At 34.2% G+C, this 143851-nt stretch overlaps 11 protein-coding genes and 1 long non-coding RNA gene across 19 annotated transcripts in view; 6 read left to right on the top strand and 6 right to left on the bottom strand.

Moving 5' to 3' along the window:
- Positions 1–1949: 1949 nt before the first annotated feature.
- LOC147391726 (benzyl alcohol O-benzoyltransferase-like) lies at positions 1950–4723 on the bottom strand. The gene is made up of 2 exons (XM_086459918.1): positions 4226–4723; positions 1950–3052 (listed from the first exon to the last, which is right to left on the bottom strand). The coding sequence occupies exons 1-2, from the start codon at positions 4664–4666 to the stop codon at positions 2123–2125; spliced, it is 1371 nt and encodes a 456-aa protein (XP_086316044.1). The 5' UTR covers positions 4667–4723; the 3' UTR covers positions 1950–2122.
- A 15972-nt stretch (positions 4724–20695) lies between these two features.
- EMB1270 (Pentatricopeptide repeat (PPR) superfamily protein) lies at positions 20696–27418 on the top strand. The gene is made up of 5 exons (XM_086457325.1): positions 20696–24418; positions 24505–24705; positions 25533–25623; positions 26311–27024; positions 27131–27418. The coding sequence occupies exons 1-4, from the start codon at positions 20844–20846 to the stop codon at positions 26872–26874; spliced, it is 4431 nt and encodes a 1476-aa protein (XP_086313451.1). The 5' UTR covers positions 20696–20843; the 3' UTR covers positions 26875–27024; positions 27131–27418.
- A 1943-nt stretch (positions 27419–29361) lies between these two features.
- On the bottom strand, positions 29362–35197 carry SIGA (sigma factor A). Of its 2 annotated transcripts, XM_086457326.1 has the most exons (10): positions 34984–35197; positions 32567–33418; positions 32031–32229; positions 31683–31775; positions 30939–31067; positions 30653–30706; positions 30480–30557; positions 30321–30383; positions 30037–30149; positions 29362–29657 (listed from the first exon to the last, which is right to left on the bottom strand). In XM_086457326.1, the coding sequence occupies exons 2-10, from the start codon at positions 33247–33249 to the stop codon at positions 29549–29551; spliced, it is 1521 nt and encodes a 506-aa protein (XP_086313452.1). In that variant the 5' UTR covers positions 33250–33418; positions 34984–35197; the 3' UTR covers positions 29362–29548. The 2 variants fall into 2 exon arrangements, with proteins under 2 accessions (XP_086313452.1, XP_086313453.1); XM_086457327.1 differs by lacking the exon at positions 34984–35197 and having other exon boundaries at positions 32567–33794.
- Positions 35198–40472: 5275 nt separating this feature from the next.
- On the top strand, positions 40473–47115 carry LOC147391723 (RING/U-box superfamily protein). Of its 4 annotated transcripts, none has more exons than XM_086459270.1 (7): positions 40473–40600; positions 40933–41153; positions 41572–42618; positions 42846–43040; positions 43139–43293; positions 43803–43913; positions 46698–47115. In XM_086459270.1, exons 2-7 carry the CDS (start codon positions 41016–41018, stop codon positions 46756–46758), a joined length of 1707 nt encoding a protein of 568 aa, XP_086315396.1. In that variant the 5' UTR covers positions 40473–40600; positions 40933–41015; the 3' UTR covers positions 46759–47115. The 4 variants fall into 4 exon arrangements, with proteins under 4 accessions (XP_086315396.1, XP_086315397.1, XP_086315398.1 ...); XM_086459271.1 differs by lacking the exon at positions 40473–40600 and adding an exon at positions 40624–40758; XM_086459272.1 differs by lacking the exon at positions 40473–40600 and having other exon boundaries at positions 40786–41153; positions 43160–43293.
- A 1883-nt stretch (positions 47116–48998) lies between these two features.
- On the top strand, positions 48999–52245 carry LOC147391722 (Tetratricopeptide repeat (TPR)-like superfamily protein). The gene has a single exon (XM_086460135.1). It carries the CDS (start codon positions 49203–49205, stop codon positions 51750–51752), a length of 2550 nt encoding a protein of 849 aa, XP_086316261.1. The 5' UTR covers positions 48999–49202; the 3' UTR covers positions 51753–52245.
- Positions 52246–53657: 1412 nt separating this feature from the next.
- On the top strand, positions 53658–63118 carry BMY2 (beta-amylase 2). Its single transcript, XM_086458597.1, has 10 exons — positions 53658–54200; positions 55771–55995; positions 57412–57492; positions 57783–57986; positions 59032–59226; positions 59973–60137; positions 60566–60826; positions 61900–62112; positions 62353–62572; positions 62732–63118. Exons 1-10 carry the CDS (start codon positions 53796–53798, stop codon positions 62758–62760), a joined length of 1998 nt encoding a protein of 665 aa, XP_086314723.1. The 5' UTR covers positions 53658–53795; the 3' UTR covers positions 62761–63118.
- Positions 63119–64803: 1685 nt separating this feature from the next.
- TRM9 (RNA-binding (RRM/RBD/RNP motifs) family protein) lies at positions 64804–72021 on the bottom strand. 3 transcript variants are annotated; one of them, XM_086458599.1, is made up of 8 exons: positions 71864–72021; positions 71084–71412; positions 68009–68110; positions 67762–67848; positions 66833–66961; positions 66462–66722; positions 66013–66078; positions 64804–65302 (listed from the first exon to the last, which is right to left on the bottom strand). In XM_086458599.1, exons 2-8 carry the CDS (start codon positions 71384–71386, stop codon positions 65243–65245), a joined length of 1008 nt encoding a protein of 335 aa, XP_086314725.1. In that variant the 5' UTR covers positions 71387–71412; positions 71864–72021; the 3' UTR covers positions 64804–65242. The 3 variants fall into 3 exon arrangements, with proteins under 3 accessions (XP_086314725.1, XP_086314726.1, XP_086314727.1); XM_086458600.1 differs by having other exon boundaries at positions 71084–71431; positions 71864–72015; XM_086458601.1 differs by lacking the exon at positions 68009–68110.
- A 1247-nt stretch (positions 72022–73268) lies between these two features.
- Positions 73269–79006, bottom strand: LOC147391719 (pectin acetylesterase 8-like). The gene is made up of 13 exons (XM_086458598.1): positions 78836–79006; positions 77996–78120; positions 77755–77837; positions 77089–77218; positions 76885–76964; positions 76711–76797; positions 76491–76615; positions 76334–76394; positions 75995–76048; positions 75832–75909; positions 74837–74942; positions 74387–74532; positions 73269–73614 (listed from the first exon to the last, which is right to left on the bottom strand). The coding sequence occupies exons 2-13, from the start codon at positions 78117–78119 to the stop codon at positions 73477–73479; spliced, it is 1212 nt and encodes a 403-aa protein (XP_086314724.1). The 5' UTR covers position 78120; positions 78836–79006; the 3' UTR covers positions 73269–73476.
- A 9859-nt stretch (positions 79007–88865) lies between these two features.
- LOC147391718 (carbon catabolite repressor protein 4 homolog 4-like) lies at positions 88866–94989 on the top strand. The gene is made up of 10 exons (XM_086457294.1): positions 88866–88884; positions 89071–89180; positions 89321–89361; positions 91237–91286; positions 91377–91446; positions 91602–91723; positions 93098–93231; positions 93395–93524; positions 93764–93911; positions 94488–94989. The coding sequence occupies exons 2-10, from the start codon at positions 89078–89080 to the stop codon at positions 94767–94769; spliced, it is 1080 nt and encodes a 359-aa protein (XP_086313420.1). The 5' UTR covers positions 88866–88884; positions 89071–89077; the 3' UTR covers positions 94770–94989.
- Positions 94990–96036: 1047 nt separating this feature from the next.
- On the top strand, positions 96037–106204 carry LOC147391717 (carbon catabolite repressor protein 4 homolog 4-like). 2 transcript variants are annotated; one of them, XM_086457291.1, is made up of 10 exons: positions 96037–96264; positions 96452–96564; positions 96673–96713; positions 97363–97412; positions 97847–97916; positions 98109–98230; positions 103305–103438; positions 103660–103810; positions 104113–104260; positions 105731–106204. In XM_086457291.1, the coding sequence occupies exons 1-10, from the start codon at positions 96206–96208 to the stop codon at positions 106016–106018; spliced, it is 1176 nt and encodes a 391-aa protein (XP_086313417.1). In that variant the 5' UTR covers positions 96037–96205; the 3' UTR covers positions 106019–106204. The 2 variants fall into 2 exon arrangements, with proteins under 2 accessions (XP_086313417.1, XP_086313418.1); XM_086457292.1 differs by lacking the exon at positions 97363–97412 and having other exon boundaries at positions 96239–96264.
- Positions 106205–132420: 26216 nt separating this feature from the next.
- LOC147391716 (inhibitor of trypsin and hageman factor-like) lies at positions 132421–133298 on the bottom strand. The gene is made up of 2 exons (XM_086417430.1): positions 133255–133298; positions 132421–132646 (listed from the first exon to the last, which is right to left on the bottom strand). Exons 1-2 carry the CDS (start codon positions 133289–133291, stop codon positions 132441–132443), a joined length of 243 nt encoding a protein of 80 aa, XP_086273556.1. The 5' UTR covers positions 133292–133298; the 3' UTR covers positions 132421–132440.
- Positions 133299–141628: 8330 nt separating this feature from the next.
- LOC147391715 (uncharacterized) overlaps positions 141629–143851 on the bottom strand; it is a 2906-nt gene continuing 683 nt past the window's right edge. Inside the window, exons 2-5 of the long non-coding RNA XR_015182506.1 lie at positions 143688–143786; positions 143535–143600; positions 143366–143422; positions 141629–142549 (exon numbers count right to left, since the gene is read on the bottom strand). This is a non-coding gene — a long non-coding RNA (uncharacterized LOC147391715). The remainder of the gene's footprint in view (positions 142550–143365; positions 143423–143534; positions 143601–143687; positions 143787–143851) is intronic.

Raw genomic sequence — 143851 nt, 5'->3', positions numbered from 1 at the left:
AAATTCCAAGCATTTGGTGTAATCAGAATACACATCATATCATGGAATTTTATAAGTAAATTACTAAGATCAAATATCTAATCAAACAATAAAATAATATATTCAATAACAATAATCGATTAATTTATCAATAAAAATTCAATTGCAATCTATGGTTTCCCTTTTCACCATAAAAAAAGACTTAGTCGATCATCTTAAAATTTATCATTCTTTCTACTGACTAAAATAATTAAACAAAAAAAAAAAGTTAGGAGGATGCAATTATAACTCAATTTCTTCTTTACTTTATATTATTTTTTGATCCTACACTTTTTCATTCTTGATTGTTGAATTCTTTTACAGAAGGAAGAAAAATTAAAGAGATTCAAGTGAAAATTGGTAGAAAGAGAATTTTAGTTTATAATCCTGGAAGTTGAATATTAAATTAGGGAATTGTGAATATGATGATCCTGATTCGGATTTTGAGTTTTTGATGAGAAGAGATTAAATAGAAGAATAAAAAAATATGGATGAGAGGGAGAGAATAGAAGATTAGATGAGAAAATATGGGGTGCATGGAACGTGTAGAATAGATGGAAAAGGGAGAAAAAAGTGAGAAAAATAAGAAAAAAAAAAGTTGTGGGAAGATAGAGAAGAGAGAAACTTGGAGAAAAAGAAGAAAAATAGAAAAATGTGAGTAGGAAAGAGAAATTTATTGGATTTTGAATTGTTATGCAGCACATTAAGGGAGAAAATATCTTTTTAGATTTTTCTTATTTCTTTGGCTCTTTTTCTTCTTCAAAATTATTTCTCACCCTTTTGATTTTTGATTTCACCCAAAAGTCCATCTGAACTTATTTCTTCTACTTTGAACCTTTTAAAATTTAATATCATAAAATTAGCAAATTAATTCTTAAATAATAAAATTAATCTAAAATAATGGTCAAAAATCAAAGGAATAGTTCATTATTATATGCAATTATTAGTTTTTAGGCTCTATTCATTCTTTTACCCCTTTTTTAGGTAATTTTGTTATTTTTTATAGTTTTCAAACTTTTGTTATAAAATTCAGAATCAAGCACCGTCGATTATGCCTTAATTCTAGGGTTAAGTAGTTTTTATTTCCATGCTTAGCTATTTTTAGTAATTTTTCTATTTTTGACTATTTTTCATGTTTTACTATGATTAGAACTCTTTCTCTATAAAGGGATATAACTCCAAAGTAAAAAAAATACATTTTTTATTTAATAAAATTTCTCTTTAAGAATTCTTTTCTGATGGATTAATTCCATATTTTAGTATTCTTTTATTGTTACATGCTGCGTCAAATTTTAATTACTCTTAATTTAACAAATGACATGTAATTATTCAATGTTCTTCGATTTTCAATATTTTCCTTTATGTAAAAGACTTAAAAAAAATAGTGATGATATTCTAACTAGATCTATGGATTCGTGTCCGCAACAGTCAGCCAAGCATTGATCGAGTGAAGACTGTCTAATTATAAAATCATTGTAAATTTTATATTTAATTACGATTTAAGAAAATTTTGTATTTATTTAAAGATTCCTAAAAATAATAATAATTTAATAAACTTATAAATTTTATTTATTAATATTATTATTATATTTTTAATTTTAATAGGTTTTTATATTTATTTGATAATAAAATTTAATATAAATCTAAAGGATCAATTTCCAGATTCTTTTAAGATTTCTTTTGATTTTTCCAAAAGAATGTAAGATTGAATCATTGAAAATTAGAAATACTTTTAAAATTTTAAAATATGTCCTTATACGATAGGACAGTTCGTTAGGTAACAAACTTGATAAAATGCAACATATAGGTCTGCCCCGTAAATCTCTTCTCTATTTTAATATCTCTTGTCTATTTGAAGGTGATGTTATTTGATAGAAATAAGACCCCCACTACATTTCTTGAATCGACATAAGGTATTATTTCCCCAATAATGCTACAGTAAACGAGAAACTTGTATTACACATACCTCAAGTACAAACAGATAAAATTAAAATTAAAAAAAAAAAAACACAGATTTCCTAGAGATATGTATCTTCTATAGATTAGCACCATTTTTCTAGGGATAAATTTCTCTTCGTCATCTCACAGTCAAACCATCTGTTCTTTAAAGTGAGGACACAATAAACTTTGAAGTCCTACTTTGTGGGTCCGGTTCTCTGATCGTCCTCTCAAGCTCCATCACAAATGTTTCCATTGCGGGCCCAGGCAAGCAAATAGGCACCACAATTCCATCCTCACCTTTACTATTCCTAAAAGGTATATAAAAGCTTGCCACCCCAGGAATCGCCCCTACACCACCTTTTGCTGGTCCACCATATACTGGTTTCCCCCAGCCAAAATCTACCTCTCCAAACCCAGCACGTGTCACGTCAGACACAAGGTACGTCCGCACCACAGTAAAATGGGGTCGTCCCTTGATCACCATCAGATCCGCCAATGATCTCATATACTCTTCTGTCACATCTTCCTTCGCTTTCTTAACTAACTCCAGTGCGTAGCTTAGTGGATTCCCACAAAGATTACCTGCAGATGACAACGCTACTGGAAATGCGAACGCATTACCGTAGAATCCAGATGGCAATTGTGGTTTGAACTTCCCACGTGCGTTTACTATGCAGAGGATTCGGACTTCTTCTTCCGGGTCGGGTTTAAGTGCGATGGTGCGGCATCGCCAGAGGAATGCGGTGAGTATCTCGAAGGTAGAACTTGTGCGGAGATGAGGTGGCACGTGTTTGCGTAGGGAATTTATTTCTTGTGGGCCAAAGAAGAATGATCGGTGGGCCATGTCATCGAGTGGCATAAGTGTGCCTTTGGTGTCAGGTACGTCGTCATACTCGTGATGCACGCACGTGACTCGTGGTGGGTCCCGGGCGTTGAGGCATTCTCTCTGCCACACAGGTGCCACTGATGGAGCACGTGCGCCTCGTGCCATTTCACCTACTGCGGTCATGAATTGGACCAAACCGGCTGCGTCGCTCATGGTGTGGTTGAGTCGAAGAGCGAAAATAAACCCTCCACAGAGTAGCCGAGTCACCTGCGTTGTAGGAATTTTACATAATTAGATGATGATGATGTCACATGAAACGATGACACGTGTCTCTTATTATTTAGATCGCACATACTATAAGGAATTCGTTTTAAAGGGAAAAATATGGAAGGGCTGTAAATGGATCGGATCGGACCCGAAATCTTCTCCGAACCAATAGATTAATTTGGATTCCAATCCAATTTTTAATGGATCAAGTTTGACTCTTAATATTGAGATTCAATAAATATTCGATGCGATAATAATTGTATTTGATGCTTAATTGATCAAATACTAGATTTGATCCAATCCGGATTGGATGCATTGACAATCCCATTAAAAATAAAATTCAAACTTAAATAATGATAAAGAAATTGGTTTCTTTCCAAAACTAATAGTAAAATATGTTTAAGAAACTACATGAAAATTTGTATTGACCCGATGCCAAAAATCAATGTGATAACAACTCAAACAAAATCATTTTTCAATTATTTATATATAATAAAAAAAAGGGCAAGTTGAAAGGGGTATGTCATCAGTTTAAAAGTATAGGATTATCTTAAATATTCACCAAAACATGAAAAGATATCTAAAATACCCCAAACAAATGTCTAAGAAATCATGGCTCCAAAATTCAAAGTTCGCATTAAAATGGATAGAATCTTAAGGTTAAAGGTGACCCAAACAGAAAAGAGTTGCCAATAACACACCAACATGGGTGGAGCCAGGATTTCCCTCATGTTGGGGGCAACTAAAGGGATTTTTTTATTTAATTTTTTGGTGGTGGGAGGTGGGTGGGGGGAATTGAGGAGGGGAAAAAATTGTGGGGACAACAACGGCAAATAAAATATCATTTGCAATAACTCATATAGGTAACTTTGAAATTTCTTGTGGGGGGCAAGTATTGTCCCCCAATCTAAATCGGCCTTACCAAAAACTACTTGTAACACACCAAACTATGAACAGACACTTATTTACCTTCAAAAGGATTGGTGTGTTGAAAGTAAAACTTAGAGTTGGAATAGAATTTCCCAAAAAACTATACAAAAAAGATGAAAAAAATAAAGGGTATATAGGTCATTTTTCATTAGTCTATTTGAGAAGAATAAGGTTAAAGTGGATTGAAAACATGGAGAGTTAAGAATTAATGCTTAAAGGTGATCATTCTCTCTCAAGTCTCACCTGAATCAACAAAAGAGGGCAATTAAGAACACCACCAGAGCCAGGAACATCATAAAGGAGATCCTCCCAACAAGGGAAAGGTGGCTGAAGCGCTTCTCCAAACTGCTCCAACTTAACATCAGCTTCAGCTTCAATGAACATCACACCTTCTCCTGTGCATTCCACAACAAGTTTCCTTCCTTCACCTTCCCTAAGCCTACCCGCAAATGGATAATAAAAAACAAGTGTTTTTGCGATCGCGTCTCTAATGACCTTAACAGGGTCTCTTCCTCCTCCCATTGATACATCTTTTTTGTAGAACTGTATCACAGGAATTTGGAATCTAAGGCCTTCTTGATCATCTATGTCTGAAAGAGGTTTGAATTCATGTGGAGTGGGCTTAGCAGGAATAATTAATGCTGGTTCACGCCTTGTTACTGTGAACGTTAGAGAGGACGCCATTTAAGAGAAAGAGAGAAAGAGAGAGAAAGAGGTGTTGCGTTGTAGTGAGTTTTTGTTTTGGAGGTTAGGGTAGTTATTTATAGGAGAGAGAAATACTTTTTAAATTCATCCGAGTCAACTTGAATTAGGCTGAGTCAACTCGAAATTTTGACTGAGACAACTCGAAAAAAACCATTGTCCAATTAGAAATTAAATGTTCCGAGTCATGCAATTATATCGAGAACATTAATGCTAGAGTCACTTAGCTTGGACACTACGTTTCACAATGAGCTGATGTCGTGGTATGCATGAAATCATAAGTACTTTTCACTCGTATCTCGAGGAAATATATATATATATATGATTTTAGGTACACCTCCACATCAACATAGTGATGAATACAATGTCTTAACATTTTTCTTATATTTAAAGATTTTTCTTTTAATACTTAAAATTGTTTGAGATATTTGCAATTTTAATCTCTATTTATTTGATTAACCAAAGTAACTCGTGAGTCCTAGAACTGCTTCGACTCAGTAGACTTTGAGTCAATTCTGAGTTTTTCGTGAGTGGGTAGGTTGGTCTACGATTTTATGGTTTGAATTGAAGTATAAACGCTTCTGCTCATGTGAAGCTGCCGTGCAAGTTTCTTTAATTATCTATTTTCTTTTGAAATGGACTTCATTGACTTGACTAAGGAAGCTCGGCTTCGGCTCCTACTGAGCCGCTGCAGGTCATTCTCGGTTATCAAATAAGGTCTCATTCTTTTGATCCTCAAAGCAACGTTATCATCGTTGCATGTTTTGACGAAAGGGAACCTAACTGTATGTGAAGTTTGTTACCCACGAAACCTCATTTTATCAAGTTTGTTACCAAGTAAACCCTGGAGTAAGGATCCACATCATAAAATTCAAATTTATGAGGTTAATTTATTATTTAACAAACCTTGGAGTGTACTCTAAGGACATAAATTTATAGCATTTAAAAACATGATCCGACTCCACAAATTTATAACAGAAAAAATTGTCAAAACTCTAAAAAAAATTATTAAATTTTCATGTTAATTTAAATTTAGGAGTTCCGTAGTCATCCATTTTCAACACATACAATCAAAATCAAAAAAGTTTTTTTATTTTTAAATTTTTTTTAATTTGAGTTTTTTCATAAAATATAGAAGGTTATATGTTAGATTGCTAATTTGATAATGCATGTGGGCCAAATGACTCTTAGTAAGATTTGAAATCTTATTAAGTTAGTTTTAGTAACATGATTCATAAAATAAGGTTTGTTCAAGTTTGATAAAAGTAAAGGAGTTTTTGTAATAAAAGTACAATAGATAGGTATGTCCAATACATCTCTTTAATTATTATCTTTTGGGGGGTCACATCAGAAGGAAACTCTTTGGCACTAACCTCCTTTTTATTTATGTAGGGAGCAGATCCTCTGTAGTGCTTAATTCATGTAGTTTCCTGTAGTGCTCTTCTAATAGTGGCGAGGCTTGTTGAAAATTACAATCTAACACCTTAGCCATGGTGTACAGATCATGATTTAGATCAGATTTATAATATATAAAAAGTTGAAAAAATATATATTTTTCAATATGATCTATGATCTTTAAAATGAACGGTTGTTAAACTCCAATGTTTCAAGGGACAAATTTTGATGACTTAGTCAAGTGGCACTCTATCAATCTTATAACTGCACCATAGGAAACTGCAAGGAAAAAGTACTACAGAGGATCCACTCCCATTTATGTCCAGGATACATAATTTATTTGTCACGTGAATATGTTTCTTATGATCTCACCCTCGTGATCTTGAGCCCAAATGGAAATAATTATGTCAAAGAAAAGAAATCATAGCCAAATCGCAACAATACGGATCATGAGAGGGTGGGGTGGGGTGGGGTGGGAGGATAAGATCAATTTATCAAGAAAGATAGTGCATTGGTGGTGGAGAGAGCTCAAATAATCCATCACACGATATCTCAAAAAAGTTGAAATATTCCATAACAAAAGGTAGGTTCACCTAGGGATTTCAATGAAGTTGGCAAAAGGAGATAAAAACAATTTCTTCCCACCATTACAAAGTGGGTGAATCATCATTATCACCTTTTTTTTGAAATGATACCACTTAAAACTTTATTTAATTTTCATTATTTTCCACTATGATTTTTTGTTTTTGTTTTGGTGAGGCTGTGCTTGCATTGTGAAGGACTGTTAATAGTTCATTGATTTGACTAGCTTGTTAAAGTTTGGAGTAGTAAAAGATTTTTAGTTTTACACATGTGGTACAATTATGTTACCCCTCTAACTATATGGCCAAATTGATTTTCTTCTTTCTTGGGATTAAGATTTGGATTCGAAAGAGGACACAAAAATATTTTATGATGGTTGGGGGAAAAGAAGAGGGCCCTTTGGCATTTAGTGGACAAATAAATAAGGGTTGAGATTTATATAATTTTTGCAACAAATCTCTAGGATAACTGTGAAAGGATAAAATCGTTTTCTATATGGATCATTCATTCGCACTATCAATACTCATCTGGGATGAACATGTACCATCATTTGAAGAAGACTTGGATAAGAGGTAATTAGGTCAACTGTAATTTAAGTAAAATTAATATTCTTTTTAGAGTTTATTTATTGAAAGGTCTTGAGGACATTGTAAAAAAGGGAGGAAGGAGGAGATGGATTGAAGAAATGAGGTCGTGTAAATTAGATTTATAGTGGAACGGTTCTCCGAACCCATGGATGTAAGTACATTTGCCGAATCTCAAAAAATATCTTTGTATGTTCTTTCTCTTTTTTTTTTTTTTTTTCATTATTCTAGCAATTTATTAGTGAATGATCTTGCTTCAAATTAGATCTCGAGGTCAATCACAAATTTGACCTCCACAATAATTTTTAATTTTATTGTCTTTTCTTTTCATCCCACTTAATCACGAAGAGGATGTTGACGACCGTAGACATGGGCAAACTCTAGTCTACTATATAATTGAAGATTTGATTGTTTTAACAAATAAAAAAAATCCAATTAAATTGAATCACGGTCCAACCATTGTCCCACAAATTTCAAAAGTTCATGAGAATTATCTTACCATTCTCAAAGAGAGTTGGTATTGCCTCACCAACTTTTACTAACGCCACACTAATTATGTGCAATTCTTTGATGATTTATATAAGAGTTGGCGTGGCATTAATAAAAGTTGGAGTGGTAATAGTAGCTCTCTTCTTAAAAAATTACCTTTTAAAGAAAAATAATGAAGTACATCTCACCTAACAATAAATGTTAAACACATTAGGTTCTGAAATTTAAAAGTTAGTAACTGCCTTATTAACGGTAACATGGGGTCAAGGCTCTCCATCTTTCACAAGGGTAGTTTAGACATACTTCTTTGGACTTTGGTGAAAATTTGAGGTACTACCTGTGTTTTCAAAGTGATGGCATACCCCTTGACCGTGCAGTACCTCTGGTAAGAGATTAACAAAATGACTTAAACACCCCTTATATTCGGCCTCTAGTTAAAAACCTAGATTTGGTTATGAAAACATGTTGCTTAGGAAATCTTTCAAGTAAATCAAACTTTTCAACTACAAGATTCTTGCTCATTCGCCTCAATGTACCTCACAAGTAAAATAGGATTTTTGAAAGTTGAAGATGATGAACTTTTGGAGACAAAAATAAAGATAAAATGATGAATGAGATTACAAGATGGGTGATATATCCAAGTCAATCTCCAAAATCACAATGAAGTCTAAAAATATTTGAGATTGACTAGCCTTACTAAGTTAGAAAGTATTTCACCCTTATTATGGGTTGTTGGGTTCACTTTGTACCATCCAAAACCTTGATCAATGTTGCAGAGGACAAAATTCTCTGATCTTTCAACAAAAAAAAATATATATATATATTTATTAATGAATTTCATTTTAAGTTTGGGAGTTATGTGAAATTTCGGTAGCCGTCCACTTTCAAAACCTTGGTTCAAACTCAAAATAAATTTTTTTTGTTGAATCTAAGTTTTTCGAAGAAACTTAGAGGGTTGTGGTGTTGGTTAGCTATGTGGTAATCCATTTGAGCAAAAAAAAAAATCCTTAATAAGGCTTAAAAACTACCATGTTAGTAAGGAAAGTGTTTCGCAAATCCATTGATCCTGAATGACAAAATCTTGTCACAAAGATATTGGTTGGCTAAAGCTAAACTAATTACATTCCAACATTATAATTGGTCCATAGCCTCAAATGAAAATTAATACAAGGTAGACTTATAGAGAAATATTAAAACCAGTTAAACCTCCTTTGAAATTCGTCTCAATCGAAATCTAATCGTCAAATCCCTAATGTTAATCCCTTAATTAAGCAAGTAACTTTATAACTATATAGCCTAAGCTATACGACTATTGTACTTCAAAATCCAATCTAATAATTATTAGATACCTAACATGTCGTCCCTCTTGAAAATGACCTTTCCCTTAAAGATTGAAATCTCACGGACTACAAATTGTGCTGGAAGCAATTATATCCATCGAACATGTGAGTTGTAGGTCAATTGTGTGCATGTTTGTCAAATTTCTCTATTTGATGCAAATCTTTTCGAAGAAACTTCGACCTCATGATCATTTTCAACTATATTCAAACATTCATATCATGAATCTTGCACTCTTTCCAGTTTTAACATAGTAATTGTTATTTCCATTCTCTTTCTCATTTGACGTCATTGTCTTCAATAAATTTGGAGTCTTTAATCTAAGGGAAATTACTTAATGGTCCTTGGTAAAAGATTTTCTTTCTAATTAGTCCCTAAGTTTTAGGGCTTATCTTAATTGTCCATTTAGTAAAACTTTCTATTTTTAATGGTCCCTCAACCTCATTTCAGGTTATAATATTTTTGAAATATCGAAACTACCAATTTTTCATCTTCTTCATATACTTAGGTTTTTTTATGGTGATTCCAACCATTTTCGACGATTTTTTCTCGTGAATGACAAATGTAAATGATATACTTCTCATTTTGAACTTTTAGATGAATTTTTTTTTGACGATTTATAATAAAAAATGAATCTAGGATTTTTTAATTACTTTACTTCATTTTTGAATGAAAATTGATCAAAGATGGTTATTTCGGTTTAAGATCATCTACACAAGTCATTGTGTCAAGTTTTAAATCGATCTTTCCATGTATTTTAGTTGGAAAAACTAAAAAAATGAAAACGGGTGGGTTCTACAATGTCGAGTTTGACATTTTTAAAAAAATTGTAGATCTCGCCCCATTTTAATGTCAAGTTCACTAGTTTTAATTATTGTTGAGCTTACCATTTTTTATTGTCGAGCTTACCAATTTTTATTATTGAGTTCGACAATTTTTAAACAAATGTCAAATTCGATAATAAAAATATTAGACTCAAAAATAAAAAATTATTGAACTCGAGACGCTGTAAACCCACCCGTTTTCGTTCTTTTCGAGTTTTTCCAACAAACTCGACTTAAAACTTGACATAACATGTGTAGATGATTTCAAACCAAAAGAATCATCTTTGATTGATTTTCATCCAAAAATGAACCAAAATAAATGAAAAACTCCTAGTTCTTTTTTTTTTTTTACATACATCTTCATAATGCTTGAAAATGACTTCTTCTTTTTCAGATCTTTTTCATCATAATGAAGTCTCAAAAACTCAATCGAGATGTTGAAAATCCAAGTTTTTGGATGAAAATGGTGAGTTTGAACGGTTAGGGCGATTTCGACATTTCAATCATGAGAAATGTCTAGACTAGGGTTCAGGAACGCATTTGGAAATAGGGATTTACTAAATGGACTATCTAGCTAACTCCTAAAAGCCAAGGACTAATTAGAAAGAAAACATTTTGCCAGGGACCATTAAGTAAGTTTCCCTTACTCTAAAGGGTGGTGTTGCTCAAAAGTTAATGATAGTTAGTTTGAATGGATTGACGTGTTAGTGTGGATTAATGGTATGTGGTGAATGATGATGATGCATGACTAATGATGATGGTTAGAGTGGTGATAAGGATTAAAGACGTTAAATATTGCTTTGATACCAATTGTTAGGGTTTCAAATTTCTTCTAGTCAGAATTCCTAGATCAATTCAAGATGGAAAATCTCCTCAATCCCAAATGATTTTGAAATATTTTATTGTCGATGTATGTCTATATGATCGTATAAAGAATATTTGTGGAGAAATTCTAAAACCAACTAATTATACTTTAAATCATCTTAATCTAATCAAATCCCTTATCCTAGCTAATCCTGAATTAAGTAGATAGTTTTATTACTACTTGAAGGTGGCATATGCAAACACCAATGTGTTATTTGTAGTTTAAAATTATTAATTAAAAGGTGGTTTGAAGATTACATGGTAAAAAAAAATATTTTTGTAATTTTGAAAACTAAGAGCAACTCCAACCATCCTTTAAAACTCCAAATATAAAGGCTTGGGCAACTTAACCAAACTCCAAACTGTCATTTATTTTGAAGAAAGTACCTTTAAATCACTATTCATTGCTTCATATTTGAAGGGGAGAGAGAATATTTAAAGCTCCATATTTATCACTAATCATCTTTTCCAATAAACCCTCTTGTGTCCCAGTTTTTTTGTGTAAATATCTATTTTAGCCTCCTCTTTTCATGTTACATGATTTATATGCCACTTTTGTCCATTAAAAGTTTTAAAGTCTTTTCATTTAATATTTTAAAAATCATATAAAATTAATTAATCGATGAAGCTCGATGGATATTTGTTACAAATTATGTTTGATTGTGAACCACCAAATTTGCAAGATTGGGCTAAAAGTTTCATCATCCTCACAAAAAATCAGCCTAATCTAAAACTTCTAACCACATTAAAAGTGATTTACAAAATCCTCGCAAAAAATCAGCCTAATTTGAAAATTTTAAGTTATATAAGACAAATTTTGTCTCCAAACGTTTTCCCCTTAAGATTGTTTGTCAAACGCAACCCATGTATATATAATTTGAGACAAACCTTTCTAATGTTCGAAGAGTGTTGATTTTTAATTGGGATGTGATAAATAATTTAAGAAATTGGGATGCAATAAGTTAAAGTTGGGATGCCAATAACAATTCTCTTATTTATTTTCTTTTAATTGGAGTATAATAAGTAAAAGTTGGAGTGCAAATAGCAACACTCTTTTTATTTTACATTTTTTTAATTTTTTAATGTGTTTGAATAATGTTTTAAAGTAATAAATAGTGATTTGAAGGTGGAATAGAAAAATGGTTTGAAGCCTTTATTTTGAAGAAGATGTCAATTTGAAGGCAATTTTTAAAGCTCTTAGTTGGAATTGCTCTAATTAAAGTGGTTTTCAAGACTTATGACTATGCAATTGCAATTTTTTAGATTTTGACCAAAATGACCTTGATTATATAAAGTATAAGTGTTAAGGTGGGGACATTTTTGGAATCGAAATTTTTATGTCGAACCACTTCTACTCCACCTTCTCTCATTATAATAGTAAGATATAGTCTTACTTATAGATTCTAACCTTACTAACTATTAATAATTAGATGTTTACCAAAGAACAACCAAAGATTTTAGAAAGATTTTGAAAATGATGGATTGAACTATTGAAGAATGAAGGCAAGGTCTAATAGGTTTTGTGGGGTCAGATTCTGGTAAAGGTGCTGATGGATTCTGCCCTACTGATCCGAAGTTGGTCCTTCCATCTCCCTATTAGCACTGGTGTGGTACTTGCTAAAAACTTTCCGACACTCAAGTCGGAGTTGTAGAAGAATAATGATTTTCACTGGTTGGACTCTAATCGTCAAATCCCTAATGTTAATCCCTTAATTAAGCAAGTAACTTTATAACTATATAGCCTAAGCTATACGACTATTGTACTTCAAAATCCAATCTAATAATTATTAGATACCTAACATGTCGTCCCTCTTGAAAATGACCTTTCCCTTAAAGATTGAAATCTCACGGACTACAAATTGTGCTGGAAGCAATTATATCCATCGAACATGTGAGTTGTAGGTCAATTGTGTGCATGTTTGTCAAATTTCTCTATTTGATGCAAATCTTTTCGAAGAAACTTCGACCTCATGATCATTTTCAACTATATTCAAACATGCATATCATGAATCTTGCACTCTTTCCAGTTTTAACATAGTAATTGTTATTTCCATTCTCTTTCTCATTTGACGAATGAGAAAGAGAATATTCTTTGATCAAGCCTACCCTACTTGACAGGCCAGGTCTTATCTAGTGCTAAGCTGCCCTTTTAGCTAAGCTAGGTGCTTTCTATCTTGGCTTGTCCTACTGTTAGACAGCGCTACGAGTATTGATTTACGCATGGTACTACTTAACCGGTTTCGACACATGTACGATCTAGATAATCATGCAATTATTTCCCTCTACAGGTTAGAAAAAAAAAATCTTGAAATAAAAGTATTAAAAAAAGAAAAATTGGATTTTTTTTATAGAAAAATCAAGGGTTCGTTTCCAAGGGGTTGAACTATTGAAGACAAGAATATTTAAATTATTTTCTATTAGTCTCTCATAGAAGACTTAATTCAAGGGGTATCTTATCAATTTGGAAATACAGGGTGTATATCAAATATTCACCTCATTCAGGTGGGGGTATATCTAAAGGATCCTTATTAAATATGACATAACCGATCAATTCAAATCTTAGTGTAGCCGCCAGCATAGGTGGAGTCAATGGCTTCCTCATGGCTTGAGCGGTGACCGCACATATGTTCCCACCTCGAAAATAAAGTCGTTTAAATGGGATTTTCCAAGCAGCCCCGACTTTTTCCAGTCTTGATAATTTAAAAGTCAGTCAATTGTCATGGTCCACGTGAACCCAACACTCATTTTACTTGATTGAAAATATAATTGTTTTTAAACTTAAGAAATATAAGATACAACTTGGATGCTAAACAAGCGAACTACCTGATAAATCTTGACCATTGCTTCAAAAATCATGTTCCATCATCAAATCCTAACCATCCATTGCATAGCTATAAAAAAAATATATGAAAATTAGGTTGACAAATCCCTAATTTTGGGTCCATCTTATCTGGACTTGTTTCCTACATTATGGATTACGTTTGCCACGTAATTTCATAGTTGATTATTCCTTAATTTCCTAATGTGTGTAAGTGTCAGGGAACCTTCATTTGAGTGTAAATGTTGTTAATAGAAAGACTTTTATTAATGGTTAGGTGAGTCATTTATTATAAATGATGTAAAAGATTAGGTGGCCATGTTTTAAGATCTAATTTTCTTTTACAAGCAATAATGTGCTTTTGTCCTCTTTGAATCCATTTGTAACTCAATTGATCATGGGAACATGAAATTTGTGGGTTGTCTAATTGTACCTAACATTTTGGCATAAAAAATAAAAAAAACAAAACAAAAGAGAGCTGGTTTTTAGTTTGAATAAGTATGAAAGGACGTGGTTGCGTACCTACCTGACGTGGCAAGCATATAGAATCACACATCTTTTTCTTGTGTATCCCAATGAAAAAGATCTATGATTTTGTGTCCTTGCCATGTCATCTGCGTCTCAACTACATGATTGTGGGTCCACAAATTAATATATATAAATTTGTAAGTCCAATTGAATTATTTCAATCGAAGTCCTATTTTGGATAAATTCTAAACATAGATTGGTTTCGTGAAATTGCAATCACATTAAGATTATCAAATTTACCTGTGTTTACATCATAAGTTTTGATACCTCAAAAGAGGCTTGAACTTGAAAACTAACTTTAAATCATGTTTCACTCAAAAAAAAAAAAAAAAAGTCTCTTGCATCTATTAACAATTTTTTTTTCTTAGGGAGGGGGGGATTAATTTTAGTGAAGTTTTGAAATAACCCTACATTTGCAAAGTGGTGTACTCTCTTCCCTCAACCCCTTAATTTATTATTTCATTTAGACACCCTTATACATTATGGACAATATTTGACATGCTCTGTGTTCCAAATTGATAACAGAACCATGTCCCTCATCTTCGAACTTCTAGCAAAAAAGCCCTTGATTATATTTCGTAAAACCAGTCCATCTTAAAGTACTTCAATGCCGTTGGTCTCACTCTTCTCAAATAAACTAATGTAAATAAAATAAATGCTCTTCGAAAACTAAGTGAACAGTTGGCTATCTTATTGATGCATTTCATGTAAGCTATCTTGATCATCCCAGGTATACAAGCTATTGATGTCCATGTATCTTCATCTATACCACATTTTTAACATTAAGAAATGAGTAATTTTGTTAAGAAAAACACTTTGTTGGCTCATGTTCATGTGAGATCCATCATGATAGATTCCACATTCGAATGTAGATATAAAAATTTAAAGATCTTTAGAAACAATTTAAAAATTATTTCTATTGTTGGATTTTAGTTTGAAATCGGGACTGTCCATTTTCACAGCCTTGGATTTCTAGAAATATAAGAATGCTCATGTGTTACTTTGTGAACATGGCAGTCCACTTTGCCCCACTAACCCTAATAAAATTTGAAATCATAGCCTCCAACCCCAACCCCAAATCCGCCTTTTCAGAACACTATTCTTAAATTTCAATCTTCTAAAAGAAAATAGATCCACAAATGATTTGAATTGAAGAAAATTAATGTCGTACACTTCTGAGATAGATAATGTTAAAATATGTGTAATGATTTCCTATGAAAAGAGAAAAGAAGTTTGAAATAATTTATGATTTCTGAATTGAATGTAACAGAAATACTTTACCTAAAAGTAATGGTTGAAACATGTACAAAATACTGTCTTAAAATGAAATTCGCCTATGTCAAAGTACCACAATCTGTAGACGTTCGCTCTCTAGAATACAATAACCCATGTTTCTAAAATAGTACCTTAATTGGAACGTAACTACGAACTCGACGATATTGTGTGCTCTCACAACGAAGAATATAAGTATACTCATTATGATAAAACAATGTAATTTTTTTGTAAGATGGAGATAAGAGAAATTGTATGTTTAAATCAACTAAATAGAAGTACATAAATAAAAGAGAAAGTGATCATTTTGTACTATTTCAAAACAAACATAAAGCACTGGTTCAGAATAAATACCAATACAAACGAATTAAAAGATTTGTTAATCGGTGGATCGAAATCCTAATTGAAATCTTGGGTTTTCCTCTTACGCCCCCATGTGCGCATGTGAGCCTGTCCATTACTTTTATCAACTTTAAAATTAATAAAAATACAATTATTTAAGAATTGCAAATCAACTCTTCTCCTAATTAATGTGGGACTAAAATTACACATGTCAAAAATAATACTAACAACTAAAGCATAAAACATAAAACAAAAGTAAAAAGCATAAAACAACAAGCATAAAGTTGGGATTGGGTTTTTACTTTATGTTCTAAACCAGTTTAATATTAGAGGATTTTCAAGTTTAACCCTATAAATTCCAACAGAAAACACGGTGGTACTTTTTTTTATATTATATATATTTATTATTATGGGTATCCCCACTCTTCAGGTGAGACTAATCCCACGATCACACGCACCACCCCCTCGGAAAATCCTACGTGCAACTAGTTGAGCCGAGGATCAATCAGACCTTGTAGGGTGGCCTAAGGAATTCATTGCTTTGTGAGCGAACACTTGACCTACCCACACAGTAGTACTATATTTATAACAATACAAGAACAGATGGAATCATAGCATCCGAGGGGTGGAACTAGATAGAGACTCGGAAGGGGCATGGTGCCCACAAAAATTTTAAAAAATATTTTTTCTATATACATTTTTGCATAGAGACACCTACACTCACAACATGCATCCCTATCAGGGCAGACCCATGTGTGCATTGAATTACTTTAAATAGATAAATAATAATAATATGTGATTTAATCCCTGGGCTTTAATCGGTTAATTAACAACATTTCCACTTTCAAACAGCCCAAAAATGAGTTAGGCTAATCTCACTAACTTAGTAAGATTTAAAATCTTACTCAGGGTTGTTAGACCTACATCGATTACTAAATTGCCAATCCAACACCACAACTCTGTAGATTTCATAGAAAAAAACCAGATTCAAAAAAAAAAAAAAAAATTAAGAAAGATATTTTAGGGCTTGGTCCAAGGAGTTGAAAATGGACGGCTGTGAAACTCCTAAATTTAAATTTAAATTTAGAATAACTTCTTTTTCTTTTAAAGTTCTTAGAATTTTTTCCTCTACAACCCTATGTCATCAGATCATGTTTTCTGATGCTTCAAGGTAATGCGGTCAAGAAACTATTCTTTTTTGTTTTGTTTGATTGGTAAGCTGAGGTTATAGGGACCTTACACGTTTATTAATCGATCATTTTCAAATATAATTACAAGAGAGATCTTCAATGATAATTCACAACAATTCTTGGGGGATGTTATCTACATCCTCCATTACAAAAAAATTAGCAAATTTACCAAAACATACACCACATTTCGACTATTTACCAAAATGGTAAACTATAGCAATTAATTCCAAAAACGGTAAAAACAGTCAAATATAATTTTTTTTTACTGAAAATACCCTTTTTTTTTTTTTTTTTTGACTAAAATTGCAAAAAAAAATCCTCTTCTCTTTCATATTTCTATTTAGTGTTGGGAAGATTAAAAAGAAGAGAAAGATTTAGTTGGATTTTAATTTATTTCTAAGGTTAAAATGGTAAATAGATATGTAAAATAAAAAAGGGTATTTTCGGTATAAAAAAAAATTACATTTTATTGTTTTTACAGCTTTGGTAAAAAATATTGTTACAGTTTACCATTTTGATAATTAATTATGAAAACTCTACCGTTTTGGTAAATTTCTCAAAAAATTATCCCCATACAGCCCTAGTCTTGCCAAGAAGTCTGCTGCTCTATAGCCTCTCTCCAATAGAAGATGAATTCACATGACTGAAATGGAATAATTGGCAACAATTTGATTTCCTGCACCATCTCCTCATATTGCCATGCCGTTGCTATATATCCCCATTAATACTACCAATTGAGTACTTAGAATCTGAACATACATTGTTACTGACTCTTTAACGGCCATTAGCCCAAGAGCTATAACATCCATTGCCTCCATTAAACCCAATACCTGCACCAGCTGATGAAGAGGATCCATCAGTGTTAATCTTGATCACTCCCATATTCGGGCATAACCACAGTAACTCTTTAATCTGTGAATTTCTCACTGTATAGGCACAACCCCGGCCGAAATAAACTGTCCGCATCATCGAATACCCAATTAAAGTCTTCAAATACTTTTTGCAGAATAATGGTGTTCTGTGAATTCACCCCCTCAAAAATTCGTTTGTTTCCTTCCCTCCAAAGGTGATAAATCGCGGCACAAAAGCACAGACTAAGCATATTTGGTGTATAACTTTAGATGGGAATTTAACACCATTTATGACTTGGATCTCATCCATAATTCTACCTATACCCACTCTATTTATACCAAATTTGGCTAAGATAGCTAGCTTTCCAACCCACCCCATTTACGTATTCGCAACCAAAGAACAAGTGTTCATGATTCTCCAAAGCATTAAAACAGAAATAGCATCTGGATGTCATATACATACCTTTTTTTTTCCTAGTTATCGGTAGTGGACAATTTCTTATTGATAGCAAGCCACGCAATGAATGAGTATCGAGGAAGTCAGTTATTATTCCAGACAATATTCCTCCAATTAACCATATATTTGCCATGCATCCAGTTAGCCCAAAGAGATTAATTTTGGATCAAATTCAAAAACAGTTTCATCATTCGAGCCTTATCCCAATCCCTAATGCCAAGACCACCGGACTCTAATGGGCAATAAATCTTATTCCAACTAATCAAATGAGTAGCTCTATCCAACAAAGCACAACTCCAAAGAAATTTGCTCAAGATATATTCTATTTTTTTAAACACACTCAAAAGGAATATTAAAAGATGATGACCAACACACTGGAAAACTCACCAGAACTGATTTCATTAGTTCCAACCTACCAGCATGTGAAAGTGAATGCCCTTTCCAGCCCTCTACCCTTCTATAAGCTCTATCAATAAGTGGTAGACACATGGAATGCGTGAGACGTGAAGAAAAAAAAGTGGTAGTCCCAAATACGTGATGGGTAAAAATTCTTCCTTAAACCGAAGGCACTCCAAAATGGATTCTCTATTAATAGAAGAACTACTAAAAAAATAGTACTCTTATTCGAATTAACTTGAAGTCCCGAACAATTATAAAAAGTACATAAGATGTCTGAAATATGTGTCACGGACTGGATATCAGTATTGGAAAAAAGGACTTCGTCTCCAAATATCAAATAGAAAGTACTGCTGACCCCAGGAATCCTAGGAACTTCTATGAGATTTGACTCCAATTTTTCTACAAAGAGACACGAAAAAGCTTCCATAACCAACGTAAATAAATAAGGTGACAAAGGGTCACCTTGACGAAGCCTACGCTCACCACAAAAATAACCATGGGACGACCCATTGATTAAAATAGAAAATTGAGAAGTAGTCACACATTCCATCACTAGACCAACCTACTCCGGAGGAAAGCAAATCTGAATCTGAATAGACTCTACAAATTTCCAATTGACACAATCATAAGCTTTCCTAATGTCAATTTTTGCACAAATAGACAGAGGAAAAGTATGCAAATGAAAACTATGGACCATCTCATGGGCAAACAAAATATTATCCTGGATCCTCCTGCCTTTGATAAATGCAAATTGGAAAGGACTAATAATGGAGGAAGACACACCATGAGTCTATTCACTAGGATCTTAGAGATTACCTTAAATAAAAAATTACACAGGGAAATAGGTATAAACATATCTAAAGTCTTGGCATTCGCTTCCTTAGGGATCAAATAGATTAAAGTGGAATTTATTTCCTTAAGCATCCTCCCACGATTGAAGAAATTAGTAACTGCATCACAAATATCAGTACCCACAATATCCCAAAAATTCATATAGAATTCATTTCCAAACCCATCTGGACTGGGGCCTTATTATTAGGAGATTGAAAAACTACATTTGTTATCTAATCAAGTCGTTCATGCAGCCTAACATGTTTTTTTCCTAATCGAATTGTATCACTTAGACACCACTCATATCATGTAAATGTGGTTAAGGTAGTTTTGATCCATTGTATTAAAATGCATTAAGATACACTCAATCATAATGATGTTATAGTTAGGTTAGTTATGTAACTAGATGTACCATTCTCTATTCAATAAGATTATCACCAGAGATCACAGCATCTGGGTTATCTAATTCATTTTAGGCTCTCTAAGTTGTTTAGTAGTTTTGAAAAAGTTTCACTAAAATTTTAGGAGCATTTTAATCCACACCTGATCTCAGTGGCGGAGCCAGGATTTTCTTTTAGTGGGGGTAAACTTATAGTTAATTGGACGGGGAGGGGGCAAAAATTAGAGGGAGATGAGGGAGTAGGGGCAACATGTTCAAACGAGGCATATCACTAGTTCAAAATACAGGGGTATCTCAAATTTAAGCATAAATTTAAAGGTATCTAAAATGCCCCAAAAAGTTGAGTGGGGGCAATTGCCCCCAATGTCTCCTTACTTGCTCTGCCCCTGCCTGATCTAATTATTATTTGATCAAGTTTGGCTCCTAAAACATATCATTTGGTTAAGTTTGGCTCCTAAAACATAATTCCACAGAGAGTCCGCCTAACCTTACTAAGTTAGTAAGGATTTCACGCTTACTAAGGAAGCCCTAAACATGATTTGATGCTTCAAGGTTATACAGAACGAAATTCTATGAATTTTTAAAAGAACAAATTTTAAAAAAGAAGTTATTTTTTACCGTTGAATTTCATTTTTAAGTTTGAGAATTATGTGGAAGTTCGGTGGCCGTACATTTTCAAAACCTGAATTTCTGATGTGGTAATCCATGTGAACATAAAAAACCTTAGTCAGGCTCAAATCTTACTATATTTAAGTAAGGAAAGGGTTTCCAGTATTTTTTCCCCCTAATTATCATCACATGTATTCGGTTCTTCTTGTATCCATACCCGACCCGAATCGTCATACACCACCCCTACCGGTCCTATATCCATCTATGAAGCTAGGACCAATTACATCCCGCCAAAAATAGCTGTTATCTTCCTCCCTCACTCACTCTCTCTCTCTCTTAGAATTCTTTCAGACTACATTCTGCTGCAACAAAGGGAAACCCTAATTATGCAAAGCTCAAGCTTGCTAACCCTCGCAACAACTCCTTCTCTACGCAGAAATATACGTACAGATACGGTATCTTATGCTAAGGTACGTAAAGATTCAACAATTTCATCCTCTTTAGATTCTGTATCTTCTTCTTCGACTACTTCAGAACAACAAAATACACATAAATTTAGTTACAGTAGAGCTTCTCCATCAGTGAGATGGCCCCACTTGAAACTCACAGAAGACCCATCACCACCTCAAACCCAACTCACCATCTCTCCTCCTTCAATCCAACAAGTCTTCAAAGACTCCGACATTGAGGACCAGAACCCAACCCAAACCCTAACCCTAGACTCTTTAGATAAGAACGATGAAACACAAGAAGTACTTGGCAGACCTAGCAGGACTAAGGCAAAGAAAATGACCAAATTGGCCCTCAAGAGGGCAAAAGACTGGAGAAAAAGAGTCCAAATTTTAACGGACAAGATTCTTCGTCTACAACCTGATGAATTCGTGGCTGACATATTGGACGATCGCCCTGTCCAGATGACTCCGACCGATTTCTGCTTTGTCGTAAAATGGGTTGGGCAGAAAAACTGGAATCGGGCATTGGAGGTATATGAATGGTTGAATCTTCGGCATTGGTACTCCCCAAATGCCCGGATGCTTGCCACGATCTTGGCCGTTCTTGGCAAGGCCAATCAAGAGAGATTAGCCATTGAGATTTTTACAAGAGTCGAGCCTGGAGTCGGGGACACCGTCCAGGTGTACAATGCAATGATGGGTGTGTACTCACGGAATGGTCGGTTCTCTAAAGTTCAAGAATTGCTCAACTTGATGCGGTCCCGAGGGTGTGAGCCGGACTTAGTGAGCTTCAATACTTTGATAAATGCACGTGCAAAATCGGGTTCTATGTCGGCCGGGTTGGCTGTTGAACTGCTCAATGAGCTGAGGAGGTCAGGCTTACAACCCGATATAATCACTTATAACACTCTGATTAGTGCTTGTTCTCGTGGGTCTGATTTGGAGAGCGCCTTGAAGGTGTACGGTGATATGGAGTCCTCCAATTGCCAGCCTGATCTATGGACTTACAATGCCATGATCTCGGTTTATGGACGATGTGGAATGGCAAGGGAGGCCGAGCATCTTTTTAACGAATTGGGGTCTAAAGGGTTTTTTCCAGACGCTGTTACTTATAATTCTCTACTATATGCATTCGCAGAAGAGGGGGATGTTGGAAAGGTGAAAGAGATTTGTGAGGAGATGGTCGAGTCAGGGTTTGGGAAAGATGAGATGACATATAACACAATCATCCACATGTACGGAAAGCAAGGCCAACATGATCTGGCATTGCAGACGTACCGAGAAATGAAGTCGTCGAGACGCAACCCTGACGCAGTTACTTATACCGTTCTGATTGATTCGCTTGGGAAAGCTAATAAGATTGCGGAAGCTTCGGAGGTGATGTCGGAGATGTTGGACAAAGGAGTTAAACCCACTTTGCGGACTTTTAGTGCTTTGATATGTGGGTATGCAAAGGCTGGTATGAGGGTTGAGGCTGAGGAGACATTTCTTTGCATGTTGAGGTCTGGAATCAAACCAGATCATCTAGCATATTCAGTCATGTTAGATATATTGTTTAGATTTAATGAGACGAAGAAAGGGATGGGTTTGTATAGGGAGATGGTTTGTGATGGTTTCAGGCCAGATCAAGGACTCTATGAAGTCATGCTTTTAGCACTTGCGAAGGAGAACAAAGACCATGATGTTACTAAAGTGGTTAAGGATATGGAGGAGGTATGTGGGATGAGCCTACCAATTATTTCTTCTATCCTTGTTAAGGGGGGATGCCTTGAACATGCCACGAAGATGTTGAAATTGGGTGTTAGTCAGGGCTATGAACCAGATCGTGAGAACTTGTTATCTATTATGAACTCATATTGTTCGTTGGGTAGGCAGATCGAAGGACATGCTTTGCTCGAAGCTTTGAAGGAATATTCTCCCCAATCCCATCATTTGATAACAGAAGCTTCCATTCTAATTCTTTGCAAGGATCACCAATTGAATGCCGCCATGGAAGAATATAACAAAACAAAAAGATATGGTTTGTTTGGCTACTCCGTGTACGAATCTCTGATTCGATGCTGCGAAGAGACTGAATCCTTTGTGGAGGCTTCCCAGGTATATACTGACATGAAATTCTACGGCGTAGAACTTTCTCAGAATCTGTACCAAAGTCTAGTGCTTATATATTGTAAATTGGGCTTCCCTGAAACAGCTCATCATTTGATTGATCAAGCCGAAAGTTTAGGTTTCCTATTCAATGATTTCTCCTTGTATGTTGATTTAATTAAGACGTATGGAAAGTTGAAACTATGGGAAAGAGCAGAGAGTGTAGTGGGGACACTTAGACTGAACTATACCACCCTTGAACGGAAAATCTGGAATGCTCTAATACATGCTTATGCTGCAAGCGGTTGTTATGAGCGAGCAAGAGCTGTGTTTAATATGATGATGAAGGATGGTCCTTCCCCTACTGTTGATTCTATTAATGGTCTAATGCAAGCTTTGATTGTTGACGAAAGGTTGGACGAGTTGTATGTGGTCATTGAAGAGTTGCAAGATATGGGTTTTAAGATAAGCAAAAGTTCCATTCTCTTGATGCTTGACGCCTTTGCAAGAGCAGGAAACATATTTGAGGTCAAAAAGATATATCATGGAATGAAGGCTTCTGGATATTTGCCCACCATGCATCTCTACAGAAGTATGATAGGATTGTTATCCCGAGGAAAACGAGTTAGGGATGTTGAATCCATGGTCAATGAGATGGAGGGAGCCAGATTCAAACCGGATCTTTCAGTCTTTAACTCTTTGCTTAGAATGTACACTGGAATCGGGGATTTTAGGAAGACAAGTGAGGTGTACCAGCGTATACAGGAATCAGGGTTTAAAGCAGATGAAGATACGTACAATACGTTAATATTGATGTATTGCAGAGATCTTAGACCTGAAGAAGGATTGACTTTGTTGCAAGAAATGAAAAAACAGGGTTTGGATCCTAAGATGGACACATACAAAAGCTTTATTACGGCTTGTGGAAAACAACAGCTATGGGAGCAGGCTGAAGATCTTTTCGAAGGGTTGAAGTCAAAAGGGTGCAAATTGGATCGCTCAGTGTATCATATAATGATGAAAATATACAGGAACAAAGGTGACCATTTAAAAGCTGAAAATGTATTATTAATGATGAAAAAGGCAGGTGTGGAACCTACAATTGCCACAATGCACTTGCTTATTGTTTCATATGGCAGTGGAGGACAACCTAAAGAAGCTGAAAATGTGCTTGATAATTTGAAAACTTTGGGTCTAAATCTTAGTACGCTACCATATAGTTCTGTTATTGATGCATATCTGAAGAATGGGGACCATAACATGGGAATTGCAAAGCTCTTGGAGATGAAAAAATACGGTCTTGAACCGGACCACAGAGTATGGACGTGCTTTATCAGGGCAGCAAGTTTATCCAAGAACACGAGAGAAGCCATGTTCCTCTTAAGTTCACTCCGTGATACTGGATTTGACTTTCCAATCAGGTAGAAGCCAATTATTTAGTTTGTTTCAACTATATACACACGCAATGGTCCTCTATTTCTATGTAAGTTGGTTCGTGTTGGTGCAGGCTTCTTACAGAAAAAGCTGAGTCATTAGTTGTGGAGGTGGACTATCTTCTCCAGCAGTTAGGACCGTTGGAAGATAATGCTGCCTTTAACTTTGTCAATGCTTTGGCAGATCTGTTGTGGGCATTTGAACGTCGTGCTACCGCGTCATGGGTTTTCCAACTAGCTATTAAAAGAAGTGTTTATCGTCATGATGTGTTTAGGTACCCATCCATAACTTCAGTTCTTTATCATTGAAAATTAAATTTGCTTCAAGAATGGGAATTATGGATGTGCCGAAAGGGTTTGAGGTCTCAAGTATTACCACCCAGCAAGGATCCTGTCGAAGAATGAAAAGTTCGATCCTCCATTAACAGCCTTGTAGCACCAACAGAGTTAGTCTGGTATGCTAGTGGTAGTAGGAGCGAATCTGTTGAGTGTATATTTTCCTCCACTCTCGGGGGCATCATACCCCAGTTAAGCCCTGTGACATTATATTCTTAGTTCTCCCACTCTCCAACAGATCGGTCTTTTGGAGTAGTTGGTTGGTTAACATGGTATCAGAGCGCTAGGTTTGTAAGGACACGGGTTCAATACTTTCCACCCTTGTGTGGGTGAGGAGTGTTGAGTGTATATTTTCCTCCACTCTCGTAAGCTCTGTGGCCCTCTTATATACATAGTTCTCCCCCTCTCCAAGAGATCAGTCTTTTGGAGTGTAGTTGGTTGGTTTTTTTTTTTTTTTTTTGATAAGTAGTGTAGTTGGTTGGTTAACAGAATCATTGAAAAGGTATACAAATTTCATGATAACAACACTCTCTATTGATGGTATTTGAATTCATCTGGTATTTGTGTTCCATAACACAATAACATGCGGAAGGCTTTGATGATGAAATTGAAATTGAGGGGAAGCTTTGATCAGGAAAAAAAAAACCCTGAAAATCAAGATGACTGTATTTCGAGGCCTTTATTTTTGGGGCTTATGTTGTATTTTGGGGGTCCTTCCAAATAGGCCTTTATTTTGTGCTGATACTTACAGGTCCTTTTAATGCAGGGTAGCTGACAAGGACTGGGGCGCTGATTTTAGAAAGCTTTCCCCTGGTGCAGCTCTTGTTGGTCTCACTCTATGGCTTGACCACATGCAGGTAAGTTTTCTTTTTCTTCTCTACATTTGTTCTAAATTTTAATTCTGAAGGCAGGCATTGCAAAGGATGAAATTTCATCTAATGTTTTGAGATGCCGAGGCATAAAGCAAGGTTCTTGGGCAGCACCTCACCATACATAAATAATTAATATCGGAAAATAGAAAAATTATGGTGGTCTCCATATTTTTCAAATTTCAAGTTCCAAATCCACAGTTTTATCCCTACATTAAGAATAACTGGAATGTGGCATGTGCGAACGCACATGTATCAAAAGTGCTTATTTGTAATTTTAAATGTTGATTAAAGGGTTTTTGTAGATTAGATAGTAAAAAACTGATATTTTTGTAATTTTAAAAGCTAAGCAACATGATTCTAGGGTCGGGGATTGCAATTTTCTCGGTTTTGACTAAAATGACCCTGATTATATTAAATTTAAATATAAAAGTGGGAGCATTTATGACCACTCAAATTTTGGTATCAAACCACCCTTCTCTCATTATAATAGTAAAGATATAAAATATTAGTATTTTATATGGAGGTTGACAACAGTCGGGCTCTGGGAGGGCCGAGAACTCATACTACCCAGTGCTTACTCTCAAAATGAATGTGCCAGTTTCTCTTTCAAATTCTTTGAAATACATTCCTTATGATACAACTTTAAAAAGAATCCATCTATTGTGATGACAGGATGCATCCTTACAGGGTTCACCCGAGTCTCCAAAATCTGTTGTTCTAATAACAGGGGCAGCGGAATACAACATGGTTTCCCTGAACAAAACATTGAAGGCTTACCTTTGGGAAATGGGGTCCCCATTTCTTCCGTGTAAAACACGCAGTGGACTCCTTATAGCAAAGGCTCACTCCCTTCGAATGTGGTTGAAGGACTCTCCATTTTGCTTGGACCTCGAGTTGAAAGATGCCCCATCACTTCCCGAGTCCAATTCAATGCAGCTCAATGAAGGATATTTCATGAGACGTGGTCTTGTTCCTGTCTTCAAGGACATACATGAACGACTAGGACAAGTGAGGCCGAAGAAGTTTGCAAGATTGGCTTTATTGTCAGATGAGAAGAGAGAGAAAGTCATTCGAGCTGACATAGAAGGGAAGCAAGAGAAGCTGGAAAAGATGAAGGAAAGAGGTTCCCTTTCGGGCTCAAGAAAGAAAAAGAAGTTTGGGAGGAGGAAATTTATTAGACGACCGATACTATCAAACCCAGATAACATCAGATTAAAAGAACGGGTTTTAAGGTAAACACACTGAAGAGTTCTAGGTGATAGGATGAGTCGTCGTCAGACCAAAACACCTCTATAATCTGCCAAATCTACCATGTTAAGAGAGAAATATAGAGCTGCTAGTGTTGCATCTGTGCCAGTAATTTACATCACCATCGTCATCCTTAAGGTATAGTTGTTGTTTTCATTTGGTAGTATTGTGGTCTTTAGTCCTCTGTTACGTTAATTTATCCGAACTAATTGACAAGTAATGTAGTGTTTGATTTGGTTTGTAGATGCTTAAGAAATATCAATGGCCAGAGTGGGTAGAAGCAAAAGCAGAAGTGGCGCACACCACAATTGAGCTAAATAAAGTGTTTTCTTCAAGATAATTGGAACCATAGATGCTCATTTGAATACTATTCAACCGAATTGAGGTGTTTTTTCCCTTAAGGTGAGCCTTCAATTTTCACATTCTTTGTTATATATCCCCAATTCCAGTTCATGGAAACATTAGATGTACAAAGGGTGATAACCCAAACTTTTCAAATAAGGCTTTGATGGTGATGCATCATTATTTATAAGTGAAAGTGAGATGTATAATTAGAGGAGAAAAACTATATAATCAATTAGGACACCTAAAGAATGTAAGAAACATGGACAGTTGATTTTTGTGGCAGCCATGAAGGAGAGAATGTTCAACACCAAGTGACAAATTTCTAGAACCCTGCACTGCTGCTATCCTACCCAGTGCACTAGGCATGCGCCCGCATCATTTTTCAATTGACGGTAACATCAACATAGAAGACCCTCAACGGGGAGTAGAGGGTCTCCCACCCACCTGGCCCAAATCTTCAATAATCTGAATAATAATAAAATAAACTAAAAGGCCTTGATATATCTATAAACACACACACACACACATATTCATAAATATTTTGGGTGATTCAAACTGAACACATGCATCCCTTGACTTTGGCCTTCAATGAGAGGCCAATGATTTGAGGTCACATGATTAATTCTATTGACAAGATCCTCCTTTGTTTCACCATCCTTAGGTGTAATAGAATGATACGTAGAAAGAATAGTTGGGTCTCGTCTCGCCTAGCCCCTAAGGGCTCTCCATTGCCCAACCCTTCCCAAGGAGAAGTCAAGATCCGGGAAGAGGGGATCAGGAATAGAACCCGCCTCTCCGCTCGGGATTCTTTCTTCTGGTGGTTTTTCGCGGTCGGGGCAGCGGCCTTATCACCTCCATACTCCTTCCATCGGAACCAGATAGAAAGGTAGGGCAGTTGAATCCCGGGTCGATCGAACGGGGGCTTGAAATCAAAGTCTTTCACTACCACCTGCAGATAGGAAGGAAAGAGAAGTTGCAGATGAGCAGGCCAGAAGCAGAATGCATGAAGAATCAGAATTCAAACTCGGGAGATCCTTTGCGGAAGTGAGATTCTTTGAAAGAGTATCATCAATGCTAGTAATTTACCTCATTATCATTTCTTTCGATAAACAAAGAATTGTATTATGAAAGAAAGAGAGAAAAGGGTGATTCTGGTGACCAACTCAGATGCAAAAAACTCGGAAACTCTCACAACACTACAAAACTACACAACTTCCGGGCTACAAATCCTATCCCATCTTACAATAAAATCTTCAAAAGAGAGTCCCCTTAATACTTTAAAAAAATTTCCCCAATAATAAATAAAAATAAAAATAAAAAAGCAATAACTGAGATAAACAAATCTTGGATAGGAAGTTCTTCCCCTTCAAATATGTGCCTATTCCTCTCTTTCCACAGAATCCAACAGATTGCGAAAGGAGTAATGCTCCACTAGATCCTCTTAGTCTCATCGAAAGGGGAGTCCCAATGAAGTCAGGATTGGAACATAGGTTGAATAGAATAGATCGAAGAAAACAACACAACACACCAAAAAAAAGAAAGGAACTGATCAAAAAAGTATTCTTTGCCACCTGGCAATGAAGTAGAACATGACTGGAAGATTCGAAATTCTTTTTACACATACAACAAAAATTTGAAACAACGACACCCTTTTTCCTCGTCATCATCATCTTTCGGGTATAGCTGTTGCTTTCATTTGATAGTTTGATGGTATTAGCTCCCCATTACCTTAATTATTACTTTTATCGGAAAAAAAGTTTATTAAAAGGGGGATGGTCGAGGAGACCAAATTAAAGTCGAGATGCAAGGAAAAGAAAAAGAGAGGCACTTGAGGATTCCCCTCACAATTCCAAACCCAAGAAATTTTCAAAGAAGACCCCTCTAGCTTCCACGAACACTGAACTTGGCCAAGCACATCAACTCTTGCCGCCAAGCACGTCAACACCATTACCTAAATTATTTTATCTAATGTAATTGACTAGTAACTCAGTGATTAATTTGGTATGTAGATACTAAGAAATACGAATGGCCAGAGTTGGTGGGCACAAAAGTTATACACCGTAAATTTTATGTGACCAAAATGGAAAAAATCAAACAATATATATCTTTCCCGAAACATTCACCTCCAGAGATAATAATTTCCCTTTTATAAGCTCTTAATCAGTGTTTTTAATCTCATATTACAGAAGTTTCAGGTCTCAATCCCTGTCTTCCCTAACATTTTCCTCTATATTTATTCTGGATGAGAAAATAAATTGGAAATACAATTTTTTTTCATATATACAGTCATTAAGTGTTTACATCAATGCATATCAAATCAATGTTTCACCAGCATAGCCTCCAGCCTTCTCTTCCTTGCTGCATGTTTTAGTTTCTCCAAGGCAACAAGCCCGACTTGCCTCACTCTTTCTCTTGATAAACCAATCCTGAAGATAGTAAATGTAATATTGTCAAATTAACAGGAATCACCGCCACATGGATTTGATGCCATTGCATTTTTATCCATGGAATCACACTAGTGAGAAACCCAATCCAGTTCCACCTATTTTTAGGCAATATAAAGCATTAGCTAATATGAGAAGGTCTACACATTAGATGATTAGGGTCATCTGTCGTGATTCCTGGACCACATGAATCCATGTTTGGGACCAGTCATTCCAGTATAAATTGAATGAACGTGTTAGAATTGTGGTTTCGCAGAGCTGGTATGTATAATCAATGCAGATACATCTAAGCTTTGCAATAGACTACGTTGATGTATTGTTTAAGAAACCAGAAAAGCAATTTGATCAACTTTGCACTCACCGTCTACTGATGTCCTCCCATGTAAGACACTCTTTGTCCAGACCATGGTAAAGGCGTATTATATCTCTTTCACGTTCCCCAAGTGTTGTACTGATGAGATTGTTAACTTCATCCTGAAAAAAAAAAATCAATTGAGAGTTTAAAAAGCTTTTTAGTCAAGGACTGAAAAACAAGACCTCAACATATAAACCAAGTGGCCTAAATTTCCCGATGTTAACATCATTCACGAAAGTAGTGTTTTTTTTTTTTTTTTCCTTCTTATTTCATAATGTTTCTTCCTTTACCTTGAGCGACCATTCATCTACTCCATGCCATGGGTTGTTCTCAAGTCGATTATCTGCAATGTACTGTAAGCAAAGACAAGCATATTAATAATGAACAACATGACAGAAGAGTGCACATATGCATGAACTTTCTGTTTCATAGAATGTCGCTATACTTACACTATGAAGTGTTTCCCCTGGAAGGCCATTAAGAGACGGGAAGGCTTCTTTATCAAGCGAGATGACCTTACTGATTGCCTGCAATTATTAATTTCTTTAGCAAGAACGAATGGAGATATCAACGGGTATCATTCATATATACCGAAAAATGTAAAAGATAAAACAATCGGTACCTCCGTCGCATTCCTAACTTTCTTCTGGGACATGTTCAGGCATTCTGCAATTCTCTGATAACAAAAAATTGCATGTCAAACTCAACAAGAAACATGGTAATGAGGAAACTAGGGACGGCAAAAATATACAAAAGAGATGAATTGATACCATGTATCGTAATAAGCAATTGAAGTTCTAAAATTTGATGTATTCAGGCATAACTTCTAGAATGCCATCATTAGGAAATATAAAGACGGGGATCGAAAATGCGTTGTTTTAATCACAGAACAGTGATAGTTGACTTACATCTATTGATGGGGTAATGCCTCTCTCTTCCAACCTAATCTTTGCATTCCTAATTAAACTTAACCTCTCATGCAAATATGTAGGCAATCTGAGTGTTCTGGAATTCTCAATCAATGCTCTTGAAACACCCTGAAAACAAAGAGAAAACATCTTATCCTGTAAGCTTTGCAAAACAACTGGTCAAAGCGTTAGTTTAAAATAACCCTGATTGAACAAATTTATGATTTCTATCAATAAAATAAAATTAAGTAAAGATATTACCTTACCCCGAAGATAGTGTCAATCTAATATAGTGCATTTTAAAAAGATTAAAAAAGGAAAGAAGTTCAACAATCTTCACGCGATTTAGAACAGCTTGGGAACAACTATTCACGTATGAGACAATACGAACTCAAAAAAACACATGCCACAGTTCTTTTAGTAGTGTTTTGTTTGTCATAAATGCATAGTTAGCAAACAGTTGCATCATCATCATCATCATCAAAGCCTTATGTCAAGACCCATGTCTTTTGTTATTGAAAACGGGTGATAAGAATAGCCATCTACAAGTTTGACGTGTTCTCAATTCTTCTGCGATAAGACATTAATGATGACGAGTGGTTTACCAAGCAATTTGGTTCTCTATTCCTACCAAGCAATTTGGTTCTCTATTCCTCGGTAATTATTCAGGACATCTACATTCTACAGAAAACTAGCTAAGATTTTGTTAACTATTATCCATACGAAGGAAAAGCTTAACCTCACCTGACGTATCCACCAATATACATAAGTTGAAATTTTGAACCCCTTTGAAGAATCAAATTTTTCAATCCCACGGAGCAATCCAATCAAACCTCCCTACATGAAAAATAGATCAAATGCATATAAGAGAGGGAACCTTCAATATTTGACCTTTGGTACAAAACTTTGAGCAGGGATAATAATACTTAAGAACATAAAATGAAGCTTAGAAGAAAAATTCCCTTGCATATGATATTTAATTTTTGAAATAGAATCCAAAACTGCATAAATGTACTTTTAAAAGAAATATATATATATGCTTTCAGGGTCTGGATGAGAATAATGGAAAGAAAAAAAAAAAAGGAAAATCACCTGAACAAGGTCGCCCATTTCGGCCCCCATGTTGTCATATTTTTGGGCGATTGACATAACTAGACGAACATTACTCATTGCCAGCTTCTCTCTTGCCAAAGAACATTCAATCAGTTTTGAGTGTAATTCAGCCCGAGTAATCTTCAATGAAGTTGCAAGCTGTTCATCAGAGGGATCATATCCTAATCTTTCCTTCAACCTGGAACCCCACCATTCAGATTAGATAGAAACTCAAAATGTAATTGGGAATTTCCTATATGTGAATAACAGGGAAGCAATTTGGGAGGACTAGCGAAGAAAATTCCTAATGTCAATGCTCTTATTAAACTATCACCATCAAATGTGTGAAAATGTTGACTGTTTTTTCAGGATAATTTTGAAAACTATAAACTTTAATAAATTTTATCCAAATTCACATGAAACAGTAAAGATGTCTATTATTTCTTCAGTAAAAGTTAACCAAGGCTGTACAAGATACAAAACAATATGATTAATGGGAATGATTCATTCAACGTTCCACAAACCACCCTACTCACCTTGATTTGTGATCCTCTAATGAAAGACCAGCTTTGATTTTCTTTGAAAGGTGTACGACTTCAGCATGGGTGAGCAATTCTTCACTTGTTACACCCTTGACGTAGCCTTTTAAGCGACTCTGCAACAGCTCCGGACTAACAATAGAGCGAAAATGCTTCCTTCTACCTGGTGGCACCTCAATAGAATTTTGATCCAAGGATTTCCTCCTAGCACTAATTCGCCGTTTCCGAGCAGATATCCCTGAACTAGTAACTTGAAACTGCTTAAGCCTTTCATCTCCTGGCACACCCATTATTCCTCTTTGCTCGAAAGAAAGGTTCCATTGTTTTTCCAACATAGATTTCTGCAACAAGAGGAGAGCCTCCACTGAAGATTCAATATCGGAGCTCCCCTCCTCTATGAAGTTGGACCTCTGAAGCCATGCATCTGTAGCTGGAGTAGAGGAAGCATCTACATGTTCTTTCAAAGCATTGATATGCTCTGTGTGTCGATTAGATGGAAAATTGAGGCCAAAATTGGAAGATTTTTTCGCAATTGTCACATTCTTTGCTAAAGATGTCTGATATTGTGTTAGTCCATAATCATGGAATGGGAGGAGTTTGTCTGTAATATCAGAATAATAAGAAGAGGAACTCAATAGCCTCTTTCCTGCACTTAACCCAATTACTGCAGCGGTAGCCATCCTATGGCTTCTTGTCACTTAAGAGCATTACCATCACAGTTTCCTAAGAAATGTGCTGAGCGACAACCATGCCATCTAAGTGTCAAACTATGTGTCACTTAATGTCTGAATGATATGGTCTGACGTATCGTTTCAGTGGGAGCTCTCCTGGAGTGCTCTAGTTGAACTTCTGGAATACATAGAGAAAATGATAATCAGAAGCTTTCAAAAGACTCTTTTGGGGACTGCACTTAAAAATAATGAATGATCCTTGTTCAATCCAAAGCAACTTATACGAAATGTAATTTTGTTTTCTAGGGGTTTCTCAATGTTCATATTGACATTAGTGCATTGATGAATCATCCCAAATAGAAAATCTAGCCAACCCTCTCTGTAATCATCAGATATATAGAGAAAAGTTTGTGTCAGATTACTCCACTACACGATGGGCTTTGATTTTGACCTTGGAGATATTCTACGTTGGATCACCTAATGATGATACTGAGTACTAGCATCTGCCACAAAATATGTCTCCATACTCCATCCTAATTGTTTCTAAGGTCTATAATAGATTAACTGCGTTTGATTTTGATACAAACCCAACCAACACACCAAAAATACCTAGCATTAATGGTGCAAAAAAGTTAAGCCAATATCTCTTTAGGGTCATAACGTATCACCAGGCTCCACAGTTGACATCTACAGTGGCTCACTCTGTAGCTGCTTTCCCTCTAGTACCCTTCTTTTGGGCCCCTACATCTCTACTAACACTAATGCCCTGGTACCCAATTTGTGGTGGCTTTCACTCTAGTACCCTTCTTTCTAAGCCCTCTGATAGACTTTTCCCCAAGTTGCTTCTCCCAACATTTGAACATGAGACGTGGTGTTGGCTCTGATATCAATGATACAAACCCAACCAATACATCAAAAACACCTAGGTGTTAATGGTATGGAAAGTTGAGCCCATATCTCTTTGGGGTCATAACAGATTTTTAGTTCCACACCACCCTTGAATCAGTGTGAATAGTAACAAAACTAGTGATTTGACATCAAAGCCTTTACTTGGATTATCTATGAACAGTCAAATAAAAAAAGTTTGATGTGACCCCCTCACAGAATCAAATCATCAAGCACTTTTGAGAAGCTATTATCAACAATAAACCCATGTAGATTAGTAATAAAGATACAACCATCTGGCAACAACAATTATTCGGGAAAATTTAAGACCATTTATGTTCCTAACTTAAATTATGTTAACCAAAAGGAGATCCAATAGAGAAAAAAAAAAAAAAAACATGTTATATATATATATAATATCCGATTGAGAAAAATTTTAAAAAACCAATTAGTTCTCGTTCACTATGTTTAAGGAACAATTCTTTTTTTTATTTTATTTGGTTGAAAATATCCGTCTCATGCGATTCTTGAATTAAGATTACAATGTTAAAGAAAACAAGTAAACCACCTACAAGAATCGAATTCTAATTACAGGAACAATAAATCAATTTCCACATAAACGCGTGATTTGATGAACAAAAGCGTGTGTTATATAAATCTGAAAAACATCTACATAAAGATTAATGTTACTTCGAAGACTCTACAGATAAAGAAATGAAAAAAAAAAATCAACAAGAGAAGATCATCCAAAACAAACGCAATTAATCCAAAATCGAATCACCAAAGAAACAACAACTTGTCAAAATCTAAATAAAACATAGAATTCATAAGCTCTGTATAGATGCGTTAATGGCGTACCTCAGAGAGAGAGAGATTGTTAGATGAGTTTAGTTGGAGAGAAGGTGAAAGCAGATACAGAGAAAGAAATTATGAAATTTCAGGTTTTTCAGTTTATATATTTTAATTAATATATTTATTTATTTATTTTTATCTAAATAATTCTGACAGATATCGAAGGAAAAAAACGCTATTGGTTGAGGGAAGATATTCGGTCTAGACTCGTGTGGTGCACAGAGCCCATCCTTATGCACTTGTAGATAATCCCACGACATCGCCACACCAAACAAAACCAAAAGTGGATGCAAAACCGATGCTACATTGCCACGTCACCCTCCTAACCGTCCAGCTACCTCTTTAGTTTCTTCTGTCTCATAGTTTTATAACTCGTCTGAGTCGACTTGAAACTCGGTCGAGCGAGTCGAGTCATGGTGATTCGACTTCAAAATTTGATATAATCTACTCTCCGAGTCAACTCGGAAAACAATTGAGACAACTCATCAACTTGATCGAGTGAGTTCAAAAATAAATTAATTCAGGATCAGAAACTCTGCAACCATGACAAGGGCTCCATCTAAGAGGTTTAAGTATGAGAGAGAATTTTGGGCATCTCTAATAAGCCTTCATTTATGTTCATTTTCTTAATTTGGATTGTTAAATTCAAATACTATTATTGGAAAAATGACTCATGAAAGGCAAATGATGTTAAGGTGGATTGTTCTTCTAGTAAAGGATTGTTTGGATGGGCCAAGTGGATAACATCCTTCTACTTCTTAAAATAGCATTTAAATATTAAAATGTTTCTGGAATAAGGGATTTTAATAAAAAAAAAATAGCCGATAAATTTAGATGTTTGAAAACCATTATAAAATTTTAAGAACAATATAAATGTGATGAAGGAAAGAATTTAATCAATTTACCTTATATTTAAATATTCTTCCGCTGTGAAAAAATGTTGAAAACTTTAACTTATTATTGTGTAAATGTCTTGTGTTCTATTGTGTTATGCAGGGTTGTGGGGGTGTAGGGGACAGCACCTCCGACCCAAATTTTTTAACGAGTATAAAAAAGGCAATCGTGTAATATTTTTTTAAGGATTTTTTATTTTGGGGAGGAGATTTACATCTCTTCCGATTTTATAAATAAAGATCTCTAACGCTGTAAAACATATGAGAAAAAAGTGATTGTTCTTGCTCTTGTTCTGTTTCGTGGACGTAGGCATACTGTCAAACCACATAAATCCTTGTGTTTTGTGTAATTTTATCTCTTTTATATTTTGATTTTTTCACGTTTCTCAAGACAATTTTTCAAATAATGGGCTTTGGAATCCTAATTCATACAGATTACAGTCAATTTTTAAATCTTTGATTACCTTCCATTAAAAATATATATAAATTGCTCAATCCTTCGAATTTGAGCAATAATCAACCTTCATTATGTGTGACCATACCATATCAATAGATTTTATTTTAATTTACCACCTATTTGGGGCTACTACATTTTTACAGATAATTCATTCCTTGTTTTATTTTTTTTCTTAATGTTTTACTTATCCATATTAGTACCATGTTCCTTATTACACTAAATATATTAATATGTTGTTTCTTGATCATCCAATATTCATCTCCATTAAACTATAGTTGGACATGCTCTCATTTGATAGAGTATTCTTTTTTTAATTTGATTGAGATACTTCTCACATAGCACTTGAAAATGGGTTTCCACTTTAATGGGTTCATATTTAATTTTATTTAACGTTCTTAATTTCTCCATCTTCATGTATAATAGAGCAAATGCGACAAAAATGGTTATTTTTTTATATTTTTTTACCATCAATTTTTACTAAACATTCTTTTTGTCGAATGACATTAGTAAAATTTAAGTCACTCCACATTTCCTTAGCCAGTAAAACCCAAGATGTATATTATATGGGTTTAGATTTGATTCACTTGGATTCAAGGTTGGATACTCCACTACCAATCTTTTAACTATATAATTACAAAAAAATGCAATTAACATAGATTTTCAAATGAAATTCCTGACAAGTACTATATCAATGGAAAAAAACAGAAGAGAGAGAGAGAGAGAAATGGTTACGAAACGTAAGACATATTCTATTAGATGTTTTAATATCAACCATCAACATAAGAAACATAAATTTAAAAAGAAAAATATATATATTATAAGTTGATCGTTATGAAAAATGATAACAAAGATCAATATCAACAACATCATCGTTAACATTTTATACCAAATATTGGAATTATCATTCACCACTTATCTCTATCTAGAACCATATCTTCTACTAAGGCATTTGATATTTTTCTTTAGAGTTAGGTTCCCTGGACAATATTTTAGACAACATGTTTTGTCTTATATGAGTAAAAAGGTTCAGAATGAACTAATTTTTTGTGAGAATGATCTCTATGGTGAGGGGATCATCCTTGTAAAAAATCAGTTCATTCTGAAATTGTTAATCCCAGTTTACAAATTAAAGAATCATGGACTATTCATTTTAACCGTTAGTTTGTAACCACTTTTCATAGTATTAGAAGTTTTAGAATCAAATGATTTTTTGTGAAGATAATCTACTAATCATAGAGATCATCCTCACAAAAAATCAGCCCAATCCTAAATTGTTTTGTCATATTGGACAAAACGTTGTCTATGGATCTTCACTCTTTTCTTTATTATTATTTATTTCAAATCATGTCATTTTACACTTATCACGGATTGAAAACAAACCAGATTATTAAAAAAAATATCTGCATATTATCATAAATGCCCTATTAATTATCAGGAGAGAACCATTTTTTTACTAAATCAAAATAGAGTCTATTTGAAGTCTTGATGCCCATACTCCTTAACATTTCCTTTATTTGTTTGACCATTATTTCCCTACTAGTAGCATGTAGCGGTGTCAATGGGTACCCATTTTATCGAAATCGAATTGGAATAAAAAATCTCGGTTCCGGTTCCCTCTCAATTGAAATTGATTAGAGTTGGTCTAAAATGGAATCAAACTAATAAGAACCGAAACCATTAGGTTTTATCCAATGGGTACCCACAACGTACCCAGAATCAATTTATTTTATCATTTCTTTCCATATTATAGATGATTTAAGATTTTTTTTTTCTTCAAAATAAATGCATATTACATAAAACTCTTCTACTTTTCAAATAAATTATCGATTGGAACTTAAAATGAGTACTTTTCTAAAAATTTATCATTTTTAACTAAGATAAATTTTCTTTTTGAAAAAATCATTAATTTGTTGTATCTTTAGTATAACAAATTATAACTAAGGAATTCGAACTACCCAATGGAATCCAATGAAAATATTGCCATGTATATACACATGACGTTATGGGTGACATTTAATTATTATTTCTATAATTGTAGCTGGAAGTGTTACATAAATTGAATTTCATTCTATCATTGGATCTTAGATTTCAAGAGATTATCAACATCGATAGACTCCTTATTTAACAGTGTACCTATTTGCAACAAATAATATTCATGTTCTTCAACCCGAGAAAGCTTCGAATACTTTCTTTAAATCAGATTTTTTGAAATCTTGTTGATGTGATTCATGACTGATTTCAATCAATCTACCCTTGACTCGCCTTATCTATCTTATCTTACTCTTAATATGACGGATTTGATCCTTTTTTATAGATTGAGAGAGAAAGTCGAGAGTCAAAATCATACATGTATATTTTCCCGTCAAGAAATTCAATTTTGTTTAAATTTTATTTCTCACATCCAACCAGATTTAGGACACATCGATTGGTATTCTCCTTAATGAATCCAACTCTTTAAAAAATTAAAAACTATAAGATTTAGATTTTTTTTTTTTAATATACTATTTTTATCTTCTATTTTGAAGATTCCAGTTTTACTAATGTTATATCTTAATATCCTCACATTTATTTTGTAAATATGTTCTTCAAGAATGTTGTTTCTTGACAACTTAACATTCAACTCTATAAAATATGATAGTTATATTATAACCCTTTTCTTTTTAATTTAATGGGTATAGCTCAGCTTTGGACATACAACACAAATTCCAATCTACCCTTCTACCACATTGTTTAATTTGAAGTCTTTGTATTTCTACATATAAGAAGTAATCTTTATAAAAGAAAAGAAAAAAGTGAAAAATAAAATAAAATAAAATAAAATTCATACTTAGATTGGATTGTCCACCATCACTGATCTTCAATATTATCCATAACAATCATACAAACAAACATGTGAGATATCCTTTGATGGGAGACATTTGAACCAAAGAACAAACATAATTGAAAGACCCCACACCACCTCATAAGCAAAACTCTCTTCTTCTGTTTTTTTTTTTTTTTTTCTTAAGAATGTAACTCTTTGTATTTTGGTGAATATTTGATATGTCCCTCTGTTTTCAAACTGATGGCAAACTCCTTGATAACAGTCTTCTTTAAGAGACTAATAAAAATTGATGCAAATGTTATTTTCTTGGACTTTTAGCCAAAATTTCTTGATTTTTCTATAATAAAAAATGTCAGCAAACTTTTCAAACTCTAGGGTTGAACTTATTTGACCATGTTTTCAATACATCATCTTTTACTTTATGCTAAAAACATTTGATTTTCATCCTAAAAATCCATTATTTACAATCATACCAAAAATCCTATCTTGTTCTTGAACTTTGAAGATGAAGAAGATATCATCTTGAGGTTCAAGATTTGGATAAGAATTTCTATAGTGATTCAGATATATCCCTTCAAGTATTGGTAATATTTGAGATACACCTATGTTTTCAAACTGATGATGTGCCCCCCTTGACCTTGGTCTTATCTAGTAGATTAATGCTAATAAACTATCATGCTCTTCAATCTCTATGGTAAATTTCTTTTTCAACTTTACCTTAACCCTTTGTAGAAATTCCTTGATTTTTCTACTTAAAATTTCATCATTTTCTACTTTTCTTAATATCTTTATTGCATTGAGGTTTGAAAGTTGAAGTAGATATAATCTTAAGGTTCGAGCTAATTGGTGTTGAAGATGAAAAATCAAGAGTGTTGGATAGAAGTTGAACACGAGGGCGTTCAAGTCATTTCTTTTACTAGTCAATCAGTGACAACTTCATTCAAGGGGGGCATGTCATCATTTTGAAAACATAGGGGTAATCTCAAATATTCTCCAAAATGTGGTATTAATGTCATTTTTTTTATAAGTCTCTAAGAGTAAACCGTGGTCAAAAGGCATGTCATTGATTTTAAAACACACGCCTATCTCAAAAGTTCACCAAAACACGAGCGTGTATGTCTAAATTACCCTCTCTTTTTATTTCAAACAATTGTCATGGGACCCACGTTAGTCGTACGAATTAGGCCCACCAAATAAACGGTCCAGATGAATAACCATGTGCACCATCTTGACGTAATCTAATCTTCTTTAACCTAGGGATCTGAAGAGTGGGCCCTTCGGCGCAAAAAGTAGGGAGGACGCTTAGGTTCCGTTCCGTCCTCCCTCGAACTCCAATACACAAAAGAAGTAAAAAATGGTCCTCGCGTCTCTCTGCAACTCAGTTTTTGTCCACATCTATGCAAATGCCACTCAGAAGAAAATGGCGTTATTAAGCGAAGAAAAAAGGAGGTAAAAAAAAAAATATAACAAATTCAAAAGAAGTCAAAGAAATTGAAATTAAATCAAATCTAACCGTTGATCATAAATACTAACCCTCTTGATTGTTCTTGTCTACAACGTACATTATCTCTTCTTAGCTTTCTTTTATTCCTGTAAATCTGGATCAGGTTTGTTTCTCTCGTAAGCAAGTGCGGCACCGATTTCATTTATTTCTTTTTTTTAAAGATTATTATTATTATTATTATTTATTGATTCATTCATTAGTTCGTTCACTTGCGAGGGATTTAAGGAACGTTTTGATTTCTAGGGTTTCGTATTTTTCTTTGATTTGTAAAAAATAGGGTTTGGATGAAGAGGAATTTGTGTTTCTTTGACGGATCAGAGGTTCATTTTGGGTAGATTTTGAGTAAAATTTGAGGGAGAGATGGGATCAAGCAGTAGCAAAGATGCTTCTTCGTCGTCATCGGTGGTTCGGAGGACTCGATCCATGGGAGCTAGGGTTTTCCAGTCTTCATGTCTTGGTGGATCATCTGGATCTCTCAAAACTTATAACAACGATCAGGTGAGTGACTCTTGTTCTTCAATTTTTAAATCTTGTAGTTTTAGGGATTTTTGAAATTTGGATCTTCAGTAGCTCACACTTTACTGAAATCTGTTTTGATGGTGAAGTTTTGATCTGGTTTTAATTCTGTGGTAGTTGTTCTCTTAGATTTTGATTAACGGCAATAATTCGAATCTGCAATATTTTGGCAGTGAATCTGCAATTAAAATTGAAATTCTTGTTGTCCAAAAATCGTAGTTTTTTTCCCCCATATAATTTGTGCTCTTAGATTTCGATGAAATTAAAAACAACATTGATTTGATTTCAAATTGAAAAAAAAAAAACACATTTTTTTTCCATAATTGCTGATTTTCGTTTGTTTTGTTATGAAATATTATGCAATTAAGAAACTGAAATGATGTTAATGTGCATTATTTAGGTTTCAAATTACCAGAACAAAGAAAATCGGAATTACAGTGTCGGAACGACATATACAGATCAAACTAGAACTGATTCTGATCAAGTGAAGCGTAAGTGTTGTAGAAAGGTTAATAACGTTCAACAACAACCTGATGAAGTGCCTTGTATCTCTTCTGATACTGAGCTTGATGAGTGGGGTCAAGAAAGTGTCACTGGTACTGTCTCTATACCTGATAGCAGCTCTTCTCAAGCTGCCTCCACTCGATCTCTGATCTCTTCAAGTCGATTACGTTCTCGCTTTAGTTTCATTCCTGGAAATATAAGTGTCAGACTAAGTAGAGCAGCCAGTTTGGGGTCGTCGAGGGCTTATTCTCTCTTCTCTGGTGGTCTCACAGTTTCAAATGCTGAAGAAGGCTTTCATGTAGATTCGGGTCTCGTTAACAGTTCGGTTAACAGAAATGAGATTCATCGAAGGAGTGACACTACTTCTTCTTCTGATGGCTTGCAATTACATCCTGTAACCTCAAGTCTTTCAGTTCATTTACAAAACCGCGAGATTATTTCTACCCAAGAAGCTACCAGAAATAATGAGAATACGGGGATTATGACTGACGTAAATGGGCATTCTCCAAGAAATCATCAAGAGATAGAGAGCATTGAAACGGTACAACCCAATAGACGGATTGGAGCTCAAGAACCTGTGGAAAGGAGTGTTCGATTTAGTCGAACCCTAAGTGTTGGCAGACTCCGTGACAGAGTCCTTCGGAGATCCTCGTTTTCTGATGGATTGTTTGGTCGTCTTCAAGAGGATAGAGAAGTGAGAGATTCTAGTGATGATAGTGGGAGACAAGTCTTGGGTGGTTTGACAAGAACACAAGCCTCCGATGGGAATACTGAAATTTCGCCCACTTCATCTAGTTATCCTTTGTCCAGTATATCAAACTCTATGTACAACAATCAAGATCATGAGTTGGAGACTTCTCGACCCAGAGAAGCAAGATATCATGATATAATGGAGCATAGAACAGATTTCCTGCAGACAAGGCGAAGAAGAATAAGATCTCAGGTTGGTAAACTTATTCGATTGAGTAAACATGAGCTGCCCGTTTTGTAGACCATCATGACTGTGTACAAGATGTCTCTTTGGCTAAAATTGATGTGATTGATAATCCTAACCATTTAATCTATCGAAATTTTTTTATAGAGGAATAAGGCAAAAGTGTTCCTCGTGTGCATTACTTTGTTTGACGATTGTCACCTTAAATGAATGGCTTTATTTCTTCTCAAGTGTAGGTCCGTGCACTTCAGCGGTTGGGTAGCCGCTTTGAAAATTTATCTGGACACGAGAGGTCATGTATTTTGTCAGGTCAACATAGAACGGGCCGTTGCACATGTCAAACAAGTAATCAGGCTAGAAATCCAGATGATGACACAAGTGCCAGAGCTAGTATATCAAGAATTGTTATGCTAGCAGAAGCTCTGTTTGAGGTAATGTTATCCTACTTTTGTTTGGACCATGTTTCCAATATTTTCTTTTTGTTAAAATATTGGATATAAGTTAAATTTTCTATAGCTATTTTAATTAGGTTCTGGATGAAATTCACCAGCAATCTGTAGTTATGTCCTCTCGTCCTTCTGTGTCATCGATTGGATCTGTTCCTGCACCGAAGGAAGTCGTGGAATCCATGCCTGTGAAGATATATATGAAGTTGCAAAAACATCAGAATGAGGATGTTGCACAGTAAGTATTATTTTTGTTTGTTACTGTGATTTATTTTATCAAAAGAGTTATGTTATTTGATTGATCCATAGGAGGACAGTTTACCTTCTTGAATTAGGCCATATCTGTAATCACAACTAGACTATCCATATGTAATTTACTTTTGAATGAATTTATTTTCATCAAAGTTTGGATGATATTTGTGCTGGGAAAAAATAGAGAACTTCTCGTAGTTAAGTTTGCTACTAAAAGCAGTCAACTTGCATTTGATTAATCATTTAGTGTGCGATGTACTTTTATCAAATCCTCTTTTGTATTTGTCACTTGTTGGGGGGATAGGCATTTCTGACATTTCTCTTTCTTCTTATTTTGGTGAACGTGTTTCTACTCAGACATTTCTTTTGCTTGATTTTTTATTTTTCCTGTTTTATATTTAGATTGAACACATTCTCACTTACAATATCCAGTTTTACCACCTCTATGCCTTATATTTTATTTTTCATTTGGTTTGGCCATCTTTTGATCAACAGATGTTACATATGCCTTGTGGAATATGAGGAGGGAGATTGCATGCGGACCTTGCCTTGCCATCATGAATTTCATCGGACATGTATTGACAAGTGGCTCAAGGAGATTCACAGGTATATAAGCAAGAGAAACTTTTCACTATTTTTTCATTGAGCTCTTGATTGTAGCTTTAGATTAGCTTTAACAAAATCATTCATTTGATCTTACTCAACTGTGTAAACTCAATAAATGTAATTAGTTTAATACTTAAACAATGTATGGCATACATTGGGCTTTTTTATTTTTGGATTTATTTTATTTTATTTTTTGATAAATATAAAATTGTCCATTGAAAATAAAGGAGAAAAGGTGGCTGAGATAGTCCCCAAACAACAAGACAAAAAAACACAAACAGGCCAAAAACAAAGCTTTTGAGGAAGTGTGCTACCAAGATTTCTTATTTAATGGGGAAAACATTTGTGATTAGCTTCCAGCTGTGTAGTTTTATTTTCTTTTTCTGTTTCGCTTGTTGTGTTGTTTGGGGGCAATCTCAGCCTCCCTCTCATCTTTTCTTCATTTATAAAAGTTTATACTTATAAAAAAAAAAAAGAACAAAGGAAAAGAAAGTTACACGAAGGGGGGCTACGAGTTACAAATGGTTTCTCAATTGAAAACAAAATCTTGGAAGCACACGCCTCAAAGTCTTTACTCATCTTCGACCAAAAGAAGAGTAACCCCAATATCTCTAAAATCACCGTATGAGATGAGCTCTCCTTACTCTAGAACACTCTGTTGAATTTTTTTATATAAGCACATACACTGAGCTATGGTATTTGTGCAAATGCCATTAGTTTTGTTTCCTCCTTTCAGTTCTCTTCAGAGACATGTCTCGTATTGTTGGAAGTATGTTGATCTCTTCTTTCACTATCTCTATCCACATTCTTTTGAGCCCTCCCCTGACTCCTTTTGGAAGATCTTTAACTTGTATATTCCTTGTAATTGGGGCTATAATTGGCCTTTGTTGAACATGCCCAAACCATTTAAATTGACATTCTCTTAGTTAATCACCTGTTGGAGCTATTTCTACATATTTTAATGCATCCATTTCTATATATATATATATATATATATATATATATATATATATTCATTTCTATATATTTTTGTCTTCTCTACTGTTTAAACTCTTCCATCTCAACATTCTCATCTCTGCTTTGCTCAATTAATTAACCTATGCTTCTTGAATGCCCAACATTCAGCTCCATAAAATAGCTGGGGTGAAAATCTGCCACCTACTGACAGGAATTTCCCTTTAACCATGATATTAATCACTCTTTCTGTGTTATTACTGAAAATCATGTCTTACCCGCTACCTGTGTTGTACTCTCATGTATGTAAAATACACACTGGAGCAATCTTGTTCAAACAAATCTTAGTTTTTGTACCAAATAAATAGTTTTTAGCAATGATAAGATAGTATTGTAGTCAACTATTATTTATATACTTGTTTGCACGATTTTCATGTATATTTGCATATATCAGCTTATCTAACCAAACTATTTTATTCCATAATTTGAATGAACTATATGAACATGTCTGTTGTGTCCAATTTACCCAGGTCAGTGCATCTTACACTTCGTATACTTGTATGCATCCAACATACGTCCAAGTTGCATTATTTCTGTTTAGAGTTGTGATATTCGGATGCGAAAATTTTCAGTCGGTCTGTATTCAGTTGACATGGCAACTGTATAGAACCATAGATCTTTTTCTTCGGGATACAGAAGGAAAAGATCTACGGTTCTGTGCACTTGCCACGTCAACTGTGTGCAGACCGAGTGAAAATTTTTGAGGCAGAGTATCATGAGTCTTCTGTTTATTATTCTGTCTTACATGAACCTAGAAGTATCCATTATGATCCAATTGTGAATAAAAGCATAATTTTGGTTTGATTTCGTCAATATGTGATTTTTTTTTTGCCATGACCCAACTCCCATGTGTGAGTTACATTGGTATCAAGTGATGCTAATGTGGCAAAGATGAAGTTTATTTTATTTTACCAAATTGTCTTTAATGTCACACTTAGATTTCTTTCTTTCTTATTCACCGACCGTTCCTTTCACCTCTTCAATCTGTGTATTACATGATCACTTTTGCCTAGTTCTTGCAATGTCTCTTTGGTGATTATGCATTCTTATGATTGGAGTCTTGTAAACAGGTTGCCATTATTATTAATCGAAGTTAGGCTCCATGGCTATGCCCTTGATCCTAGATTAGGAATTACAGTGACGGGAAACTTGGAGTTTTTAAATGAAAATGGAGAACTAGGACACTATTGTGTAAAAACTACTTTAAAACTTCCTCTATCCCTCTTCTAACTCTCTAACCGGACCCATACCTTTGAGATTGGCATGAAAGGATCATTTGTAATTACATTAGATATGCCCTTAGTCAAACTGTTGATCCCAATTTCGTCTCTTGAGATCTAGCTAACCCCATTTAGCTGATTTGGGCACATAGAACTAGGGCTGATCACAGCATCAGTGACTACTGAAAGTTGAGGATTCTAAAAGGATTGAAGTAGTAGAAAAGATAAGAAAACAAGTATTCAGAGAGTATGTAACCTCTGATGGAGTTGAATGGTAGCATCAGATTCATGTTGCCTACACTAAATAGTCCGTAAGGCATAGGTAATGATCATGATGTCTAAACATAGTTCATGACCTGACTATATCCAATTTTTTTATTTTTTAACCGTTGATTCATAGTCAAGATTCTCGCCAACCATACCATTCCATGATAGGCGAAGAATTAAGTTTGTTTTATTGCTGTTTTTTGTAATATTCTCTATGTTGAGAGCATTTGGTAATATGCTTATAAGCATTTGTTCAGCTTTCATATTTTTTTCTTTCCTGCAGGGTATGTCCACTTTGCCGTGGGGATGTCTGCAGATCCGACTCCTTGACTGCGGAAAATTGAGGGAAAAAAAAGAACGAAAAAACTCATGATGGCTGGCAAAATTTGTCTATTTGCCATAAGGGATAGTTTGGTGTTTTGGCAAGTTTGATCTATTAACGCCGAAGGTGTCTTTATTGCATATTTTTGGCTTCTGCTTCCGCTTCTGGAATGGCAGCACTCTGGGAGTATAGAACTTGCAGAAAGAGATTCTTCATTTTTCTTTCCGAAGGGGTGGGGTGATGTGCGGTGAAAGGCTGTTGTTTTGAATCTGCTTGAATTGTTTGTTACTTAATGAACAGGGGGATACTTATGGATATGTTGTCTCACTTATGATGTCCATTCAGCCAATTAAAGAGATTGCAAAATTATTTTTTAAAACCATTTAAACTGCATACCCGGTTTAACCACCTAATAAAAGGTATATGAGTTGGGATCTGTTTGACTCACCAAAAATGATTCATAAAAAACATGAAATCTCAACCTGTCATCACAAAATCCAAAGGGCTAGCATAAAAACATTTTAATCTATTTTAAGTTATTGTCATATTAGTATTATCCTGATGGTTGGATTTCATATTTTAACGATCAGGATTTTGTGTTTTCCTGTAAGTAACTTTTTGTTATGTTACTGTTAAGGGTGTCAATGGGTACCCGATTACCCGATGTAGCTGAAATCAATTAGTTGGTTTTGAGTCTACAAACATGGACCTGATCTTTTTTGGATCGGGTTCGGGGTAGCTATCTTAAGAATCTCTCTCAGGTACCCAAATAATAAATCTATAATATTATATTAAATTTTTTTTTATAACATATTGAGAAAAGAGAGATAACGAAATACAAGGAGGCCGAGAAAACCTCTCAAAGAAAAATTAAAGCATTAATGATTACATAGAGAATTTTATCTAAATATAAAGTCATCAAAAGTAGTTCATTTGAATTCTATGTTCTATTTCGACGAAAGGTACAACAAGCCCTAGAAATAAAGAAGAGTAACTATTGCCACACCAACTTTTGCTAATGCTGTGATAAATTTATAATATTATACTAAATTTAGTAGTCTAATTAAATGCTTACAAAGAAATGTCTTAAAATAAAGAGAGATGTTATTGCCACACCAACTTTGTGCAATTCTTTGGTGATTTACAAAGGAATTATTGTGGCTCTAGTAAAAGTTGTGGCAGTAGCAGTTCTTAAATAAATATAGTGAAGTAAAATTAAAATATAAAGAAAATGGGAATGTCTTTAATTTGTACCTTTTCTCTTCATGTGCCCTTAATTCATTTTTCATAATTTTATACAATTTCAAAGACAAATAAATGTTTCATATTATAATTTTCTATGATTTTATTTATTGTTGATCATAACTTTCAATTGAGGAATTACAAGATAAATTATTACATTTATAAATCATTATCTATTTTATTGGATATTCATATTTTTATTAAAAATATAACCTATCTTTCAATTTTTTTAATTATTGTTGATCTCAAAAATAAAAAAATTTGATGACCTTATATGTAGATATTTAAATTGTCGACCTTAACAATAAAATTATGGTAATGCTAAAGTAACATTGTGGAGGACATTTTTAACATGGAAGTGTGTAGGAACCATAAATGCATTTCCTCAGATGTCAAAAATGTCAATCCAACAAGACTCCAAAAATATTGAATTCAAAAATAAAATTTGTAGACCTCAATGTTGTATAACCCATCCATTTTCGTTTTCTCGAGTTTTACTAACTAAAATATATGAAAAGGTCGACTCAAAACTTGACATAACAACTTGTGTATAATTTCAAATCAAAAGAGTCATCCTTGATCAATTTTCATCTAAAAAGGAAGTAAAATAATTGAACAATCCTAATTTTTATATATACATCTTCAAAATGCTTGAAAATGACTTTTTCCTTCTCGAATCTTTTTAATTGGAATGGAGTCTTTAAAACTCGGTTGGGATGTCATAAATCCAAATTTTTTGGATGAAAAATAATATGTTTGAATGATTAGGAAAATTTCGACATTTTAATCGTGAGAAATATCTAGAGTAGAGTTCAGGGATTATTTTGAAAAGAGAGATTTAGTATATAGACTATTTTGATAACCCGTAAAAGTTAAAATTAAATTAAAAGAAAAATTAGCACTATAACCTATTAAGTAATTTTCTCTTTTATTTAGGGTCGGATTCTAGGTACATGGGAACCGATGTAAGACCTATCCATTGACACCTCCAGTTACTAATACGAGACAAACTCTGAAGGTTTGGGGATCAATTACTTGTTTGTGATAAGCTGTCAGTTGCACCCCAACCTAAACTTCTTTAAAATTTCTAAGTTAGATAAAATTCATAGTGTTGACCCTTGAAGATAAGCAAATGAAAAGATAGAAGATGAAAGGCAAAGATAAAAATAGATATATTTTGGGGACAAATCAGAAATCATCATTAGGCCAACATCAACAACGGCAATGGCCATGGCCATGGCCTCCTCTACTGTCCCTCGCCCCATCTCTAACTCTCCTCATATCTCCAACAACTCCTCAAATCCTCCATTTTCAAACCTTCCCGCCAAAACCCAACTGCCACAACAACCTCCTCATGTCATTGACAATTCTCCAAACGCAAAAATCAACAAACCCCCCACAATTCGAGCCCGTCTCAGCCAATTATGCCAAGAGGGTCGACCCGACATCGCTCGGTGCCTCTTCGACACTATTCCTCGACCCACCACCGTCCTTTGGAACACCATTATCATTGGTTTCATCTGCAATGGAATGCCCCATGAAGCCCTTTGCTTCTATGCCAGAATGGCCAACTCATCTTCACCCACCAAATCTGATTCCTACACTTATTCCTCTGCACTAAAAGCTTGCGCTGAAACCCGACAATTGAAACTAGGAAAAGCCATACATTCTCGCATTCTTCGATCTCATTCTAAACTTACTAGAATTGTCAGTAATTCGCTCTTGAATATGTACTCTAATTGTTTGAACCCATCTTCTGAAATGCTGGAGGATGGAAGAGGTTGTGATACCAATGAATTTGCACGATTCGATTTAGTACAGAAAGTGTTTGATAAAATGCCTAAGAGAAATGTGGTTGCGTGGAATACCATGATTGCATGGTACGTCAAGACGGGACGTTTTCTCCAAGCATTGAAGCAGTTTAAATTGATGATGAAAATGAGGATAAAACCAACAGTTGTCAGTTTTGTTAATGTCTTTCCTGCAATTGCGGCAATTGGGGACCTGAACAATTCTAATGTTCTTTATGGTTTGCTTCTCAAATTGGGTAGAGATTATGTTAATGATTTGTTCACTGTGAGTTCGGCGATTTTCATGTATTCGGAACTTGGTGACTTGGATTCCGCTAGGAAAGTTTTTGATTCGTCCACGGAGAAAAATATCGAAGTTTGGAACACCATGATTGGTGGGTATGTTCAGAATGATTGTTACAATGAAGGTCTCGGTCTTTTTCTTCAAGTTCTAGAGTTGGACAAGATTGTTCTGGATACCGTAACTTTGCTTGCCGCTTTAACTGCAGTCTCGCAGTTACAACGGTTAGATTTTGGGCAGCAACTTCATGCTTATCTCATTAAGAATTTGACGACATTGCCAATGATTTTATCAAATTCACTGATTGCTATGTACTCAAGGTGCAATGCTGTCGAGATAGCATTCAATTTTTTCGATAAAATGGGAGAAAGAGATCTTGTTTCTTGGAATACCATGGTTTCTGCTTTTGTGCAGAATGGGTTGGATGATGAAGGGTTGATGCTAGTATATGAGATGCAGAAACAAGGGTTCCCGATTGATTCCATAACCGCAACTGCTTTGCTTTCGGCAGCATCGAATCTTGGGAACTATGATATTGGGAAGCAGACACATGCTTATCTTTTCAGACATGGGATTCGATTCGAAGGAATGGACAGTTATTTGATAGATATGTATGCTAAGTCCGGTTTAATTGACACAGCACGAAGCCTATTCGAGAACAATTATGTTCACACGAGAGATCAAGTTACGTGGAATGCCATGATCGCGGGGTACACTCAAAATGGGCAGATTGAGCGGGCGTTCACCGTACTTCGACAGATGGTTGAGCAAAATGAGATTCCTAATCCTGTAACATTAGCATCGATCCTCCCAGCGTGCAATCCCTTGGGAGGAATCAGAATGGGGAAGGAAATACATGGCTTTGCCCTTCGTCACTTTCTGGATGGTAATGTCTTTGTTGGTACTGCGCTAATAGACATGTACTCAAAATGTGGTTCTATCAATTATGCTGAACGAGTGTGCAATAGTGTTCCCGAGAAAAATTTGGTTACTTACACCACCATGATATTGGGTTATGGTCAGCATGGGCTAGGTGAGAGAGCTTTATCTCTGTTTCAATCAATGTTAGGGTCTGACATGAAACCCGATGCCATCACTTTTGTTGCTATCTTATCGGCATGTAGTTATGCTGGCTTGGTTGACAAAGGTCTCCAAATATTTGAATCAATGGAGAATGAACATAGGATTCCTCCAACACCCGAGCACTATTGTTGTGTTGTGGACATGTTAGGTAGGGCCGGGAGGGTGGTTGAAGCCTATGAGTTTGTTAAAAAACTGGGTGATGATGGAAATATTGCAGGAATTTGGGGGTCACTTCTTGGTGCTTGTAGAATTCATGGGGAATTTGAGTTGGGAAAAGTGGTTGCAAAGAGACTATTTGAACTGGAGAAAGGAAATGATATTGCGGGTTATCATGTTTTGCTGTCGAATATATATGCAAATGAGGGAATGTGGGAGAACGTAGATAGAGTGAGGAAAGGCATGAGAGAGAAGGGTTTGAGGAAGGAGACGGGTTGTAGTTGGATTGAGATTGGTGGTGCGGTGAATTGCTTTGTGTCTAGGGACCAAAAGCACCCTCGGTGCAATGCGATATATGCAAAGTTGGAAGAATTGGCTTTGGAGATGAAGGCAGCTGGTTATAGGCCTAGTGTTGGTGGAAGTGTTGGAGGCATGTCTGAGTAAAATGCACCAATGGGGCCATATTTTGCAGATTTTCTTGGTTGAATTGGATCACCACAAGGTTTTGTTGACAGATTCCCGGAAAGGGGTACATGTGTAGTGGGTATCGATGAAGCACGCTGACCTGGATACCACCCAATCAAAGTGGATAATCTATGATGGTTCACCATGCCCGACTTCAGCAGACGTTGAACCCTCATGATCTCAAGTTTGAAACATAAAGTTCCATCTGATTGACCCATAGACAACATGTTGTCCATGTCAAATAATCTGATCTACTGGAGCAAATAGAGCGATTTCGATACAAGATCAACTCAAGTACAAATATGGATTCATTGTTTATAGTGCAAATTGTAATTAATTGTGTAAAATTTTTCTGTACTAGAATAAACTTACTGACTGTTTATCATGTTTGGAAATTGCATTACTTATATTTATGTCTGTTTGCACAATTATGTTTCTTTCATCGTGCTTGGGCACCACATAAACATGGGATGAACAATGATGATGATTTTTGCAAAACATGGAATGTTTTGGAATGTCTCCAATGATTGTTTTAGTTCTTTCACTAAAAACATTTCCTCGAGACAAGTTTTTAAACTTTTCTCCTAACCAATCTAGTGTTTCGAGATTCTTTTGTTCTTTCGGGTTCATTGGCGAATAATTTTTTTTTATAAAATTTCTCAATAAGCAAAACAATAGGCCCACTCTTGATATCTCATATTTATCGATTTGTTACAAAGATTTTCATCCATGATGACTATTTATTGGTTTGCATATATGGTAAAATCAACTTGATTACTTTCACCACTCTGTTTCCTTATCAAACAAAAATAATAAATGTAAATTAATTCTCTATCACATCAATGGGATGATCTTAAAACCCATTACTATTTTAAGGAGAACTTGGGGCTTCAACCCAACATGTATTCACCAACCCAACTTTTACTTATTACTCCCCAAAATTTTAAATTATTTAGAGAACTGCCATTGACACCCCAACTTTTACTTATTACACTCCAATTAAAAATAAAGAAAATTAGTGAATGATTGAAAAAAGTAAAAGTTAGGGTGGCAATAGAAGTTCTCATTTTTTTTTTCTTTCTTTCTAGATTTCTATTTTTGGACTTAGGATTTTATACGAGCCTAGTTGTAATTGTACACAACTACTGAAATTGTTTGGATGAGTGTTATAATGTTCCGTAATGTTGAGGTTATAATTTGAACCGAGCCTTGATCATGTTTGAAGGGCGTTTTTTAATCTTTAAGTGGAGCGTGATAAATAATTTAAGAAATTGAGGTATAATAAGTAAAAGTTAGAGTGTCAATAGCAGTTCTTATTATTTACACACACACCATTAAAGATTAAAACACACTTTTCAAACATTACAAAGGTTTAACTCAAATTATACTCTCAAAATTACAAAATATTATAGTCATGATAATCTGACGCCCCCTCTTTGACATATGCCTCTCTACACCCCTTTGACATGATAATTGGAGACCATTTGCCTCATGATATAGAAGAAAAAGATTTATGATTCTTCGTATCCCAAGGCAAATGATCTACGATTTTGTGATGAGGGCGTATGTTAGAGAGACACCTCAGAAAATCATTATTCAACATTATAACACTCATTCAACACAATAATCTAAGAAAAAAAACACACACAAACACTCATTCAACACAATAATCTAAGGAGAAAAAAAAAACACACACACACACACAAGTGAGAAAGCTTATATTGGCACCCTAACTTTTACTCTTATAAATGCCCATTTTTTTATATCTGATCAAAGCTGACTCTTTTTTCTTACATGGGACCCATTAAATGGTGTAAAATAGATAAGATAGTGATATTGTGCCTAATAGTCTAACAAAACCTCTTAAGTCACTGTACATTTACAGAACGCTTTTCATCACCCTGTTATATTCCCTTTTCCAGGCTTCCACCATCTCTCTCTCTCTCTCTCAACTCTAATAAAGAAGAAAATCGCTTACAGAGAGAAAGAAAGAACAAATGTTCTAGATAGAGAGAGTAAGAGATGAACAACAACAACTATAAACAAGATCTGGACCCTCAAAGTGACCACAGTTCCGACCACTTCTCTCAACAGGCTCAGCCGCAGCGCCGCCCTCGTGGCTTCGCTGCGAGAGCCGCCGCCGCCGCCACCACTGCATCTGTGGGTGTTGTGAGCGGCGGAGGCAAAGGTAAGAAAGAGAGGGAGAGAGAGAAAGAGAGAACAAAGCTGAGAGAACGCCACCGCCGAGCCATCACTAGCCGAATTCTCGCTGGACTCCGCCAGTACGGAAACTTCACACTCCCCGCACGTGCAGACATGAACGATGTCCTCGCCGCACTCGCTCGAGAAGCCGGTTGGACCGTCGAGCCCGACGGCACCACCTATCGTCCCTCCCCTCCACCACCACCACTCCCCCCAGCCCAATTGGTATAAATTTGAATCTCTCTCTCTATCAAAGTTCAATTTTTGAATTTTTTTCAGAATTTAATTGTGATCCTTTGATTTTGATACTAATTGATGAAAAGGGTTTTAGTTTAGAAAGATTTCTGTAATTGTTATTTGTTATTATGTGTATTAGTGTGATAGTAATTACAAACATTAAAATGGATTGTGAGAATGATCAAACCTAAAAATAGAGCGATTTTGAAACGAAAGACTCATAATCATGTATCAAACATAGTGACTTAAAATCAGATTAACAAGTATAAATTTATGCAAATGAGACTACGAGTAGATTTAAATTCATTGGAGTGTGAAATCCAATTTGTGTCATTTTATCTCTCTAGTACAATGAGATATCTCTTGAAGTTAATATCATAATTTAATGAATATTTTAAATTCTTCAATACCCTTATTAGACCATCCCAATACCTGGATCTAGGGTTACTAGTATATCTACTAAGTTTGTCTATTTCATAAGAAAATTCAGGCCTAGTGCAATTCATGATATGTGTAAGATTGCTTATCACTTTGGAGTACTCTTATCGAAATACTTGAGCTCTTATATTTTTCTTTAGGTTACTACGAGGATTAAAATGTGTCCTAGTTGGATCGCAGTTGATGGGCCTTTCCTATTTCGGCCATCTTTTAATTTTAGGGTTTTATTTTATTTTAGTTTTTCGGTTTTAGCTATAGGCCTATTTTATGTTTTTAGAGTCCTATTTGTTTAAGAAGTTTATTGTTAGGAATTTTTAATTAGTAGGAAAGTTAGTTTTTGTTTTTTTTTCAAATTAGGAATTTTCTACTTTTAATCATGTTTGAAGATAAGACATATACCGATTGAATATCTTTAGCACTTTTTTCAATGTAATGTGACTAATTTTTAGTTATATTCTCAAACATCTCAATTAATATTTTCATTCATTGTTAAATTTGTAAGAAACTCTATACTTGTTTGTTTGTGAAATCTAAGATTTGAGAAATTTGCTGCTAAAGCTGAAAATAACAACTCTTATCGATTAAAATTAGTAGTGAACCCAACAATAATAATATACCTATTGCACCAAAAAAAAAAAAAAAAGGAAAAAAAAGAGGGACATGTTGAATACGTGTTGATATTCTCCATGAAAATTATTTTCCTCCTTTTTTTTTTTCACTTTCTTCAAGCTCACAGCTTTCAATGAGCTTTTGGAGATACTTCATTGTGGCAACCTCAATCCTAAATTGACCCTAACTTTCAAAACCAACATAAATTGGGTCCAGCAAGATTATCATTTTATCATGGTAATCATCGTATTTACTTTAGCAATTAATGATGATGCAATTTGTTAGACGACTTTAGAAAATCATAGAAGGTGGGAAAGAGATTCCTATGAATGAAGCATCTCCATTTTACAAATATTTGAACTACTTTTGGGCCTTTTAGGATGTTTATCTGCTGTGGCAGAAGATTCCTTATTATTCCTGTTTCGGTTTTTCTGATTTAATCACAATGGAATGCGTTATATTTACATATTGATTGTTTGCTAAGCGCAGTACCATGAATTTGTGTGAACAGGCACCCTATCCTGTTAGGCCCATTGAAAGTCCTCTATCTGCTACATCTTTTAAGAATTGTACCATCAAAACCTCATTAGATTGTCAGCCATCTGTCCTCAGAATCGATGAGGGTTTGTCTCCGGCATCTCTTGATTCTGTCGTAGTTGCAGAGAGGGATCCAAAAAGTGAGAAATTTACGAGTGCCAGTCCCATCAACTCACCAGAGTGTTTAGAGGCTGATCAGGTAAATAAATATTTGGTATTTTAGCGCACCTTTCAAATAATTTTTTTGTTGCTGTGTATGTTTATCTAAAATGTGTTTCTTTAAGATTCATTCATTGAGTGTTCGTAGTTTAACCTTTAACAAGTATGTAAGACAGGGATAAACTGGCAAAAACTTTCAAAACTCAAACCTACGTAGACATATATGCCAAACTCATATTATCTTATCAGCATCATAATAGTTTGTCATTTGCTTTAAACAAAATAATCATGATTTAGTATCTGTTAAATGGTAGCATAGGGACACGACTACGTTAGAATCAAATAGTGAAAAAGGACCACTTTGCATATTTTTGTTTGATAGGTGTTAGGACCGCTTTGCATTCCTTACGGGAAAATGCATTGAAGTGAAATATAAATTGGAATATGTATTCATATGGTTTTTATTAAGTTGGAAAGAACATATGATCAAGTACATAAAGAGCTAATTTTGTAGGTATTGGGAAGAGAAAAAGGAGTCTTAAATGGATATATTAACATAATTAAAGACAAGTATGACAGTGATGTGACTAATATGAGAGCAAATGGAGAAGTGGTGTATGAGTTACCAGTTACAATTGGTTTACATTGGGGACCGGTTTTGAGTCAGTATTTGATTGCTATAGTAATAGATGAAATGACTTCTCATATTCAAGATCACTTACGTTGGAGTATATGTATATGTTATTTACAAATGAGGTATTAGACTATTAGTTGATGAGACAAGAAAGAGAGTAATCACATAACTAAAAGTATGGAGATAGGTGTCAGAGTCCAAGGGCTTTAGAATAAATAGAACCGAGACTGAGTGTGTAGGGTTCAAATTTGGTACTGCTACTCAGGAAGAGGAATGTTCAGTAAAATTTGATGGTCTAAAAATACCCTGAAACGACCACTTATGTTTTCTAGGTTCTATTATACATAGGGATAGAGAGATTGAGGAACATGTTGCCCATAGTATCGAAGCTGAACAGTTAAAGTGTAGGTGTACTTCTGGAGTGTTGAGTGACCGGCGCGTACCTAGCAATTTAAAAGAAATTTTTTATAAGACAGTAGTAAAACTAGTTACGTTTTATGAAGTTGAATATTGGGTGGTCAAGAAATGTTGTGTTAATAAATTGAGTATAATAGAAATGCAATATTGAGTTGGATGAGTGGGAAGATTAGGAAAGACAAAATTAGAAATGAATGCATTCAATAAATAAATAAAAAGATTATAAAATGCTAGATATTATCCATTGAACATTCTCTTCTTATGTTATATTATAATGATCACTTTGATTTTATTCACATCTTAAAGTCTTGAATTCTAAAATATCAGTAATAATTTCTTGACGAACTATATTCTGTTTTATGTTATGTCTTTTATTACTTTTGATTTTGTGATTGATTGATGCAGCTTATGCGGGATATTCGCCACGGAGATCATGGGAATGATTTTACAGGAACTCCATACATTCCTGTCTATGTGATGCTTGCTGTAAGTGGTGGATTGTTCGTTATTTAACATTAGTGCATGTGAAACCAAAGTTGTTTGACTAACCATCAATAGAACCTCATTCAATTATCTTCTTCCATAATTCTTTTCTTTAGTTTCTATTTTCTTGTAGGATTCTACCTCCTTTACTTTTTATTTTTATAATGGTCAAATGCTAATTGAGCTTGCTAATATCCTCGATCTTTGTTTTCTAAATTTTCATTATGGTTCATATTTGTGATCTTTCATCCGATTTGTGGGTCTTTTTAATTCTTTGGATATTATTGTGGCAGACTGGTGTCATCAACAATTTCTGTCAGTTGGTTGATCCAGAAGGCATTAGACAGGAGTTAAGACATCTAAAGTCGTTACACGTAGATGGAGTGGTTGTAGATTGTTGGTGGGGTATTGTTGAGGGGTGGAACCCGCAGAAGTACCAATGGTCTGGATATAGAGAACTGTTTAACATCCTCCTCCAGTTCAAGATGAAATTACAGGTGACATCTTCAGGATATCCTGGAAACTTTGGGTTTACAAATTCTTCTTTGTTATTGCTCTCCTGTCTTGTAAACGGAAGCATGCATATCGTTGGTTTGCGATCTATTCTATCATGTTATCTTCAACCATAATAACAAAGTTTGCATTCGGTAATTATTCGGTTGGACTTCAATCCAGTTATAATTCTGATAAATTCATAAACTTTTGCCAAAAAATCGGGAAAGTTTCGAGAAATGCAAAGTGATGTTTTTGGATTTCTTACCAAAATCCATCATCTTCAAACCCCTAAGAAAACCCTTCATTTTCTAACCACTAACCCTATACCTATAAAAAAAACGAAGAATGGTTGTTTGAAAATGGAACTTATCTTGATGCCAAAAATTACTCAATGCCATCTGTGAGCATGCATATAATTGTTCCTTTTCTCACTCCTAATTTTTGTCCCATATGTTTGAGGGATGGGGAATCGGTTGCACACACCCTAATTCATTGCTCTTTTTCTCATGACATTTGGTCTCTCTTTCTTGGGCTATTTCGGATTAATTGGGTTGTTCCTCCCAATTTCTTCTTGTTGTTAGTAGGGTGGGTTAAGAACGTTTTCTCCTTCAGAAAAAGACACATTTGGGCTATTCTTCCTTTGGCTATTGCTTGGGAGTTATGGAATGAACGAAATAATAGGGTGTTCAAAAGTAAGATGAGAAGCTCTCACGGCATTTTCTAGGAGATTTTGGACTAGTTGTGCCTTTGGTCGAAATTGAACAAGGAGTTCTTGGGGATTACTTTCGATGATTTTGTTTTTAAATGGACTTCCTTTTGTAACACCTAATGTTCTGGTTTGCTTTGGTTCATTGTGCATTATTTTTGAGGGGCTACCTTGGCCTTCTCTTTCTGTTTTTTGTAATCCTTCTTTCTTCAACTTAAATTATACTTGTCAAAAAAATATATATATTTCCATGTAGGATGTCATTTTTATGGCTTATCTTTGTATATTGAAATCATCTTTAGTGGAGGTTTATGATTTTCTCGTCTTTTTTGTTTCTGAAGGTCGTAATGGCATTTCATGAATGTGGAGGAAATGGATCCGGTGATATGCCAATCTCCCTCCCCAAGTGGGTTTTGGAGATTGGAAAAGATAACCAAGATATATTTTTCACAGATCGAGAAGGGAGAAGAAATACTGAATGTCTATCATGGAGCATCGACAAGGAACGTGTCCTGAAAGGGAGAACTGGTATTGAGGTAGTTTTTTTGAGAAGTGTATATTTTTTGAAGTAGAAAAAGAACAGAACTCTAATAGGCTGAGGTGACTTACTTGCTGACAAATGACAATACATAAGAAACAAAAACATATGAAAATAGGAACAAAAATTTATCTAAGAAAAAAGGAACAAAAAACAGGTGACCATCACCCTACATCTGCAAGACAACAACAGTCTCATAGGCCAAGTTGGTGATGCTGAGATTACCTTTCATGTCCAATTGGCTTTTCTATTCATTTTGTCATTGATGATCACCACTAAATGGACGTTAATCTCAATGAACTTTTTTTTTGTTTGGTACTCTCTCTGAATTATTACTTCCTATTTGTATTCCTGCTTGTAGGGCCCATATGGATATCATGTTGGAAGAACCAACAGTACAGTGAATTGGCCATACCTCGGAGACCATCCTCACAAAAAATGCAATCCATTTTGACAATCCTAGCCTCACAAAAAGTTGCATGAAGTTGAGAAATATGGAATGTTTATTTAAATCATTATTTTCGGTCAACTTATTTATATAACTATTAATAATAAAATGGACTGATTTTGGTGACAATGATCATCAACATGACTCACTGAGTGGTTGGATCATCCCTATGGGCTCAACAAGTGGAGTACAATATATATATATAAGCTTGAATGGAGTAGTTCTTGTAGCTTTTCAATGCTACTTAGATTTGCACTGTTGGTCTTTTACTAACAAGCATCTTAAAATATATGTAGGTTTATTTTGACTTCATGAGAAGCTTCCGAACAGAGTTTGATGACTTGTTTGCGGAGGGTCTTATTTCTGCTGTTGAAATAGGACTTGGTGCTGCTGGGGAGCTAAAATATCCTTCATTCGCAGAGAGGATGGGATGGAGATACCCTGGTATCGGTGAGTTTCAGGTATCTGATATAAGTTTGCTCCGCATTTTATATTTCTTTCTTTAATTATACTCATCGGAGCTCTGCTTAGAGCTCAATGTACTAGGTTTGTGGAATTCATCATATTTTTTTACAAAACCTTCTGTTTCTGTTCAGGTAGTTGTGAGACATAGCCTGCTACAATCACATTGTACTGTTGACTTTTAATTCTCAATATTTTAGTCATCCCAAAAATCATTCTTCTCACTAGCACATGTACCTGCACATGTTTTATGTATCTGTCACCACTCACCACTATGGGAAACATGACTAAAATTAAAAATTACCCTAATCCTCTCCATACCATACTTTGATTGGAGGCTCTGTGCCACTACATGGTATTTGTTTGGAATTTGGAGCTCTATTCTTTTACTTGTACTTCTTAATGTATTTTTTTCTCTCTGGTGCAGTGTTACGACAAATATTTACAACAAAGTCTAAGAAAAGCAGCAAAGTTGCGTGGACATTCATTTTGGGCCAGGGGACCTGATAATGCTGGTCAATATAATTCTAGGCCACATGAGACTGGTTTCTTTTGTGATCGAGGTGATTATGACAGCTACTATGGGCGCTTTTTCCTCCATTGGTATGGGCAGACCCTAATTGACCATGTCGATAATGTTCTATCTCTTGCAAGCCTTGCATTTGAGGAGACACAGATAATTGTGAAGGTACACAAATAGGGTATTACCAAGGCTAATTAGTTCTAACTTTATTTGTTGGACCCTATATGATCCTTACGAGTAATTTGCCCGTGTAGCTTAATTTTGTAATTTTTATTAACTTTATATAACCTGCACAATTTGACTTGAGAACAGAACATAGTCATACACTAAGTCACGTTCAACGAAGTCTGATTACCTTCCCAGTTAGAAGGAATATGCAAGTTGAAGGTTTTAAAAGTGTGAAACGAAAACCCAAAGAACATGGATTGAGGTAGTGAAAGCGGCTATGATGACACTTCCAATGGAAAAAGACATGGCTTTGGACAGAATTGAATGGAGGAACATGATTCATTCTGCCAACCCCATACCTTTGGGATGGGGCTTTGATAATGATGATGGTGATGATAGTCATACCGGTGTGATCTTTAACCAGCTGATATATTATGAGGAGTTCGTTTAGTAGTTTGGATGATCCAACTTTTTTGACTTTTGATTGTGGCCAATCAGAAATATCCCACTGATTGAATTGTCTAGCTGACACAGATGGGCCCACGTATGCCATATCTGGTTATAAACATAAGATTTGTAGCACAATATGAACTTTGCTCCTATGGATTGGCATCTATGGTGCTGCTAAGGATACAAAGTTGGTTTATTATGGTCTCAGTACTCCCTTTGGACATTTTGGTACTAATTTTTTTGCATCAATGCCCCAAAATCAGTCATTCTTGACAATTTTCTTATCAAAGAAACATTATGTTTTTGAGGAATGACTGAAGGTATTTTATATTTGATCTTGGAGTTCTCCCTTGGCATACTATTTATTTTCATCATCTATGTATGGCATGATTATGTGCAGGTTTATGTGGTGTGGAAATGGCATGGAAGGTGGTTGGCAGCCATTACAAGGCTTGACAACATCCATGTCATTTTTCCTTCCCCATTGTTCTGTGTCTTGTGACACATACTTCATGCATATGTGATGATGTCTCATAGTGGTCTACTTCCCCACGATGCAAGGTCCTAGCATTCAGTCAAATATTCACAGAAATTTTACAGTGAAATCTTAAAATATGCAGATTCCTGCAGTTTGTTGGTGGTACAAGACTACTAGCCATGCAGCGGAGCTCACTGCAGGATTTTACAATCCTACAAATCAGGATGGCTATTCTCCAGTTTTCAAGATTCTTAAGAAACACTCTGTAACACTGAAGTTTGTCTGCTCGGGGTTGCAGTTCTCTCCTCAAGAAAATGACGAAGCTTTAGCTGATCCAGAAGGTTTGAGCTGGCAGGTGATTACCATTTGGTTTCTTTCCAACTTTATTTATAGAATTTCTATAGCTACACCAACTTTTGCCAACGCCACCCCAATTTACATATGAATTGGGGTGGCATTAGCAAAGTTGGTGTGGCAATAGAATCTCTCTTTATTTATGGCCAAAGTTATTTGGGTATCTCTGCATGCACCAAGATATGGTTGGATACATGGATCCATGGGTTGAGTTCAAAAATCTTTTAATCGTCTTCTCCAGGTTCTAAATTCTGCCTGGGATCATGGATTGACCATAGCTGGTCAGAACCAACTGACATGTTATGAAAAAGAAGGGTACACTAGAATCTTGGAGACTGCAAAGCCAAGAAATGATCCTGATCGTCGCCACTTGTCTTTCTTTGTGTACCAACAACCATCTCCTTTAATGCAAAGAGAACTCTACTTCTCAGAGTTGGATTTATTCATCAAATGCATGCATGGTAACGACTTTGAACTTGTGAAATTAACTCATTTGTGTAACGTGTTAACCAACATACCCACTTACCTCAAGTTTTCCTTTAATATTACAACTCTATGGGCTTGTGTAATGTGTTTTTGTAATTTTTTTTAATTATAAGTAATGTTTCTATCGTTTGCAGGGGAAGTTACATATGATATGCAGGCATGATTCAATGTGGTTGTCTAAGTTTATCGCCAATGGAAACAACAGCTCGTCAGCCGTGGCACGAATGATAATGGGGTTCTGCAATTATGGCTGAAAATGATGCAACTCTTCGAGGATTCAAGTGCCTAAAATTATTGGTTAGTTTGTATCTGAATTTGTATCCATAGTCTGTAATATTCTTTGCATCATTTTAAAAGTGTATTTTTCTAATACATAGCTCAAAAGCATCACTAGTTGAGAGAATTTTTCACAATGTGGTCGAGAGCTATATATAGCTAAGATATGATCCAAAATAGATAAACTTGGTAAAATTCTAAAGTAGAATTCAGGATATTTAATGGAATATTTTGATTTTAATTTATGGATGACGGCTAAATGAGGGCCAAGCAGTGATGATCGTCATTCTCACTGGATGGTTCAAAATTGACGATAGAGGAGAATTTTGATATAGTTTGAAAATCAAAGAGAACTAATTAGCCAAAAGACTAAATGTCAGATTCTGTCTGTAGATTCTTGTTTAAACAATGTGTGGAAGCATTTCATAATTAATTTCAGATTATGACCATTATAAACAATATTTTTTTATATATACTGTGATTTTGAAAATCATTTCAACACTTTTTTTTTTCTGTACAAATGCAACCCTTCAAGGATTAGATATTTATGTGTAGAATTTTTTGTTTTTAAAAAGGATTTGAAGCTTAAATTACAGAAGTTGTTATTCCTTGTTTAAAAATAATGATCCATCAGGTTCAAGATTCAAGTTAATTTTCAAACAGTTTGAGAACCTTTCCTGCTATGCCAATTGTTCATTATAATACCGTAATAGATGAAAATTATAACACACTCAAATGCCCTCATCTCCAACCTCTTTGGATTAAAAATTTTTAACTCATTCTCTATCACGAGATTTATCTATTTTAAGTTTTCAATCTTCAAATCTTAAGGTAAAATAGAATTTTTGAAAAAATATAAAATAATGAAATTTTTGGTAGAAAAATCTAAGGTTTTCTAAAGAAAAAGGCAAGGTAGAAAATAATGGATTAAAATCTAGAGGTTGAAGAGCTTGAAGATGACTAGTTTTGAAAAAAAAAAACAAATAAGATTTTTGAGAAAATTAAAAATGATAGGATTTTGGTTAGAAAAATCTAGGATTTTATGTGAAGTGTTAGTTTTAAGGTTGAAAACAATGAATTGGAGATTAAGTTGGGTAGATATACCACAAAGGTTGGAGAACTTGAAGATGACTGGCTATGAGAAGAAAAATCTGGGTTTTTGGTTAAAGGTTGAAGATGGGGGCATTTGAGTCTTTTCCCCCTTAGCCTATTTAGAAGACTAATGTCAAGGGATGCAGTCATCAGTTAGAGGGGGCCATCTCTAAATCATCCTTATTTTATTTCTAAATTCTTATTATCTACCTCTCTACCCTGTTACCAGCCTACCACAAATCAATTTAACTATTACCTCGATGAAAAGCATCAATGGTTCATACACACTTTCACATCATGTCAGGAAAGTACGATATGAGGTACAATCTTGAGGTCACTTGAGCATTATTTTTATTTAACTAACTATCCACTAAGGTCGATGACAACAGTCACCTTGCATGAACAAGAAGATCAAGTATAAACCTCCAAGAGATTCCATGAAATGGAAACGAGTGCTCGAAGTGTGAACCGTTGGACTTTATATAAAGATAATGCATCAGTATAGAACAGAATTCGGATGACAAAATTATTAAAGATTGGCATTCCTTATTTCTATTCAACAAACGTGCAAATAATTCCTTTTTGTTGGGTAAGTGATTGTTGAATTCTTACCTTGGAATAAAAAGGATTGAGATTAGTGCAATCTGACCGAATTCGAGACAATGGCAAGTATAGAAGAGCACTTCAAACCATGACAAATAGAATTGTACTTTAACAACTAACCAAAACTACCTAATATTATAGTAATAAATGAAGGCAAAGCTTTCAGGGTGAAAGATAAAAAACAACTCCACAACAATATATCACCACTGGCTTTACAGTCAGTAATTTGGTAATATTGGCAAACCTCGAACAATATTTTTCTAAAATAGAAATTTAAAGGAAAACATTTGTTCTACTACATAAGTTTAATTTTAAACTTCTCATGTTACAACAAAAGAAGCATTGTAGCAATAAGTTTCTCCCCACAAGTCACCTTTTGTAGGAGCCCATCTTAAACTGTATTATCGACGATACAAGATAAGAACAATAATTTAAGGAAAATAATAATGGTGTCCTAAGGACATTACTACTGCAGTATAATCATCGCGGGGTCCACACTCCAGACTGTCGGAGTCTTCGAGATTTGTGGTGTGAGAGTCTTGGGGATCATTAGCATTTGGGGACCTAAGAACGATTGATACCAGAGATGACGAAGAATTTCCTCTAAATTAAACTACTAAGAGTAGCTTGGATTTCTCTATATGGAAAACATCTAATCTCTCTGCCAAAGTCTTCTATCCCCTCTGAGAATCACAGTATTGTGGAAATTCGCAACAGCAAGGTCCATTTCTGACCTGTAACAAATGATGATAGTTAGTTCATCTTAAATTTAAGGGTAAATTACACTTTCACGCGCTAGGGTTTGGCATAATTCTCTATTGACACCCTAACGTTTCGACAATTACACTTACCTCCCCTATAGGTTATCTAACGGGTTCACTTACCCCCTTCCGTCTACTTTCCACAATCAAACAGTTTAAAAAATTGATTTTTATGTTTCATATAGACGATTTTACCCTTTTTATTTTGTATTTTTATTTTTTATAAACAAAAATATTCCTGTGAAAAAATGGGTTTACACATGAATGCTTAGTTGGGGACATTTTTATAGTTTTTTTTTTTTTTATAATAAAAAATCATAAAATGAGAGGGGAAAATAGTAAAATAACATCTTGACTTTAACAGTGTATGTGAAAGGGGGTAAGTTTAATTTTCAAAATGTTTGGGGGACAACATGGAATTATGCCAAACCACAGAGGGTCAAAATGTAATTTACTCTAAATTTAAATCACAAGAATGTGTAATAAGAGAAGTAGATGGGTATGCAAAGACGAGTCATTGGTGAATGTTCCAACCCAATTATTCCTCTTTATAGAAATAAGTTAAGAAGATTTTCTTAATTCTTGGAGCTATATGACATGTATAAAGTATATGCAAATGTGTTGAAATATATGATAAAAGGCAATTTCTTAAACAAAGTTGACTACTGAAAATAACCACAAACCTTTCGAATTGTAAATGAGACTCTCCTTAAGCCTCTCCTGATTGTATCTCCCCTCACCATATCAATCTGTAGCATGCCATTTATCACATTCCATATAAATTCATATTGCAAGCTTTAAAAATTGCCAAATAGGCCAAGAAAGCAACCAAAACCAAAAATCCCATCTAAAAAAGAAAATACTCAAAAAAGACCCCCTTAAACTTGGGGAAAGCATATATCGTTTGTATTGGCATACACTAGTAACCAAACAATACTATCAATGTAGTTGAAGTTACTAGGCACCTGTTCTCTATTGGGTCAAAAAAAAAAATAATTTGATCAATGGTGCCACATTGTATTTTTCATGCAATAAAATTCGTTAACATATCATGAAAGTAACCATGTACAGACCCAATTAAAAAGAGGCTTCATCGAGAATAATTGAAAACTCTTGAATAATGATCACACACCTTATGATGAGGAATATAGTGATGCCAAGCATACCGTGCCTCCCCAGACAACAGAAGCATTGATCGAGGTGGAAGGAAAAGAGCCTTCTTTACACAATTTGAACATTGATCAGGATTTTCTCCTTTCCATGAGCCTTGTGAGTATTTCCTGAACTCCATAATGCAAGGCCCTGCTAATGAAAGGCTGAAAATTAAACCCTCAAACGCTGAATGAGTGTCTATATGTGGGGACAAACCCACCCCAGGTGGGTATTCATTAACCTGTAAGAAGTCTCTCATGTGTGTTTAGGCATGAAAATAAGAAGGAAGGTGAAATTTTTTACGAGCGGCAAATTATAAAGGAAAAATATGATTAATAATAATAATCATACCGTTAGCTGGTTTAGAATGTCATTTCCAGCATCTTCGTCAATGTTGGGAAATGATGAGATCTTTTCAAGTATGGGAAGAACAAATGATGGAAGTTCACCCAAATGTTGTTTTGTGTTAACGTTCCTTGTCTGTGAAGCATAGAGGCTCAGTGAACTTAGACAGATGAAATTCAATAGCACCATAAACTTTTTTTTTTTTTTATGTAAGTAATAGCACGGTACTCATCAATTACCACGGAAAAAAAAAAAAAAAACCAGCAAAATCATCACCAACGGTAAATGTTCTTTCAACAGTATAAAAATACAAAAAGTCTTCATGATGGAACAACTGACCAAACCCAGTAGTTGGGATAAGACGTAGAAGATGATGATGGAAATCATCACTACCATACATTCATACGTTGCTTCCTATACTTTCTCTCTTTCTGAATAACTGCTTTGACCTTTCTTAAGGAACCATTGTTTTTTCCCCAGAATTTACACATGATCATAAATTCCTATATTTTTCTCTTATTATCGCCTAAAGGAGGATTTTATTAAAAAACTAGAAACCCCTATTTCTTATATGAATTAATTACAACAGAAAAATTCCAATCAGTGAACTAACTTACCCTAGTATCTTGGATAAGGCGTAGAACATGATGGGGAAATCATCATTAACAAATTTGTTCCTTAATATTATAGAATAATAATAAAAAAAGACTTCATAATTTCAGGAATAATAAATCAGATTTTTGTAAATGTTTTAAAGCTAAATATAGTATAACCGATTTGCAAACTGATATAATTGAAATCCAGTAGCAGGTTAACAGAAAAATAATTGTGCCTAAATTACATCTTCCGGAAACCAATTTATGACTTAATTATAGAAAAGTCTACGTGTGAGGGAACACTAGTCCCACGGTGAACTTTTCAGATTAATAACTTACATTATACAAAAACTCGTATCCATAATGTTGAACCCTTCTTTTTGCTAAACTCTTCCAAGGCCTATCATCCACTGCTGCAAGGAGTTCCTGAGAAAACACACACAAACAAATAAACAAGGAAAGCCACATGAAGCTTATATTGGTCTAGCCTAACAAACGGCTTAAATAAAATAAAATAGTGCAGTTCAGAAAAGTATGCAAGAACAAGAAATCAATCTAAATAGTCTAAAGTGAGCAAGTTCCTAACCTCCTCTTCTTTAGTGGTAATAAAGTCATGCAACAAGTAAATGCCTGGAATTTGTAACTCCGAAGCATCCAAAGATACTAAAACAGAATCATTGACCTGAAACTAAACAACAAACAAGTTTTTTTTACGGACCAAAACAAGCAGAACTATGTCTATCACCGTCATAATTAGAATTCAGTATAGTTCCCAAGGTTCAACGAGTAAAGTAATGAACAAATGGCACAAATGCAATTTCAACCTCGTTATGATTCATCAAACAGTCACATTTGCTTTTGCAATTCAGGGCATTTTCAAGATACGGGTGAGCGGTAGTTCGAATCCTAATTAAAAGGTGTCTACTATCTAGAAGCAAACTATTCGTAATTGTAGCCCTGTTTTGTATGGTGCAAATGCAAAAAATTTCTAAAATTAATTCTTTTGGTGCTTGGTTACATGATGCAAATGATTTGCATTAAGAAAAAAAATGCATGAAGCACTTAAATTCTTAAGAAATTTCAACAAATGATTTGCGGGACAAAAAGTACCGCAAATCATTTGTAAGATTATTTGATTCCAATCTATGAATATAAAAATTTACTAAAATACCCCTTATAAAGGAAATTGATCAAGTTATAAAAATACCCTTAGTATGTGGTACAACAATATGCTCATAAATTTATGAATATATCCCTCCTCCAAGATATATTAAAATGCAAATGAAAATTACAAAAATACTCCTTATCAAAGAAATTTTCAATTTACAAAAACACCTTTAATACTAGTTACATTAATGTGCATATGAATTTACAAAAAGACCTCCATGAAGAGGGGAGGTCTTTTTGTAAATTCATATGCATGTTTGTGTAACTAGTACTAAAGGTATTTTTGTAAATGGAATAGTTTCTTTGATGATGGGTATTTTTTGTAATTCCAATATGTAGGTTACTGTGCCTTTTTTTTTTTTTTTTATAAGTATAAAGATTTTATAAATAAAAGAAAGGAGTTACAATGAGGTTACACGAGAGGCCAAGATAGCCCCCAAAAAAGAGCAAGCAAGGGAAACCAAAACAAAAGCAAAAGCAAACAGAAAAACAAAAAAGCAAAGCGAGCAAAACCAAGAATTACACAAGCTATCCCATCTGAACACAAAATCTTCAAAGAAGACCCCAGAAAAGTCATTGTTCAACTTAACCCAAAAAAAACATCAGCCCCAAAATCTCCATATACACCATGTGCGCATTATTTTCTTTGCTTTTGAACACCATATTGTTTCTCTCCTTCTAAAGACCCTACGATACGGCCGTAAGAAGAATAGCCCACAAACGCCTCTTTTTGTGAGAGAAGATATTGTAGCCTCACACTTCTAGCAATGAAAGGAAGTTAAATGGAAGAACCCAACTCATATAAAACAAGGAGAGAAATGCAGACCAAATACTACTTGAGAACGAGCAATGAATAAGAGTATGGTCCACGGATTCCTCATCTTTCATAAAAAGTGGGTAACAATTAGGAGTTACCCATCCTTGGGAGATTAGATTGTCTAAAGTAAGAATCCTCCTTAAGGAAGCAAGCCAAATGAAGAAGATACTTTAGACGGAACAATGGTCAACCATATTGCAAAGGTTGAGAAAGAAATTGCTGACCTTGGAAGAAGGGCATTGTAATAAGAACGAACGGTGAATCTCTTATCTTTAGCCTTAATCCACTCCCTCTTATCCTTATCTTCTCCCTGACTTAGAATTCAGTTATCTCTCAATCGTTGAAATTCCTCCTAAAACCCAAGTCACAAGAATAAGTGTTTTCGTTACGAATCAAACAATGTAGTATCGAACAATTTCTCTTTAAGGAGCAAAAATTAAAAAAAAATGGGTATTGAGATGACAGATTCGAATTCTCACGCCATCTATTTCCAAAACCGAACCATATTCCCTAAACCCCCCTAAAACTAATCTCTTTCTCAAAATCACTGACCCCCTTCAAATCCCCCTCCAAACACAACACCCAAAAGTCCTTTTCCCCTCCCCACCATACCTTCTAAACAATTTTTCTCCATACTTCATTTTCACCACCCTCCTCCACAAGCTTTCCCTCTCTTCTCCAACCCTCTATAACCATTTCCCAAGAGAGCTCTATTAGTTAACCTTGAACCTCTAATCCCCAACCCCTCATCTCACTTAGAAAAGCAAACCAACTTCCAATTGACCAAATGATATTTTCTACCTCCATTCTTGTCATTCCACAAGAAATTTTTCATAAGTCTTTCAATGCGAGTCTCCACCGATTTGGGCATCGAAAAGAGAGAGATGAAGTAGATTGGACATACTAGACAACGTGCTTTTGATCAACGTCACTTTACCCCCTTAGACATGTATCTAGCTTTCCACATACTCAACTTCTTCTCCATTCTCTCTATCGCTCCATGCCAAATGCCCTTGCTATTATACAGTACTCCTAATGGGAGACACAAGTAGGAGGATGGGAGACTATCACTGGAACACCCCAAGATAGCTGCTAACATTGGAAGATCCTGAATATTACCTATACGAAAAATTTTACTCTTTTGTGGGTTACTATACCTTTTGGTAACGGTATTTTTTGTAAATTCATACGTATGTTAATGTAACAAGTATTCAGGGTATATTTTTAATTTGAATACTTTCTTTGATGAGGCTGAATAAGTTAAAATTGTTTCCACACTTTATTTTAATAAAAAAAATCACAACAAACTTTTTTATTGCAAATATCAACCAACCACTAAAAAAAAGTAAAAAATCACAAGAGATTTCCCAATGGTTACCAAGCAATTGTAAATCTTTTGTCGCAAATCATTTGCATTTGCAAATGATTTGTAGTGTACCATAAGCAGGGCCTGTGGTACAAATGCAGTGAATAGAAACCAACATTCAATCGGTCCTAACTAAGAGACCTCCAACATTAAAAGTCAATTCATTCATATGATCATAACTATTCAATCTACAACATTATTTTGTGTTGAAGAAACAAAGGATGACGAAAGGCCCAGAACGAGACTACACATATTAAATCATTTGAATAAACAAGTAAGTAATTAAATTCAATGGTTAAAATGATTAAAACCTGGAAAGGTGGTTGAAATATCGAGTAACGTATGTGCAGAACACGACCACCAAGATCAGGACAAGGATTTCCATCAAATGCTTTTAAGGCTGCTTGGGCAGAGCTCTCATCGGCATAAGAAACAATGACACGAGCACCACTTTCATCAGCTGCATGGACTCCTCTCAACTCCCCAAAGGTGCTAAATACGGATGCAATATTGTCGAAAGATAGGCCGACAGCAGGTCCACAGTTGGCCACATATAGGTTAGAGCTCGACTCACCGTCCAATTGGGTGGGACGAATGAATCTCGACTGAACCATATCTATGACTATGATGATGCACTCACCTACAAAGATAATGTGCAACTGATACAACATTAAGCAGTAGATCCAAAAAAATAAAAATCAAACGAAGAACCCTTTGTCTAAAACTTGGTCCTTTCTTTGATTTTAAACACAAATAAATAAATAATCAAACAAACAAAGAACCCTTTGTATAAAACTTGGTCCTTCGTTTTTTTCTTTTTAATTTATTTATCCTATATTGCATTGCCTCCAAGCATTTCTCTAAATTGAAACATAATTCAGAAAGATAGCATATTAAAATTGAATATGGATACTTATATCGTGGAAATGATTAAACATTAAATTTCAAGAAATCAAGTACACTGACATGGATATGGATACAGATATCTCATCCGATCAGATTTTAGGGCTCGTAGTCATAGAAGAGGTCAAAGTTCTAAAATTGTGTGTGTGTGTGTGTGTGTGTGTGAGTGAGAGAGAGAGAGATCTTACTTGGGAGTGTTGAAGGTTGGAGAAGATGAAAGATACAGGATTCAGGTTTGGCTCCTCAAACGTTTCCGATTTCCCAAAGAAGCACTCCTTCACCTACGCCCTCCTCAAGTCCTGATTCCTGAACTCATTGATGGATTGGAAGGTAACAACCCAAACCCAGGTCCAGCATGCCAATTATGCACTTAAAAAAGGGATTGGGCCTTAACCTTGGGCCTTCAAAGGTACGGTGGTGTTTAATTTTTTTCATGTATCCCAATTATTAGATTTTCATACATTTATATGTTATGGTTTGTGGAGCTTGATTGTATGATTGTATTAAGTAAGCAAGGAGTACCGTTCATCATTTAACACACAAAAATTTCTAATGGTATTTTCGTAATATTAATGGTTTTATGTTAAAATCTCGTTAGGTAGTCGAATCGGTGTGATCCGCAGACCTACCTCGATCTTGAGGGACAGGGAACCATGTAAAAGTCTCCGTGTTTTCTTTGTGTATGAGCCTACACTTATTTTTCTTCTTTACTGTTGTTGGATCAATTCCTCTACAATATATATGGACGAATTGTGAGTACTAAGAAGACAGGCAAAGTTTGCCTACAATCGACACCTCTAGTGATGGGTCTATCTTGAGTTGTCCTGTGGATTTGATGACGGGGTTCTACGCCATCTATGCATCGAACGTATTCTTGTGTCAGTTGGCTAGAGTGACCCAATCTTGTCCATGACAGATTTTAATGGTCAAGGCAAAGGCACCATTTTATGGTCCATGTCAAATGCCATGCTATTATGAGCGGAGCCAAAGGGCTCAGGGCTCACATGCAAGATCCACGTTGCTTTTTTTAAAACTGGATTAAACCAGTGGTCCAACCGAATTTTATGATAAAGTTGGTTAAGTTCAAATCAAACAAAATTATGCAAAAGAACCATAATTTTTAGAGAACTAAATCATGGTCCGAGACAATTCGTCTGACACGTCTCCGCATCTTCCACCAACGAGACAGATAAAAAGTCAAATGGGTATCAGACAAGATTTAAAATCATAATTCATTTTTCTTATTGTTGAAAGATATGACTCAAACGTATTGGAAAACTCATCCGAGATGATTCAGTCTCATTCATGGATGAGAAGAGATGTCAAAACGAGTTTTAAAACCATGGAACCAAATGGTTCAATCTTCCAACCAAGTCAACCATGGATATGTTTTTAACCAGTTAGAAGTACAAAATTTTGGAGAAAAAAAAAAATTCGTTATAGATTATTTAAAAGATTTTGTAAATTCTTTTATCGTTCTAATGATGAATGAAAACAATCAAAAGTATTATATCATAACAGATTTATTGTTCTTCAACTTATAGGACCTACTTGGATTCTGTTATTGTAATAAAATACGTGCATAATGAACAATTAATAAAAATACTCTCATTTTATAAAGAGAATAACAATCAAATACATAAACATTAATGCAAGATATACCCAACACACTAGTCTAGCCTGTATGGTCTTTAGCTTATATGGGAAACAAAATCAATTATTGATTTCTCCCCTATGGACCTTATTTCGTGGTACAATTATAATTTTCGTAAATAAAAATTGCCCAAGATATAAGATTTAATTATAGACTAAAATCATCAGGATGTTCTTGCGATTCAAAGACACGATTATGGCAGGTCTTGTCGCAAGGGTAAGGACAATCGATGCCCTGGAAGATATTCCTGTCAAAAAACCAGTCTCCAACTGCCTTCGAAATCATCTGCAAGAAATACATTTATACATCAGTAACAAAAATTAGAGAAAGTTGTCATGGTCTCCACAGTGTTTCACCGATCGAGTAAGGTGTACTGTTAATATTGTGTGCTTGCATCTTTGTTTATTTTCTTCTACATTATCATTGAATCAGTTTCTTTACATAAGTCAACTGAGACGGTGTTGGGGCACCTTCAATGAAACCCATTATAGCCTCTGAAGAAATATTCAAGTTTAAGGTCTTTAAAGAATGAGAGAAAGATCCAAAAGAAATGGTGGAGATGATGAAAGAAGAAACGAAGTTATGAACACACTTTCAATAACACAAGGTGGTTTTGTACAGAGTGAAATCAAAGAACAAGATTCGTTTAGCCGATCTCAAATGTTTGGGTAAGGTTTTAAGGGTGGAACAAAAATTAATATATGACCTTTCCGACTTCTTAAAGAGGACGATGCAGTTTGGATTGACATATAGTTCAATTTGTCAGACATATTAGGTCGGATGGGATTTCTCTATTTTCTCCCTTGATCAAGATATCCTCTGTTTCGGCTAAGAAAGAGTGATTGAATGATCAATAATTTGGGTTGTGAAGTGCAATTAGATCTTTTTTATGTATGATTACCACTTGTATTATAAATGTTTCCTATATTTATACCAAATAAGTGATCTCAAACTTCCAATTAAGGAAGAGATAAGCTTCATCGAATATTTAGTGGAAGACATGAAATGAGGGAGAGAGAGGAAACAAAATGGAAAGAAAAGAATAGGAGTTACTTACTACGTTGTTCAGACGTGGAGAGTCGTCCCTCAACCACGTCTCCTGAGTCCCGGCTTGGCAATGGGAATAACATGAGTTAATGTACATGCCTCTAGTCGAAGAGGTCCCCAATACTTTCAAGGCACTAAGAAACTCCAATCTGAAACCTGTAAAGAAACATCATTACTTTGTTAACAAAAAAGAAGTTTCACAATCAATTCTCTTAAGAAAAAAAGATTTCATCCAATGCTGGAAATAATTCAAATCAAAATATTTTTGTCCCTCAGTTGTGTTCCTTGTGACAGTTTTAGATCATTATATGTGAGACTTCACAAACCACCAACTTATATCAACAAAGAATATATCGTGTCTGGTCCATAATGAACCGGTTTGAGTTTGGCATGCAACATTACATTAAGGAGAACCACACAAAATCAGAATTGGAGAGTGAAGAAGGTTCAGAGAGGTAACCATGCATGGTTTCAATTTGAGTGGGAGAACATTTTGTTATATCAGCCTTGCAGTCGTGCCAGTTGCCATGAGGATCAGCTACACCCGGTGCCAAAATGTTCTTTATCTGAAAAAAAAAAATTTGAACTCAACAATTACATTTTCTAGGACATATCAGAGATGAGGATGTTAGAAGGGATGAGTTAAAAGTAAACACATTCAAGAAACTATAGGATACTCCAATATTTGATAAATTAAGAGAAAGTCTAAGATGGTTTGGGCATGTCTAACGGAGACAATTACATTCCAGTAGGGATGGCAACAGGGCAGGTTTGGGCAACCCGTCCCCGATAATAAAAGTTTGACCCGAACCCACTGGCCCCGACCCCGACTCAGGTCTGATTTCTATGAACCATCCCCGTACCGCCCCGCAACCCACCCATTTTTAATGTTAATAAGTCAAAAGAACATGGGTAGAGCCATGGCTTGAAGTTTGAACACACAACGTGGAAACACTTTCCCATGCGTCTTACCACTCAACTAGTTGACGCTTTTTGATAATAGCACTATATATATAATCGGGTGGGTGGGTTAACGGGGAGGGTTACATCAAAACCGTCCCCACCCCAGAACCGAATCGGTTTTTAATTTTCAATACCGAAACCATTTAAAACGGTGAAAAATTGAACCTATAGGGGCAGGGTGGGGCAAAATTGCCATCCCTACAATCCAATTAGAAGAAATATTCAAGTTGAAAGTACTAAGAGAGGAAGAGGAAGATCTAGAAGAACGAGAATGGAGAAAGTTAAAAAAAAAATTTAAAGAAAAATATAAAAATACTTTCAATGACAGAATTCATCAAGCCGATCCCTAATATTTGGATAAGGCTGTGGTGATGATGATGAATCAAACTGAAGTAAAAGGGAGAACTCTGTACTAAGTTGGGATGAAAAGCACACAAAAAAGTTCAACCTAGACTGTGTTTCAAAGATAATATATAATTTGCAAATGCTGACCTGCCATGAATCGTAGGCTGCATTCAGTAAAAATAGTGGTGTCTTGATCTGTTGCGCCGCATATTGTGGGAAAAAACACTGCCATGTTCATGTGTTGGTAAGATTGCAGAGATCATGCTAAAGTTAGGATTCAGAAATTAAATATCAGAATGAATAAACTTACCAAACTTGGTTTGACTTTTGAAGTGCAAGAGACGGGCAAATTCTTTGCAGATCCCTATATAAGTCATTGAACAAAAAGTAAATGTCCCACATCAATGTATCAGAAAATATATTAAATCGTTATTTGAATAGATATAAGAGGATTCAAAATAACAGAATGGATATTTCAAGTCTTAGTTGACGATAATTGTTCTTCTTTGTCATATTCATAAAGAAGCAAACTTGTTTTATAAGAATGGAAGGGAAGAAATAAAAAAAGATAACCTCATGATCAAGAAATAATGAGCGTAAAAAAACCCATTAACATATACGAATTTAATTAGACAATAATGGAACGTACATGTGCTGTTACCACTTCATCATAGTAGCCTTCTATGTGTGATGCTCCGGAAATGTCTTTCCTGTCACGCAGCACTACTAGTGTTAGCTATAGTTTTGGAAATATGATCAGATTTGGAAAAAAGAAAAGAAAAGAGAGATCGTAATTATGAGCTTACGCATTGATAAAGAATCCTGCATCTGAGAGGCATTTTACTTTGGTACTAACAGGTACGAGGGCCCGAAAGTTATCACAATGGAGAATGGCTGTCAACCCGCCAGCCGAACAACCAGAAAGAAGAGCCTATTAAACAAAAAATTTATGTTATTAAGGCCAAATATACAACAACAACAACAACAACAACAACAAAAAATGACGGATTTTCAAGAGGGTCATACATTTTGAGCATTTTTCATCCCTTTTGCTAATAGATCCTCGATAACAGCAAGCCAAACCCTAGCTCCTCTGTAGTAAAGCTTGGTAGCCTGATCAAATTGATAAAATACCCACATTGGTGATGGGTTTTCTCATTCATGAAATTAAAGCCATTATTGTGACGAAAAAAAAATTACCGGATCTACTGCTTCCACGTCTCCGGTAAATGATGATCCATCACAGTACCGAACTTTGATCCTATTCCAATTATAAAAGTCTGGATATTGCAGTCCAATTTTAGCCATTTTGTAGGATTTGAATTACATAGCAGAACTCAAAAGATAGAGAATTTCAAATTGAACAGTGAGAGTAAAAAAGATTAGTACATTAGAAGTCCCCACCTGGGTTAAATTTAGCCTGATTGCTAAGAATCCCAGAGAAAACAACTTCTTTCGCCATTTTATTAGAGGAACCTAAACGGGTGTCCCTCTTTTCAAGACAAGTTGTGGCATTGTTACACCATGCTCCTCCCTGAAAAGGGCAAGCCACAAAAAAAAAAAAAAAAAAACAATAGAAGGAAGAAAAAATGACTTGTCAAGCAAAAGCTTATACCCGTGATGGCTAAATAAGTAGATCAAGTAGAAACATTTAACACGAAACATGTTATCGTGAAAATGTAAAGATTTGGGATTGGCTAAACAAATTGTGTTCCTCTATTCCACTCTGTCCAAAGCCAAGTCTTCTATTATTGAAAATAAGCGAATGTCTTCTTTCACTATCTCCATCCATGTTCTCTTGGGTCTTCCTCTAAATACACTTTGGACCTTCAACTTGACTATTTTTTCTAGGGTCTTGTTAATGTGTGCCCTAAGGGCACACGTTAAAGTGCAATAAATACACTTTGGAAATTGAATTTTGTATAAAAAATGCCCTAAATGTTTTTTTCTTTTTTTTACAAAAGTACCCTAAGATGCTTATTCCCAAAGTGTATTTATTGCACTTTAAGGACCATTTCACCCTCGGATCGAAAAAATATATATATAATGTTTTGGATGAAATCGACTGACCTCAATTAGAATTAGCCAATTGTTGATCCCCGCGCCGAATCCCTTATCCATATGGTAAGCTGGTGGGCTCCCATCCAAGCAAACTGCACGATATTTCAGATTTCAATCACGAAGTAGACAGATTAAAATTTAGAATCACTGGAAGAATTTAATTTCAATCCGATCTTGTCGATCCGATTAAAAAAATTTACCCAAAAAAAAGAAGAAGAAAGATCATGATTAGAGTACTAGAAGTTATTACCAGCTCCTTTTGCAACAGCATTTTGAACATAAGTAATTCCCACATTAAAGCCATCTGCTTTCAACAAGATCAGTAGACAGACTAGTAATACATTCAGCAGTCCAAATGATCTTCTATCAACCATTCTGCAAAATTTTGTTATAAATAAAATCAAATCAAGGGAAATACTAAGAATGAAAGCTTACTATTTCTTGAATTATTGGTTATTTATAATGTGATCATCCTATATTTAATTATATAAACTGTAAAAAACGAAAAAGAAAAAAAAAAAAACAAATCTTTCAACTAAATTTGATCCAAGTTGCAGGATATATACTCACCAACAGAGAATGCAGCTCTAATCTTAAACCACATATTATCAGAAATAAAATAAAATAAATTGAACCAAATTATTCTCACATGTCATCAACTCCAAATACTACTATAAATTTTAGAAATATAAATTGAGGTTTCTTGCAACCAAAAAAAAAATCTGTTTGTTCATCTATTTTGCCATTTAATGGGTTCTTAGATAAATCTAAAACCCAACTGTAGTCAACATAAGAGCTTCTCTAATTTGGTTTCAAGCCCACAAAATATATCCAAAAGATACTAAAAATTCAAAAAAAAAGTAAATAAAATTAGACTAACATACCACTAAAATCAGATCTTACTTATAGAAAAAATGTAGAAAAATATAAACTCAAATAAAAAATTTTCCTTATAAACTCTTACAACCAGAACATTTTCCCAGCTTAACTGGAAAAATAAAATCTTTCTCTAAAATTTTCGCCAATCTTCACTTATAAAATGCACCCATAAATAAAAACAACCCCATTAAGCTAAAATCCTTTGTTCTACCTGAAAATGGTGAGAATAAGGTACGCTCTATGTGTCTGATGAACACGAATCAGCTTCTCATACAGCTTCTACAGAAAGCAGAACCCAAGAGCCGACACTCGTCCACTTGGGTTTCTTTATCTTATATATAAAAACCGATTAATTTGGTCTTGTATTTAAGGTTACAATAGACTAAATAACAAACACCGGTACACAATAATTATATAATTATAGATCCGAAATGTTACAAAATTACGCGTCTTTCAGACATAAATGACGCACGGAGGACTGATGCTGTTCTGATCAAATGACACGTGTAAAATAGTGATTTGATGTGGTGGGACCCACATAAAGTCGGTGCTTATTTCGCATCCATTGTTTGTTGGCCTTAGCTGTCGTTCATCCATGGATACTCGCATTGGATCTTGTTTTCACATTCACGTGGACGAAAATGGCTTCTGGTTTCTTAGGCTTTTTAGATTTCGTTATCAAAGGACAGATAGATACTTATCTTGAAAAAAATATATATATAGGCAGAGAGTACCAAAAGAGTCATGAATGAAGTTAATATTACTATAATAAAATGGGTAGCCATGTATGATCACAATTATTCAATTTTACTCTTTTAGCCTTATTGTGATCCTCAAATAAAAGAACATGTTTATATTTATAAAATATTAAAAGATCATTATTATATTTATAAAGATAAATTCATTTACATGAGTACTATTTTTTTTAAAGTAATTCATTTGTATGAATTTTAGAAAAAGTATGAAAGTAAATTTAACTTAGAGTCGTGATAATCTGATTCTCTTTTTTGTACATTTCTTTCATAGAATCGTAAATCCTTTGTATCGAGATACACAATGACAGATATTTATGATTTTGTATATTTTTGGGAAGTGATACAAAAAAAGAAGATCAGAATATCAAGACTCTTTAATTTAATATCCACATAACACATTTTCATTTTGATAAAAATTTATACAGCTACACAATCAAATACCTATAAAAACAAGGAAAGGATCATGAGACAGAGAGACTTTAAGTGAGAAAGAAAGAAAGAAAGTGAGGGAGGGAGGGAGGCTTTAAGAGAAAGAAAGAAAAAAAGTGAAGACAACATAAAGGAATTTCTTTGATGAGGAACAACTATAAAAGAGGATTAAGAGGAAGCGAGGGATGCTTTAAGAGAAAAAAAGAAAAAAAGTGGACAACATAAAGAAAAGGAATTTCTTTGAAGAGGAATAACTATAACCGAAGATTAAAAGAAGTGAGGGAGGCTTTAAGAGAAAGAAAGAAAAAAAGTGGAGACAACATAAATGAAAAACTTTCTTTGAAAATCTAGGAACAACTATAAGAGAAGTAAAGTACAAAGTAATGATTTTCTTTTAAAATAAGAATTTTATAAGAAGAATTTGAAAAAAAAAAAGAGTTCCTAAAACTTCTAATATTAATAAGAAAAATAGACAAGAGAGGAGTGAAGTGAAGATCTTGACATCCAAGTGGTGCTCTCTAACTGGATTGAGGTCGATCAATTTGATGTCTTCTTAAAAAGTGATATTTATTTTCATTTAAGATTTTGAAATCTGTGGTTCTTAAAGAAAAATATTTTTTTTTTTCTTCTTTTAAGATATTTTCTTGAAAAAAGAAAAAGAAAAAAAAGAGAATTATATAAAAATTAGAAGAGATATAGTTGATATTAGTTTATTTTTAATTGACTTAGTTATTCCTCAACATGAAAGCTTAGTAAAGCCTTTTTAATTGCTTTAGATATTTATTTGTATCGAAATGGGTACCTGCCATACAACCGTATCTATACTTTTATCTTTTTTCAAGTCATGTTTTCCTATTACAAAGTTATGAAGAAAAAAAAAAAAGGGGGGGGGGGGGGTTCTTATATATGTTTAGGGTTTATTTCACGTTGAATATTATGGTATAAAAGTAAATTCAATTAAATGAGCACCTCTTAAGGAAAAAAAAAGTAATAATATAATAGGATTATAAAGGCAAAATAACTTAATATCCCACATATCAAGTAAAAATAAATAAATAATTCTTTTTGTAAACATTAGAAAAAATGGACAGGTTAGTAATTTCCACAAAATACTCAACCATTTTGATAAAACACCCTTACACAAAATGGGAGCAGATCCTCTATAGCGTTATTTTCCTATAACACCCGTTTAAAAATATTTGAAACTTAGAGGTTCAGTACCCGTCAATTTTCATTGTCATGGATCACGTAAAAAGGGAATTTTTTTGTTTTTTTTCATATCTGATCCAAATCATAAGTATAAGAGATCTGAATTGTTAATTTTTTTATTATATTTTTAAAATGATATTTGATGAGCTGTAGAAGAAGAGCTACACGGTGCTACAGGACTTACAGAGGATCCATTCTTACACAAAATTACTAAGCTGGGTTGAAATCAGCTACCCTATCAATTTAATGTCCTGGATACCATGTTATCCTATCAAATACTTTCGTGGTTCCACATACATGGGTGGGTCTGGTGTAGTTATTTGACTTTTTTTTATCGATTGGGATGGTAACATGGAGTCATGGACGCCATGACTTTGTAATCCATAATGGAGTTGGTTTTGAAATTGACTACTAGTTGGTCTTTTATTTGAGCCATTGGCCCAAATGTAAATCAATCAATCAGTCTCTGTTTCTCTCTCTCTCTCTCTCTGTCTCTCTCTCTCACTCTCACACATATAAATATATATAAATATAGAGAGCTGCTATTGACACACCAACTTTGGTAATGGTACACCAAATCTTATGTAGATCCCCAAGGAATTGTACATAGTTGGGGTGGCATTAGCAGAAGTTGGCGTGGTCATAGCAGCTCTCTAAATATATTATATGGTCGAATTTTTCAAGTAGTTGATAAGTTTATCTATTACCCGATATAGTGCATTTGTGCCCAATCTTTTTAGATAGTTAATGGTCCATTTTCAAAAACTGCAAAAGAGTTATTGCGCTCGATATATATAAATTATAACTGTGAATATATCCATTGTAATAATTTGAGTTTGGATTTTTTTTAAATTATCAAACTCGACAATAAAAATGTTGAACTTGGCATTGTAATTAATGTGATCTAATTTTTTTTTTTCATATTTTTGACTTCAACTATCGAATAAATCTTTTCGAAAGATCCAAAATGCATATATCATAGTTGTGAAACAGATAATCGATTCAAAAGTTACAACGTAATCTTAAAAAAATTTAGAATCTCAACTTTGTTCTTAAGTTTTTTATATATAAATTATCAAAATAAATTGAAAATACCTCTAAATGTTATTATTTACCAATCATTGAAAATAATTACAATGCTATTGAAAAACCTAGGGATATGAAGAAGATTAGAAAAAAAAAAATGTTGGGTCTTTCAAAACTATTACAACAAGAGACGATGTTCAGAGACCATTAAGAAATAAAAAGTTTACCAAGTGTACTATCAAACTACTGCCCCAAAAGTTAGGGATTAAATTTAAAAAAAAAAAAAAAAAAACCTTCTCCAATGTTTATTAATTAATTTTCGTTATTTATTATATATAAACAGGTTTAACCATTACATGGGTCGACTTTGGATTAAGATCGCCCATTTATCACTAATCAGACACATTGATAGTATACCTACTTGGGGTATCGATTGAGCCTATTGGCCTAGCTGCCCAACAAAACAAGGGTTAGGGCCTTTATATTGAGTTTGCAAGGGCAGGGTCAACGATCAATAGTTTTTTAGATCGTCAAATCTTGGTTGGGCTAAGTCTTATTAGTACACAGCCCGACTCATCCTCATCCCACTATTATATCTGTTAGATATATTCATAAAATATTTAATTAGATAAATATTTTTCTAATAAAAATAAAATATATTGTATAATTAGAATTTAACTCTCATTTATTACAACTAGAAGACGGCACAAGCAAATGCACATTAAGCAAAAGGGCTTATTTGAAATTTAAAATACTGATTAAAGTTTTATTTTTAAGATTACGTGGTACAAAATATATTTTTATAATTTTGGAAACTAAGCAACATGTAGTTGCATTTTTCTTAGTTTCGACTTAAATAACTCTGATTATTTCAATTCAAATAAAAAGTGGGAGCATTTATGACCATCCAAGTTTTGGTGTTGAATCATTTCTACTTTGCCTTCTCTCATTATAATAATAAAGATTAAGATTAATAAGATATTAATTACAAATCTGATTAGATAATCTTCAAACACAATTTAAATATATATATATTTTTCATTAAAATTTTGAATTTTAATCATTTTATTTGAGCTTAACTCTAACCAAGTCAAGGCCATACCTCTTAGGACCGGGCTACAGCTTCTTCGAGATAGGCATGTCGGGCTAGTTTAGGTAGGGCCTACCTCTTCAGGGCTCAACCGAGCCCGGTCAAAACCTGCTCATATGCCTAATCCCTGGTATATCCTACAACATCCAACTCCAAAAGGCACAAGTACCGAGGCAAATCCCTGGGAGTATCTCCACGGGTGATGTTAAAATCCACGAGTTAAAGTTGCCATGTAGGGTGTTAGCCCATTTTTAACATATGAAGTAACTTAACATGTCCACAAACTCCAACGCACACACTAATATACTCATGTTAGCCAACTTTTTTTTTTATTTTTTTTAAAGAATAATTTATCAAAACGGTAGAATTTTTGAAATTAATTTTGAAAATGGTATATTGTAGCAATTAATTCCGAAAACGATAAATTTATCATTTTCGGAATTAATATTTTTAATCAAAATGGTAAAAACAGTAAAATATTTTTTTATACTGAAAATACCTTTTTTTTATTTTTATTTTACATATATATTTACAATTTTAACCTTAAAAAAATAAAAATCTAACTAAAAAGATTCACTCTCTTTTGGTAATCCAACAATCATATGTATTTATAAATTTTTTTTTACAGAAATCAATTTTATTTTCGTAATTTCAGTCAAAAAATAAAAAAAGGGCATTTTCGATATAAAAAAAATACATTTTACTATTTTTACCATTTTGGTAAAAAAATTAATTCCAAAAATGGTAAATTTACCATTTTTGAAATTAATTGCTACAGTGTACTGTTTTGGTAAATATTCAAAATGTTGTGCATGTTTTGATAAATCTACCTTTTTTGTACGTATGGATTTTTTATTTATTTATATTTTAAACTAACAAAATAGTCATTGACTATTGTTTTCAAAACTAACACATTAAACTAGTTTAAACTATTAGCCACAGTTAACACACATATTCGCATCTGACACCCTTGACAAATCTACCAACTTGTCTGGTGGAGGAAATTTGCTGGTTAAATTTTAACTTATGGTGTTAACACGTATGATCACATATTCAATTTTACTCTTTTAGTCTTATTGTAATCCTCAAATAAAAGAACATATTTATATTTATAAAATATTAAAAGACCATTATTATATTTAGAAAGATAAATTCATTTACATGAGTACTGTTTTGTTTAAAATAACTCGTTTGTACAAGTTTTGGAAAAAGTATGAAAGTAAATTTAACTTAGAGTTGTGATAATCTAACTCACTTTTTTGTACGTTTCTTTCACAAAATTATTGATCTTTTGTATTGGGATACACAGTGACATATATTTATGATTTTGTACATTTATGAGAAGAGATACAGAAAAAGAGAATCAAAATATCAAGACCCTTTAATTTAATATCCACATAACAATTTATCATTTTGATAAAAATTGGAGACAGCGTAGAAAAAAAAAAGAATTTCTTTGAAGAGGAACGACTATAAAAGAAGATTAAAAGAAAGTGAGGGAGGCTTCTAAGAGAAAGAAAGAAAAAAAGTGGAGACGACATAACTGAAGAATTTTCTTTGAAGAGGAACAACAATAAGAGAAGAAGAGTATAAAGTTATGATTTTCTTTTTAAAATAAGAAATTTTATAAGAAGAATTTGAAAAAAAAAAAAAGTGTTCCTAAGGACTTCTAATATTAATAAGAAAGAGAGACAAGCAATCAGTGAAGTGAAGATCTTGACATCCAAGTGGTACTCTCTAATTGGATTGAGGTCGATCAATTTGATGTTCTCTTAAAAAGTCATATTTATTGTCATTTAAGATTTTGAAATCTGTGGTTCTTAAAGAAAAATAAATGTTTTTTTTTCTTCTTTTAAGATATTTTCTTGAAAAAAAAGAAAAGAGAATTATATAAAAATTAAAAGACATATATTTGATATTAGTTTATTTTTAATTGACTTAGTTTTTCCTCAATATGAAAGCTTGGTAAAGCCTTTTTAATTGCTTTAGATATTTATTTGAATCGAAATGGGTACCTGCCATACAACCGTATCTATAATTTTATAATTTCAGCTTTTCCATATCTTTTTTTAGCCATGTTTTCCTTTTACAAAGTTATGAAAAAAAAAATGATCATATATGTTTAGGGTTTATTTCAGGTTGAATATTAGGGTATAAAAGTAAATTCAATTAAATGAGCACCCCTTAAGGAAAAAAAGTAATAATATAATAGGATTATAAAGGTAAAATAGCTTAATATCCCACATATCAAGTAAAAATAAATAAATAATTCTTTTTGCAAACATTAAAAAAAATGGATAGGTTAGTAATTTTTACAAACTATTCGGCCATTTTGGTAAAACACTCTTACACAAAATGGGGGTGGATCCTTTGAATCATTTTTTTCCCCATAACACCCGTAACACACTTGGACGGTTAAGAGAGTACCATGTCAACCACAAATTTAAACTACATCGTTTAAAAGTGTTTGAAAATTGGAGCTTCAGTGATCATCCACTTTCATTGTTATGGATCATGTAAATTTTTTTTTTTCTATTTTGTGGGTCAAATATAATCCAAATCATAAGTACAAGAGATCCGAATTGTTATTTTTTTATATTTAAAATGAGACTTGATGGGCTGTAGAAGAAGAGTTACATGGCGCTACAGGAAAATTTCGCTACAAAGATCCATTCCCACACAAAATAGCTAAGTTGGGTTGAAATCAGCTACCTTATCAATTTAATGTCCTGGATACCATGGGTGGGTCTGTTTTGACCTTTTTTTTTTCTTTGTCGATAAGGAAAATAACATGGACACCATGACTTTGTAATCCATAATGGAGTAGGTTTTGAAATTGACTACTAGTTGGTGTTTTACTTGGGGCTATCTAAATGGTGTATTTATGCCCAATTTGAAATCACTCTCTCTCTCTCTCTCAAATTGACTAAATGGTGCATTTATGCCCAATTTGAAATCACTCTCTCTCTCTCTCTCAAATTGACTGCTAGTTGGTCTTTTACTTGGGGCTATCTAAATGGTGCCTTTATGCCTAATTTGAAAGAAATCTCTCTCTCTCTCTCTCTCTCTCACACACACACACACACACACACACACACACAGCTGTTATTAATTCCTATGCAGATCATCAAAGAGTTGTACACAATTGGGGTGGCATTAGCAGAAGTTGGGGTGGTCATAGTAGCTCTCTAAATAAATTATATGGTTGAATTTTTCAAGTAGTTGATAAAGTTTATCTATTTCCTTAAATAGTGCATTTGTGCCCAATCTTTTTAGATGGTTAATGGTCGATTTTCAAAAACTGCAAAAGAGTTATTGTGCTCGATATAATATCAATTATAACTGTGAATATATCCATAGTAATAACTTGAATTAAGATGTTTTCTTTTTAAATTGTCGAACTCGATGACTACAATGTTGAATGCAATAATAAAAAGTGGTGAACTCGGCATTGTAATTAATGTGATCTATTTTTTTTTTTCTTTTTTCATTTTTTTGACTTCAATTATTGAATAAATCTTCTTGAAATATCCAAAATGCATATATCATATTTGTGAAATTGATAATCTTAAAAAAAATTTAGAATCTCAACTTCTTTTTTCATTTTTTTATATATATAAATCATCAAAATAAATTGAAAATACCTCTAAATGTTATTATTCGTCAATCACCGGAAATGATCACAATTGTTGTTGAAAAACCTAGGTATATGAAGAAGATTAGAAGAAAAAAAAAGGTAATTTGAATATTTCAAAACTACTACAGCAAGATACGATCTTAAGGGACCATTAAGAAATAAAAAAAGTGTACTATCAAGCTACGGCCCCAAAAGTTAGGGATTAAAAAAAAAAAAAAAAAACCCTTTTACAATGTTTATTAATTAATTTTCGTTATTATTATATATAAACAGGGTTAACCATTACATGGGTCAGCTTTGGATTAAGATCTTGAGGCCCATTTAGCACTAATCACGCAAACTGATAGTTTTATACCTACTTGGGGTATCGATTGAGCCTATTGGCCTGGCCGCCGACAAAACAAGGGTTAGGGCCTTTATATTGAGTTTGGGGTCAATAGTTATTTAGTTCGTCAAATATGGGTTGGGCTAAGTCCTATTAGTGCGCAGCCCGGTTCATCCTTGTCCCATTATTATATATGTTAGATATATTCGTAAAATATTTAATAAAATAAATATTTTTCTAATAAAAATAAAATATATTGTATAATTAGAATTTGACTCTCATTTATTACAACTAGAAGATAGCATGAGCAAATGCACATTAATCAAAAGGGCTTATTTGAAATTTAAAATATTGATTAAAATTTTATTTTTAAGATTACATGGTAAAAAAGATATTTTTATAATTTTGGAAACAAAGCAACGTGTAGTTGTATTTTTCTTAGTTTTGACTTAAATAACCCTCATTATTTAATTTCAAATAAAAAGTGGGGGCATTTATGACCATCCAAAATTTGGTGTTGAACCACTTCTACTCCACCTTCTCTCTTTATGATGGTAAAGATTATAGGTTAATAAGACATTAATTGCAAATTTGAATGGAGAATCTTCAACCACAATTTAAAAAAAAAATATATATATATATATTTTCATTAAATTATGAATTTTAATTGTTTTATTTGGCCCAAACTTGAATCGAGTCAAGGCCAAGCGACTTAGGACTGGGCTACAACTTCATCGACATAGGTATGTCGGGCCAGTTCAGGTAGAGCCCACTTCTTTAGGGCTTAATCGAGCCCGGTCAAAACCTGCCCATACAGTCCTAATCCCTAGTGTATCCTACATCATCCAACTCCAAAAAACACAAGTACTGAGGCAAACCCATAAGAGCATCTCGATTGGAGATGTTAAAATTGACAAGTTAAAGATGTCACGTAAGTAGTTTTGTCAAATGTTAGCCCATTTTTAACATGTGAAGTAACTTAACACGTCCAAACTCCAACTCACGCACTACTGCACATATGGTAACCACCTTTTTGTACCTATTGTTGTTGTTTTTATTTATTTATTTATTTTAAACTAATAAAATAGGCATTATTGACTATTGTTTTCAAAACTAATACATTAGCAAGTTGTCGTGGCTAGCTAAACCACTAACCACAACTAACACACACACACTGGCATTTGACACCCTTAACAAAGCCACCAACTTGTCCATTATAGATGCTCTAATATGCTCTCAATTTGAAGTCAACCTAATACTAATACCATCATGCTTCTTCAAGGTAGTGTTAAAGGCACTCCAAATATTACTAAGGGTGCCAACACCATATTCAATATTTTTGTTTGATGTGAGTTAAAAGTTTTGGAATGAATTAATTTTTTATGAGGATAGTTTCTATGATGAGGTGATTATTTTCAACAAAAATCAATTCACTCCGGAATTTCTAATCCCATGGTAATTTTTTTTTACGATTCTGCAACTTGTTTTAATGGGGTTAAAAGTTTAGGAATAAACTGATTTTATGTGAGGATGATCTCCTCATCATAGAGACCATCCTCACCAAAAATATATGAGAGTTGTTCGGCACCAGTCTCATTAGCAAACGTTTTACCCCACAAAATGGAATCGTTTAATCAGACGCAATCCAACAGACGAAATCTAAATATATATATTTATTGGCTATGGTGTTAGAGTGCTCTTAGTAATAATTGGGGTGCCTTTAACACTACCCTTGTTAGAAGGAGGATTTAACGATTGACACTCCTTCCCAAATCCCCACAGCTCGAAGGTAGCTCCAATTCTTCCAATCCAAAGTCGTTTAAAAAATAAAAATAAAATAAAATTGGGGTTTAGTTCTACTGTCTGATATGAATTATGATACGATTGTTCTAGTTTTTATTTTATTTATTTTTATAATTTTTAAAAAGTTAGTTATTGTTGAGGTTTCGATTCTGATTCTCCACTTGACCGACAGGTTTTGTATGAGCAAAATGAGCAGAGCTATTGCGCCACTGTGTCCGAAATTCATCTCTGTGGAAGACGGAAAAGAAAGTAGTAGTAGTAGTAGTAGTAATCCCGAAGATGGTATGTAAATCTCTCTATTAAAATTTACTACTTATTCATCTCAAACTGATTCAATCTCACCTTTTAATAATTTTTTAATTTTTAATTTTTTATTTAAAGATGAAAATGCTTAAATTTTTTTGATCTAAATTATGTTACAGGGTTTAGATTCCGTGTTGTCTCATATAACATTTTGGCTCAGGTATGCCAATTTCATTAACATTGTATCTTTATCCATGATAGTTGTATTGGATATTGTCTTTGTATCTATAATCAATTCGGTATGGGGGCGCCACGAAGAAGAATATATGGACTCTTTTATCCAACTTGAGATTTATGTGGTGTTCAGTGTTCTTCTTCTATTTATTTGCTAAAAACGTTATGTTGTTTCATGGTTGAGCTGACTCATTGACAAAACATATGGTAAATAGTAAAGAATTTTTTCACCCACCTTTCGTCTTCTTAAGTGTTTGCTCTATCTGGTCGAGTGTTCGAAACTGAGTGGTCTACTGACTCATCTTATTTCATGTTGGAAAACTTTTGTGGGTTCAGGGCGTGTGATCATAGGCAGGGGTGGATTTAGAGTGGGGGCGCTTGCCACCACAATAGTTTTCAAATTCTATGGATTAATGTACTATTGCGACATATTTTAATGGTGGATAAAGAAATTTACCACTATTGCCCCCACTAATTTTTTTGTCCACTCTTAGTCACAACTATTTTTTTCACTCTTAATTGTCCCCACAATTTTTTTTTCTACTCTTGGTTCACCCCACATGAGCAAAATCCTGGCTCTGCCCTTGATCATAGGGACTAGTCCCATATGCTAACCAACCAATTACTCTAAAAGACCAATCTGTTGGATATGGGGAGAACTATGAATATAAGAGGGTCACAGGGTTTAACTAGGGTATGTCACACCCGAGAGTGGAGGAAAATATACACTCAACACTCCTCCTCACCCATATGGGTGGAAAGAATAGAACCCATGACCTATACGAACCTAGCGTTCTAATACCATGTTAGCCAACCAACTACTCTAAAAGATCGATCTATTGGATAGGGAAAGAACTATGAATATAAGAGGGTCACGAGGCTTAACTGGAGATGACATACCCATGAATGGATGGAAATATACGCTCGACATTAAAAGGATGTGCGGAAACCCTGCGATATAAAAAAAGAAGTAATTCGACCTATTGAAAAATAAAATCCTTCAAGGTTTATGTTGTAGAAATAAGGACACCTAATTATATCAGACTTTGACTGGCCTTACTAAGTTAGTAAGGATTTCACCATTACTAAGGGTCCTTGGGCTCACCTTGTGTCATAAAAAAACACGATCTAGTGCTTCAAGGTTGTAGATGAAAAAACTCTATGAACTTTGAAAAAAAAAAATTCAAAAAAAGTTTTTTTCACTGTTGAATTTTAATTTTAAATTTTGGAATTAGGTAGCCCTCCATTTTCAAAACCTTGGATCAAGCCCCAAAAAAATTGTTTTTTTGGATTTGAGTTTTTCGTTGAAATTTAGAAGGCTGTGGTGTTGGATTGCTAATGTGGTAATCCATTTGAGCAAAACAACCTAGTAAGGCTTAAAATTTTACTAAGTTAGTAAGGAAAATGTTTCTTATTATATTATTAATACATGAAGTATACTAGCCCTACTTGTGTGAGTAGAAAAAAAAAATTTAATTAATCATCCTCTTCTTGGTCACATGTCTATGAGTGGGTGTTTTGGTATTTGACATAGAGAAGTAAATAACGTTTTTTGCCCCATCGTTATGGAACCCTATATCATCCATCAAATCCTTTCCCAACTATTTGAGGTCGAATGAATTTTATCCATAGGATGTGTTAACATGATGCTGATCTCATAAAAAACAGGCTTACTGATCACAACAAAAATGGTGCATGCTAGATCTCATTGGACCATCATTACTATGCTGATGGGCAGTTCATGATGTCAAAGCTTTTGATTTTTATTATATAATAAAGAATTAGAGTGAGTGCTTATAGCATGGAATTTTATTTAACAAGGGTCACTTGTAACACATTAAAAAGTTATCTTTGTATGCAGGTGTATGTAAAGGATTCCCGGTATCCATACTCTCCATCACCTTGTCTCAGGTATTATCTAGTCAAACTATGGGATTGTGACGCTTAAAAGCTATTGGACTGTGATACTTAAAGGTTTGATTATGTCTATGTTTGTTATAGGTGGGAAGCTCGATCCCAAGCAGTTTTGACCATTCTTAAAAGCCTTAAGGCTGACTTCCTTTGCATACAGGTCTGTAGTTTTTGTTCACTCATTAAGTGGTTAGCTAAAAATTCACTTCCCCCCCCCCCCCTAATTCTTGCTTTTCAAGGTTTTATATTTTGAGAGTTTTAAAGATAAATTTAATGGTTCCATCTTAATTTAGAATGCATTGTACATTGTTACAGGAGTTAGATGAGTTTGATAGCTTTTACAAAGGACTTTTGGAGAGCTATGGGTATACAAGTATCTATATTCAAAGAAGTGGAGATAAACTTGATGGGTGTGGGATATTTTACAAGCACAATAGGTATATCAGATCATTTCTTTTCCTATGTGAAATAGATAAGTGAACCTATACTTGTATTCATGCTGATTTTTTTTTTGTTGGCAAGTGTAGTGCTTTGAAACTGGATTTTTTTTGGACACCTCAGTCCTCAAATACATCGTGGATTTGCCACACCCACATCTTTTAGAAACCAAGGCAACTGGAAAATTTATTGAGTACATTTCCGGACCATTTCTTTCCGAGTGGAATAGTTCAGAAAAAAGTGAAGAAGCATTGAAAAATCTAAGTTTCACACCAGACCTAGTGATTTAAAATGGGGATGGGGGCCAATTCAATGCATATTTGTCATCATCATCATCAAAGCCTTGTACCAAAAATTCACGGTCAACTAAATGAATCATGTTCCCTCCATTCGATTCTGTATAAAGCTATGTCTTCTATTATCGCAAGTGTGTCCAATCTGCTATCCGTATCCCAATCCACATTCTTTTGGGGGTCTCCCTGTTTCTCTTTTAGAATCGTCAACTTTTATGTTCCTTAAAAGTGGGGCTGTAATTGGCCTTTGTTGCACATGACTTAACCATCTAAACTGACCTTCTCTTAGATTATTGCTTGTTGGGGCTAGTCTTTCATTCGTGGCTGCGTTCATTCCTAGTTTTATCGTTTTTAGTCTTTCCACTCAGCCATCTCAACATCCTCATCTCTGTTAACATGTTGCTTCTTAATCGCCCAACATTCAACTCAATAAATCTTATAATTTTTTTAAAATCTGATTGGGATGTGTAAGTATGTAACACTCCAGAAGCACACCTTCACTTTAACCATCTAGTTCTAATTATGTAGCAACATCCGCATCAATCTCTCAATCGTTGTGTATAATAGAACTATAGTGGCAAAAATGGTAGCCTCAAAGTATTTCCAAGCCATCATTTTTTATTAGCCGTTCCTCGTCATGGGTGTCATACCGAACTTTCACTCTACGTACTTAGTATTGGTTCTGCTTATTGTATGGCACTTGGACTCCAAAAGCAGTTCTCCTCCTTTGAACACTAGAGACACTCAAAAGATGAGAATTTTGTATATCAACTTGGGTAGCTGGGACAAGTATGCAATTTTACACTAAACCTTTCAGTTAAGATGACAAATTCATTTTAAATTTTTCCTTAAAATAAGACCAAACTTAGAAATGTAATTTATATGTCAATACTGGTAACTTATTCATTTTTATCTTCAGAGCAGAATTGGTCCTAGAGGAGAAAATTGAATATAATGATTTTACACTAAACCTTTCAGTTAAGATGACAAATTCATTTTAAATTTTTCCTTAAAATAAGACCAAACTTAGAAATGTAATTTATATGTCAATACTGGTAACTTATTCATTTTTATCTTCAGAGCAGAATTGGTCCTAGAGGAGAAAATTGAATATAATGATCTTGTAGATGCTGTTCAAGATGAAAATTCTTTACGTGCAAATAAGCATGATGATGCACCAATCAGTGAAAATAGAGAAGCCGCCCCAAGAGAAGGTATTTCATTTGTCTAAATACGTTTTCTTTTGTTCTCAATTCATTGAGCTACATTTATAATTGATTGAACCATTTATTAGTAACCCAAGATAAGACAATGAAAATTAATTAAATTCTTTCTCATGGTATAATGGTAATTTATTTTGCAATGTACTATATTCAGGTTTGCCTCCAAAGAATCATCAGGATCCTCGTGTAAGATTGAAACTTGATTGTGTGGGAATAATGGCAGCTTTTAAACTTAAGGATCCGTTCAATCATCTTGTTATCGTGGCAAACACTCACCTTTATTGGTAAAAATGATTTAAAGTTTCACTTTGTTTATTATTATTCATTATTGTCATTTTGAGTTGACCTCTATTATAATCCATTTTCCTTTTCAAACAATCTGATAAGTAACCAAGTCACTAAGGTTAGAACCAGAGTAAATTGGGAAAAATCTCTCACGCCTATTATTTTCCGAATTTCGATTGTGTTTTTTTTTTTCTCTATTGGATTCTTGAGTTAAAGATGTTTAAGTTTGCTATTGCAGGGACCCAGAATTTGCAGATGTGAAGCTTGCACAAGCTAAATATCTTCTATTGCGTTTGGCTCAGTTTAAGACAATCATTTCAAGCAAATTTGATTGCAAACCTTCTGTGATTCTGTGTGGGGATTTCAATTCTATTCCTGGAGATAGGGTTTGTTTGCGCATACATGTTTTGATTTATTGAAGTTTCAATATTGCATACATGTTACTTAGTGTTTCTTCATATTGGTTCAAATCTTTTCTAACAAGCTTCTTTAACATGTACTTTTGCCTAACATCCAAGACTTCATGGAGATGTTAACATTGTCCACGAAATTCATTTTCCAATAATACTTTTCCCTATTTTGTCTTTTAGTGAAAAAGAAAAGGGTATGTTGATTTTTTACATAATCAATGTTTGTTTACCTAATAAATGCTAATGGAAATTTAGTTTTTTGATTTAAATGTCTTGTTTTGTAATAAATGCTTTGACAATCAATGTTAATGTAATAAATGTATTTATTATGTAAAAGACTAACATATCCTTGTCTTTTTCACTAAAAGATAAAATGGGGAAGGGTATTATTGAAAAAAAGTGGTGGAGAATGCTAACGTCCCCACGAAGTCTTGGGGATTCCAAAGTTGTAAATAATACCTTGTTACACCCAAAGGATGATGTGTATGAAATTATATGTAATTTAGAGATCCTTGAATTACTATAAGATTTCTAGCGTTGTTGCTGTTTCAGGTTTATGAGTGCCTTGTTTCAGGGAACCCTTGTTCCATCCCACTTCCGTTGACCAGCGTTTATGCATTTATTGGAGGAGAACCGCCATTCACAAACTGCACCCCAGATTTCACTAATACACTTGACTACATATTCTTTTCTCCTTCTGGACCCCTGAAACCAGTCAGTTTCCTTGAACTTTCGGGGTTTGATGCTCCTGACATAGTCGGTGGGTTGCCCAATGAACACCACCCAAGCGATCATTTGCCCATTGGTGCCGATTTTGAGCTTGCCCCCACTTGATACTTGTAATGGTAAAAGGCGGTTTTGATCCAGTTATTGAGAAACTAAAGAAAGTACAGTGAAGCTGAAGCACTATTTCATTGTATCGTTACTTTGATGAGGCAATAAAATTGTCGAGAGGGTTTAATTGTCTACTCTATCATAGAAAAATACAATGTACTTCATATGATATGAACTACAACTAAGGTATTGAGTTGCGCATCACAATTTTTTTTTTGCATCTGATGAGCATTGTTGGGCTCTATTATCTGTCATTGGTTTGGCATGCCTACCAGTTTGCCCGTTGTCGTGATCTAACACTATAAAATTGCTAATTCACTTAAAATAGAAAATAGTTATCATTTGAGTTTGTGTTAATAAACAATTTTATATGGGTTCGGACCACGAGACAACCTTGATGACCTCTTTTGAAAGGGTGGTGATAATATGACTCCCCCACATGACATACTCAATCGGCTCTCTGGTGTGGGATGTGCTAGAACTAGAGACTTTATGCCTCAAGATACACAATTGCACATCTCCGTACGCACAACTGCACATATTTTTGAGGATGTGTATCTCGAGGCATAGAGTCTATGGTTCTGGCACACCCCACGTGGGGTAGTCATATTATCACCACTCCTTTTGAATACCTTTGTCTTATGCGTCGTGATAATCTGACTCCCCCACATGGCATACTCAAAATACTTTCTTGATGCGGTATGCTCTAAAACCATAGATTTCCTCGGGATACGCATATGCACATCCTTTAAAATATGTGCGGTTTTGTACCTTGAGGTAAAAAGATTTATGGATCCAGCACATGCCACATTAATAGAGTATTTTAGTATGCCAGTGGGGGATTCAGAATATCATTACTTGTCTTATATGGGTTGGAAGTTTTGGAATGAGTTTGGTTTTTTTTTTTCTTTATGAAGATAATCTCTATGGTGAAGAGATCTTCCTCACAAAAAATCTGCCTATTCGTAAACTTCTAATCCCATTAAAATTGATTCATAGGTTGATGGACAATCAATTTTTACCATTAACTCGTAAACTAATTTTAATGGGATAAGAAATTTGAGAATGGGCTTGTTTTATTTTATTTTTTATTCTTTATGAGGATGATCTCTATGACGAGAAGAAAATCCTCAAAAAAAAAAAAAAAAAAAGGTGAAATATGTAATGGTCAGGATATAAGAGGAGGTCAAAATCGTTTACATGCAAAATCTAATCGTTAAGATACAAGATGTATCTCGGGAATACATCTCTAAAGTAAATCTCAACCATTGGATTTTGTATTTACATGGATCCAACTATGAGACAGATGGATATGGTTTTGGATTTGTAGGCCCAATTGGAATAGGGCCATTAATGGTCCAGCCCATTGACAGCCCGAACTTATTCCATTTCCACCTCTTCCAACCCTAACGCAAACCAAAACAGAGGAAATCACGATGCTTCTGAAAGGAGGATCAACACTGCTACCCCTAATCTCCTCAGTTCGAACTCGAAGGTATGTTTGATTATCTCTAGAATCTCCTCTAATCTTCCAAAGAAATTTAAAAGAATTTTAATAAAATGAAATCAGAGTTTTGAGTTAAACTGTGTGATACTTCTCTCCTGTGGCCACGTGTTATAATTGTGAAGGGTTAAAATAAGTTTGTTATTATAATTCTGATTTGTGCACCACCCACGGTTAGGTTCTGTTGTATGAGCAAAATGAGCAGAGCTACTGTGGTGCCATCGTGTCCGAAATTCATCTCTGTAGACAGCAGAGAAGAAATTAATCGTAGTAATAGTAGTCCTGAAGATGGTATTTAATCTCTCTCTCACCTCAAACTGATCCAATCTCACTTTTGAATTTATTTATTTCTTTTTTAAAGATGAAAATGCTTTAATTTTAAGCTAAATTATGTTTCAGGGTTCAGATTCCGTCTCGTCTCATATAACATTTTGGCTCAGGTTTGTCAATTTCATTAACATATGGACTCTTTTTTTAATTTTTTTTTTTTTTTTATGTGTGTTATGTGTTCAATTAGTCTAGATGAGTCATTAATAAATCAAGTTATGAAAGGGTTCAATTTCTTATAGGATATCTGATTCTTGTGAGAGATTGATTGAAGATGTTTTATCTTAATTTTCCTTTTTTGTTCAAGTGTAGGTAAATGTCGCGAGACTTTTTACAATATTAGAGATTTATTTGAATGATTTCATCCATTTAGTATGTTGGATCACTTTTAACCTTTAAACCAATGTTTTAAAAAACTGAATTGATGATTTAATTGAAAATTTATCAAATTGGTCAGACCATGGTCGAACCTTTGTTCAATTTGATTTGATCGATTTACATCTATTCTCCTCTTTATGCATCTGAGGTTTTTCCTCCCATTAACAAATGAAATATGTCTATTGATTGCTAAGCTGGGTTAAATGGAGCGCTCCATGTTTTATCAGTATCAAGTGTTAGCATGGTCACCACTATGTTGATGCGTTCATGATTTCCAAGCTTTTGATGTCTATCATGGAATAAAGATGTTGTTATTGCTTATAAGATGGAGTTTTATTTTAATGATGGTCGACTGTAACACATTAAAGTCATCTTTATATGTAGGTGTATGTAAAGAGTTCATGGTTTCCACATTCTCCATCACCTTGTCTCAGGTATTCTTCTTTAGTCAAGCTATTGGATTGTGAGTGCTTAGAAATTGCCCCCTTTTGAAAATCAATCACAAAGAAAATGTTTATTGATTAGAGAAAGGAGACTTATACCAAAAATTTGGGGTCACCTAAGCATAGCCCAACAGAAGAGCTCACAACCAAGCTAAAACCCATGCAGGCCCATAGAGGTGCCCTTGTATTGTTCATTTTGACTAAAAAGAATGACCTAAAACTGCGGGTGATTTGGACAAGAACGATAAATTTTCCAACTCTGTTATGAAAATTGAGTGGGCACAATTTGTTTTTCGAGTCAGTGCAACTATGTAAAAAATGTGCTTAGTAACTCACAGTGTAGTTTGTTTTTTCTATGGTATTTCGTGTTTTAGGTAATTGCCACATTTGGGTGACTATTTGAATATGTATATTTTTTATTATAGGTGGAAAGCACGATCTCAAGCAATTTTGACCGTTCTTAAAAGCTTCAAGGCTGACTTCCTTTGCATACAGGTTTGTACTTTTCTGTTTAATCATTAAGTGGTTAGGTAAAACTTCACTTTTTCCCACCTAATTCTTACTTTTTTGAGGTTTCTCAACTACCATTTGCTTGTTGAGGATCTCTTGTTGGTACTTATTCATCCAAGATAAATTCAATGGTACCATCTTAATTACAAATGCATAGTGCATAGTGCATTGTTGCAGGAGTTAGACGAGTATGATAAATTTTACAAAGGAATTATGGAGAGCAACGGATATTCAAGTATTTATATTCAGAGAGGCGGACAAAAACGTGATGGGTGTGGGATTTTTTACAAGCACAATAGGTATATCCGACCATTTCCTTTTTCGATGTTTATTGGTGAATGAACCTATACTTGTAGTCACTTGGATTATTTTTTGATTTTGTTGGACAAGTGAAGTGCTTTGAACTGTTTTTATTTATAGGTATAGGGTTAGTGGTTAGCAAATGAAATTGGGTTTAAGGGGGTTTGAACCTAGGATATTGGTTCAACACTCCACACGTCTTACCACTTAACTAGGTTGGCACGTCATCTGGTTTTTTTTGACACCTCAAATGCATCGTGGATTTGCCACACCCATGTCTTGTAGAAACTGTAGACCAAGGATGAAAAGGATCAACTTGTCACGTGGACAATTTTTTGATTTTGTTGGACAAGTAAATTTCTTTGAAATGATCCTTTTTTTTTTTTGTTGGGGGGTGGGGACCTCAAATGCAGTGTGGAGTTGCCACACTCATGTCTTGTAGAAATTATGGACCAAGGATGAAAATGGTCTACCATGGGGGAGTTTGTAAGGGTATTTCTGTCTTGTCTTATTTTCTGGGCATTCCTTTATAAGCCTATTCTCTTCTTGTAATACTATGAAATGCTTTAGATGTGACTTGGATGGGGAATACACTTTTGGTGACTTTTCTAATCTTCTTGTATCTGATGGAACTATCCATCAATCTTCTTGCACTAATATTCCCGAGCAGAATGGTGTCGCTAAAGTAAACACAAACACATTGTTGAGACTACTCGTTCCCTTCTTCTCTCTCTGCTAGTGTATTTTGGGGTGAAGTAATTCTCACTACTGTGCACTTGATCAATAGGATTCCTACTGTATCTCTGGCCTTTCTCCTTTTGAGAGGTTGTATGGTATAGCTCTAGATTACTCTTGTTTGAAAGTTTTTGTTAAACTTGTTTTGTTCTAAGACCCCATGCTGAACGTACTAAACTCTCTGCTCAATCTGCTATTTGTGGTCTTTCTTGGCTGTGTTGAGGGCCACAAGGGATATTGTTGTTTTGATCCTATTATTCATAAGCTATATGTATCTCGTTATGCTGTGTTTTGGAACATATTTCTTTCTTCTCTATTTCTAACATTTCCCATAGTCTCACTAAATCTAATCATATTTATATTGATCCTTTTCCTAATGATGATGATATGTTGCCTACTGAAAGTTCCACTCCCATACCACCTCCTTTTACAATTTTTTCTTGTGCAGATCCCGATGGTCTTCCTCGAACTACCATGCATATTCTAAGACTGAGGCTATTGTTCTTCCAAGATATTTTCAATGCATTCGTAAGCTTCCTCAAAAATTAAGATTCTCTAACTCTTGTTACTTTGATGCATTCTCGTCATTTTTAGTATCTATTCATAATCTTTCCTAGTCAACCTCCTATAAGGAGTTTGTACTTGAACCCTTTTGGCAACATGCTATGGATGAGGAACTCTTTGCTCTACATCAGATAGGAACTTGGGATCTAGTGCTGCTTCCAACTAACAAGCATACTGTTGGTTCTCGCTGGGTTTACAAAGTTAAGACTAAGTCTGATGGTTTTGTTTAGAGGTACAAGATTCGCCTAGTTGCACAAGGCTTCACTCAGTGGTATGGGTTTTGATTGTGAAGATTCATTTGCTCCAGTAGCAAAGATGACCATTGTTCGTACTCTTATTGCAGTTGCATCCGTCCATCAGTGGGCTCTCTCTTAGTTTGATGTCAAGAATGCCTTTTTGAATGGGGATCTCATTGAGAAAGTTTACATGACCCCTCCTCCTGGAGTGTTCCATAATCTTGGTGAGGTATGCAGGCTCAGGAAGGCATTACATGGTCTCAAACAAGCTCATCGAGCCTAGTTTGAGAATTTCTCTACATTCATGGGTTCTTTTGGCTTCTGCTCTAGCGATCATGATTCTACACTATTTATTCGCTCCACCTCTATTGGTCGCATCCTTTTCCCTCTCTATGTTGATGATATGATCCTAACTGGTGATGACATTGATGGGTTGCTTAGTTGAAACTTCAGTTAAGTCATCAGTTTGAGATGAAGGATTTGGGGCCCCTACGCTACTTTCTTGGCATTGAGGTAGCCATCTCTCCTAAAAGTTATCTTCTCTCTCAGTCCAAGTACATTACTGACATCATTGAGCTCACTCACATGACTAACTCTCGTACTATTGAGACTCCCCTTGAGCTCAATGCGTGGTATACTTCTTTTTATGGTCCTCTTCTATTTGATCTAACTCTCTGTTACACCATAGCTAGCGATTTGGTCTATCTTACCATCACTCGACCAAATATTGCATATGTTGCCCACATTGTTAGTCAGTTTGTTTTCTCTCCTACTACTGTTCATTGGGCAGTAGTTGTTCTCATTTTTCGCTATCTTCGGGGGTCTTTACATTAAAGTTTATTATTTTCCTCCACTTCTGTTTTGGAGTTTCGAACTTACTCTACTGCTGACTGGGCCGGTGATCGTTCTAATTGCAAGTCCACCATTGGCTTCTGTGTTTTTCTGGGCGATTATCTCATTTCTTGGAAGAGTAAGAAACAATCTGTCGTTTCTTGTTCTTCCACAAAGGCTGAGTACCGAGCTATGGCTTCCACAACTGCTGAGATAGTTTGGTTATGTTGGCTGCTTTCCATTATGGGAGTAACTATTTTCGACTCCACTCCTTTGTAATATGATAATAGGAATGCTATCTAGATTGCCCACAACTTTGTGTTTCATGAGTGCACCAAAATATAGAGATTGATTTTCATCTCACTCGTCATCTTCTTCAGCATTGCACCATCACCTTGCCTTTCATCTCCTCATACTTGCAGTTGGCCGATTTCTTTACGAAATCTCACACTATTCAGTGCTTTTGCTTTCTTCTTGGCAAACTCTTGATGCTTCTTGCCACCATATCGTGAGTTTAGGGGGGATGTTAAAGTATATTAGAGTTTGTACGGTATTTCTGTCTCTTCCTATTTTTTGGGCATTCCTATATGCCAATTCTCTTCTTGTAATGGTTTAGGGAATTTCTACTCCAAATGAATCTCTCCCTTTTCTTTCTATTTTGACTAACAAGATGAAGCAAAAATTGAGAAGTTTTGAAAAATGTTAGGTACAACTAGACCTAGTAATTTAAAATGAGGATGGAGGCCTACAATGCATCATCATCATCAAAGCCTTACAAAAAAATTTTGGGGCCAATTGAACAAATCATGTTCCTCCATTCAATTTTTTCTAAAGCCATGCCTTTTCCTTTTGAAAGTGTGTTCAAATCCACTCTCCCTACCCTAATCCATATTATTTTGGGTCTTCCTTTTGCCTTTTTAAAACCGTCAACTTGCACATTCCTTATAAGTGGTGTTGTAATTGGCCCTTGTACTTATGACTAAACCATCTAAATCGACTTTCTCTTTGTTCATGACCTGTAGGGACTGCTTAATGCGGAACGCAAATCAAGTCAATGGTCAAGGGTTCTAATGAATTTTTATTTATTTATTTAGGTTTTCACTTATTTGGGTCTGAATTTATCATTTTATCGTTCAGGATTATTTTAGATTAATTCTTTATATAGTTTTCTATTTTAGGACTTTAATTTTATGCTTTTGGACTTATTTTGATGTTTTATTGACCTATGATCTTAGTATAATATTTAGTGGCAGTTTTGTAACTTTGGTTTGTCTTTTATTTAAGTTTATTAGAGTTGAAAATTAAAAGAGAAAAAATTACAAAATTAAGTTATTTATTTGGAATTTTAGTTTGATTAGGATTCTTGGATTTATTTTCTTTATATATAGATTGTAATAGGGTTTTTTTTTTAAACGAAGAATTTTGATGAATAAAGAATGATTTTCTTTCATGGAGTATGAGTTCTCTACCGTTTTGTGTGTGATTCCAAGGTACTCTTTTTTCTATCATCTTCTCATCTTTCTAATTTTTTTTTTTTATTTTCTTGAAATCTTGTATCCATAAAAAATCCTCTTTTCTTGATTTTCTTTTAATCCTTATTGTTCTTTATTCTTGATTCTCGATTCTTGATTCACATTCTTGATTATCGAAACTTACAAACCTCAACTCTAATCCTTTCTCCATTCTCCATTTTTATAGCCTTTAATCCTTAAACCTTAACCTTTAACCATTTTACTCTAGCCTGTTGAAAATATTGTAATTGTAATTTTTTTTTTTGGTCATTGGGATTGTGGTCATACTTGCAAAAGGTCAAAATTAAACATAAACACTCAAATCCTTTTGGGTTTACCCTATCCTACCAAAATCCTTTACCCAATCCTAAACCAAATTCCCTAACCACCCATTTTCCCCTTCTTCCCTCACCATCATGAGCTCGTACTTGCTTATTAATTTTCTTGAATGATGAATAAAATTGAGATTGGAGCTTTGATATTCTCATTAATTGTGTGTTGTGAGGCCATTTTGGAGTGAGTCCAAGGGTAACATTCACGGTCCTACATCACTACTACTTTTTTTTAATGATAAGTAGGGCTAATGCGTTTATTTCTAATTTTATCCCTTTTAGTTTTTTCCCTTATCTATCTCAATTCTCAACATCCTTTTCCTTGTTACATTCGACTTTAAAATGGTGCTTCTTGATTACTCAAGATCCAAATCAATAAAGTCTAGCTAGTCTTGCTGCCATCTTATAAAATTCACTTTTTAATCTAATAATTGGGATGTAGAGCACTCCAAAAGCACACCTCTACTTTAATTATCTAGCTCTAATTCCATGGCAGTATCTTCATCAATCTCTCACTCCTTATGTGTAATAGAACCAAGGTGGCGAAAGTGGTCACCTTGGGGTTTTCCTGTCATCTCTAACTTTTCACTCTATGTACTCTGTTTTGGTTCTGCTTATTCCATAGTTCTTGGACTCCGAAGCATCTCTCCTTCGAACACTTGAGACACTAAAAATGTGAGGGGTGTGAAAGAACTAATTTTTATTTGTTGGACATCACAAGGTTAAAATTGGAAGAATTGTGTATATTGATTTGGGCCATTGGATTTTTTTTTTTGGGTGGGGAGCGGAATTTAACACTAAAATGTAATTTATATGTAATTCATACGTAATTCTTGTTAACGTATTCTTTGTTATCTTATTCAGTGTGGAATTGGTCCTCGAGGAGAAAATTGAATATAATGATCTTGTAGACACTGTGCAAGATGAAAATGCTTTATATGTGAATGAACATGATGATGCGCCAAACAGTGACGATAAAGAAGCTTCACCAAGAGAAGGTATAGATTTTGAATTTATGAATAAGGCTTTGTTGTTGTTGTAGAAGGCCCACTTACTGAAAATGTGGTAGAAATACTCTACTACATGTTGTACTCATGTATTGCTTTCTACAATAATCATCGAACCTTTAGTTAGTAACCAATATAAGACAATGAACACTAAGTACGTGTTTTTGTATTATTTCTTCTCTTTTAATGGTCTTGCAATAAATAATATTCAGGTTCGCCTCCAAAGAATTATCAGGCTGACCGTGGGGATCCTAATGATCCTCGTGTAAGATTGAAACGAGACTGTGTGGGAATAATGGCAGCATTTAAACTCAAGGATCCGTCTCATCATCTTGTTATAGTGGCAACCACTCACCTTTATTGGTAAACACTTTATTTATTTGTATTCATTATTGTCTTTTTATGTATCCCACCTCTATGATCATCTTTTTTTTTCTTCTTTCTCAAGCAATCGAAGTAACCAGATCTTTTTATGAAATGTTGGAACCAGAGTAAATTGGGGAAAGTCACTCACACTCCATTTACTCTCTCTGATAATCCATGTTGCATTTTTTTTTTTCAAATTATCTTCAATTTCAGTTTTGATTATTTCCCACAACTCCCTCCCCCATTTTTTTTTCCTGTTGGATTCTTGAATTAGGAAAGTTGAACTTTTGCTACTGCAGGGACCCAGAATGGGCTGATGTGAAGCTTGCACAAGCTAAATATCTTCTATTACGATTGTCTCAGTTTAAGACAATCATTTCAAAAAAATTTGACTGCAGGCCTTCGGTGATTGTGTGTGGTGACTTCAATTCTACTCCTGGAGACAAGGTTTGTTTCTGCATTTCAATATTGCATGCATGTTACTTATTGTCCCTTCACATTGGTTCAGTTCTTTCCTAGCCAGTGTCTTTGACCTCTACTTTTAACTTGCATTTATTTTGAGTTACTTTCTACTGTTATTCATATTAAAGTGAAGTTAATACCATGTAAGCTAGGGCTTAGACCCATAGCTCAGTTGGTTTGACACATTGCAAAGCAACTTTGAGGTCATGGGTTCAAGTCCAGCTTACAAAAAAAAAACACACGTAAAATTTCTTTGTACCAAGTACTGAAGGGAGTTTTTTTTGTGTGGGTGGGGGGGTTGATATGAAAAATAGCAGAACATTTGTAAAAATATACAAATGGAAAATACGAGGTGTTTTTTTTTTTAACTAGAACCCTGAAAAAGAATAATGTGTAAAACTAGGAAGAGATTTAGTATATGTGCTGTAAAAGTGGATCTGTAATAAGTTGGGCAAGTTAAGGTGGATTCGCTCTTTCTTAGAATGTTAAATTCATTTTTTTTTTCAATTATGGAACCAATCAAAACCTTCCTATAAGTGGCGAATTTCCCTAATCTTTCCTTGGAAGTTATTATGACTATGATATGTCAATGATGTTTTTGGCAATTTCTTCGAATTTATTTGCTCCTGCTGTAGTTGATCAGCTTGTTCTAGCCTGTTGTTTTGGACTTCGGTAGTCTATTGGAACTTCTTTCAACAGAGTAGAGCTAAGAAGGAAATTTTTTTGTAGAATTATACCCAAACTATAAAATTCCCATAATTTTATAACATGTCTCAAAATATTTCCTTTTTCCAAGTACCGTTCGAGAGGCTTACATTTTTTTTCCTTGCAAAATACCCATTGACATTCCTATTCATTTCTCGAAGTTTTTATGTACTGTCCCCAAATTTTTATAATTGCATTATTTCCTTGAAATTATGCCAACTTTAATTTGAGCGAACTTTCAACCCTGTTAAACCCATCTAAATCCTTTTGGTCCCTTAAAAATAAATTCCTAGGTACTTTTCTTACAAAAAAAAAAAAAAAAAGGAGGAAAAAACTAGAAATAATTATACCAACCAAGGTAAAAACAAGAACAATGAATGAACTTCGTGCATCCTTTTACAATATACTCCAATTGGAAAACAAACTCTTCAATAGTTAATTTTCTCAACACTGGACAATGTGTCTAAATGAAGTGAATTACAGATTTTGAGGCTCCTAAAAGGACATGGTATAGAACAACTTGAGAGGATTATAAACAGTTATGTTTCTATACTATTTTCATCGTTTCCCTGAAAAATGGTTTTGTTCCACAATGGGTTGAAAATTTCCCTCTCTTGAGAGGTCAAAAACGACACCTCAACATCCACATGATACCTTGATTACATCCAAATCTGTGTCTTTGTGAATTTATATGAAATTTAGAGATCCCTGGATTACTATAAAATTTCTGATAACCTTATGTTGTTTCAGGTCTACCAATGCCTTCTTTCGGGGAATCACAATTCTAAGGAGCTACCAATTTCCTTGACCAGTGTTTATGCATTTAGTGGAAGTGAACCGCCATTCACTAACTGCACCCCAGATTTCACTAATACTCTAGACTACATATTCTTTTCTCCTTCAGGAGCCCTGAAACCAGTCAGTTTCCTTGAAGTTCCGGGGTTCGATTCTTCTGACATAGTTGGTGGGTTGCCCAACTACCACCACCCAAGTGATCATTTACCCATTGGTGCTGATTTTGAGGTTGTCCAAACTTGAAACTCACAATGCTAATTCTCATCTTCATGGTACCAAAGCGGTTTTGATTCAGTTACTTAGAAACTAAAGACAGTACAACGATGAGTTTGGCATTAGTAATCTGATTTGTTCGATTGTTCTGAATCACTATTTCATTATATCATTACTTTGATGATGCAATAAAATTGTCAAGAGGGTTTAATTTCCTACCTGGTTGTCGAAAATTACTAATGGAATTTTATGAGATCTTTCATTTATCTAGTCTTACCAATTTTATGATGGTTCAAAGAGTAGTGGTTAGTAAGGTGAAGTTGGGTTCAATGGGATTTGAACCTAAGAAGACATGGGAACAACAGACGACACATCTTACCAACTTAGCTAAGTTGGCACATCACAGCTTCCTATTAATGTTCTCTCTCAATTTTTATTGAACTGCCTTTGTAATCTATTTCTTGCTAGTAAGCTTTGTCCTCGTATTCTTGATGGGAAAATATCAGAAAATAGAGCCTAATGGAGGGTCTTGAGCCAAAATTTTTTGCTCACTGAATCTGGGATCCACCAATCACATGAGCCCATGTGTCTTGAATGGCAACCCCAATTTACAAAATTACCCTCATTAGGCTTGACATGGCACACTCTAGAGTCTCAGGAAAAAAAATCACTCTCTTGAGTCATACTGATTATTTGAGGTCCTCCTTCACTCACCAAGATGAGGGGGTCCTTTTCAATGGAAAAGAGACCAAATGGGGCTAAAATGTTTAGCTGATACAATGTACTTGATATGAAGCGAACCACACAACTTAGGCATTGAATACCACATCACATTTCTTGCGTATTGATGGGCTTCAGTATCTGCTTGTTACTTGGTCGGTTTGGCATTAGAACTATTTTGCCAGTTGTGATCTTCAGACACTAAAAGTACAATTATTGTGGGAGCCATCGCATTGTTCGTCTTCTCCTCAATCCACTGTTTAAGTGAACTTGAACTTCAGGTATGTAATTTTTACTTGGCCTCATATATGTGTTATAAATGGCATGTGCTCTGATCCAAATGTTTTCTGTAGCTAAAATCCACATCTTTGTGGTTAGGTGATCCCAGGTCTGCAATATTACCCCCTCACAGACTTTCTACCAGGTAGAGCCTGTTTTTATGAGATCTTTGACTCAGGTGCGGGCGGGTCCGTCGTAGTCTCAATGTTGACGTCCTGAAATATCCAAGTTTGTACTTCAAAGAGGGAAAGGAACTTAACAAGGCATGGAATTCACAGATGTCATATTGGACCAATATATATATATTTAAGATAAACTATGGATTGGGATGGTAGGTTCATCTAAAATGGACAAAAGAAACATGAAATCTTGATCGTGTAAACATGAAATTTAATATATAATGTGCCTTTGGGACACCTGTTTTATCCAGATTGTAGAAGTTATTTATTGATAATTCTTGGATGATTTTACAATCACTTTAATAGAGTATTTATAGAAGTGTTACATCATGTCAAGATATGGAAAGGAAACAAATGTAAGGATCCTAAATTACCAATGACAGATTCTATTGCCACACCAACTTTTGTTAACGCCTTCCCAATTCATATGTAAATCACCAAAGAATTAGCACACATTAGGGGTGGCATTAGCAAAAGTTGGTGCGGTAATAGAATCTCTCATTCTTAATTAACTTAAATCATTCTTATTATTTAAATATCCTAATTTTCAATATAATATAAATGTATGATTATCAATTATTGCCTTCCATTTATGATGTGAGATGCAAGGACAATGATACAATGTATCTCATTTATCTTTGTACCATGCATCTCATTCTCTAACACCGACCATTGGAATCCCATGTTTTCTCATTAGTCACCTTGAACCCTAAACCTATATATATATATATATAGAAATCAGATATAAACACACTTTCAGTAATAGAAGAGGTAGTTCTGAACAGAATTGAATATTTGATCTGAGCCCAACTCCTTGGAATAAGGCTTCGATGGTCATGATGCATTCATATCTTAATTGGGGCTGAATCTGCTAAAAGTATTGCTAGCATGCCTCCTTGGTGCTGCAGAAGCTGCCATTTGGCCTTCATATTTCTATTAAAATTTGTGTTGGAAATTCATAGACCAGTCTTGGCATCTAGTGACGCATTAAAGGCCTCACATTCAACGACCCACCCATTATGGGCCCCGTCATGGCCCATGACCTCATAAACCACTAGTACTCAAGCAGTATCCAGTCCAGTCCAGATCAAAAGCCACCCACCAAAATGTTGTTAAAGGTCGGCAATAAAATTGACGTAGGTGAACTCATAGTGATGTGTACCATTCAATTGTTTGGGACCACTTCTTGACTAGAACTCAATTAGGTCTAATTAATTTTACTTCAAGGGTCCGGTTCCGTAGACAATATTCTAGACAACATGCTTTGTCTTATATGAGGGAATGAGTTGATTTTTTGCGAGGATGATCTCTATTGTGAGGGGATCATCCTCACAAAAAATCAGCATATTCTGAAATTACTAGCCCTAGTTTACAAGTTGAAGAATTGTGGACCATTCATCTTTTTTACCGTTAGTTTGTAACCACTTTTCATAGGGTTAGAAGTTTTAGAATTGGCTGATTTTTTGTGAGGACGACCTCCTCACCATAAAGACCATCTTCCAAAAAAATCAGCCCATTCCGAATTTTTTTTCATATAGGACAAAACGTTGTTTAGGGATAGCCATCCATACTTCAATTAATAGTTTAGTACCTTGTCTTTTGTTGAAGGTAGCTTTGTATTGGCAATTAAGGAGCGATTAATATTTTTTAACTATTTGGTAATATTTGACTTAAGGGCAATGTCATCTTTTTATAAATTATAAATTCATAACCAACTCATTTTAGGGGAATTTTTTTTTTTTATATAGAGGAAAAGCGATTGTAACCTAGATTTTTCATGAATATACTGGAAGGATCTCATTATCGCCCTTGGACGTAGGCAATTTTTTTGAATGACATAAATTCTATTTTTTATTCTGATTTACAAGTTTCTCGTGCCTATCTTCTATAAAATGAGTAGTGTTCTTTCATTCACTCTATCAAAAGCTGAGTCTTATGTTATTGAGAGCTTTTAAAACCCATTTACTAGAAACTTGGTCGAGTCAACTCAAATTGATTGAATTTCAAGGTCACTTGCACCAGAAATCATGGAAACGACTATCAAATTGTAGTGAAAATGCATTTAGTTGATCGAAAACTCAATAGGGTCATTAAAAATGCATAGTATTTCTGTGGACGAAGAAAAAAAAGAAGAATATTTGTATATATTTTTATTTGAGTCATTTGAGTTGGACATCCGAGTTGAGTTGAATTTTAAAAATATAATCGAAAATGAGTTGATATTTACTATTGACTGACCCCATCTTCTTTTGAGTCTCAATCTTGCAATTAATTATACTTGATTCTATCACACAACATGAAAAAATGAAAACTCGACAGTGGGCCCAGTTGAGCTGGAAAATACGACTGAAAGTCTGAAACATCTATAAGAGAAATCTTTGGTTCCACACACTTCAAATATAGTAAACGTCACTTTACGTCTTTTCCCTGTCGTACATGAAATCTCATGCACGTCCACGTGAAATTCTGGCCTCTAGAACCTACAAGAAATAAAATGTCTTATCTTCAGAGGGGCCCATACTCTTTTGATATTTTCTTTTTTTTTGATGTTGACTTTCAAGGGATTTTATATTTAATAATAAATATCATTTTTAAAAATATTTGATAAGAGGTTTTTAACGAATTATAAATTATGAGATTTCGAAACTTTATAGAAAAGACTAGTTCTTGACCTCAGAGAACGAAGGTAAAAGAAAAGGAGAGGAGGATGTGAAGTGTGGGAAAAAGAAATTTATCCTTGTTTTATAGGGATTTAGATTGTGTTATGTGAAATAATATGGAAATTTATGATCTTATGGTTTGTGGGGTATTGCATGTACGTGCTCCTAGAGATTCGGGAGAGATATGGGTCTCTAAGAGACCAATTACCTTGTAGGGTTTAAATGGGTTAAGTTTAGAATGGATATGAGTATATTCATATTCATATCCGAATTTTTTATTCAGATTCTACTAGCTAAAATTATATCGAAATCATTTTACTTTCACTAAACCTATAGGGTTAGATAGTTTTAAACTGTTCAAGGCTATTTCAAATAAAATGTCTAAAGATAAGGTAACTTAAACTCAAGACCTCTTTATTTTTTGGAGTGCGGCTTTGACTACTGTGCCTAATGCTTGTTTGTTTAATAAAGTTATCTTAAAAATATAAAAATATTACTTACAAAATAATATATCACTCGGATCTAGGTGGATACAATGATAAATTTGTATCCGACCCATATTCAACTCGGGTCAAAAGATATCAACCCATATTTGGCCCATTTTTTAATTTTAATATACTTGAAGGAACTAAATTTGCTAAATTTGAATTCGGATCACTTGGATTTTTAATAAAATCCAACCCATTTTAAGCCCTATGCCCCGCTCCTCCTAATCGGACTCGTAAGGGCCTGATTATTTTGGTTATAAATAGTACGAAATAGTTTAAAATAGGTTGAGCTAATTTAAGACTTGACTAAGTTAACTTGTCTTGATTTTAAGATGATTTGAACCCATAACTTGATGGAACCAACTTATCAATTCAATTTGGAAAATCAATTCATCATCAATTCATTGATTTGGATGAGCCAGTTTGAAAATGTAGTGAGTTGGGTTAGAAGCTTGACCAAGTTATTATGCTTTTTATATTAATTTCACGGAGAGAAAAGAGTAATTTTAAATATTAAATGCTATTGTGGGCTCTTTCCCGTGGTAGATTTGCTCTTCCATCTTTTTCCTAATTGTTGTTAATCAAAATCCTTGATTGAGTGATTGTATTTGTGAATATTTTTTGAAGATTAAGTTAATCTCAAATTTATAGAATATAAAGATGATTCAGTCAAGATTGTGTACTTTTGTGTTTTTTTATTATAAAATTTCAAATCCATGGTTTTATTGTGTAACATCATAGTCATAGTACTCTCAGGTATAGTAACATTTGCGGGACTTGGGCTTAGACCAGCTCAGTTGGTTTGACATACTGCAAAACAATGCTAAGGTCATGGGTTAAGTTTAGCTTACCCATAAAAATAAATAAATAAACATACGTGGGATTTCAAATCTTGTGTATCGTCCATTTTACATGGATGTCACAGTCATCCTATCAATGTGCCTAGTGTTAGGTTGCATGTGCACTTAATTAAGTAATATGATTGTAATCATTCTAAATGCGAGACTTAGTTTGCTATGAAGATGTGCCTCAATTTAAACTCAGGATCCCATTTATTCTTGTGATCCTGAACCGACATCTCAAGGGCTCCGTCCCTGACTTTTTGGTTGAACCGATCAATGTTTCTCCATGGTTCGGGAGTTGATCGATCAACACATCCCAAACCCAATCAATTCTTTCTTGTTAACACAAATTTTTTTTTTTAAATATTTACAAAATGTAATATATATTTTTGTGACTTACATATAAATTGGCATTTTTACAATAGTTTATATATACTGTCTACTCTAGCTACTATAAACTTGATTCTTCTATTTAGTAGTTAAGAGTAGACAGTATATATAAACTATGAAGTAACTACGTAGACTTATACTTTGGCACTTGGATATTCTTCTAAGAGCATCCGATTCCTTTCGATTACTCATTTGATTTCATCCACAGCTTGTACTCTTCAAGTGAAAAGGAGTGAAAAAGACATTTCATTATCAATAAGACGTAGAACAAGTGGCCTGAAAAATAATCAATCCCCTTCACCAGCATTTGATGTTTTAGCTCATAGCTGGATTTGATGGAGCTTTCGCAGCCTGTGTGCTCGATATGTTATGAAATGAAGGGCCACTTGGAGTCTGCATGCGAGACAAAGATCGTGAATTTATGCTAATCTAAAGCAGCATAGTCGTTCTAAGAAGTTGACGAGAGTGGTTTACAATCCAATCGGAGCAGATCGAAGCCAGCTATATATCGAGACTTTGTTTCCCTCTCAAATTAATCACAAAAGATTTTGAACCATTTTCAAGTCACCAAGTGGAATTTCTTACAACAAACTTGAGTTAGTCTAAGACAGCCAGGCCCTTATCTATAGGATTGATATTCAATGTTCGAATTGTCGTTAAATATAAACTTAAAAGAGTCAAGAAATATGATTCATGTTGCGAACCTCAATATTTAGGAAACAACGACAGAAATCTAAAACTTAAATCATTACAGTGGGGGGAAGAACAATAGTAAATATCTACAAAAATTACTAATAAAGTAGTAACGGTTTAGTGGTTCACAAGGATCAATTGAAATTAATTACATCGTCCTTCCCCCCCTTTTTTTTTCTTCTAATCAAGCATGCGGTGCAATGGCGGTAATAGGGACGACAGGCATTGAGAAATATGGTTCGACCACCATGACTTCATTCCCCACGACATCGGAGTTCTTGAGAACTGTTCCTCGAGCCGCAATATACATTGCCCTCACCTTCCTCAAGACGTAAGAAGCTGGGGATGACATAAGGCGCCTGAGATGGAGTCTATTTATACTCCGTGTGACATGAATTTGACCCTTTCGTCGCCGGCCTGAACATGTGCTGTTAGTAGCTTTTGAACCACCCCTTCCATATCTTCCATCTTTGCTAGTTTCGTCTCCAATTTGATCGTAATACGAATTTTGAGAACTAGATAACGGGAGGTTGGTCGAGGCACCAACGTATGAGGTGGTATCGACTAATTTGCGCCGATGGAACATAGGGACACTAACAAGTTGGTTGGCCATGGGGAACTAATGGGTTGGTTTAGACTCTATAGGGAACTCTTTGGATGGGGGGATTGATTGAAGAACCTCCATATATAGAGATGGAATTGTGGTTAGGGCTAGTGAGTGAGGTTTATGAGATTAGTTGGTGTAATGTACTTGGCACGTGCCATGTAGGACTAGAATAAATTGTGAGCTAGGTTAACTCTTTTTTTATTATTTATTTTTCATATACAGAGGCACTTAAGTTTGGTTGGACTTTTTTGTGCAACTTGCCAGTAAGAAGGTGCTTACCAGAAGATTCTACTGATTAAAGTTCATTAACCGTAATACCGGACACTTCGGATCAAAATTATACTTTTACCCGCTTACCAACAAATTGATAAGATTGGGTCTTTAATGTATTATAAGTACCTTAATAAGTCTGTTAACAAGAGATGGTCGATAAAATTATATTGGAATAGACTACCAAGAAAGTAAGTATCATCATCAGAGAGCAGAACCTGGAACACAACGTGAAAAAAAATCTCATATTTGATAGATCAAGATGTCGAATTTATTTTCGATTGGTCAAAATTGTCAAATTAATGGAGGATGAGAGAAATTCAATGGCTCTAAGCCATCGAATCTAGGGAATATACAAAATTCAACGGCCTTGGACTATAAAAATTTGATTTTTAAATTAAATTCATGGGTCTTGACTTGTTGACCTTTCTTGTCGATTCTTCCAGATTTCATGTAGTGGAAGCATGGGAAAAAAAAACAGCTTTTGGAGTGTTAAGAGTAATAGGTTTGAAGCAATGTAATAAGGTGTATATATAGTGATACACCCAATGGTCCTTTAGGATTAGATCAAATCTATAGAGATTGAGATTAGATCCGATTGTGTATAATGTACCCATATGTTAGGATATGTACTATATTTTCTAAATAAACTCTCTTAGGGTTATTGTAATCAATCAAGGAAATCAACGAATGTTCTAGCATAATTAACTAATGAAAAATGACCTCAACATTCTTGATATTTCTTTCTAAAACCAATCATCTTTACCCTCTTGGATTTGAAGATGATGATAATGAGATGTTGGTGGTGGTTATGACGTCACCGATGATGATAAAGGCGAGGGCATTGAGGTTAATTTTTCATTAGTTTATAAGTGAAGACTAAGGTCAAGGGGCATGTCATCAGTTTAAAGACATGGGGAAGCATTCACAAAACCATAGAGTGGGGCATGTACTAAATTAGAAAAGCACCGTGTCATATAAAAGGGTGGGTTCCTCCAAAACACCCTTTGAACATTTCATAATCTTCCCCAGACTCAATTGTATCAACTTTGTTTACAAATATGATACGGATCAAATTAGACTCACGAATCAAGTTTTTATTGGATCTCGATTTTAAGATCAAAACCAAATCCAATAACAATCAGACCGGGTTTAAATCGAACTAAACCCAATTTGATGTAGAAAATCTAAATAAACTTCATATATTTAAAGAAACTAGAGTTTGCCTGTGCTTATAGCACGGGTATCATCTTTGAGGTTATGACGGTAAAAAAAGAAAAATAATGAAGTTAGAAGGGGTATTATTAACACTCTATGAGGGTAAGAGGGTAAAATAATAAAATTGGAGTATTTTTTAGGGTAAAGACAATAAAATAGATTAAAGGGGTAAAAGAGGAAAGATAGTAAAATTTGAAGAGTATTTTTGAAAAAATGGAGTAAAAGAGGGAAGATAGTAAAATTGGAGAGATACTATTGAATAGGGGGAAGGGGGAAGGGGGAGGAGAGGAAAGACAATACAACTGAAGGGAGTGATCAAGAGGAAACCCGGTCTGATTGTTATTGGATTTGGTTTTGATCTTAAAATCGAGATCCAATAAAAACTTGATTGTAGCTGGAGTGGGATGTTTATCCCTAACAAAATTGTAGTAGAGTGGGATCTATCATTGTTTTCTTTTATTATATAGATATACAATATAATTTATATAATTTCTAATATTTTATTAGATCGAGTCCTTATTAGATTGGGACATGATCAATCCAGATCTGATCCAATAAGGTTTTAGAACAAAACCTAATCGGATCGGATCCTCATTGGAATCTAAATCATTGATCCAAACCCAAAGTTATTGGACCTGATGTCAAGTTTGATCCCACGATTGAAAACCCTAATTCTTAGTGGGTTTTACACATCCTTTTAGATGAAATGACAAAATTAACCTAAGTTTGCAATTACAGATCCAAGGCCTATTTTGGAGAATTTTATTTTTGACAGGAGCTAATTTGGAAGGGCAACACTTACAACTATTTTGATTGTTATGTCCTCTTACTCTTCTTCTTTTTATTATTTTTTAATTGGTCAATAGGTTTGTCGTCTTAACCTTTTGTTTGTTTCTTTTATAGTTAATGAAAATTACATAAATAAGACCATAAACAAGCTTTTAGTCCATTTTTTATCCAATGAAAAATGTATATTGTATCTATTGATACGGGCATCCTCTTTTGGGTTCAGGTGAAAATGATATTATTGAAAAGAGGTAGAAGAGAAAATTAATATAATAAAGTTAGAGAAAGTATTCTTGAAAAAAGGAGAGAAGATAGATTTTTTTATTATTAAGTTTTACTTAAGACTGACTGATTGCGAGATTAAATTTCAATCCCTCTCTAGAAAGAGATAAAGGGAGTGGCGACCACTTTGGGTTTATCATATAGATAGATCCTAGAGCATGTCAATGTCAAATGGAAAATAAATTTCTCCAAACCATAAAATAACATTCCACCAAATATGATACCCTTTAATAATAAACTAAATCAATAACTAATGGTTTAAGAACCAACCCAATTATTAAAAGGAAAATCAAATTAATTGGTTAGATAGAGATTGAACTTAGTCCAATCTCACTGGATTGTTATGCTCTATTTACCTGGTTTAGCATAATTGGAACTAGGGGTGCACATTGGATTGGGTAAATCCGAGAACCGAGCCAATCTGAAGCCTTTTGGATTGGATTGGTTCGGATTGAGCATGGTTTGGTTCGGGTACGGATTGTATATTAAAAAAAATCCGATTGATCTGATTCGATTCTGGATTAGGGGTATAATAGAACTGAACCAATCCGAGAACTGAACTAATCCAAAATATCTATATATATATATATATATGTTTATTTAAAAATAAATTATTTCTTAGTTTCGTTTATCGATTATTTATTTATCTTTTCTTCAAGTTTGAAGAAAACCTAGTCGTCGTTTGTCTTCCTCACCTCTCTACTTGCCACCTCATCGAAAAATGAAAAGGTAACCCATCTCTCTCTCAACTATGTTAGTATGTTACGAAGAGGTAACTCATCAAAGTCTTCAACTTTATCTCCTATATTTTTTTCTAACAAAAACTCATAAAAAAATGTATACAAATCTCTCTTTCAACTCTTAAATAGATCAACCCATTTACGGAATTTTTTTTTCAAAGAGTTTGATTCTTTGCTTTTTTACGAGAACCTTTATGTCGTGTTTGTTAGATGAAATATACTATACGAATCTAGGCTTGGATTCGTTAATCTACCATTTATGGATTAGTTTCCTCACTAATCCATCCAAAATATCAATTTTAAATTGTAATTTTTTTGTCTCATTGAGCTTCCTCTAATTTTCAATATATACAGATTTCATTCAAAATTTAATCATAAAATTAATTTTATTTTAAAAATAGGCATTATTTATGATCTGATCCAAAGGGTTCCTCTTTTGAAAAAAAAAAACACTAGTTTTTCTATTTTGAAAGTATGAAAACCGAGATCCGATCTGAACCAATCTGAATTAAGGTTGGATTGGATTGGTTCGGTTATATAGGGTAATTGGATTGGTTCGGTTCCAAATTTGTAGAACCGATCATGTTTTGTTCGATTCTAATTTTGGCAAAATCCTAACCAATCCGAATCATGTGCACCCCTAATTGGAACCTTACTTGATCCAGAGCGGTGTTACGTACCTACAACATACGGTATCTACGTGGCACATTTTGTTTGAAATTAAGCATGAGCTATGAGTCCAATGTTTTTTAAACTCCTACCAAAATGTGCTACATAGCCATCGTTCCTACTCTATAAGAATGAGGCACCTCAATTACTTGATCCCGATTCTTCCAAATTAAGATTTTGACCGTGATTACGTTTGAAAAAGAGTAATTTTGTGATACTCTTCTGGGTTTTAGTGAAATTTAGATGTACCCCAGTATTTTCAAACCCATGCATGACATTCCCCATCTTCTAGGAGAATAAGATAAAGATAAAATGACTGAAATTAAATACCCTCATTTTCAATTTCGAACTTTTTTTTATCCATTTGAGAAGTCATTGTCTTTGGCCTCTAGGTATTTATAATTTCTCATGAAAATTAGAGGAAGAATAATTTTCCTTAGAAAATGCAATTTTTAGGTGCGTGGTTGTGCTTTTTCTGATAATTTATCTCCTCTCCCAATTTAATGTTTAAACCATCGGCAAAGAAATATTTTCCAATACCACACCTGAAGAAAATGACTTCCTCATATCCTAATGTTATTTTCTCGCAATTACCCTCATCCAAGAAGCTAAAAACTGACTTTCTTTTCGATATTTTTGTTAGAGCAATCAAGTACAAAATGCATTTTCCTATAAAATCGGTTTTATTACATCACCATTCTTTCAAGAATCTATATTGCCTTGAAAACAAATTCCTTGCTATCATATAGACCTATCTAGGGTTGTTGATGATTCTGTTCCAATATAATTCTTTAAGAAACCAGAATTAAAACCATTAGATTTTCTTGGTTCCGATCTTAATTAGTTTTAGTTTTGATTCTCCAATTGATGGTATATACCAAAATCGAACTGTATTGTTTTTCTCTTTAAACGATTTTGGTTCTTGATTCTTATTAGTTTTGATTCTCAATCACTTGGTTCGATTTTAGATGACCCAACTCTAATCGAGGAGTACATGTTCAAACTTGTCCAATAGGTTTCGCTTGCGATTCCAGTTAAATAAGTGGCCAATGACACACTTTTATTGGATCTCACTTTTCTTCCTAAAATCCATCTATTTATTCTCTCCAAAAACCCTACTTCCTTTTTTCGGTTTGAATTTCTAAGGCCTCAGAATTTTGAGTTTGAAGAAAATTGTATTAGGTTTTGGCAACGGGTTGGTTGAAGACAAAGGGGCATTTTGTTCATTTCATATGAGTCTTTCATGATGACCAAGGTCAAGGGGTATATCATGAACTTGAAAACCTAAGAGGGTATATCTCTAATTGTCACACAAGGCACAATGTGAAAAAAGTTCAAATTGGACTGCCCCAAGTGTTAAATTTGACAAAATTCAACGGACAAAAGGGTCGAATTTTTCATTGTAAAATTTTGATTTTGGACATGCCGAAATTGTCAAATTAATGAAGGATAGGAGAAATTTGACAACTCTAAGCCGTCAAATCTGAGAATATCAAGAATTTCGCCGGTCCTAAACCGTCAAATTTTAATTTCTAAATCAATTGGCCTTGGCCCGTCAACTTATTCTGTCGAATTTTTCAGTTTTCACGTAGTTAGCTAGCCCAGTGTTTCTTTAAATATCAGGTGGGTGATGGATGATGGTTCCATACTTCCATTCCAGGTTATATAATATTAAAGCATTTTTTAAAACATATTTCAAATTTAAATTTTAAAATTTGCACTTTAATAATAAAAAGAATAATGCTAAAATGACCTTAAGATTAGACCTCACATCACACACTGATATGAAAGTCTAAGGGAATCATAGATGTTATTCCCCAAGATACAAGTGAACGAATCTATGGTTCCAATCCACTTTCACGTCAAGATGCATGATATGAGGTCCAGTCTTGAGGTCACTCCAGCACGAGACTCTAATAAAAATGATAAAATGTTGATGACAATGTTATCTATGTGAAATTGTCAACCATCAACATTGGTTAGATTCTTGTGGTGGAGTGACCTCAAAATTATATCCTTAAGATATATGTTTTACTCGATAATTGGATTTCATGTTTAATGGAAAACAAATACATTGGGCTACATGTCATACTAAAAATGGCTTGGTGAGGAGTCTAATGTTTCTAAAACTCCTACCAAAACACATGACCCCATTCTGAATTTGACTCTTTTTCTATAGTGAAATGATTTTTTAATGCCCATCCACCCCAATATACCATTATCACAGAACCATAGATCATTTGCCTTGGGATACAAGTTACCAAAAATCTTTTTCTTGTGCATCTCAATGCAGATGAACTACGGTTCTATGATAGGGATGTAGGGGGGGTTCAAAGTGGGGCGTCTTTTTATCGCAACTCTTTTCTATACAACTTATTTTCAGCATTATGGATCTTCAACATGGGTAATACCTTGAAAGGCTAAAACTTGAATTAATGAAAAATGATAGATGTAATCAGAGCTGTTTGATTAGATTAAACCCAACAACTATAATATTATTGTAAATAAGAATTTAGATCCGCACTTAATTACAACTTGTTATTATGATTTGTACTCATAGTAACAAAGTTCGGATTCGGCAATTATTCGATGAAGGTTTAATTCATATAAATTCGAGAAAGTTTTGTAAAAAATTAGATTAAATTTCAGAGATTATACAAAACCTAACATCTTCAACCTCTTTCTAAATCCTATCTTGTTCTTGATATTTTAATGTTGAAAAACTAAAAATTTTGGTGGGTGAAGGATAAAAAACGTTACCATATTTCATGATTAATTGAGAGATTGTCAATTAATTCATCAAGTTTGGAATTAATCGGCAAATTCCTAATTGGGAGAATCTTACGAATATTTTGAAAATTTGGGAGAATTTTGTACTGCATGAGCAGCCTTTATTCAACTAAATACATCATAGCTTATTTGACTTAAATAAATACAATGCGATGATCCAGTACTTCATGTTGTAACTTGTTTCTCCTCATCCAACCCTTGGTATGGTCTTGATGATGCCATTTGGAAAATCATCCACCCAAATCCACACGATGTTGCAGCACAGATCAGGAATCCTGTATAGGTCTAGTGATGCAATCACGACCGTCACATTTGGATTCTCTTTCTCAATTATGGGCTTGGCATCCAAAGCTTTTTTCCCCACAAGCTCTGGCCAACTTTGTTTTCCTGAAAAATCATAAAACATGAATAACAGGAATAGTGTATCCTTTCAGTGAACAAGCTATCCTTAAAAAGATACTACTTAAAATACATGGATAGTTCGTTAATAACCAGGGGCGGAGTCTGGATTCACTACGTGAAAACTAGAAAATTCAACATAAGAATTTGACGGGCCAAGGCCCACAAATTTTAGAAATTGAATTTCGATGGTCTAGGACCGTCGAAATTCTTGATGTTCCCAAATTTGTTGGCTTAGAACTGTCGAATTTCTCTCATTCTTCATTAATTTGACAGTTTCGGCCCGTCGAAAAAAAATTTTGACAATGAAAAATTTGACACCAATTTGATCTCTTCGTCCATTGAATTTTATGAAATTTGACAGCCCAAGACCGTCAAATTTGGGCTTTCTTCACATTGTGATTTTCTTTTAGTGGGGGGCAAACTTAAAGTTAGTTGGAGGGAGAGGGGGCAAAAATTGGAAGAAGATGAGAGAGTGAGAGCAACATGGTCAAACGGGGCATGTCAATAGTTCAAAATGTAGGGGTATCTCAAATTTAAGCATAAATTTAAGGATATCTAAAATGCCTAAAAAATTGAGTGGGGAAAATTGCCCCAAATGTTTCCTTCCTATCTCCGCCCTTAATAGTTGATAAGTCAAGACTTTTTCATTTAAACATTCTGAGATAAAATTCAGGAAACATAAAGAAGGCAAAAATAAAAATATAAAAATTTAATGATGAATCCTAACTTTTTAATTATATATATATATATATATATATATATATATATATATATATATATATATATATTAAATATTTTGTTTATCAAATATAAAAAACATATGCCATATAATTCATAAGATAGGTCTAAAAATACGTGAATTTTTCCTTGAATCTTTGGAAAATTCGGCTATAAAAAAAAGGTTGGTTATGATTGAAGTTGATAACAATGGATGGGCCTTAAAACCCGATCAAGTGAGCATAGCCATCTGTTCAACGAATTTTATATAAAATGCAGATTATTAAACTTAAGGAGAATAAGTGTAGGTGCAGAGAAGATTACCTGGACAGCAAGGAACATCAGTACAACCCAAATTGTCACAGTGAGGGAGAGGGGAAGGGATAGACATCTTTCTTTGTTTATGAGTTTAGATGAGAGCTCTTTTTATAGGAGATAATTTGGGTCTAAAATCGAGGTTGTAATTAAAGGGGTTGGGTCATTTTTGGAAACAATCGTAAAGTGAGTTGCAGATTATCTTTTTGGAGTTCTAGCAAATATGGAAATTGAGATTCTGAAGGTGGGTTTTTGGTGAAGAGCAAGGCAAGCCTTACTAATTACTAAGTATATATGGAAAAAATGACCTCAACATCCTTGATATTTCTTTCCAAAACTAATCATATTTTCTTTCCAAAACTAATCATATTTACCCCATTGGATATGATGGTGATCATAGTGAGCTGTTGGTGGTGGTGGTCATGAAGATGACACGACAATGATGATGATGAGGGCATTGAGGTCAATTTCTTATTAGTCTATTAGAGAAGACTGAGATCATGGGGTATGTCATCAGTTTAAAGATAAGGAGGTGTCTTAGATGCTGACAAAACCATAGAATGGGGCATGTACTAAATTACAAAAAAAGCAATTTGCCATATAAAGTGGTGGGTTAAAAAAAAACTTGGCTTACAAATTCCATCCTTAATAGGACTGTTGATGGATTGAGTTTTGATCGGATTGGGGCTGATTTAGTACCGATACGATAAGGATCAAATCATACTCTTTACGAATCGGGTTTTTATTGGACCTCAATTTTAAGATTCAAACTTGATCCAATAACAATTGGAATGGGTCTTGATCAGAAAAAATCTAATTTGATGTCGAAAATCTAAATAAATTTTATAAGAAAATTCTAACGTCCAAAATCTCATGAGGATGTTAGCATTGTCCAACATTTTTTTTTTCAAAAATACCCTTCCTATTTTTATCTTTTAGTGAAAAAGATAAGGACATACTAATCTTTTATACAATAAATATATTTATTATATTATTAATAAATACATTGATTATGTTGATATTGATAGTCAAAACATTTATTAAAAAAAAAAAGAAAGATATTTAATTTAAAATACTTAAATGCTTATAGCATTTATTATGTAAAAAACTATCTATAATATATAACACTAACGTATCCCTATCTTTTTTATTAAAAGACAAAGAATGAAGGGTATTATTGAAAAAAAAGTGTTGGATAATGCTAACATCCCCATAAAGTCTTGGATGTTAGCATTCCTCAATATATATATAAATACATTAGAGTTTGAGGTTAATGAGGTCAAAGTGAAAAAATAATAAAGTTGGAGGGGTATTATTAAATATTTTTGAGATTAAGAGGTCAAAAGAAGAAAAATAATAATAAAATTTGAAAATTTTACTTGAGATTGATAGTGAGATTAAATTCCATTCCCTCTTTAAAATAAGAAAATGGCAATGGTGACCACCGATATGTTTATCATATAGATAGATCCTTCAACATGTTAATGTCATTGGCAATGGTTGTGCATTTTCTGATAATTTATCTATCTTCTCTTCCAATTTAATGTTTAACTATCGTCGAAGAAATAGTTTTCTACACCACACCTGCGTAAAATAACTTCCTCATCTTCTAATGCTATTTTCTCTCGATTACCATTACCCTAGAAGCTATAAGTCGTGACTCAGTTGAATAGTGGTTCAAAACTCATCAATCGCTTGCGTGATAGATTGCGGTATTAGTGCACATACGTTGGAAGTCCTCTTGTCGTTGGCGAGCCAAATATTGTCTGTTTGTTTAAGTCACAACAAGATATATTGTGCACTAACAATCGAACAAAGTAAGATGAATTGAAAAGTGGGATATATAACAGATCAAATCAAGTTGTCCGAGATAATCAAGAAAGAGAATCAAAGATCTTTGATATCATACAAATATACAAAGATGAAAGATAATGTTGGTGCATGATCTAGAAGCCCTCATGTATTAAACGGTCTGACCTTGATGAACCTACTTGACCAGTCTTAGTGACATCTTGGAACCATAAGATTTCTGATTAATCCAAATGCTTGATCAACCTACTAATACCCAACCTTGTTCTTGGAAATTTCATTTAACTATGAAAAGTGGGTGAATTGAGGTGCCTAACACCTTCCTGAACCCTCAACCATGCTTCTTACCTATAACCTCTTACATGAACTTGATTAAATCAATTTTGTGATTACAAATATTAGATTGTATTCTATCTACATAGGCGACCATTTGCACATGAACCAAATGAGTGGTGCGACTCCAAACACAATGCAAAACTGAATAGCAATAGATCGACAATAATCAAAAGAACGGGATTGTGAAACGCAGGCCCCAATCGAGGATCCGATTGCTATGCACACGATACCAACATTTGGATCTCATAAATGCCCCAACTTTTACGTTCAGACTTAAAATAATTAGGGTCATTTGATAAAAACCAGCAAAAATTGCAACCCAAGAGAATCAAGGTGGTAACTTTTAAAAACTACAAAAATATCAATTTTTACTATATAATGTTCAAAACACTTTTATCATTATTTTAAATTGGAAAAATGCTTTGCTTGTAATTGGCAATCCAACATGACAACCCTCTACACTTCAAGAAAAAACTCATATCCCAAAAAAAAAAAATTTATTTTTTATTTTTTAGCTGAATCAGTTTTAAAAATGGACGATGACCGAACTCCCACTAAACTCCAAAATCTAAAATTAAAATTTAACGGTGAAAGTAACTCTTTTTATGCTATTTTTTTAAAGTAATATAATATTTTGCTCTACTTTCCTGTGGCACCTGATCATGTTTTTGGATGCGACAAGGTGAACTCAACCACCACTATGATCTAAGTTACTTAGTAAGCCCAGCTTTACTATGATCTAAATTACAAAGAGCCCTTTCAATACATGTGCGTTTGCACATCAGTACATGCCACCTTCTAGTTTAATTAAAAGAAAAAAAAAAGGATCTAAATAGAAATGAAAAACTATAAAACCCAATTTAATTGGAAAAATACAAGTGAGAGGAGCATACATGGATCAATTGGTTATTGTTACATTCTAAAAGAATTTCTTTGTCTTATACATCAATTAGTTGAGGTGGCGGTATGTGGCTTGTAGGTATCTCATGGATCCTTAACTAGTTTTCCAAATCTTTTCATGCAATCAAACACACCCTAAGTGACTTTTGAAGATTTTCTCATAAAAGCAGATTTTGTCTTAAATCGAATCTATTGATTTTGTGAATTGATTTTTGTAAGTTATCTCCTTTTAAGTCATATTCCCCTATTTTAATTGGCATAGGACAGTAATGTTTTTTTATTATTGATGACTAATGATTTTTTGACGCCGCCCCCCCCACCCCCCTACGCATCCATCATAGAACTATAAATTGTCTTGGGATATGTAGAACTATAAATCTTTTTCATATGTATCCCGAGGCAAATGATCTACGATTTTGTTTTGGGGGCGTATATCAAAGGGGGGTGTCCGATTACCATGACTGTTTTTGAATTAGTCAGTGATAAAAGACTAGGATCAAGGTGAAAGAGGAGGTATCTCTTAGAGGGTGCACATGGTTCGGATTGGTTCGGATTTTGAAAAAATTAGAACCGAACCAAACATAATCGGTTCTACAAATTTGGAACCAAACCAATCCAATTACCCTATAGCACCAAATCAATCCAAACCAACCTTGGTTTGGGTCGGTTCTCGGTTCTCATACTTTCAAAATAGAAAAACTAGTATTTTTTTTTTCAAAAAATGAACCATTTAGATCATATCATAAATAATGCATATTTTTAAAATAAAAATGATTTTATATATGATCAAATTTTGACTAAAATCTATATAAATTGAAAATTAGAGGAAGTTCAATGAGACTAAAAAAAATTACAATTTTGAAATTGGTATTTTGGATGGATTAGTGAGAAAATTAATCCATAAATGGTAGATTAATGAATCCAAGCCTAGGTTATATAGTATATTTCATCTAACAAACACGACATAAAAGTTCTAGTAAAAAAAAGAAAAAAAAGAAATCAAACTCTTTGAAATTTTTTTTTCTATAAATGGATTGATCCATTTAAGAGTTGCGAGATAGATTTGTGTATATTTTTTTATGAGTTTTTGTTAGAAAAAAATAGATGAGATAAAGTTGAAGACTTTGATGAGTTACCTCTTTGTAACATACTAACATAATTGAGAGAGAGAGAGAGAGAGAGAGAGAGAGAGAGAGAGAGAGAGAGAGAGAGATGAGTTACATTTTTATTTTTCGAAGAGGTGACGAATGACGAGGTGAGGGAGACGAACGACGGCTAGGTTTTCTTCAAACTTGAAGAAGATAGAAATAAATAATAGAATAACGAAACTAATAAAGAGTTTTATTTTTAAATAAATAAATAAATAAATATATGTATGTATTATAATAGATACTTCGAATAGGTTCGGTTCTCGGATTGGTTCGGTTCTATTATACTCCTAATCCAGAATTGAACCAAATCAATCAGATTTTTTTATATACAATCCATATCCGAATCAAATCATTCTCAATCCGAACCAATCCAATCCAAAAGGCTTCGGATTGGTTCGGTTCTCGAATTTACCCAATCCAATGTGCACCCATAGTATTTCTAATATATCCCAAAACCTATAGAGGTTCCACTAAATAACTCTACTTTTGTTTACACAAAATCTAGAAGATTTGGAAAGTTATTAATGGTTAGGTAGAAAGACTTAAAAGGAAAGTTCTTCCCTCAAACACAACGTTTGACATTTGGGGTCAAACTTACCGCTGAGATAAGTTATAGAGTCCTTCTAAAGATTCTCAACAAAATTCTAATCTCTAGAAAACCTATCATGATCTTCATAATCCTATGTTTTTGGCCCATCTCAGCCATAATTTAGATGGGCCCACAATATTTAGTTAGGTGGGGTTGATTTATCATTAATGAGGAGTCTCAAATTCCTTCTATAAATATGGTGTGACATAGACACTGAAATTTCATACAAGAAAGAAAAGAAAGATGGGTTACCCACCTTGTGTTAGTTTTGGCTGTGGAGGTAAATTCTTAATGTTGTATCTTTATTATTCGTTTTTTGGCAATTAAAATTTTATTTAGGTATGTTTTGTTTTAATTTATTCTACTGTTTTTAAAGAAGAATTTATATCCAGTGAAAGCTACACTACGTGAAAACTGAAAAATCCGATAGAAAAAATTGACAGGCCAAGGCCCACGAATTTTATAAACTAAATTTTGACGTTCTAGGACTGTTGAAATTCTTGATGTTCCTAGAATTGACGATTTAGAGCTATTAAATTTCTCTCATCCTTCATTAATTTGATAGTTTCAGTCCGTCAAAAGAAAAAAAATGTGACAATGAAAAATTTGACGTCAATTAGACCTATTGGTCCGTTGAATTTTATGCAATTTGACAGCCCAAAACCGTCAAATTTGGGCTTTTTTCACATTGTGCTAGATATAATTGGTATAGTAAAGAGGAAGACCCACTGATTGAATGGTCCAGATTAAATGATTGGTGGGTCTGATATTTATATATATATGTCAAAATATTAAGAAATATAAAAGAGTATTTGGGTTGGAGATTGTTTGACATTTTCCTACATCCAATCAAATGTTAACAAGCGTGTTGTCAGATAATTTTTTTTTTCTAAATTAATCTTTCTCAGATAATAATTTTTAATTTATATTAATTAATCATTATCATATACACTTCATGATTATAAATAAAGAAAATCAAATGACAAGCTACTTAATCCATCTTAGAGTGGGTATCAATCAACTCGAAATGAACTTGTAGCTGTAACCAAACATCCTTTACATGCATAAATTATTAGAATAATGATGAATGCAGAGGTAAATTGTATGCAGTCTGTACACGGCTGATGTGGCAAGGGCACATAACCGCACATCTTTTCCTCATGCCTCCTAAAGATAAAGATTTATGATTTTATACCCTTGTCACCTCAACTGTGTATGATTTACTGTGTGCATTCATCGACTCAATTAGTATTATTATTATTATTTTATTTGAAATCAAATTAATCCGGAATATAAGAAGAAATATTGCATGAAATTACTACATATTCAAATCAAACTTGATTTGATATAATGTTTAATCCTAATTAATTTTAACATGTAGGAAAAATGGGAAAGAGTTGGCCAGATCTGGTGGGGAGGCCAGGAGACGAAGTTAAGGCAATAATAGAAAGAGAGGACCCACAAGTGACGGCGTGATCATACCCAAAGACCAATTCAAGGATTCGAACTTCTGTTGCAATCGTGTATGGGTTGTTGTGAATAACGATATACAAAAGAGTGTCGCAATTGTCCCCCGAGTTGGATGAGAAAACAAATATCTTCTATTGGAGTTAAATGTCTTCCTAATTCATATATGAACTTGGGATGATTGAAATAATAAGCTTTTGAATAAAATAATTATACTTTCTAATGTAGTTTGATCCCTTGCTTGCTTCCTTTTTTTCTCTCTCTCTCTCTCTCTCAAAAGAGAACTAATTTGAATGATTGATGAATGTGATCAAGAACCAGTTATATATATGGGGACGGATCATGGGACATGTAAAAATAATGTAATAATAATAAAGTTTCAAAATATGAGTTAGAGGTTTTGGATTGAGATGATTTTTTGTGAGGATGATCTTCTCATCGTATAGACCATCCTTACAAAAAATCAGCTCAATCCAAAATCTCTAACTCATATTTTTTAAAAACCATTGTTTTTACATATGTCCCATGATCCGTCCATATATATATGGGTCAGGTTTATGTGATAAAATCCTAGACAAAGATCCAAACAAATCATCTGGGCAGTTAGATATGTGACAATCCAACAGTTTGATATGTGCAAGTTCAATAGTTAGTATAATATCTAAATAAATTTTGATTGACCAATCTGGTAGAGATTTTCTTTTATATCAGGCTGGGATTTTATCATTGATCTTCTCGTGTTAGTTCTTTTGTAAGTTGAGTTCCATTTTAGAATTTACAACAATATTTCCTTTCATTGGCGATCTCAAAATGAAATTTGGTTCTTTTAGAACATTTAAACTTGAGACAAAATATTTTAGTGATTTATAATATAACAATTTTTTTTTTCCAATTGTTGACTTTAAGAAGGGGGTGGTCTGTCCCACCACCACAACCACGAAAAAAGAAAGAAAGAGTTTTGTTAGGATTAAGAGAAGAGTGAAGAAGACGTGTCTCTTTTGAGGTAGTTATAAGTGAGACATTCTCACATGGTCTTTAATGGCCTTTAACAGATCTGCGTCGTTGGATTATCACATATTGAATGATCAAGATGATTTGCCTAGGATTTTGTCACACGAACCCAACCTGATATATAAAATCAGGATCAAAAGAGACAACTATTTATTTGACTAATGTTTAGGCCAACGTGTTTTGTCCCATATGGATTATAAGTTTCATGACGGGTTGATTTTGAGTGAGGATGCTCTCTATAGTGAGGATATCATCTCACCATAATTACAAAAGAAAAGGATAATTGGAAAACACTCGACCCAAGTTAAGGAATCACTCACCTAATAATCTAGGGATCACCTAATTAGCAAGGATAGTTTGAGAATCACCCAATCGGATCAACCATGGGTGTGATCTTTCCTTAGATTGAATTCCAAGAGTTCTTCATCTCCAAGCTTCTATTTTCCAAATGTCCTATAAAACCTCTATTTACAAAGTTTTTTTTTTTCAAAGCTTGATGCAATACTGGACGGCAAAAACATTCAATAATGGAATTAATTCATAACCACTTCCCTTGAGTGGTGGCTTTGGTGCTATTATTCGAGAAATGAGGGAAGTGTCAAGGTTGCTCTTGCTGGATATGATAATCCAAAATCATTGCTACACCACGAGTTGCAAAGTATTCTTGAAGGGATCAGGTTAGCAGCAGCCCTCAACCTCACGAGAATCCTAATACAATCTGACTTCAGAGCTGCTATTATCTAATGTTGTTGCTGGTTTGAGTTTGCCTTAAATCTAATTACATTTGTTAGAAGCCTTCCCTGTTCATGGTACCTTTTCCCCAATTGTAAACTTCTTTTGTATAAGAAAAAAAATGCTAGACAGCTGCGTAGGATAGTGAGCTGACCTTGTGGTATTCATGCACTACGTGAAAACTGAAAAATTCGACAAAAAAAATTGACAGGCCAAGGCCTATAAATTTTAGAAATTGAATTTTGACAGTTTAGGACCGTCGAAATTCTAGATATTCCCAGATTTGACGCTTAGGACTGTCAAATTTCTCCCATCCTTCATTAATTTGACAATTTCGGCCCGTCGAAAAAAAAAATTTGACAATGAAAAATTCGACGCCAATTCGACTGCTTTATCCATTGAATTTTATGAAATTTGCAGTCCAGGCCCATCAAATTTGGGCTTTTTTCACATTGTGATGGAATTATAGATTCTTTTCACCCGTATCTCAATGAAAAGCATCAATGGTTCTTTGCAGACCTTCATATCAGTGCAGTGTCGTACAATGAGAGAACTACAATCTTCATGCCCGTACAATTTATTAAGGATACCTTAGTATTTTTGGACAATTTCTTGAAAGGCTTGCTTCGTTATTTTGAAGAAGTTCCTTGGTAATATTGGAATTTTAGTTGTGCTTTTGGGCGGATGTACGGTTAACTCATGTTGTCATCAAATATTAAGTTGCCTCTTGGAGTGGCTTTTAGGAGGAAGGCTATCCTTGAGATAATGTGAATGGTCTAATTTCATTAAAGATTAGGTTTGTTTCAAGTAGGGAATATCATTTACATACACAATGTGAAAAAAAGCTAAAATTTGACAGTTTTGGGTCGTCAAATTTCATAATATTCCATAGACCAAGAGGTTGAATTAGCGTCGAATTTTTCTTTGTCAAATTATTTTTTCGATGTGTTGAAATTGTCAAATTAATAAAAGATGGGAGAAATTCGATAGTTCTAAGCCGTTAAATCTGGGAACATCAAGAATTTTAACAGTTCTAAACCATCAAAATTCAGTTTCTAAAATTCATGGCCCTTGGTCCGTCAAATTTTTTGTCGAATATTCCAATTTTCATGTAGTGATAAAAGTATCCTAGTTGGCATCCATGTGTATTTCTTTCTCGATTTAGGATCCCTAGAAATAAAAAAGAGAAGTTGGATAAGATGTTTAGGGATTTTCTTCAAATGAGAAAGCTAAGGACCTTGAAGGCTTGATGTAAAAGATTATTTACTAAAAAAAAATAGGGTAGGGTTAGGTTTGAAATACCTTAGGCTCATGAATTTAGTTCTCTTTAAGAATCAATTGTAATTAGAATATATCGACGATTGTGAAGTTTGCAGGTGAGGAGATTTTAGCAATTTGCATTAGTATCCTTGAAAGCTAAAATTCAAAGAGTATGACTTTAAAAGTGAAACTTTTGGAGGAAACCTTCTTGTAACATGATACATTGCGTTTTGTATTTATTGCATGCTGATACCTCTTTGGAAACACCTTGTGTAATCCAACAAAGAGGGTCCTACCAAAATTTTAAAGTAGAATGACCATTACTGAATTTTCCTAGCTAGGAGTCTTAATAGTACCCATTGAGCTCATGATTTAATTTGGCTAGGCTATTTTTTAATATATTAAAGATTTTTAAAATTGGGGAATGCTAACATCCAAGACCTTGTGAAGACGTTAGCATTCTCCAACACTTTCACTTTTCAATAATACCCTTATTAAATATATCTTTTAGTAAAAACTACAAGGGGATGTTAGTTTTTTATATAATAAATGTTTGTTTACGTAATAAATTTTATTATTTTACCTAATAATTTTTAAGGACATTTAAGTCTTTAGATTTAAATAATGGATAATGCTGAAGTAACATTGTGGGGGACATTTTTGAGATGGAAGTGTGTAAGAGTCATAGATGCTTTTCATCGAGATCTCACTTATATCTTGATAAAAAACATCTATGGTTCCTATACACTTCTACTTCAGAAATGTCACCCATGATGCCTCCCACCATGTTACTTTGACAAAACTCTTAAATAATATATTTGTAATTAATGCTTTGGTAATTAATGTCAACATAATAAATGCATTTATTGAAGGTATAATAAATACATTTATTATGTAAGAGACCAAAATACCCTTGTTTTTGGGTATGGGGATCTCCCAACTAGTCTTAGGGACATTGTTTGTAAGGACGCCTCTGGGCATAGATATGACTGATTGTAGCTAGTTTTTCTCTAGTTGGGGGTCTGCCTAAACCCCCATTAATCTTCAAAAAAAAAAAAAAGATACCCTTGTTTCTTTCCACTAAAAAATAAAATGGACAAAGACATTTTTGGAAAGTGAAAGTATTGATGAATGCAAACATTCCCCATGAGGTCTTGACTCTTAGCACTTTCCTTTAAAATTTTATATAACTAAAAGGTGGTATGTGGAAACATACATGTATCAAAAGAGTTATGAACTGTAATGTTCTTGGTGTTTAATCAAAATGACTTTAATCATATTAAGTTTAAATATAAATGTGGGAAATTTGTGGGATCCAAAATTTGGTGTGGAACCACTTCTACTCTAACTTCTCCTATTATAATAATAATTAGAAGATGACATATGCAAATAAACAATTTAAAATATTGATTAAACGGTTTTTTAAGATTACATAGTAAAAAAAAAATGATATTTTGCAATTTTGAAAACGATGCAACCTGATAATTCGGTCAGGGTTGTAATTTTCTTGATTTTTAACTAAAATAACCTGGACCATAATATATTTAAGTGTTTTGTTAACAAGTGCCCTAAGGGCATACGTTTAGGTGCATGGAATACACCTTACAACTCTTTATTAATGATAATTGCACCTATCCACCTAAAGAGTGTGAGCCCATCTGGTGGTTGCATCATTTGAGCCCCATATCAACGTTTCTAGTGATATTCTCGAGGACAAAATTTTATTAAATGATATAGGGTTATAACTCTTACGATTATAAATAGTTGGTCATTTACGGTAGATTTGGGAGAAAAACTTAGGGTTAATAAAGATCATTATAGGTTTTCTAGAGATTAGTAATTTGCGAGAATCCTTAGAAAGACCATCCATCTCAGCCCTAAGTTTGATGCTGAATGTCAAACGTGGTGTTTGAGACAATAACTTTCCTTTTTATTTTTCTTTAATGTATTTGTACCTGACAATCATTCAAAGTATTTTTACTTGGAGAGAAAAGGAAGCAAAATATATTCAAAAGGATAATTATTTTATTCCAAACTTATTATTTCAATCATCCCAACTTCATATATATATATATATATATATATTATATATATATATAATCTATATATATATATATATAATATATATATATATATATATATTTCTCTTCTTATCCAACTTGAGGGACAGTTGCGACGGTCTGTTGTGGATCGTTATTGACATTAAGCCATACACGGTTGCAGCAGAAATTCATATCCCTAATGTTATCTTTGGGTATGATCACGGCTGTCACTTGTGGGTCCTGTCCCTCTATTATTTTCTTTGCTTCTAGTCCTGGCTTCCCCACCAGAGCTGGCCATCTCTTTCCTGCTCGACCTGCATGTTAAATCAATTAATTTTATTAGGATTAAACAATATTAGATCAAATCAAGTTAGATTATAATAATTACCAACTTCATGCAATATTTCTTCACATATTTGTTGTTTGTATCATAAGTGAATAATTTAAGCATATTGCGTTGGGTCAGGATGTGCAATCGTTGGCACTAGTCCCCTCCCAATCAATCAGTCAACTAATTAATTAATAATAATAATTATTATTATTTAAACGTGTAAGAGATCTTTCGTTACAATTACAAGTTAGGGGTGGAGTCAGGATTTTGTCCACATGGGGGCAACTCAGGACAAGGTTAGAAAAATTGTGAGGGTAATAAAGACATGTTTTTACTCGTCATTGTTATCTGTCGTTAGAGCATATATTTCCAATGCTACTTTAAACCAGCGAAATCATCACTTTGAACAAGGTATGGTTTCGCTTTTCTTGTTTTGAAAATTAAAATGTACAATTAACTGAAATGAGAATTTCATCAAGTGTTGATCACGTTTTGGAAAAACAGTAGAATAAAATAAAACAAAACAAATCTAAATAAAATTTTAATTGCCAAAAAACGAATAATAATATAGATACAACATTAAGAATTTACCTTCACAGCCAAAACTAACACAAGGTGGGTAACCCATCTTTCTTTCTTTCTTGTATGAAATTTCTGTGTCTATGTCACACCATATTTATAGAAGGAATATGAGACTCCTCATTAATGATAAAGTAACCCCACCAAACTAAATGTTGTGGGCCCATCTAATGGCTGCATCTGACCCGCACATCAACGTTTCTTTGATATTCTCGAGGACAGAGAATCTTAGTAAGGGATATGGTTATAATTCTTTCTTCTATAAATGGCCATTTAGGATAGAGACGACACCTTGTACTATTCTAATCTCAAACTATGTTTGACACTTAGTATCCAACTTATTGCTGAGATAACATAGGATTACGAAGATCATGATACGTTTTCTAGGGGTTAGATTTTTTTTTTGAGAATCTTTAGAAAGATTCTATTCATCTTAGTCGTAAGTTTGACGCCGAATGTCAAACGTTGTGTTTGTGGGAAGAATTTTCCTTTTAAGTCTTTCTACCTAACCATAAATAACTTTCCAAATTCTCTAGGAGATCTTCTAGATTGTGTAAATAAAAGTAAAGTTATTTAGTGGAATCTCTATAGTTTTTGAGATATATTGGAGATACTTCTTCCTCCACCTTGATCTTGGTCTTCTGTTATTGATTAATTCAAAAAAACATTAGGGTATATTTGATTGCACATAGAAAATAAGGAGGAAAATTAATTTTCATAGAAAATGATATGTTTCAAGAGTTTGATTATACATGAAAATAGAAATTCATTTTTCACTTCAAATATGGATTTCACTTTCCCACCCATATGAGTGGGAAAGTGAAACCGACCAAAATTTTCCATCTCTAATTCTTTTACACTCATATATTCTTCTTCCCTACCACCACCACCACTATCATCACACTAATTTCGCCATCGTTACTACCGCGGTCATTGTTGTTGTAACCATAATCACCATCTCCGGTCACCTTCTCTCTCTCTCTCTCTCTCTCACCTTCTTCGTTGCCACTACCACCACCACGTTCTCCCCTCATGATCAGCTTCCTCATCATCTTCTTCCTCAATTACCTCTGCCGCCACCACCACATCCTTCCCCCTCCCTCTTCCTCCTCATTTTCTTCTTCTTCTCCCCCTCCTCTCATCTTCTTTCTCCTCCTCCTCTCATTCTTCTTCTTCTTCTTCGTTTTCCTCATATAATTTTTTCAAGATTTTATCAAAGTAAAATCAAATAATAGAATTTAATTTTCCAACCCTACCTATTTTCCACCACTATTTTTTCATGGATTTTAAATTCCATAGAAAGTCACTTTCCATGCAAACAAACATACCCTTAGTGTACTTTGACGATTAAAATATTAGGAAAATGACTTCACGAACCCTAATATAGGATATTCTTTTTAATAAAATCATAACTTTTGGATGATAACTTAGAATCTAGTAAGTAATCTTTCTCTATATAAATGGTCCCTCATCTTAAGAAAAATATAAAGGGAAAAGTTACACTTCTTATGGTTTGACATAATTCCATATAAACCCCCTAAAGTTTTGACAATTGCATTTATCTCCCTTATGGTTATCTAACCAGCACACTTACCCCCTTTTCGTCTATTAGCCGTCAACTAAACAATTAAAAAAATGATTTTTTACATTTTATAAAGATCATTTTTACCCTTTTTTTAAATATTATTTTTTTATAAACAAAATATTCCAATGAAAAAATAGGTGTACTCGTGAATGCTTAGATGGACACATTTATAAAATTTTAAAATTTAACCTTTTTTATAATAAAAAAAAAATAAGAGTAAAATAGTAAAGAATAATGATTTTCTGACACCTCCTCTCTTACATCCACTCCCATCACAGAACCGTAGATCATTTGCCTCAACTTACACAAAATCATAAATCTTTGTCATGTGTATCCTAGGGAAATGATCTACGGTTATGTGATGGGGGTGTCAAATTATCATGACTCTAGTAAAATAACATCTAAATTTTAATACCGTGTGTGAAAGAAGTACAATTATCAAAATATTAGGGGGTCAAAATGGAATTATGTCAAATTATGGGAGAAGAAAGTATAAGTTACCCAAATATAAAAATACATAAAATTCCTTTACTCATCTTTTTTTTATTTTACTTGGTTTTTTCTAAACTGCAAGTATTAACATGCGCCTATTCAGTGGTGAGCTGGCCACTAGATTGATTTTCTCAATATATCACAGGGAATTTTTTTAAAGACTGGTAGAGGTATGTTTTTTCTAATTAGTCCCTAAGTTTTAGAACTTCTCTTCATATAGTTCATTTAGTAAAACTTCTATTGCTATTCACTTTGAACCCCACTCTCAAGAGCAGGGCGGGGAAGTAGTTGCCTTACTACCCCTTTCAATATTTTGAATAATTTACATACACATCCTTAATTTATTGAACATTTATGACACCCTCATTTATCCAAGCTGAAGCCATGCGCCTTTGACCTTTTGTCTTCTCTCAATTTTAGAATCAAGAGAGTATATGAAATATCCGTCACCCAAATGGTGACCCGCCTAGTTGAGTGTCTTGCACCTTCTCCCCCAATTTTTGACACCCCTATACATTTTTGGTAATATATGAAACAACCCCTTAAGTCTGCAAATATAAAATTCTCCCTTCGATCAATAGTAACATTCAATTAATTCAAATAAATTTATAAAAAAAATGGATTTTTTTTGGAAATATACAATTGAATGTTTTTGGGTTTCTTTCCAAAAACCATTCAACCTTCTCAAAAATCGTAGCTTCTTCTTGTGATATGAATGCTTATAAAAGTAAATTTTTTTAGGTTGTTGGGCAAAAGTTTGAAGTTTGTAATTTAATGTCAAACGTTGTTTATGAGGCAGGTACTTTTCTTTTTCAAGTCTTTCTACCTAGCCATTAATATTTTCCAAATCCTCCGGGAAATCTTCTAGGTTGTGTAAATTGAAGTACAGTTATTTAGTGAAATTTCTATAGGTTTTGGGATATATTAGAGATACCTCCTCCTTCACCTTGATCCTAGTCTTTTGTTGTTGACTAATTCAAAAACCGTCGTGATAATCTGACATCCACCTCTGATATATGCCCCTAACACAAAATTATAGATCATTTGCCTTGGGATACATAAGAAAAAGATTTATGATTCTACATATCCCGAGGAAGTCAATCTATGGTTCTGTGATAGGTGCGTATGTCAAAGGGGCCATCAGAAAATCATTAGTCATTAAAAAAAAATAATAACAATAGTATCTCGTGCCTATTAAAATAGGGGAATATGACTTCATGAACCCTAATATAGGTTTTTCTTTCGAATTAATCAATATATTTTGGATGTTAACTTAGAATCTAGTTAGAAAAGTTTCTCTATATAAATGGTTTCTCATCTTAAGAAAAACATAAACGATAAATTACATTTTGACCCTTTGTGATTTGATATAATTTCATATTGACCCTTAACATTTTGACAATTGCATTTACCTTCCTTATAGTTATCTTACGGGTTCATTAAATCCTTTTTCGTCTACTTGCCATTAATTAAACAATTAAAAAATACTTTTTACCTTTTATAAAGGCCAATTTACCCTTTTTAAAATATTATTTTTTTATAAACAAAACATTCCCGTGAAAAAATAAGTGTACTTGTGAATGTTTAGGCGGTAATATTTATATAATTTTAAAATTTAACCTTTTTTATAAAAAAAAAAAAAAGATAAAATGAGAAGCAAAAATAAGAAAGAATAATGATTTTCTGACAGCCCCCTTCAACGTACGTCTGCCATCATGGAAATGTAGATCATTTGCCTTAGGGTATGCTGAACCATAAATCTTTTTCTTGTGTATCCTGAGGCAAATGATCTACGATTCTATGATGGAGTGTATGTCAGAGAGGGGCGTCATAGTATCACGACTCAATTGTAAAATAACATCTAAATTTTAACATTGTGTATGAAAGGAGAGGTAAGTACAATTGTCAGAATATTAGGGGTCAAAATAAAATTATAAGTCAAACTACAGGCGATGATTGTATAATTTACCCAAATATAAAAATACATAAAATGCCCTTACTTATCTCTTTTTATTTTACTTGGTTTTTTTTCTTTTCACCATAAGTATTAAGTAGTAGGGGTGCAACTTGGTCCGGTTCAAACCGAGAACCGAATCAAACTGATGGCTTTGGGGTGGTTTGGTTTGGTTTGGAACAAGTTGCGGTTCGGTTCCGGGTTATAAAAATGGAGAACCGATCAATTTAGTTCGATTCTCGGATCAAACTTGTATAGAACCGAACCAAACCGAGAATTGTACCCCTATGCAATAAATAAATATATATGTATATAATAATAATTATTATGAATTATTTTAAGAGTTATTACATAGATTAGTGATCTTTTATGGATAAATTAATAATTTTTTATGGTAGATTTGTGATTTATTATATGAAATTTTATGTTTATTTTTTTATTAAAAAATATTACTTATAATTTATAACATATTTGCAATCTGTGGAATCGAATCGAACCAAATCGACTTTAATTTGGTTTTGTTGGTTTGGTTCCAATGGAATTTGGTTCGGTTCTGATTCTTACTTAGTGGAACCGACCTATGTTGGTTCGGTTCCAATTTGACCTCAAACCGAACAGAACCGAACCAAGTTGCACCCCTATTAAGTAGGGTCATATGTCCCTATTGAGGGGTGTGCTGATCACTGGATTGATTTTCTCAATATATTATAGGGAAATTTTCTTAAAGGACCCTGGTAAAGGGATTTTTTCTAATTAATCCCTAAATTTTAAGATTTATCTTAATAGTCCATTTCATAAATTTTTTATTTCTAATCGGTCCTCAACCCCATTCTCAAGGGCGGAGTCAAGAGGAGGCAGTTGCTCCCCCTTTCAATTTTTTGAGTAATTTTAATACACACTCTTTATTTATTAAATATTTAAAATACCCTCCGTTGTCCAAACGGAAGCCAGACCCCTTTGACCTTTTGCCCTCTCTCATCTTTAGATTCGGGAGAGTATATGAGATATCATCAAAATCCTGATATTCCCAATTGACTGTTTTGCTCCCTTTCCAACTCTCTCCCACTTTTTGACACTCCTATACATTTTTAATAATATTAAAAATAAATATTATAATTTATTAAATCTTCCTAATGTAGAATATCCTAATTGATATTACTACATATATTATTCTCCAACATTCTCTTCCTTTTGAGATGAGATACATTGATATGATACAATATATTTCATGTATCATAATATGTTGCAATTGGTTCTCTAACATTTACATGTTTTAGTAACTCTCGGTTATATAAATAGAGATATCTAAGATTATAAAACTTATGAGAAAATAATAATTGTTTTTTTTTCTGTTTTGTGAACGTAGGCACACTATCGGACTATGTAAATCCTTATGTGTTACGTGTATGACTTTGGTTGTCTTTACTGCTTAATTTTTCACAGGACTAAGTGACATTTGAACTTATTAGGTACACTACAGTAAAATAGGGCTATAGCGACAGTCGCGACCACATCTAATGACAGCCAGGGAGGCCGTCGGTAGTCGTCGCTAAATAGTCCATCGCTAAATGTTATATCAACGGCCAACTATTAAACGCTGGTAGTTACATGAGTTATGGCGACAGCCGCTTCTGGCCGTCGTTATAGAGTATTATTTAAAAAAAAATATTATTTAGCTACGGTTTTGGCCGTCCCTGTAAAAGTTTTTGAAAAAAAAAATAATTTTACACCAGCCTCCTCATATATTGTTGAATATTGGAAATACCCCTATGTTTTGAAATTAATGACCTTGACCCCTATTACCAGTATGAAAATACCCAAATGCCCCTCCTATCTTCAACTTTCCAAAAATCTATTTGCCAATCCAAATTCTAATCTACAATTTGAAACTCCTACAATAAGCATTCCAGATGCCACACTATAAGAAAACATAATTGACACAAAATAGTTGGGCCAAGATTGTTTTGCCAGTATATTATGACACCACTTGCATACAAGACAACCCCCATTCTTCATTATCAAATTGCAAGTTCATCTATTTTGTATAGTAGCATTTGGTAGGGCACGCTGTGCTTGAAATCTAAATCTACTATGTGAGTGCTCCACAACTTTTTGGTAACAAGTAGTTAAGGCAAAAGCAACACTAGGTGATCCCACATGAATATGTTCTTCAAGAAACCCCATATGAATAATATGTTTCAAGGAATTTGTGTCCTTTAAGGATAAAGATAGAACTTGTAGACACCCGAATTTGAGCAGGCCCTCGACGCAAGATGCCCCAAAAAATTGAAAAATCAGAACGGGCCCCGAGGCCCAAACCTACAAGAACCCAATCTATTTTCAACTAATAAATGTCCGAGGTCACCCACGTGGCCCATGGACCCGCACACCTCACCACCCTCCTACATCCTTAAATTCACCCACTACTATTCTACCCAAGCCCAATCACTCTCATTAAACCCAAGCCCATCCAATTACCCACACCGAAACCCAACCTAAGCTAAGCCCATCCTATTCTACAATCCAATCCAACACAAACCCAACCTAAGCTAAGCCCATCACATAAACCCAAACTATTCTCCTAAACCCAATCCAACATAAACCCAATTCAATCTAAAACCTAATCCATCATAAACCCAATTCAATCTAAACCCAAGACCATCACATAAAATCCAAACTACTTTCCTAAACCCAACCCAACCAAAGCCCAACTCACTATCCAAACCCAATCCAAACCATCATCATCACATCAAACAAATCACCAACTCAATACAAAAAATGACACATGTATCACACACACCCTTCCCCCTCCCTCATCTAATCAACCAACTCCATCACTTCCCTCCAAAAATCAACTCAACCCATAATCCTACCCTAACCTAACCTATTACCCATCCTCTCATCATCATTAACCAACTCCATCACTTCCCTCCAAAAATCAACTCAACCCATAATCCTACCCTAACCTAACCTATTCCCCATCCTCTCATCATCAACAACCCATAACTCAACCCATAACCCTACCCTAACCTAACCTATTCCCCATCCTCTCATCATCAACAACCCACAACTCAACCCATACCCTATACACTCTAACCTATCCCTCATTCTTTAACCACCCACATCACAACCCATACCTATCCATCACTTTCCCTTAAAACACTCCCATAAAATCACCTCAACCCAGACCTCAACCATACCTCCCATACTCTTCTCTCTAATCATCTAACCACCATCACCAATCAACTAATCTCTCCATCCCTCCATTTGCCACATGTCATCATCCCTTCAATCCTCTCAAAATCAAACCAATCACCACTCATCTCTCCAAATCAAACACTATACTTCTTCAACCATCTCAACACTCCTTCTCCAAACAACTCCCTTACACCACCACTCCTCCAATCAACCATCACTCATCTCACCCCACCAAACACTCTACCCAAATGGATTTGGGTAAGATCCAAACCATTTGGGTTAAAACACAACCCATTTCCATCATTACAAAAATACCCTTATTTCCATCTTGAATTTCATACCCCTCTCCTCTCAAACCCATGCCATTATCCATTATTCTCTTCATTCACCCCATTATACCCTCAAAATACCTCTCCAACCTCTATAAAACCCCCTCCATTCTCCCCTCACCACACCTAATGAAAATTTAAAAAATAATCCTACAAAAAAAAGATTACAATTCTCTACTCTACTCTACTCTCAACACCACTCTCAAATCTCAACCTTCTCTCAAGCAAATCAAGGAAGCAAGTCCAAGTCCACTCAAAAGAAGAATATCAAGGAAAGTCAAAGGAAGTCAAGGAAGGTCAAGGTGGGTTTGACAAAAGGACACCCCCCCAACTTCCCTCTTCTACTCACCCCTTTCATACACATTTGCACACACCACTATGGTTTAAATCACCAAGGGCCCTTTCTTCATAAGGTGCCCTCAATGATTTGAACCAACATCGAAGCCCCTCACACTTGAGGGCACATATCGATTTTTCTTCAATTTTATTTTATTTTTATTTTAAAATACCGAATCCGAGGTTACCACGTTACGTGGATGGAGTAGGGTGCCTAACACCTTCCCTACTCCATAAATGGACCCCCTTACCTTGAATCGAGGTTGGACCAAACGTGCTCTATCCATACGAGAGTCATCAAAAAGTGTCAAAACGACATGTTCTTCCAAAAATACAAATTCGGGTGACCAATCACACCCAATTCCGCATTTGAATGGTGGCGACTCCAAAACACCCCAAACTGGAGGGATGTTTGAAGAATATTTGAAATCCCGTGTCCACAGAACTCATAACAACAAAAGCAAAACTATAAACAATGAAAGAAAGAGGGAAATATACTAGCCCATAAGGCCACAAAAACATGAAGTAATAAATTGGACTTGTGCTCTCGTTTACCCATTAAAAAAGGTGATGGAACCAAATTAAGTGCATCAAAGCAAATGAATTACAAATGGAGATGTCCTCTTTTACTAGCACAAGAGAGATGGATGTGAGAAGCACCATCAATGACATGGTGTCAAGGACTCCATAAAAGATTCCCCACTTCACACACCACCAAACATGGAGCCTAGACCACATAGGCATGCCAAATTGTGCATCAAAATAATCCGATAACCTAAAATCTAATGGCTATGGTATCCAATAACTCAATCCACGTTCTTTCTGGTATTCCTCTCGCTCTGTTAAAGCCTTCCATGTGTACATTCCATCTAATTGGGGCTGAATCAGTCTTCGTAGCACATGACCCAAATATTTCGCCTTTCAACTCTATCTAGAGCTATTTCTTATTCAAGGCATGTGTCTTCAGATCATTCCTTACTATTCACATCACTTTTCAAACTACCACAAACCTTTATTGAGCCTTCAACTTGTACCAAAGCATTCCTCATTGGTGCTGTTATAATTATCATATAAAAGTATGTATTCTAGAAATGCTTCAAAATAGTTTGATCACCATATTCTACACCTTATCGAGAGAACTAGTTGGCACATAAACTTATTACATCAACAAGCATACAATCCAATGCCCCTCCTAGAACTCAACAAAAAAGATTGGAATTTATCTAGCAATTTAAAAAAAATGAAAGAACTAGAAAATAATACCAAGGATCGGGACAACTACCATGAATCCGAATTCCTTTACTTCTGGCAATCAGAAGATATTGTCATTCCACCATCAACCTGGCTCTTGAAAGGAACACATAATAAGTAGCCCATTAGCTCCGACTCCATCTTCTTGAAGGCTTACAGGTCCTTTACAAAAATCACCAATTAATACTCGAAGGATATTTCTAGAAAAGTTATTGCTCCTCATAAGAAAAGTTGCGGAAAGCAATATTTATTTGGAGAAATAACAGAGTGCCAACAAATAGTAAATGAATTGGTGTCAAAAGTGTGTATGTTTGTTTATTGGTTTATGTAACAAGCTCTTTAGAGGTGGCCAAAGTCCCTAAAGAAAATTTGGGATAGAAATGTAAAAATGCATAAAGAAAGATTTAAAATTTCAGTTTTTGCTACAGAGCAAAGGATTCTTGAAACCAGGACAGAGTTATTGTTCCTTAGAATTTCAGTAGAGAATTAGCACCAAGGACATGATTCTTACTCCAATGAAAAATAAGATATAAACAATTCTATTTGAGGGAAAAAAAAAGGCCAAAACTGAGGAGATGCTTAGATGTATTTTTCATTCAGTTAATCATTCCAACTTTACTAATAAGAGAATTGACTTCTCCTTGTTTTTCAAGTAGAAATAAAATTACTGACCCTTTGGAATCAGAACTTTTGACTCCAAGATCCTGAACTTGTTGTAATGGAAAATTGAACTAATTGCTTGATCAGTTTATTCGGACAATGCATTTGTCGATCCAAACTTACTAAAGCTTTAAAATCCCTCATCAGAAAAGTTGGAATTTGAAAAGGAAAAAAAGAAACCAAGTTAATTGGAATTTTAAACTAAAAACTTAATCATCATCATAATCTCTACAACATCAAAATTACCAAGAAAGGAATAGTCAAAGAAATACCAAAAGGATTGAGATTTACTACCAATGAGAAGTGGAAACTACTCACTTGAACTTGAAGTTGAAGCTGTTTGAGATATTCGATGGCTTCATCAAGCATCGACGCCTTATCCGTCCATCATAAACAGAACATCAAATTGTTCGGTCAACTACTTGAGCTCAAACCGAACTGGATTCCAAAATTAAGAAAATTAATATAAAATAAAAAAAATTAAAACCTTGTTGGAATTTGGAATTAGATTCTGTAAGGCTCTCATTTTCTCATTAATTCGACTCCTCCTCCTCTGTCCAACATTTATAAATATCAATAATTAAACTACTTCAAATAAAAATCCTGAGAAACAGAGATAATTAAGAACAGAAATTTTCACCTTTTCGGATAAATTGTGGAATTCTGCAGCTCGGCTTCTCTTGGAAGAATTGGGAGGAGGAACAGCCTTCAAAGATCCCTCTGACACCTCAAAACCCTCCTACATTCAAACAATATTGACCAATTAAACCTCAATTGGATTTGATTTTTAAGATTAACAATTGA

Source organism: Akebia trifoliata, chromosome 11 (assembly GCF_017979445.1).
Source record: "Akebia trifoliata isolate Shusen 1 chromosome 11, ASM1797944v1, whole genome shotgun sequence".
In the NCBI taxonomy this organism is placed as follows: Eukaryota; Viridiplantae; Streptophyta; class Magnoliopsida; order Ranunculales; family Lardizabalaceae; genus Akebia; species Akebia trifoliata.
This window is presented reverse-complemented; position numbering and strand designations above follow the sequence as displayed.

Excerpts from the sequence above, each read along its gene's own strand:
- LOC147391726 (XM_086459918.1), bottom strand. The coding sequence starts at position 4,666 with ATGGCGTCCTCTCTAACGTTCACAGTAACAAGGCGTGAACCAGCATTA. Across the intron at positions 3,053-4,225 it reads GCCCTCTTTTGTTGATTCAG|GTGACTCGGCTACTCTGTGG; the intron begins GTGAGACTTGAG and ends CCTACAACGCAG.
- EMB1270 (XM_086457325.1), top strand. The coding sequence starts at position 20,844 with ATGCAAAGCTCAAGCTTGCTAACCCTCGCAACAACTCCTTCTCTACGC. Across the intron at positions 24,419-24,504 it reads GGATTTGACTTTCCAATCAG|GCTTCTTACAGAAAAAGCTG; the intron begins GTAGAAGCCAAT and ends GTGTTGGTGCAG. Across the intron at positions 24,706-25,532 it reads TATCGTCATGATGTGTTTAG|GGTAGCTGACAAGGACTGGG; the intron begins GTACCCATCCAT and ends CTTTTAATGCAG.
- SIGA (XM_086457326.1), bottom strand. The coding sequence starts at position 33,249 with ATGGCTACCGCTGCAGTAATTGGGTTAAGTGCAGGAAAGAGGCTATTG. Across the intron at positions 32,230-32,566 it reads TTAGAGGATCACAAATCAAG|GTTGAAGGAAAGATTAGGAT; the intron begins GTGAGTAGGGTG and ends GTGGGGTTCCAG. Across the intron at positions 30,150-30,320 it reads TAGATGAATGGTCGCTCAAG|GATGAAGTTAACAATCTCAT; the intron begins GTAAAGGAAGAA and ends TTTTTTTTTCAG.
- LOC147391723 (XM_086459270.1), top strand. The coding sequence starts at position 41,016 with ATGGGATCAAGCAGTAGCAAAGATGCTTCTTCGTCGTCATCGGTGGTT. Across the intron at positions 43,294-43,802 it reads CAGAATGAGGATGTTGCACA|ATGTTACATATGCCTTGTGG; the intron begins GTAAGTATTATT and ends TTTGATCAACAG. Across the intron at positions 43,914-46,697 it reads TGGCTCAAGGAGATTCACAG|GGTATGTCCACTTTGCCGTG; the intron begins GTATATAAGCAA and ends TCTTTCCTGCAG.
- LOC147391722 (XM_086460135.1), top strand. The coding sequence starts at position 49,203 with ATGGCCATGGCCATGGCCTCCTCTACTGTCCCTCGCCCCATCTCTAAC.
- BMY2 (XM_086458597.1), top strand. The coding sequence starts at position 53,796 with ATGAACAACAACAACTATAAACAAGATCTGGACCCTCAAAGTGACCAC. Across the intron at positions 60,827-61,899 it reads AGACACAGATAATTGTGAAG|ATTCCTGCAGTTTGTTGGTG; the intron begins GTACACAAATAG and ends TAAAATATGCAG. Across the intron at positions 62,113-62,352 it reads CAGAAGGTTTGAGCTGGCAG|GTTCTAAATTCTGCCTGGGA; the intron begins GTGATTACCATT and ends CGTCTTCTCCAG.
- TRM9 (XM_086458599.1), bottom strand. The coding sequence starts at position 71,386 with ATGGTTCAGTCGAGATTCATTCGTCCCACCCAATTGGACGGTGAGTCG. Across the intron at positions 67,849-68,008 it reads TTACCACTAAAGAAGAGGAG|GAACTCCTTGCAGCAGTGGA; the intron begins GTTAGGAACTTG and ends GTGTTTTCTCAG. Across the intron at positions 66,079-66,461 it reads ACTATATTCCTCATCATAAG|ATTGATATGGTGAGGGGAGA; the intron begins GTGTGTGATCAT and ends GGCATGCTACAG.
- LOC147391719 (XM_086458598.1), bottom strand. The coding sequence starts at position 78,119 with ATGGTTGATAGAAGATCATTTGGACTGCTGAATGTATTACTAGTCTGT. Across the intron at positions 77,838-77,995 it reads TGCTGTTGCAAAAGGAGCTG|TTTGCTTGGATGGGAGCCCA; the intron begins GTAATAACTTCT and ends AATATCGTGCAG. Across the intron at positions 76,395-76,490 it reads GCAGGATTCTTTATCAATGC|GAAAGACATTTCCGGAGCAT; the intron begins GTAAGCTCATAA and ends GCTGCGTGACAG.
- LOC147391718 (XM_086457294.1), top strand. The coding sequence starts at position 89,078 with ATGAGCAAAATGAGCAGAGCTATTGCGCCACTGTGTCCGAAATTCATC. Across the intron at positions 91,724-93,097 it reads ATATTTTACAAGCACAATAG|AGCAGAATTGGTCCTAGAGG; the intron begins GTATATCAGATC and ends TTTTATCTTCAG. Across the intron at positions 93,912-94,487 it reads ATTCTATTCCTGGAGATAGG|GTTTATGAGTGCCTTGTTTC; the intron begins GTTTGTTTGCGC and ends TTGCTGTTTCAG.
- LOC147391717 (XM_086457291.1), top strand. The coding sequence starts at position 96,206 with ATGCTTCTGAAAGGAGGATCAACACTGCTACCCCTAATCTCCTCAGTT. Across the intron at positions 96,714-97,362 it reads CATATAACATTTTGGCTCAG|GTGTATGTAAAGAGTTCATG; the intron begins GTTTGTCAATTT and ends CTTTATATGTAG. Across the intron at positions 103,811-104,112 it reads GCAACCACTCACCTTTATTG|GGACCCAGAATGGGCTGATG; the intron begins GTAAACACTTTA and ends TTGCTACTGCAG.
- LOC147391716 (XM_086417430.1), bottom strand. The coding sequence starts at position 133,291 with ATGGGTTACCCACCTTGTGTTAGTTTTGGCTGTGAAG. Across the intron at positions 132,647-133,254 it reads TGTTAGTTTTGGCTGTGAAG|GTCGAGCAGGAAAGAGATGG; the intron begins GTAAATTCTTAA and ends TTTAACATGCAG.